The sequence below is a fragment of the Salvelinus namaycush genome, chromosome 3, assembly GCF_016432855.1.
Source record: "Salvelinus namaycush isolate Seneca chromosome 3, SaNama_1.0, whole genome shotgun sequence".
NCBI lineage: Eukaryota > Metazoa > Chordata > Actinopteri > Salmoniformes > Salmonidae > Salvelinus > Salvelinus namaycush.
The window spans coordinates 7,689,166-7,833,344 of record NC_052309.1 but is presented as its reverse complement, the minus strand read 5'-3'; the positions used below and the strand labels follow the sequence as shown (position 1 = coordinate 7,833,344).

The following is a 144,179-nucleotide window of genomic DNA, read 5'->3' as shown; positions in this document are numbered from 1 at the left end:
ACAAAAGAGGAGGGGAGAGAAGAATGAACGAGTGAATGGGGCGGCTTGTCACTTTTCAATGGAAAAGCACAGAATGGAGTGAAAGAATGAAAGAAAAAGTTGAAAAATGAGCGGAGGGCAAGGAAAGAAGCGGCCTGGCCACCTGTCTCTGTCTCTCAGTCTTTCTGTTTCTCTCTCTCCTAGAAAGAGAGCAGAGATGATTATTTAGCAACAGACATGTTTTTATTTTCTTCTGGGAGAAAAAAGGCCAGTGCATACAAGCTGATAATAACAAGCTGATAATAACAAGCTGATAATAACAAGCTGATAATAACATGATAATAACAAGCTGATAATAACAAGCTGATAATAACAAGCTGATAATAACAAGCTGATAATAACATGATAATAACAAGCTGATAATAACATGATAATAACAAGCTGATAATAACAAGCTGATAATAACAAGCTGATAATAACATGATAATAACAAGCTGATAATAACAAACTGATAATAACATGATAATAACAAGCTGATAATAACAAGCTGATAATAACATGCTAATAACATGATAATAACAAGCTGATAATAACAAGCTGATAAAAAACAAAGTGATAATAACAAGCTGATAATAACATGATAATAACAAGCTGATAATAACAAACTGATAATAACAAGCTGATAATAACATGATAATAACAAGCTGATAATAACAAACTGATAATAACATGATAATAACAAGCTGATAATAACAAGCTGATAATAACAAACTGATAATAACAAGCTGATAATAACAAGCTGATAATAACAAGCTGATAATAACAAGCTGATAATAACATGATAATAACAAGCTGATAATAACAAACTGATAATAACAAGCTGATAATAACAAGCTGATAATAACAAGCTGATAATAACAAGCTGATAATAACATGATAATAACAAGCTGATAATAACAAGCTGATAATAACAAACTGATAATAACAAGCTGATAATAACAAGCTGATAATAACAAGCTGATAATAACAAGCTGATAATAACAAACTGATAATAACATGATAATAACAAGCTGATAATAACAAACTGATAATAACAAGCTGATAATAACAAACTGATAATAACAAGCTGATAATAACATGATAATAACAAGCTGATAATAACAAGCTGATAATAACAAACTGATAATAACAAGCTGATAATAACAAGCTGATAATAACAAGCTGATAATAACAAGCTGATAATAACATGATAATAACAAGCTGATAATAACAAGCTGATAATAACAAGCTGATAATAACAAGCTGATAATAACAAGAAGATAATAACAAACTGATAATAACAAGCTGATAATAACAAGCTGATAATAACAAACTGATAATAACAAGCTGATAATAACAAGCTGATAATAACAAGCTGATAATAACAAGCTGATAATAACAAGCTGATAATAATAAACTGATAATAACATGATAATAACAAGCTGATAATAACAAGCTGATAATAACAAACTGATAATAACAAGCTGATAATAACAAGCTGATAATAACAAGCTGATAATAACAAGCTGATAACAAGCTGATAATAACAAGCTGATAACAAGCTGATAATAACAAGCTGATAATAACAAACTGATAACAAGCTGATAACAAACTGATAATAACAAGCTGATAATAACAAGCTGATAATAACAAACTGATAACAAGCTGATAATAACAAGCTGATAATAACAAGCTGATAACAAACTGATAACAAGCTGATAACAAGCTGATAATAACAAACTGATAACAAGCTGATAACAAACTGATAATAACAAGCTGATAATAACAAGCTGATAACAAGCTGATAACAAACTGATAATAACAAGCTGATAATAACAAACTGATAACAAGCTGATAGCAAACTGATAATAACAAGCTGATAATAACAAGCTGATAATAACAAGCTGATAATAACAAGCTGATAACAAACTGATAACAAGCTGATAACAAGCTGATAATAACAAGTTGATAATAACAAACTGATAACAAACTGATAATAACAAGCTGATAACAAGCTGATAATAACATGATAATAACAAGCTGATAATAACAAGCTGATAATAACTAGCTGATAATAACAAATTGATAACAAGCTGATAACAAGCTGATGATAACAAGCTGATAATAACATGATGATAACAAGCTGATGATAACAAGCTGATAATAACATGATGATAATAACAAACTGATAATAACAAGCTGATAATAACAAACTGATAATAACAAACTGATAATAACAAATTGATAACAAGCTGATAACAAGCTGCTGATAACAAGCTGATAATAACAAGCTGATAATAACATGATGATAATAACAAACCGATAACAAGCTGATAATAACAAACTGATAATAACAAATTGATAACAAGCTGATGATAACAAGCTGATAATAACAAGCTGATAATAACAAGCTGATAATAACAAGCTGATAATAACATGATAATAACAAGCTGATAATAACAAGCTGATAATAACATGATAATAACAAGCTGATAATAACAAGCTGATAATAACAAGCTGATAATAACATGATAATAACAAGCTGATAATAACAAGCTGATAATAACATGATAATAACAAGCTGATAATAACATGATAATAACATGATAATAACAAGCTGATAATAACAAGCTGATAAAAAACAAAGTGATAATAACAAGCTGATAATAACATGATAATAACAAGCTGATAATAACAAACTGATAATAACAAGCTGATAATAACATGATAATAACAAGCTGATAATAACAAACTGATAATAACATGATAATAACAAGCTGATAATAACAAGCTGATAATAACAAACTGATAATAACAAGCTGATAATAACAAGCTGATAATAACAAGCTGATAATAACAAACTGATAATAACAAGCTGATAATAACAAGCTGATAATAACAAGCTGATAATAACAAACTGATAATAACATGATAATAACAAGCTGATAATAACAAGCTGATAATAACAAGCTGATAATAACAAGCTGATAATAACAAGCTGATAATAACAAACTGATAATAACATGATAATAACAAGCTGATAATAACAAGCTGATAATAACAAGCTGATAATAACAAACTGATAATAACAAGCTGATAACAAACTGATAACAAGCTGATAATAACAAGCTGACAACAAACTGATAACAAGCTGATAACAAGCTGATAATAACAAGCTGATAATAACAAACTGATAACAAACTGATAATAACAAGCTGATAACAAGCTGATAATAACAAGCTGATAATAACTAGCTGATAATAACCAATTGATAACAAGCTGATAACAAGCTGATGATAACAAGCTGATAATAACATGATGATAATAACAAACTGATAATAACAAGCTGATAATAACAAACTGATAATAACAAACTGATAATAACAAATTGATAACAAGCTGATAACAAGCTGATGATAACAAGCTGATAATAACAAGCTGATAATAACATGATGATAATAACAAACTGATAATAACAAACCGATAACAAGCTGATAATAACAAACTGATAATAACAAATTGATAACAAGCTGATGATAACAAGCTGATAATAACAAGCTGATAATAACATGATGATAACAAGCTGATGATAACAAGCTGATGATAACAAGCTGATAATAACATGATAATAACATGATAATAACAAGATAATAACAAGATAATAACAAACCGATAACAAGCTGATAATAACAAACTGATAATAACAAATTGATAACAAGCTGATAACAAGCTGATGATAACAAGCTGATAATAACATGATAATAACAAGCTGATAATAACATGATGATAACAAGCTGATAATAACATGATGATAACAAGCTGATAATAACATGATAATAACATGATAATAACAAGATAATAACAAACCGATAACAAGCTGATAATAACAAACTGATAATAACAAATTGATAACAAGCTGATAACAAGCTGATGATAACAAGCTGATAACAAGCTGATGATAACAAGCTGATAATAACATGATGATAACAAGCTGATGATAACAAGCTGATAATAACAAGCTGATAATAACATGATGATAACAAGCTGATGATAACAAGCTGATAATAACAAGCTGATAATAACATGATGATAACAAGCTGATGATATAAAGCTGATAATAACAAGCTGATAATAACATGATGATAACAAGCTGATGATAACAAGCTGATAATAACAAGCTGATAATAACATGATAATAACAAGCTGATAATAACATGATAATAACAAGCTGATAATAACATGATAAAAACAAGCTGATAATAACATGATAATAACAAACTGATAATAACATGATGATAACAAGCTGATGATAACAAGCTGATAATAACATGATAATAACAAGCTGATAATAACATGATGATAACAAGCTGATGATAACAAGCTGATAATAACATGATAATAACAAGCTGATAATAACATGATAATAACAAGCTGATAATAACATGATGATAACAAGCTGATAATAACAAGCTGATAATAACATGATGATAACAAGCTGATAATAACAAGCTGATAATAACAAACTGATAATAACAAGCTGATAATAACAAGCTGATAATAACATGATAATAACAAGCTGATAATAACATGATGATAACAAGCTGATAATAACATGATAATAACAAGCTGATAATAACATGATAATAACAAGCTGATAATAACATGATGATAACAAGCTGATAATAACAAGCTGATAATAACATGATGATAACAAGCTGATAATAACAAGCTGATAATAACAAACTGATAATAACAAGCTGATAATAACAAGCTGATAATAACAAGCTGATAATAACAAGATAATAACATGATAATAACAAACCGATAATAACATGATGATAATAACAAGCTGATAATAACAAGCTGATAATAACATGATAATAACAAGCTGATAATAACAAGCTGATAATAACATGATGATAATAACATGATGATAACAAGCTGATAATAACATGATGATAACACGTTGATAACAAGCTGATAATAACAAGATAATAACAAGCTGATAATAACATGATAATAACATGATGATAACAAGTTGATAACAAGCTGATAATAACAAGATAATAACAAGCTGATAATAACATGATAATAACATGATGATAACAAGCTAATAACATGATGATAACAAGCTAATAACATGATGATAACAAGCTAATAACATGATGATAACAACATGATGATAACAAGCTGATAACAAACTGATAACAACATGATGAAAACAACATGATAATAACAAACTGATAACAAGCTGATAATAACAAGCTGATAATAACATGATAATAACATGATAATAACATGATGATAACAAGCTGATAACAAGCTGATAACAACAAGTTGATCAACACAACCCTCCTGTCAATCCTTGTGCAGAAATGGTGAACAAAACCATTTACAATGTTTTACGCAAAGATAACTTTATAGCAGGGATTCAATAACATAGTATCCCTTTGCAACTTGTGAACAAAAGTAGCTTAACTCACAATCCACAGGTTTGTATTCTGATTGCTCTTTCGTCGTTTCTGCACAATCCTCAAAACAATGGTGGAATCTGCCAGCTAAACTGGAGATTATTATATTGCCATGTAAACACAAACCCCACAAATGATTGTCAACAGTTGGTGGTTTGTTTAACATAATCATGTGTGTCTTGTATGGCTAAGTAATTTAATCATGTTTGTCTTGTATGGTATTTTGCTAAATAAGTTGTAGATGCATCATTTAATATTGTTTCTCTCTCTAGGTCTCAGAGCCCCCATCAGCCTCTGAACACCACACACCCAGTGTGTCCCAGTGTATTTTATGTTGTCTACTGTATGTCCAGCCTGCCTTCTTAAACTAACTTAAAATCCACTCAAAAAACTATCTTTTAGTATTTTATTGTTCATTAGTCCACTGTTGATATAGTCCCAAAATGTTTTGCATGTCAGTTGTCAAGTTTTCAAGATATAGGATTTTCAAGAAGCAAAGTGTCACTTGCCACATCAGCATTTGATGCATTTTGCAGAATTTGATGCGTTTTGCACCATATGATGCGTTTTGCAGCATATGATGCATTTTGCAGCATTTAATGCGTTTTGCAGCATTTGATGCGTTTTGCAGAATTTTATGCGTTTTGCAGAATTTTATGCGTTTTGCATTAAATTAATTTAATGCGTTTTGCAGCATATGATGCATTTTGCAGCATTTAGCATTAAATTCATTTAATGCGTTTTGCATTAAATTCATTTTGCAGCATTTTTTTTATTTTTTTATTTTTTTAAATTAATTTTATCCCATTTTCTCCCCAATTTTCGTGGTATCCAATCGCTAGTAATTACTATCTTGTCTCATCGCTACAACTCCCGTACGGGCTCGGGAGAGACGAAGGTCGAAAGCCATGCGTCCTCCGAAGCACAACCCAACCAAGCCGCACTGCTTCTTAACACAGCGCGCCTCCAACCCGGAAGCCAGCCGCACCAATGTGTCGGAGGAAACACCGTGTACCTGGCCCCCTTGGTTAGCGCGCACTGCGCCCGGCCCGCCACAGGAGTCGCTGGAGCGCGATGAGACAAGGATATCCCTACCGGCCAAACCCTCCCTAACCCGGACGACGCTATGCCAATTGTGCGTCGCCCCACGGACCTCCCGGTCGCGGCCGGCTGCGACAGAGCCTGGGCGCGAACCCAGAGACTCTGGTGGCCCAGTTAGCACTGCGATGCAGTGCCCTAGACCACTGCGCCAGCGTTTTGCAGCATTTAATGCGTTTTGCATTAAATTCATTTAATGCGTTTTGCAGCATATGATGCATTTTGCAGCATCATCATAATGTTGTAGGCAAGTGACATTTTGCTTCTTGAAAACCCAATATCTGGAAAACTTGACTGCTGACATGCAAAACACTTTGGGACTATATTAACAGTGGACTAATCACAAAAAATCCCAAATCTAGTTTTTGAGTGGATTTTTTCTTTAATACCTCTGCATGCTCACTTACATTTACATGTTAGTCATTTAGCAGACACTCTTATCAAGAGCGACTTAAAGTAGTGAGTTCATACATTTTCATATGGTCCTCTGTGGGAATTGAACCCACAACCCTGGCGTTGCAAGTGCCATGCTCTACCAAGTGAGACACAAGGGACTGTGTCATAAAACCAGTAGGCCTATTTGGTGTGTGTTGGGAAGTAGACAACTGAGGAACAGTTCTTAGAGCACAAGATCACATCAAAAGTGGACACTAGGCACATGCATGTTACAGACGTCATGTTGCCTGCTTAGCGAGTACCACCCCCCCCCTGATTGGGCTAAATACCTGGCTGGAACTCGAGACCTCTGCTTTGCTAACACAAGCGACCACCCTCCTTGACAATGTTCCAACGGTTTGAGACACCCAAAAGGTCTTAATTGGATGGCTCCATTTCAAGCTAGCTGTGGAGTGACCTTACAGTACGTTCTTGGCTCCATCGGCTCCATTTCAAGCTAGCTGTGGAGTGACCTTACAGTACGTTCTTGGCTCCATCGGCTCCATTTCAAGCTAGCTGTGGAGTGACCTTACAGTACGTTCTTGGCTCCATCGGCTACATTTCAAGCTAGCTGTGGAGTGACCTTACAGTACGTTCTTGGCTCCATTAGCTACATTTCAAGCTAGCTGTGGAGTGACCTTACAGTACGTTCTTGGCTCCATCGGCTCCATTTCAAGCTAGCTGTGGAGTGACCTTACAGTACGTTCTTGGCTCCATCGGCTCCATTTCAAGCTAGCTGTGGAGTGACCTTACAGTACGTTCTTGGCTCCATCGGCTACATTTCAAGCTAGCTGTGGAGTGACCTTACAGTACGTTCTTGGCTCCATCGGCTCCATTTCAAGCTAGCTGTGGAGTGACCTTACAGTACGTTCTTGGCTCCATCGGCTACATTTCAAGCTAGCTGTGGAGTGACCTTACGGTACGTTCTTGGCTCCATCGGCTACATTTCAAGCTAGCTGTGGAGTGACCTTACGGTACGTTCTTGGCTCCATCGGCTACATTTCAAGCTAGCTGTGGAGTGACCGTACGGTACGTTCTTGGCTCCATCGGCTCCATTTCAAGCTAGCTGTGGAGTGACCTTACGGTACGTTCTTGGCTCCATCGGCTCCATTTCAAGCTAGCTGTGGAGTGACCTTACAGTACGTTCTTGGCTCCATCGGCTACATTTCAAGCTAGCTGTGGAGTGACCTTACGGTACGTTCTTGGCTCCATCGGCTACATTTCAAGCTAGCTGTGGAGTGACCTTACGGTACGTTCTTGGCTCCATCGGCTACATTTCAAGCTAGCTGTGGAGTGACCGTACGGTACGTTCTTGGCTCCATCGGCTCCATTTCAAGCTAGCTGTGGAGTGACCTTACAGTACGTTCTTGGCTCCATCGGCTCCATTTCAAGCTAGCTGTGGAGTGACCTTACAGTACGTTCTTGGCTCCATCGGCTACATTTCAAGCTAGCTGTGGAGTGACCTTACGGTACGTTCTTGGCTCCATCGGCTACATTTCAAGCTAGCTGTGGAGTGACCGTACGGTACGTTCTTGGCTCCATCGGCTACATTTCAAGCTAGCTGTGGAGTGACCGTACGGTACGTTCTTGGCTCCATCGGCTCCATTTCAAGCTAGCTGTGGAGTGACCGTGCGGTACGTTCTTGGCTCCATTTCAAGCTAGCTGTGGAGTGACCGTACGGTACGTTCTTGGCTCCATCGGCTACATTTCAAGCTAGCTGTGGAGTGACCGTACGGTACGTTCTTGAAGGAAAGATTCACCCATGTTGTGCATGTCTGAGCGAGGTTCTATCGATTAGCGGGGTCATTTCATGTTTATCTGAGCTATTGCCGTTCAAGCAAGCAGAAATACAGCCGGTATGACGAGTTTTACATCATGTGATGACTCTTTGGGGCAGCAGGTAGCCTAGTGTTTAGAACGTTGGGCCAGTAACTGCTGGATCAAATCCCCGAGCTGACAAGGTAAAAATCTGTCGTTCTGCCCCTGAACAAGGCAGTTAACCCACTGTTCCTAGGCCGTCATTGTAAATAAGAATTTGTTCTTAACTGACTTGCCTAGTTAAATAAATAAAATAATCCTTTAACTTTGTAGATAATGCATTGATCCGGTGGAGCTGTATGAGCAATGTTCAGTTCACCTTCTTCATTCACCTCTGCTGAAGTATGAGAGAACACTACAACAGTGCTAACACATTCACCACCCACCAAAAGCATACACAAAACATACTTTGAGCAAATAAAACCCCTGCATGAGATCGTTGGCAGATAGGGGGTATGCACTATCACACCCAGCTTCTTTCAGGCAAGATGAACACACACACCGACACACTCCCCACTGAAACACAAACACAGTCCTCTTCTCTGTCTCTCTTTTCGTTGGGGGGACTCTGTTAAAATAATTTCCAAATTCCTGCTCGGATGTGTGGCAGGCACATGAAGAATCTATTAGCGGACCTCTCTGCTCTGCTGTACAGCAGCTCTGCTTTGGGACGGCAGCCAACTCAGCCGCTGGACAATGAAAATCCAACTCAACAAAAACATCCTGCAGAAGTGAGAGCGCGAGGGAGACGGAGAGAGGTGTGCAGAGAGAGCGCGAGGGAGACAGAGAGGGGTGGAGAGAGAGAGCGTGAGGGAGACGGAGAGAGGCGTGGAGAGAGAGCGAGGGAGACGGAGAGAGGGGTGGAGAGAGAGAGCGTGAGGGAGACGGAGAGAGGGGTGGAGAGAGAGAGCGAGCGAGATGGAGAGAGGGGTGGAGAGAGAGAGCGAGCAAGGGAGACGGAGAGGGGTGGAGAGAGAGAGCGAGCAAGGGAGACGGAGAGAGCAAAGGAGAGAGAGCGAGGGAGGGAGACGGAGAGAGGGGTGGAGAGAGAGCGAGGGAGACGGAGAGAGGGGTGGAGAGAGAGCGAGGGAGACGGAGAGAGGGGTGGAGAGAGAGAGCGAGCAAGGGAGACGGAGAGAGCAAAGGAGAGAGAGAGAGAGATGGAGACGGAGAGAGGGGTGGAGAGAGAGCGAGGGAGACGGAGAGAGCGAGGGAGCGAGGGAGACGGAGAGAGGGCGAGGGAGGGAGACGGAGAGAGGGGTGGAGAGAGAGCACGAGGGAGACGGAGAGAGGGGTGGAGAGAGAGCACGAGGGAGACGGAGAGAAGGAGATGGAGAGAGGGAGACGGAGAGAGAGACAGAGAGAGAGCGAGGGAGACGGAGAGGTGGCAAGAGCGAGGGAGGGAGACGGAGAGAGGGATGGAGAGAGAGCGCGAGGGAGACGGAGAGAGAGAGCGCCAGGGAGACGGAGAGAGAGCGCCAGGGAGACGGAGAGAGGGGTGGAGAGAGCGACAGGAGAGCAAGGGAGAAAGAGAATGGGGGAGAGAGAGAGGGAAAGGAGGTAGAATAGAAGGGCAAGCAGCAACTATGTGGTCTCAAGCCAACAGCAGGGGTGACTTTAGTCTTTCAACACAAAGCTTTAGTAGTCTTGGTTTATTTACCACTACAATACATCTAAAGATATGTACTGCATGGAATTAGGCTGCAGACAGTTCTACATCGAAATAGATTTAGTGCAGATAAGGAGGCTGCAGAGACAGAGACAGCACACTGTAAACAGCACACATTTCACATTGTATAGCACACTTCCTTAGACAGAGTCACATTTACCTCCAAAGCAGGAAATGTCAAACTTGTAGTGTGTTTGAGGATTAAAAAGGCTGCTTAAGTTTGTAATTTCCACTTTGAAATGTCAGACTTGATTTACCCTTACGAAAAATGTATCAACCCCTACAAAACAGTCCATTAATTATAAAACACGTGTGTGATAGAGTGAGAGACAGAGAGAGAGACAGAGACAGAGAGAGACAGGGAGAGAGAGAGACAGAGAGAGACAGGGAGAGAGGAGAGAGAGAGAGAGAGAGAGACAGAGAGAGAGACAGAGAGACAGAGACAGAGAGAGACAGAGAGAGACAGAGAGAGACAGAGACAGAGAGAGACAGAGAGAGACAGAGAGAGACAGAGAGAGACAGAGAGAGACAGAGAGAGACAGAGAGAGAGACAGAGAGAGACAGAGACAGAGACAGAGAGAGACAGAGAGAGACAGAGAGAGACAGAGAGAGACAGAGAGACAGAGAGAGACAGAGAGAGACAGAGAGCGACTGACAGAGATACTTATGTTTATTTTCCCTTTTGTACATCACTACAACACTGTAACATTAAATTTGATATGTCTTTATTCTTTTGGAACTTGTGATGTTTACTGTTATTGATCTATTTCACTTGCTTCGGCAATGTAAACATGTTTCCCATGCCAATAAAGCCTTTGAATTGGAGCGAGAGAGAGGGAGACCGCCAGAGCAGAGGGAGAGAGAGAGCGAGACCGACAGAGGGAGAGAGAGAGCGAGACCGACAGAGGGAGAGAGAGAGCGAGACCGACAGAGGGAGAGAGAGAGCGAGACCGACAGAGGGAGAGAGAGAGCGAGAGCGACAGAGGGAGAGAGAGAGCGAGAGCGACAGAGGGAGAGAGAGAGCGACACCGCCAGAGGGAGAGAGACCGCCAGAGGGAGAGAGACCGCCAGAGGGAGAGAGAGAGCGAGACCGACAGAGGGAGAGAGAGAGCGAGACCGACAGAGGGAGAGAGAGGGAGACCGACAGGGAGAAAAAGAGAGAAACAGACAAGAGTGCCCAGGGGGTTAATAGAGAGAAGAGGAATAGTGTTGCAGAGCCAGAGAGTTGAGCTAGGGACCTTCCTCAGACTACACACACAGAGAGAGAGAGGGTAACATAAAACCTGCACACACTGGGGAGGGGACCCTGCCTTCTATAAACCAGAACTACCCACAATCATGTGCGTGGCTCTTTTATCCAGCATGTGAAAAGATGAGGCTGACTGAATAACAAAGGGAGAGAATGGGAATCCGGATGGCCTGGGAGAGGGGGAAGAGGGGATCTGGGCTAGCCTGGGAGAACGGGAGAGAGGGGGAAGAGGGGATCTGGGCTAGCCTGGGAGAACGGGAGAGAGGAGGGGAGAGGGGGGGTCTGTGCCCGTCACTATTCTTCTCTATGGGTAACGGGGGCTGGGACTGCCTGGGGGTAGGGAAAATGAAACATGCATAGACACACAGAGTTTAAAGATTTTTTTACTGGCTTGTACACAAACGTACAAAAATATTACAGCACTCATTTCCTCAACACACATCATGATCACAGTGTTACAAACGTTCAAAAACAAAAAATACAGAACAAAAACAAGAAAACCCAAAATCAAAACACGATGGAACTTCAGCATCTCTCATTAAACTCAGACATTTGTTTTTGTTTCGCTCGAAAAAAAGCAAAACGAAAACAGAACATGTGTCCCCCCCCCAAAAAAATGTTTTTTTAAACGTCAGCACTTTCTCTCATTCATTGACACCTATCCAGTCGTCCTCTCTCGGGCCATAAATGTTATGACACTTAAGTAGAACAACCATACGCTGTGCAATTTGTTTTGTAACAATGATCTTACCATCAAATGTATTTTTCCCCTTTCATAACAACAGGAGGGAGGCAGCACTTCAGAAAAGAAAGTGCTCCAAGATATTTCAGCATATTATATATATATATATACACAGTACCAGTCAAACGTTTAACACCTACTCATTCCAGGGGTTTTCTTTCGTTTTTTACACCTACCCTTGAATGAGTAGGTGTTAAACGTTTGACTGGTACTGTATATAAACACATACCCAATCACAAAGATTCAAACAATCTTTGCCTTAACACAATGTTTCACAAAGTTAACACACAAAACATTACAACCTGGAGATGTTTTGTACAATAGTATTTTGTTGTGTTCCTTTTTTTCTATTTGGAAAAACAATACATTTGACTTGATAAAAAGTCCACTTAATCAACAACAGTCAGTGCAATATTTAAAATATATATATATATATATAAAAAATATCAAGTTTAAGACAAGCGATGCATATTTTTTTGTTCCACTAAAACCAATCTATTCCTTGATGTTTCTTTCTAATCGCTTTAGTTTGCTTTTCCAGGTACATGGAAGGACAGTCCTTAATCCCTGGTGTCTCTCCTTACTGTAGCGAGGGAAGACCCCCAGGTAGCAACATAAAGCCACACACTCGAGGAGAGGAGCAGGCCACACACAGGCCAGGGAAGGGGAACACAGCTCAACTCACTCAGGACACAACAGTCAGATGAATGCAGCACACACAGACATATATACACATTCATTCATGCACGCATGTGCACTCTCTCTCACACACAGACAGATGCACACACACACACACACACGGATTTCCATTGAATGACTGTGATGCTATCAGATATTTGTCTTTCACTTACTGTTGGCCATTGAGTAAAATCAAATATAAAACATACAAGCAGCATTGAAACAAACATTATGGTGCCATGACTTTCAAAATGCAGCAGGCAGTTTAAACCATTTGTTATATATATCCTGCAAGTCATGTAGATGTTAGTCATCATAACATGACAGTAATAAAATGTTTTACTCCTGCTCAGTAGTAACTATTTCTAAGCCTCAACTCCTGCAGTTACCCGGACAGGCCCCAGGGGGAGTAAAAGGCTCTGCATTTTGTGCAATAAAACTCCCTGCATTTATAAGTCAGGCAATAAAATGCAATTTTTGTGACTAAATAGAAACTTCAAACAGAACGACTATATAATGTATTTTTTTTTTTTTTTTTTAAATCGGCAATGTGTGTTTGCAACCATACCTTTACAGAAAGGCAAAAAAAAAAAAAAACGCTTTGCTTGTCAGATTAAAGTTTGGTTGTAGTGTGGGAAATAAATTCATCCCAGATGAAGATAAGAAACGGGCTTGATTAATATGAAATAGACATTATTGCTTTGCAGAAGAAACACCATAGTTGTCTCCTAGCCTATATCACTGGGTTAAATAACATTGGCTTGGGGCCTACTGCTAAAATAGCTATTATTTAAAATGTTTGTGTGGGTATGAGCATTATTTTGGCCTACAGACAGGCTTGGGGATAGACTAGATCAGCGGTTTCCAACTAGGGGGTACTAGGACCCCTGGGGGTTCTTGGCCTATCCACAGGTGGTACTTGAGAAGACTCAGACCCTAGGCCTACTGGTAAAATGCACATGAGGGGGTACTTCAGGTACAGTAACCAAAAATGGTTGCGAACCACTGTGCTAAAGGATGTGTGACTCCCCATATTGGAGTGTTGTGAGTGAGCAAGAGTCCAATGGTTTTGAATACTTTACAGTCGAGGTAGTTGGCAAAGAAAACCAAACAAGAAGTTAATGAGGGACAAAGAAGAGTCTCTCTTTAGCAAGGTCAAATTTAGGCTTATTGTGACATGGGGTCTCCACACAGGATAGTTTATACTATGATAAGCATAGAGTCTGAAGCAGCTTTATAAGTCACCCTAAATATTCTTAAACGTAACAGATTTGATTTGAAAAGAATAACCACAGAATTTTCAAAATGCATCTTGTCAATGTACCTTCATAAATAGAACCCAGCCTGTATTCACAGTGATGACCAGGGTGTTGTTCGTTAAAATACTGAAAGGAGATTAAAGTGAATTCCAAATGCCACTTTCCTGACGTTTTGATACAAAGCGAAAGCAGCGGTTTATATCACATTAACCATTGACACTGCGGTCGCACTGGCCTGAAAAGACATTGATACATGCCAGCAGCCTGCTTGAAGAAGGCAGGGCGCATTCAGCTACTTTTTTTAATTATAAAGAAACAAAGTAAAGCTATTGTGTAAAGTACTTAACAACATTAAGTCAATAGTCGTTACAATGATTACACATCTGGAAATGCCAGTTGGGTATATATATATATATAGGCCTAATAATGCTGCTCTTTGAAACAGATCAAATTCTATAATTTAAAAAAGAAATAATCGCCAAATACAGGATGGCCTTCATTTCCCGTGTTCACCTTTTGTTCCCTTTCATATATTCCAGCATGCAGCCACAGCAACAAGTGCCATCTTTCAGTATATAAAATCATTTAAAAGGGTCTTACAAAGTGACCACCGCAGCTACAGGGCGACACCTCAATACGAAGCCCAATAAAGAAGTGTTTCAATGTAACCGCGGCAAAAAAAATATAGAAAGTCTATCGCTGCGTAAAACTAGGCTGCTATCAGGTCTCGGGACCCAAACACTGGCTTAGTTATTTTATACGTCCCAATCTATTATACACGTTCAAGGAAAAAGCTTTAGTACCAACCCACCAAAATGGCGTTTTTTTATGCTGAAGCGGATACAAGAACCATGTGGTGTTTGACTCACGAGTGAGAGAGACCCCCGTTTGGTTTTGATGAAAGGGAAGTTACTGTGTTTTGTAGGCTATAATTTGGCACAACTATAGATCGAAACGCTAATTTATAAGGGCTTTCCGTGTGTTTACCTGACAGCAGTGTAGCAGATCACCGTGCGCCAGAAGAGTATTTTGCCTTAGTGATGAGGTATAGGACTATGTCTTGATGTCCTCCAAAAGCGGCAATGTGTAAGGCACTCCACCCTTCCCTGTTCGCCAATCGAATATCGGCTCCGAATTTCACCAGCAGTTTTACAAGTTCGAGATTCCCGTCGATGACTGACTGATGCAACGCCGTCTGTCCTTCGGGCCCGAAGGAGTTGACATTGAATTCGCAGTTTGTCATGTTCTGGAGCAACGAGTGGAGTTCCTTTGTGTTACCTTGCTTCACCGCCTCTTGGAATACGATCTGAGGCGCAGAGCAAGTTGATACATCCCCTTGACTCATGGTGAAACTGGGATATAGAGATAGATCCTGTGCCTTTCTATGTGATAGTCACTGGTTGAGTCTCTGGCGTTGGAATACTGGATTAATACCAGTTGTAAGGCACTTTAGAAACGTGTATACTATATATATGATAAAACCACTAATATCCCAAAATGGACACAGACAAAATAACACACTTGGTGTGCAAAAGATTAAAGGTTGCGAAATCCAACTCCCTACAAAGTGTGTTTATAAGAGATCCAAGTGTCGCAAGGTGTAGTCTCCCCCTCTTCTCCTCCGTTGTTACTAGCAGCAACAGGTAGTATATGCTATATTGCAGAGATGGAGCAGAGCGACAGGTATTCTGTAAGAACGGCCACGGTATCGTTATCTCCAAACAAGGTGAATAAAATGCAGTTGAATCTGGGCAGGTTGGTTCTTCTTGTGATTTTACCCTCTTGCCTGCAGGATCCTGGAGCCGCCGCAGTTCGTCTGGCAAGGAGGGCTGTGTGAGACAGGTAGGGTCCACGTCAGTGCACTGAACAATACTCCCCAACGGTTACATTCCAACGTCTACATCAAAAACACTTTTATGCACACTTTAAAGAATACGGTTGAGATACAATTCCCGATAACTATTATGTTATGATTAAAATAGAAAACATGTGGGTACTACTTGCCTGTGACAATTGGACGGGTCCTGGCGACGACGTAGTATGAAATTCCCCCGCGTGCCCCGTGCTTCGCGTCCTTCGTGCGATCCCAGTGAGTCTCTGCTCTGCAGTGCGCGCGAGGGGGATATTTTACGCGTCCTTTATTTGCATGACAATGGTATTCCATAGAATCAACTCTTGTGAAATGGGCGGAAACGGAGCGAGGTAATTGGCTACTGGGTCCGTTTGGGCAGGGTCCACAAGTGTGAAACCTTAGAGTAAGGCGTGGTTTCGTGGAAACAAATGGCATCTATAAAATAAAACAACTATAAAATTGACAATTTTACTCCCTCGCGTGAGAGACGTGACTCAAGGGAGGATGGTGTTGAAGGAGTCATAAACGACAAAGTGAAAAAATACAGAGAAAAGCAATATAATGTTGTTTAGGAGAGCAGCGAATCCAAGGGATTAGTATTGCGCATGGAGCCATAACGCATGTTGCAAAAACTATTCAGATCTGAAGTTGTATTTCGACGGACGAATAGTGCAACCACACAAGCATATATATATTTATATATATTTTTTTAAATGTAAAAAGCAAAGGAGTAATACTGTACTGTAAAGGGCCTGTTATGCGTCGTATTTCGTGCCATGGTGTTAATTCGGGCTCAGACGGCGTTAAAAGCTACAAAGTAGCAAAGCCGAGTTGTGGTTTGCTACTTACTGTATGTCAAAAACGATGTCCAACTTCTTCTGAAACAATGAAATTGCATAAAAAGCAGTAAGGGATTGTCACCATTGGTGTAGAATAAAATACTGTGTGTGCTATTGCCGATCGCTAGAGATCTGATACTGTACACATAACATGTGGCCAAATATAGGTAACATACGCTTCTTCCATAGACTAACGACTCTAAAATACTCAAAACTAAAACTTTGTTAGGTTTATACATTTCACACAAACAGATAATGTATATCCTAATCGTATATAAAAGAGGGTGACAAAATACGCATGAGCCTACTTTAGGAAATAAACATATTTGGCTTATTTACTTGTCTGCAATCTAGCTCTTTTGGCAATAACCATGTATACATTGGACAGAGAAAAACAAATGGCCCCTTAAACTTCTATAAAACAACTCGAGCCCAAGTCTAGTGGTATAGCCTCCCGCCATATAACAACGCCAAGAGAAGAGACACCTCTCTGGCGGTTACAATCCATCTACATGTCATCTGCGGACATTCCAGTTGTTTTAAAGTGACAAGAAGCAATAGAACTTCAAATAACAAAAGCATGTGCGACTTCCTTATGCAAGTGAAAAGAGGTGACGTTGCGCATAGAATGGCACGCATCAGCCTAGTTCAGCCGCAGCATAGCTACCGTGGGAACCGGACGGCTGCGATTGTAAGTTGTTGCTTGCCTGGAAACCACACAAGGTAAATTGAACCTTTTGCTCCGTTTGGTATAGGCTTCACTAGCCTGGGAGTCCTATCTATAGACCGATGTATGATACTTTAACCACCTCGTCTTTTCATAGTTAAGCAGTTTCCGTTTGTCCTCAGGTTCCCACACACTCCACTATACACTCCAATGTACATTTGGTGCACGTATGCGATGACTCAGTCTGTTGATTAATAACATAGGCCTATACATCCGATACGCAGGACTACTTTAGCTCACCACAAAGGTAAATGCACATAGTAGCCTACAAATAATAACAAAACAAACTCATAACTTTGCAGGCTATGTTAGTAAATCTATGATGTATGTAATAGGAAAACAATTCCGCTGACAACTTCACATAACGGAAAAGCCACAGTTGAATGGTTTCATCATACACCTACGTGGTATTTACTGGTGTGTGTGTGTGTGTTAATCAGTCTGCACACGTTTCCGTTTATTTGTACCATAGCTGAGAGAAACCAAGTGCATTTTGAAATCACATATCAATAAGTGCAGACCTTTGGTTCTTGTTGAGACAGGAATATCAAAATGCAGGCAAAAATAGTAACCTTGACATACTCCTTATAATAGTAACCTTGACATACTCCGTATAATAGTAACCTTGACATACTCCTTATAATAGTAACCTTGACATACTCCTTATAATAGTAACCTTGACATACTCCTTATAATAGTAACCTTGACATACTCCTTATAATAGTAACCTTGACATACTCCTTATAATAGTAACCTTGACATACTCCTTATAATACTAACCTTTTCATACTCCTTTTGGAAAATGTATCATACTTTGCAGTGTCTGTGATGTGTAGGACTATTTTATTATTATTTAATGTCATATATAGGCATCTTTAGACAATACTAAACCATAGCCCACAGTCATAGAGCTCCCCAAACTAGCCAGCAGAGATCCTAAACATCTCAGGAACATCTGTCCACTTATCAAAAAGCTGTGTCAGGCCAGTTGGAAAACATTTGCACAGAACCCTGCAGGAGCCTTTGGCCAAAGGAAGGTGTCTGGACAGAGTTCCTGACGTAACGTACTGGTCTTATTCTGATTTTTTTTTCCCACGCTCGTTTCTGTGGCTTTATCCAAATGGTATTCTTATTCAGACTCTTGAAACATTTGCTCTATACAACCAAAATGTACCTTTAATAACATGTGGATGTAATTACGCCCCTTTGTGAAGACAGCAAAGATATGTTGTGTATGTCATTTAAAAAAACTGGATTTTCTGTATATGGAGCAAACGAAAGCACTCAAACAATAATTAATCTTTGGATTAAATAAGCAAATTAATGTTTTCATCGTGATGCCAAAAAACGAGTACTCTAACATTGTCTCTAAAATGCTTTGACAGGTATATAACTATTCGTTCTATTAGTAGTCTACATGATATCTACTGGAGTGGAATCTTTGTCATTTTAACTCACACCATCATTCCAAATTTAGCATTTTACCCTACCCAAATCCATGCGCAATCCGTACGCAAAGTAGAATCAGTGGTCTCCATAGGATGACCAATAAACAAAAATGTGAGAGGAATGTGACAAATGTGTTGGTGCTTGTAGCGCAACGGTAATCTCCCATATTTGGAGGCCCTCCATAATTTCAAGAGGGTATCGATTCGTAGCAGTCAAAACAACATTAGCTTAGTAGCGTATCCTACTTTTCAAACTTCTAAATGGACAGTTACTGAATGGTATATAATAAGCTATGTGAAATAAATACCAGATCTATCCTATTTCTATTTCTGATAAACAATACCATTTATTTTTTTTATAATCGACGGAAGAGAAAACACAAGCGTGACTTGATATTATGTGTACAAACTGAAGAGAGTCAGGCCGTCATGTAAGGTTTGGCGCCGGGTCGACAGAACAGACAGGACGGGAGGAGCCCCTAACCGCCACTGACTCAGAGCACAGGGATTCTGTGGAGCGGGCTGTGACGTTTCAATGGAGGGAGGGGCTTCAGAATCCAATTCATTACAGCACCACGTGTTTAAGGAGCGTGGGAAAGAGGCGAGTTTTTCTTCCCAGCAAAGAAAGAGCGAGGATCAAATAACAGTGCAGCAAAAAACTGCGAGCAGGCAGCTTCTATACGCAGCGCGGCCAGGGATAGATAGACCCTGCAACCGGACAGGGACTGCCAGGCGGGGCAGTTTATTTCAGGAGGGCTGGAGAAAAAAATAGTGGTGCTAAATACTTAAAATACTAACCTACTATTCAGGGTTCATTGAAACATGTTTAAACAAAATTATACCTTCAAAGTTAGACGTAGACTAAATGGAGCACAGAACACTTCGGGGAAACCATGAGAACGCACCATGCACTTCCGTTTTAGATGATAGATTATCCAGTCTTCTTTCCCTTGCAACAAAACGCGAATTGACCTAAATATTTTTTCTCTCTCTCTACAGACGGAGGATCCCCCAGCAATAGAGAGATCACATTTTTCTGGCAAATTGCCAAGCAAATAGTTTCAAGTTTTAATGTCACATGCACAAGTACAGTGAAATGCCTTTCTTGCAATCTCAAAACCCAACAATGCAATAATCAATAATAATGTATTACTAGAAAAAATAAATTCAAATAAATATTAAATACACAATAAAGTAAGTAAGCATACTATATACAGGCAATATATTTTTAAAGTCAGTTCCAATACCATATTTACAATGTGCAGGGATACTGAAGTGATGGAGGTAAGGGGACTAGGCAACAGGATATAAGCAGCTTGTATGTGAGTGTGTAGAGTCAGTATAAATGTATGTTCATATTATGTGTGTGTAAGCAAATTATGGAGTGAGTGTTTGTGTGTTGGAGTGTCAGTGTGTGCAGGGCCCTGTGAGTGTGCAGAGACAGTGTGTGTGATTGTGTGTAGGACCCTGTGAGTGTGCAGAGACAGTGCAACAATTGAAATCAAGATCAATAAAGATACAAGGTAAACTCAGTCTTTGTAGCTATTTTGTTAGCTATTTATCAGTCGTATTGCTTGGCGGTAGAAGCTGTACAAGAGCCTGTTGGTGTCAGACTTGATTCACCGGTACCTCTTGCCGTGCGGCAGTAGAGAAAATAGTCTATGACTTGGGTGGTTGGGGTCTCTAACGATTTTCCGGGCCTTCTTTTCCCACCGCCTGGTATGGAGGTCCTAGATGGCAGGGAGCTCGGTCCCAGTGATGTACTGGGTTGTCCACACAACCCTCTTTAGCACCAAGTGATCAAGGGCGGTGCTGGTGTCATACCAAGCAGTGATGCAGCCAGTCAACATGGTCTCAATGGTACAGCTGTAGAACCTTTTCATGATTTTAGGTCCCATGCCAAACTTTTTCAACCTCCTGAAGGGGAAGAGCCATTGTGAAGCCTTCTTCACGACTGTTCGTGTGTATTTGGACCATGTTAAGTCTTTAGTCATTTGGACGCAGAGGAACTTGAAGCTGTCTACCTGCTCCGCTGCCGTCCCATCGATGTGGATAGGGGTGTGTTCACCCCCCCCCCCCCCCTGTTTCCTGTAGTCCACAATCAGCTACTTGGTCTTGCTGACATTGAGGGAGAGGTTGTTGCTCCAGCACCACACTGCCAGGTCACTGACCTCCTCCCTGTTGGATGACTCATCGTCGCCGGTGATCAGGCCTCCCACCGTTGTTGTCAGAGAACTTGATAATGGTGTTGGAGTCGTATGTGGCCACGCAGTCGTGGGTAAACAGGGAGTACAGGAGGGGAATAAGCACACACCCCTGTGGGGCCCCTGTGTTAAGGGTCAGCGTGGCAGATGTGATGTTGCCCACCCTCACCACCTGGGGTTGGCCCATCTGATAGTCCAGGATCCAGTTGCAGAGGGAGGTGTTCAGACCCCTTGACTTTTTCCACATTTTGTTATGTTACAGCCTTATTCTAAAATGTATTAAATAATTGTTTTTCCTCATCAATCTACACACAATTCCCCATAATGACAAAGCGAAAAGAAAAAAATTGTGTGCGCAAATTTTGAAGAAATAAAAAAAACAGAAATACCTTATTTACATAAGTATTCAGACCCTTTGCTATGAGACTCAACATTGAGCTCAGGTGCATCCTGTTTTCATTGATCATCCTTGAGATGTTTCTACAGCTTGATTGGAGTCCACCTGTAGTAAATTCAATTGATTAGACATGATTTGGAAAGGCACACACCTGTCTATATAAGGTCCCACAGTTGACAGTGCATGTCAGAGCAAAAACCAAGCCATGAGGTCCTTCCAGAAGGACAACCATCTCAGCAGCACTCCACCAATCAGGCCTCTATGGTAGAGTGGAAGCCACTCCTCAGTAAAAAGCACATTACAGCCACTTGGGGTTTGCCAAAAGGCATCTAAAGACTTTCAGACCATGAGAAACAAGATTCTCTGGTCTGATGAAACCAAGATTGAACTCTTTGGCGTGAATGCCAAGCGTCACGTCTGGAGGAAACCTGGCACCATCCCTACAATGAAGCATGGTGGTGGGAGCATCATGCTGTGGTGATGTTTTTCAGCTGCAGGGACTGTGAGACGGTTCGGTATTCGGCCATGATTTCTAAAAGTTTAGATAGCTGGCTAGACTAACTACCAATTTACAAATGCTTAGCTGACATGGCTAATTGAGTGACTGTCAGTGACTGACAAGAGAAAAACTGCTGATGCATAACCACATTGCACCTGGTGTATTCTACTATTCTTCCTTATGTTGCTTTAACCTTTAACCTGCTCTGACTGACAGTTGATGAACTACTGTCACAGAAGAACAGTTGATGTACAGAGAAGCACTTTTACTTTACAAAACAAGACCAAGTACCGTAACCGTCAACTGAAGCAACAAAAGCCATTATTATCTTGATGTTTGGTCCTTTGTGTTCATTTGTTTAGCATGGACGGTGTTACGTTCCCCAGTTTCTGTGTTCTGTTTTGTATTTGAGTGTGTGTTTCAGGAGATGGCTTCCTGAAGTACTCCCCAACCAGCTGATTGGTCAACCCCAGGCTAATTGGTGATTGGAGCTGACCCCGCCCCCTCGTCAAGAAGCAGCTGACTCTAATCACCATTGCCACCTGAAGATAAAAGCCAGTGTTCTGCCCAAGAGAGAGAGAAGATTATGAGAGTAGAGATTTGGAGATAAAAGATAGAATTGAATATTTTGGAGAGATCAAGAGAAATTAGAGATTGGAGAGAGAGGAGAGAGATGAGATAAGGAGTAGAGATTTGGAGATTGAGAGAGAGAAAAATTAGATTGTGATATAGTGTTGGTTGTGTATCAGAAAGTGTGGTATGTACTGTTGTTGTTGGTAGCAGTTTTGCTATGTCCTGTGTTTGTGAGTGTTTGTGAAATCGTTAATAATTACTCTGTTTCATTTGTTCCCAGGGGGGAAGGAGAAGGCACTTTGGGAGTGCTTAGGCAAGAGGCCCGCGGGCATACATATACCCGTAGTATATTTACTGTCTAGGCACACTAGGTAAGACCTGGGCGGACCACCCCCTGTATTTTGGTTAGGGCACCAGACGGTGCTAAGTTAGGTAAGTTAAGTGGGTAGGCAGGTTAGATAGGAGAGGGGGAACTTTGATATTTACTTTCTTTGCTTTGGTTCCGTCCAGCCCCTTTTCCCCATATTACCGTGTAAGAAAATAAATCCAAGTAAACGGTAAAATCTGCTTTTGTGTCATCCTTGCTCGCACCTACAGTCCATACCTCTTGCACTTCAGAGAGTTGAGTTATAGCAGGGAGTTGCGTTCCCTCTTCGCAGAGGCGTGCGTAACATAATGGGGGCTCATCCGGGATTCCATTAAACCCACCGGACCTTGCTGCACTGAGGTCTCTGTGGTTAGTGATTGAGGTGTGATGGTAGGTTGTGAGTTTGGATGACTTGTTTAGTTAGTGTGTTCAGTAAATTGCTGTGTACAAGATGGCTGCCTCAGCCATCTCCAAGTTCATTGATGCGCCCTCTATTGATTGTTTGGTGAGGTTTCGAAAAGTAGACCTTATAGCTATAGCTGACCATTATGGATTTGTTATCCCTGAGAAAGCCCTAAAGGCTGAGCTTTTGGTGCTAGTCAGGGAGGGTTTAGTGAGAGAAAGAATTCTCTCATTGCAAGGAGAGGAGACGGGTAGACCTTCCGATGTCAAGTCGGAGGACAGGGCGAAGGAAGGGGTTGCTCGTACCCCCTTTACATTGCCTCGATTCGATCCTTTATCTTCTGCTTCAGGTCGTTCAGAAGGGACCGCTAGGCTGAAGGTGAGGCTGGCCCGGTTAGAAATGGAGCAAAAAGATAAAGAGAGACAAATGCATTTTGATCTTGAAATTAGGAAAATAGAAGCCGACAAGGAGGTGAGGATCCGACAACTGGAGATAGAAGCTGGCTCCAGTACGACTCCAAAAGCTGCTCATCATCAAGCCCACTTTGATGTAAGTAAAAATATCGCTTTAGTCCCACCATTCCGAGAGTCGGAAGTTGATTCCTATTTCTCTGCGTTTGAGCGTGTGGCCGCTGCGCTACATTGGCCGCTCGAGGTTTGGCCGCTCCTGTTACAATGTAAATTGTCTGGGAAAGCCCAGGAAGTAGTAGCTGCTCTCTCCCTGGAAGACAGTTTACACTATGATACAGTTAAAACTACTGTGTTGCGGGCTTATGAGTTGGTGCCTGAAGCTTATAGACAGCGCTTCAGGAACCACAAGAAACCCTCTCAGCGTACTTTTGTTGAGTTTGCTAGGGACAAAGAGTCTCTGTTTCATCGATGGTGTTCAGCCAGCAAAGCTAACACCTTTGCTGATATTCGGGAGTTGATGCTGTTGGAGGATTTTAAAAGCAACCTCCCTGATAGAATTGTAGTTCATTTAAATGAACAGAAAGTGGTGACATTGGCCCAGGCAGCAGTGTTGGCAGATGAGTATGCTTTGACACACAAGACTGTCTTTGGTGAGCCTCGTTTTGAAGGTAGACTGATTACGTCATCAGTGCCTCATTCAGGTCGCTTTTCCTCTGACAAGCCTTTTCATGAAATTCGTGAATGTTTTTACTGTCACCAAAAGGGTCACGTGATTGCGGATTGCCCAGTTTTGAAAAATAAACCGAAACAGTCCCAGTCACCATCCCCAAAAAGGAAAAGTTTGGGTTTAGTCAAGTCTTTGGCTCGTCCGTTGGTCCGAGGTATTGATTCAGCATTTGAGAAACCGGATCCTGTTTATGCTCCGTTTATCTCTACCGGTTGTGTTTCCTTAACTGGAGAACAAGCTGATCAAAAGCCAATTAAAATCTTACGAGACACCGGGGCGGCGCAGTCAGTAATCATTACTGATGCTTTACCCTGGTCTCCTGAAACGTATTGTGGCTCACATGTTATATTACAGGGGATAGAGACAAAAACAGTACCTGTACCATTACACTGGGTCCACTTAGTGTCAGACTTGGTATCAGGACGTTTCCGTGTTGGTGTAGTGTCTACACTGCCAGTAAAAGGAGTCACATTGCTATTAGGGAATGATATTGCTGGTGGTAACGTTACTCCTGTGTTAGAGGTAGTAGACAACCCAGAAATCAAAATTGCAGATGAGAAATTGGTTCAAGCATTTCCACATGTTTTTCCTGCTTGTGTCTTAACGAGGGCACAATCTCGCAAGCTTGGAGATGTGGTGGATTTGGCTAGTTCCATTTTTGAGAATGTTGAAGTAGAAGACAATGCACCGAGTATTCCTTCTGCAAGTCCGACAGTTTTTACTCCTGTGAAAACTAAGGAAGGGGACTGCGAAATCGCGCCCCAATTACATGACATTCTTTTGTCTGTCACCCCTGAGAAGGTGATTGAATGTCAAAAAAGGAGACACCAGTCTTCGCAAGTGTTTTGCTTCGGTAATTTCCATTGAGGAAGCTAAAACTAAAGAGACTGCCTACTTTATGGAAGCAGGAGTTTTGATGCGTAAATGGGCAGCTCATGACACCGTTAATGAATGGAGTGAAGTGTGTCAAGTGGTTGTTCCTACACCGTTCCGACAGCAGGTGCTGTCACTCGCCCATGACCAGGCGTGGTCTGGACATTTGGGGATCACAAAGACTTATAACAGGGTCCTTCGTCATTTTTTTTGGCCAGGTTTGAAGTCTGACGTGGTCCAATTTTGTAAAACATGTCACGTATGTCAACTCACTGGGAAAGCGAATCAAACAGTTCCTAGAGCACCGCTCTGCCCGATTCCTGTGGTGGGGGAACCGTTTGAAAGAGTGATAGTTGATTGTGTAGGTCCGTTGCCGAAAACCAGGTCAGGTAACCAGTTCTTACTAACAATAATGTGCAGTGCTACTCGATACCCAGAGGCTATTCCTCTCCGTACTATAACGGCTAAGACTGTGGTGAAGGCACTGGTGAAGTTCTTCTCTACGTTTGGACTCCCTAAAGTAATCCAAACTGATCAGGGATCCAACTTCATGTCAAAGCTGTTTTCAAATGTGTTAAAGACATTGTGTATTTCCCATCAGGTCTCAAGTCCGTATCATCCAGAGAGTCAAGGGGCTCTCGAACGTTGGCATCAGACGCTGAAGGCAATGCTACGCAAGTATTGTATGGATACCAGTACCGATTGGGATGAGGGGGTGCCCTTTGTCCTATTTGCTATTAGGGAAACGATACAAGAGTCCTTAGGGTTCAGCCCTGCTGACCTTGTGTTTGGACACACCCCACGGGGTCCGCTGAAAGTTTTGAAGGAGCATATCTTATCTCCTACACCCAGCAGCGCCCCTAAAAATGTTTTGGATTATGTCAGTAAGATGCGGGAGAGACTGCACGCCGCATGTGCGTTGGCCCAAAAGTCTCTTTCCTCTTCGCAAAAACGCATGAAGGTGCATTATGACAAGAAGGCTGTTGGCCGTTCTTTTGCACCAGGGGATCAAGTTTTAGTTTTGTTGCCAATTCCTGGCTCATCTCTGTCAGCACGTTTTTCTGGACCATATCTGGTGGAAAAGAAACTCAGTGACACCAATTACGTGATAAAGACTCCAGATCGAAGGCGTTCTTCCCGTGTGTGTCATGTTAACATGCTAAAAGCATATTATGTACGTGACACTCCAGACAGCTCCTCAAGTAAGCCGGTCCAGCCCGCCGTCTCCAGTGTGGCTGCGGTGGTGCTGAAGCCTGGCTGGGACCTAGAGGATGATGAGGAGGATGGGTTGGAGTTACGCCATACGTTACAGCAGTGTGAACGCCTATGTAATTCAGAGATGCTGAAGAAGTTACCCTCTCAAATGGAACATTTGGATAATGATCAAACTAAGGACCTTATCCTATTGATAAACAGTTTTCTCAGTGTGTTTCAGGACGTTCCAAGTCGCACGTCCATCTTGGAACATGACGTGGATGTGGGCAATGCTGCTCCTATACGTCAGCATCCGTACCGGGTTAATGCAAAGAAAAGGGAGGTAATGAAAAGTGAGGTAGCTTATTTATTACAGAATGACATGGCAAAACCCAGTAACAGCTCCTGGAGTTCCCCATGTATTCTTGTTCCTAAGCCTGACGGTACGTCCCGCTTATGCACGGACTATCGTCGTGTAAATGCAGTTACAAAGTCTGATTCTTTTCCTCTACCTCGATTAGATGACTGCATTGATAGAATTGGCTCTGCTGCTTACGTTAGTAAGTTAGATTTGTTAAAAGGTTATTGGCAGGTGCCTCTGACCTCTAGAGCTTCTGACATATCGGCTTTTGTTACGCCTGATAACTTTGTACAATACACTGTGATGCCCTTTGGCATGTGTAATGCACCTGCTACTTTTCAGCGTCTAGTTAACATTGTGTTTGCAGATGTGCCAAATTGTACTGCATACCTTGATGATGTGGTGATCCATTCGTCTACTTGGTCTGATCATCTCTCCACTTTGAAAAGTGTGTTTCAGCGGTTGGAGAATGCTTCTTTAACCCTCAATTTGGCCAAGTGTGAGTTTGGGAAGGCTACGGTGACTTACTTAGGGAAACAAGTGGGACAAGGTCAAGTGCGCCCAGTATCTGGCAAGGTGGAGGCAATTGTTGCTTTTCCTGCTCCCACGACTCGACGCCAGTTGCGCAGATTCCTAGGGATGGTAGGGTACTATCGTACATTCTGTAAGAATTTCTCGACGGTAGTAGCTCCCCTTTCATCTCTGCTTAGTCCCAAGGTACCATTTAGGTGGTCCAAGGACTGTAACCATGCTTTTGAGTCCGCTAAAGCGCTACTTTGTAGTGCCCCAGTGCTTGCCGCCCCCAACTTTGACAAACCTTTTAAGCTGGAGGTTGACGCTAGTATAGTGGGGGTGGGTGCGGTTCTCTTACAGGAAGATGAAGACGGAGTGGATCGGCCCGTCAGTTTCTTCTCCCGTAAGTTCAACTCGTGTCAGTCAAGGTACTCCACAATTGAACAAGAGACGCTAGCTTTATTGCTAGCCTTACAGTTCTTTGAGGTATATGTGGGATCCAGTGCCTTGCCTGTAATGGTCTTCACGGACCATAATCCTTTAGTGTTCTTAAAGCAAATGTACAATCAGAACCGCCGCCTTATGCGGTGGGCTCTGATTGTACAAGGATATAATGTACAGATAGCCTATATGAAGGGCTCAGCGAATGTGGTTGCTGACGCTCTATCACGGGTTTACTAACTGGGGAAGCGTTGGTTTTTGTTATTACAAACTGTATGTTTGCAATTTTTGTGGTGGGCGTGTTACGTTCCCCAGTTTCTGTGTTCTGTTTTGTATTTGAGTGTGTGTTTCAGGAGATGGCTTCCTGAAGTACTCCCCAACCAGCTGATTGGTCAACCCCAGGCTAATTGGTGATTGGAGCTGACCCCGCCCCCTCGTCAAGAAGCAGCTGACTCTAATCACCATTGCCACCTGAAGATAAAAGCCAGTGTTCTGCCCAAGAGAGAGAGAAGATTATGAGAGTAGAGATTTGGAGATAAAAGATAGAATTGAATATTTTGGAGAGATCAAGAGAAATTAGAGATTGGAGAGAGAGGAGAGAGATGAGATAAGGAGTAGAGATTTGGAGATTGAGAGAGAGAAAAATTAGATTGTGATATAGTGTTGGTTGTGTATCAGAAAGTGTGGTATGTACTGTTGTTGTTGGTAGCAGTTTTGCTATGTCCTGTGTTTGTGAGTGTTTGTGAAATCGTTAATAATTACTCTGTTTCATTTGTTCCCAGGGGGGAAGGAGAAGGCACTTTGGGAGTGCTTAGGCAAGAGGCCCGCGGGCATACATATACCCGTAGTATATTTACTGTCTAGGCACACTAGGTAAGACCTGGGCGGACCACCCCCTGTATTTTGGTTAGGGCACCAGACGGTGCTAAGTTAGGTAAGTTAAGTGGGTAGGCAGGTTAGATAGGAGAGGGGGAACTTTGATATTTACTTTCTTTGCTTTGGTTCCGTCCAGCCCCTTTTCCCCATATTACCGTGTAAGAAAATAAATCCAAGTAAACGGTAAAATCTGCTTTTGTGTCATCCTTGCTCGCACCTACAGTCCATACCTCTTGCACTTCAGAGAGTTGAGTTATAGCAGGGAGTTGCGTTCCCTCTTCGCAGAGGCGTGCGTAACAGACGGATAGAGGATAAAGCAGCTCACACCTCTGTTGACCAGGGACTGAAACAGAAAGGGGGCCAGGGGAGGGTTTGAGTTGCCGGGTGACCTTGAGCGGTGGGTCACGTTACACCACCAGTCCCAGAGGTGAGCGGTGGGTTACGTTACACCACCAGTCCCAGAGGTGAGCGGTCGGTCACGATACACCACCAGTCCCAGAGGTGAGCGGTCGGTCACGTTACACCACCAGTCCCAGAGGTGAGCGGTCGGTCACGATACACCACCAGTCCCAGAGGTGAGCGGTCGGTCACGTTACACCATCAGTCCCAGAGGTGAGCGGTGGGTCACGTTACACCATCAGTCCCAGAGGTGAGCGGTCGGTCACGTTACACCATCAGTCCCAGAGGTGAGCGGTCGGTCACGTTACACCACCAGTCCCAGAGGTGAGCGGTCGGTCACGTTACACCATCAGTCCCAGAGGTGAGCGGTCGGTCACGTTACACCATCAGTCCCAGAGGTGAGCGGTGGGTCACGTTACACCATCAGTCCCAGAGGTGAGCGGTGGGTCACGTTACACCACCAGTCCCAGAGGTGAGCGGTGGGTCACGTTACACCACCAGTCCCAGAGGTGAGCGGTGGGTCACGTTACACCACCAGTCCCAGAGGTGAGCGGTCGGTCACGTTACACCACCAGTCCCAGAGGTGAGCGGTCGGTCACGTTACACCACCAGTCCCAGAGGTGAGCGGTGGGTCACGTTACACCACCAGTCCCAGAGGTGAGCGGTCGGTCACGTTACACCACCAGTCCCAGAGGTGAGCGGTCGGTCACGTTACACCATCAGTCCCAGAGGTGAGCGGTGGGTCACGTTACACCATCAGTCCCAGAGGTGAGCGGTGGGTCACGTTACACCACCAGTCCCAGAGGTGAGCGGTGGGTCACGTTACACCACCAGTCCCAGAGGTGAGCGGTCAGTCACGATACACCACCAGTCCCAGAGGTGAGCGGTCGGTCACGTTACACCACCAGTCCCAGAGGTGAGCGGTCGGTCACGATACACCACCAGTCCCAGAGGTGAGAGGTGGGTCACGTTACACCACCAGTCCCAGAGGTGAGCGGTCGGTCACGTTACACCACCAGTCCCAGAGGTGAGCGGTGGATCACGTTACACCACCAGTCCCAGAGGTGAGCGGTGGGTCACGTTACACCACCAGTCCCAGAGGTGAGCGGTGGGTCACGTTACACCACCAGTCCAGAGGTGAGCGGTCGGTCACGCTACACCACCAGTCTCACAGGTGAAGTCAAGTAAACCACTATCACCATCCAATATGAGGAGTGCCTCCAGACATCTTAGGTGAGTGATTTTGTAATAGTCTTTATATTGCCTAAAAGTCAATGCAGCCCTCCTGTTGAAATAGAGCAATAAGATCAGCACATAATAGACAGACATCCAAAACTTTATGCTAATAATTCAAGAAAAGTAAGAAAACTAACTAAGATGTTGGCTACACCTCATCTCAGGCTGGTTGAAGCCTGTCTACCACCATCCTAAGATAAGAATGAAATAAATAATTGACAGAAATACGGAACGCCATCAGTGATAACAAGAGTTACCTTTTTATAAAACAACTTGTTTCATAATCAACAATAAAATACAGCATTCACAGAATATAGAATAGTATGAAGTCCCTTGTCACTTATGGAAAAGTAGTTAAAATCAAACCGAGTTTAAGATGAAGAACATATACCGTACCAGTAAAGTTTTAGAACACCTACTCATTCCAGGGTTTTTCTGATTTTTTTTACTCTTTTCTACAATGTAGAATAATAGAAGACATCAAAACTATTAAATAACACATATGGAATCATGTAGTAACCAAGGAGAGTGATGGAGTGCTGCATCAGATGACCTGGCCTCCACAACCACCCGACCTCAACCTAATTGAGATGGTTTGGGATGAGTTGGACCGCAGAGTGAAGGAAAAGCAGCCAACAAGTGCTCAGCATATGTGGGAACTCCTTCAAGACTGTTGGAAAAGTATTCCTCATGAAGCTGGTTGAGAGAATGCCAAAATTGTGCAAAGCTGTTATCAAGACAAAGGATGGCTACTTTGAAGAATCTTAAATCTAAAATATATTTTGATTTGTTTAACACTTTTATGGTTACTACATGATTCCATATGTGTTATATCATAGTTTTGATGTCTTCACTATTATTCTACAAAGTATAAAATAGTTAAAAAAAAAAAAAAAAACTGGAGTAGATGCATCCAAACTTTTGACTGGTACTGTGTCTTCATAAAACATATACTCGTAAAAAAGCTTCCCAGACAGTAGACCGCAGTCATAACCTGATCCATTCCCACATAAAAAGACAAACCAGTCTTTCAACTCATAATAACATATGGCTTCAAAACTTGTGTTAATTCCATTGTAATAACATAACAGTCTGTAGAACGGGACGTAGTAAACTAGGAAGATAAAGTTAGACGAAATGGAAAAGCACCAAAATAGGTGTGTGAAGACAGTAATCAGTACAGTAGGCCTAGTTCAGTCAGCGGCCATTTTGATCCCTGCAAGATGGACAGAGATTAGCGGTCAGAGGTTAGGGGTTGGGCCTGTTGGGTTGAAAAACTCGGAGTATCCTCAGTGATACACAACACTTCCTGAAACTGTGACAGGACCCTGCTGAAGTGGGAGCCCTCCCAGAAGATCTTGCCACAGCCGGTGCAGATAAAGAAGAAGGGTATCCTGTGTAGCAGGCCGGGGGGCACGGTGTGCAGCTGTAACACTGCTCCCCTAGGGAAGGTGAGGGTGGAGGAGTCCAGGTCTGACAGAGGGGCCCAGCGACAGTGAGGGGAGTACCTGGGGGCCCCTGGGGCCAGGAATGGGGCCGGGGAAGGGGGGTCGTCCCAGGTTTCACCCTCCGGTGGAACAGGAGCCTGCTGCTGTTGTTGTAAGAACCCTGCAGAGAGGAATAGAAAACTCACTGAATAGAAAATATTTGTCCCGCAGGAATTCCATTCATTTACTTTTCTAAATGAAATGTCTCACCTTTGAAACCAAAAGGTGTCTGAGGAAGGGACAGGGAACGTACCTCTCTCCTTCAGCAGGCGTGTCATGTTTTCTCTAGGCATCTTCAGGTACTGGTCACTGTTACACACCTTGAAATACATAAAGATACTGGTCACTGTTAAGGCTTCCGCTTGCTTCGGTTCGGCTGACGCCTAGCTGAGAACCCAATGAGTGTTCTAGCGAACCAAACGAGTGTTTCGATCATACTCCCTTAAAAGACCTTAGCTTCAATAGTTTGTCCATTTTGAGACTCCGTAGCCAATATACACTTCGTCAAAAGTCAGAATGAATCTAAGATAGCTCAAGAAATCTGTCATTCATTTTGACGTTTTTGCAGAGATCTTAGTCGGCAGGTAGCCTAGTGGTTAGAGCGTTGGACTAGTAACCGAAAGGTTGCTAGATCGAATCCCCAAGCTGACAAGGTAAAAATGTGTAATTCTGCCCCTGAACAAGGCAGTTAACCCACTGTTCCTAGGCCGTCATTGTAAATAAGAATTTGTTCTTAACTAACTTGCCTAGGTAAATAAAAAATAAAAATAGGTTGCGCAATTTGACATCTAACTAAGCTGTTTGGTACAGCACAAACCCTTAACGAACACCAAAACTAAATAAAACGTCATACAATTTAGTCATAATATAATGCAAGAACTGTTCCAAACTGTTTCGGATCGGAAGCATGCGGAAGACTTTACACGCCCAGCCCTCCAACACACCTTGAAATACAGAAAGAAAAGTTCATATTTATCTACTGTATTACATCGGCATGGTATTCACAAGAGACACGAATGAAGCATGGAGCTGGCAACACCACATGTACTGAATAAATGTAGCTGTGTCAACTGTAAGTCACTTTGAATAAAAACATCTGCTAGCCAAAAAGAGAGCCTGTCTAAACCTTCCTCTCCAAGGTAAGGCATTTCATGTGATGTTGTGAAGACAAATCAGGCATTTCCGCAGCACCCACACACCAGACACCAGACGAGAGTCAACCAGTGTCTACCCCACAGCCCATAACACACACCTCACCCCCCACCCCACCCAGGGGATGGAGAGGAACTGTGGAGACAGCGTTGACGCCTGGGTAGAATTCACACTTCCTTGGTGCTTTTGTGTTCTCTAGTTCTCCCGTCTCTAGCCCCCCTGGCAGCACACTGGTGCTAAACGCCCTGTAAATACACCTGAACTCCACCCCTGTACAACAACACCACTTAAAGAAGGGGGCTGTAAATCAACAGACGGTCAGTAGAGCGAAAACAGGGTTGTATTCATCAGGGGAAAGTGTAGCAACGAAAATGAGCGTTTCTCATTGCAAAAGTTCAGGTATTCCCTCCCCGTTCCAGTCTTTTGAACTCCGCTTGGTGCCTAATGAATACCAGCCAGCTCAGTTCCTGTCCTCTGTGGACTGATCCAACTATAAGGTGGCGCACAACACCTTAATATTAGAACATTAATAGTCTACGTTAATAACATGTATAATAATGTGTATAAATGATATGATGGGCTCCCAGGTGACGCAGCGGTCTATTTATTTAGCCTTTATTTAACTAGGCAAGTCAGTTGAGAACAAATTCTTATTTACAATGACGGCCTAGGAACAGTGGGGTAACTGCCTTGTTCTGGGGCAGAACGACAGATTTTTACCTTGTCAGCTCGGGGATTCTATCTAGCAACCTTTTGGTTACTGGCCCAATGCTCTAACCACTAGGCTACCTGCCGCTCCGGTATAAGGCACTTCATCTCAGTGCTAGAGGCGTCACTACAGGCCCTTGTTCGAACCCAGGCTGTATCACAACCGGCCGTGATTGGGAGTCCCATAGGGCAGTGCACAATTGGCCCAGCATCGTCCGAGTTAGGGTTTGGCTGGGGTAGGCAGTCATTGTAAATACTAATTATTTCTTAACTGACTTGCCTAGTTAAATAAAGGTAAAATTAAAATGATATGAGTTTGATCATTTTTTGGACTAATCGTGATCCTATTCCTGTCTATTGCTAATACTCCTTTCTAATAGGACTTTGGGCTCCCGAGTGGCGCAGCGGTCTAAGGCACTGCATCTCAGTGCTAGAGGTGTCACTACAGACTCTGGTTCGATCCCAGACTGTATCACAACCGGCCGTGATTGGGAGTCCCATAGGGCAGTGCACAATTGGCCCAGCATCGTCCGGGTTTGGCCGGGGTAGACCATCATTGTAAAATAAGAATTTGTTTTTAACTGACTTGCCTAGTTATATAAATGTTAAATAAAATGTAAAACATCTCTGGGACGAGTGGTAGTAGTGGTGGGCGTCTATTTTAATAAACATACACCATCAACAATAAATCCATTATTAATACATTTTAGGCAGGTCCTAAGAAACATTGAGACTAATACAAATGTATTTTCAAAAGAATAGAATAGCATATTTTGCGTTTAATTAGGCCAATGTTACGGGTCTGTGTAGCCGTGGCTGCACCATCCAAATTAAATCAATAGTTGGTTATTTTGTTCATAAACAGACTAGACACACCTACCCGATCACAGTCAACACACATATACAGTCGTGGCCAAAAGTTTTGAGAATGACACAAATATTAATTTTCACAAAGTTTGCTGCTTCAATGTCTTTAGATATTTTTGTCAGATGTTAATATGGAATACTGAAGTATAATTACAAGCATTTCATGAGTGTCAAAGGCTTTTATTGACAATTACATGAAGTTGATGCAAAGAGTCAATATTTGCAGTGTTGACCCATCTTTTTCAAGATCTCTGCAATCCGCCCTGGCATACTGTCAATTAACTTCTGGGCCACATCCTGACTGATGGCAGCCCGTTCTTGCATAATCAATGCTTGGAGTTTGTCAGAATTTGTGGGTTTTTGTTTGTCCACCCGCCTCTTGAGGATTGACCACAAGTTCTCAATGGGATTAAGGTCTGGGGAGTTTCCTGGCCATGGACCCAAAATATCGATGTTTTGTTCCCCGAGCCACTTAGTTATCACTTTTGCCTTATGGCAAGGTGCTCCATCATGCTGGAAAAGGCATTGTTCATCACCAAACTGTCCCTGGATGATTGGGAGAAGTTGCTCTCTGAGGATTTGTTGGTACCATTCTTTATTCATGGCTGTGTTCTTAGGCAAAATTGTGAGTGAGCCCACTCCCTTGGCTGAGAAGCAACCCAACACATGAATGGTCTCAGGATGCTTTGCTGTTGGCATGACACAGGACTGATGCTAGCGCTCACCTTGTCTTCTCCGGACAAGCTTTTTTCCAGATGCCCCAAACAATCGGAAAGGGGATTCATCAGAGAAAATGACTTTACCCCAGTCCTCAGCAGTCCAATCCCTGTACCTTTAGCAGAATATCAGTCTGTCCCTGATGTTTTTCCTGGAGAGAAGTGGCTTCTTTGCTGTCCTTCTTGACACCAGGCCATCCTCAAAGTCTTCGCCTCACTGTGCGTGCAGATGCACTCACACCTGCCTGCTGCTATTCCTGAGCAAGCTCTGTACTGGTGGTGCCCCGATCCCGCAGCTGAATCAACTTTAGGAGACGTTCCTGGCGCTTGCTGGACTTTCTTGGGCGCCCTGAAGCCTTCTTCACAACAATTGAACCGCTCTCCTTGAAGTTCTTGATGATCCGATAAATGGTTGATTTAGGTGCAATCTTACTGGCAGCAATATCCTTGCCTGTGAAGCCCTTTTTGTGCAAAGCAATGATGACGGCACGTGTTTCCTTGCAGATAACCATGGTTGACAGAGGAAGAACAATGATTCCAAGCAACCTTTTGAAGCTTCCAGTCTGTTATTCGAGCTCAATCAGCATGACAGAGTGATCTCCAGCCTTGTCCTCGTCAACACTCACACCTGTGTTAACGAGAGAATCACTGACATGATGTCAGCTGGTCCTTTTGTGGCAGGGCTGAAATGCAGTGGAAATGTTTTTGGGGATTCAGTTCATTTGCATGGCAAAGAGGGACTTTGCAATTCATCTGATCACTCTTCATAACATTCTGGAGTATATGCAAACTGCCATCATACAAACTGAGGCAGCAGACTTTGTGAAAATTAATATGTGTCATTCTCAAAACTTTTGGCCATGACTGTACACTGATTGGACAAAACATGAAGAACACCTGCTCTTTTCATGACAGACTGACCAGGCGAATCCAGGTGAAAGCCATGATCCCTTATTGAGGTTACTTGTTAAATCCACTTCAATTCAGTGTAGATGAAGGGGAGGCACCAGGTTAAAGAAGGATTTTAAAGCCTGGAGACAATTGAGACATGGATTGTGTATGTGTGCCATTCAGAGGGTCAATGGCAAGACAAAAGATTGAAGTGCCTTTGAACGGGGTATGGTAGTAGGTGCCAGTCGCACCGGTTTGATTGTGTCAAGAACTGCAACACCGCTTGGTTTTTCACGCTCAACAGTTTCCTGTGTGTATCAAGAATGGTCCACCACCCAAAGGACATCCAGACAACTTGACAACTGTTTGAAACATTGGAGTCAACATGGTCCAGCATTCCTGTGGAATGCTTTTGACAACTTGTAGAGTCCATGCCCTGACGAATTGAGGCTGTTCTGAGGGCAAAAAGGGGGGGGGGGGTGCGCAACTCAATATTAGTATTCCTAATGTTTTGTATACTCAGTGTACATTATAGTAAAACTATAGTGGAATATACCAGAATAAAATACAATAAATTCTTCCTATACAACTTGTGTTACAGGAACGTGTGGAAACTCAAAAAAGTGATATTTTGAAATCGAGCCCAAGCTCATGTTTTTTTTACCCACGTTTAATCTCTTTCCTCCCCTATATTAGGGAGCAGGGTTAGGGTTAGGGATACCCTCACTCCCCTATATTAGGGAGCAGGCATAGGGTCTGATCTTCATCATGACACTGATAGAAAAGAATAGCAATCTATATTTTCAAAATCATGTCTCGTGCTCATATTTCACAACCTCCTCTGGCTTTTGGAGTTGCCTATATGAGATCGATCAAAATGAAAGTCCTACTCTTGATTTAGGCTACATTGTTGCATGCTAAATGTTTCTGATCAGTGATAGATGAGCAAATTAATAGTTTTGCCATACCGACTCCACATATTTGCCATACCGGCTCCACTTATTTGCCATACCGGCTCCACTTATTTGCCATACCGGCTCCACTTATTTGCCATACCGGCTCCACTTATTTGCCATACCGGCTCCACTTATTTGCCATACCGGCTCCACTTATTTGCCCAGCCAGAAACAGATTAACCAAATAGCCTATACAGACAGATTCAGTGAAACAAAATCACATTGATTGATTATCAGACAAGTCAGTGAAGTCACAGGATTTTGATCGGGAGTACGCCTTGGCTACAAAGTGACTGAAGAGCCAAATAATCCCCTTGTTAAACTACATAACATCCTGGCAAAATGTTCTGATCACTACTAATAAATTAGTCAACCAGACAAGATGATCATGAGCAGCATTCAGCTCAACTTAGCTAACATTTCCACAGCCTAATTGTAGTCTAACCAATATCCAAATGGAGATTCAGTGAAAATAAAAATCTGACATTGATTTATCAAGATGAGTCCCAACGCTTGTCTCAAAGCAGCGCGATGGCGCTGACCCAATCAAAACGGTGCTGAAATGATCGTCTAGTTGACCACACGCGGATAGGCTATTGCTTAAAATGTATTACAAGGATTGGATGACTTTGGGAGTTTCAGTAAGCAACAATTTGATACATGCATTCAATTGCATTAAATCAAATAAAAAATGTATTTGTCACATGCGCCGAATACAACCTTAGTGAAGTGCTTACTTACAAGTCCTAAACCAACAATGCAGAGTAAGAAAATATCTGCTAAATAAAAACTAAAGTTAAAAAAAAAGTTACAATAAGATAACTATAACGGGGCTATATACAGGGGGTACCGGTATCGAGTCAATGTGAAGGGGACAGGTTAATTGAGGTAATTGAGGTCATATGTACATGTAGGTTGAGTTATTAGTGACTATGCATAGAGTAGCAGCAGTGTAAAAAAGGGGTCAATGTAAATAGTCTGGGTGGCCATCTGATTAACTGTTTAGCAGTCTTGGGGGTAGAAGCTGTTAAGAAGCCTTTTGGACAGAGACTTGGCGTTCCGGTACTGCTTGCTGTGCGGTAGAAGAGAGAACAGTCTGTGACTTTAGGGCCTTCCTCTGACACCGCCTGGTATAGAGGTCCCGGATGGCAGGAAGCTCTGCCCCAGTGATGTACTGGGCCGTACGCACTACCCTCTGTAGCGCCTTGCGGTCTGATGCCGAGCAGTTGCCATACCAGGCGGTGATGCAACCAGTCAGGATGCTCTCGATGGTGCAGCTGTAGAACTTTTTGAGGATCTGAGGACCCATGACAAATCTTTTCAGTCTTCTGAGGGGGAATAGGCGTTGTCGTGCCATCTTCACGACCATGATAGTTTGTTGGTGATGTGGACACATTAGCCTACTTTGTTCCAATATTTTCATCATTCAGTGCTATTCATTCCCACAGTAATTCTTCATGGATCCATCTAGTTGTGGTTGAGAAAACCATGCCTTGCAATGTTTAGAACTGCCAGGAGGATAGTAGTAACGGGCGCTGCCTAGCAACAATCAAGAGATTAAGAGTGTAGTCCGTGTCAATGCAACCTCAGCATTACGGCTACTTTTCATACTAAGCCATAGTCCGAACTTTACTGAAATTACTAGTCATTTGGCGTAAATAAAAGTTTCTGCTTTGATACTGACAATACCTTTCAGATAACAATACCTTTCAGATATAAAGAAAAGTAAGAAAACAGTTGGTGGGAAAAAAATCGTCTTAGTATGAAAGGGATATAAGCGATGTGAGTGTAGAGACTGCAGTGTAGTCCATTGAGGTGTGGGAGTGACACAGGTGTTAACCTCTGAATGGAGACATCGCTCTCACGCCCTCAGTATTCTACCTTGGCTGATCTCTCACTCACTCACACACACACACCAGCATTTCAGCCAGGAAAACAGTCACTATTTACTCAGCTCAAAGTTTCCCATGGTTGAGCAAGTCAAAACCTGCTCCCGTAATTCTCCCAGCTTATCCATGTGCTGTTTTCATTCCTTCCATCCACGTTTGTTACACAGACACAACACACCGTCCTCACACACACACACACACCGTCCTCACACAAACACACACCGTCCTCCCATACACACACACACCGTCCTCACACACACCGTCCTCACACAAATACACCGTCCTCCCATACACACACACCGTCCTCACACAAACACACCGTCCTCCCATACACACACACCGTCCTCACACACACACACACCGTCCTCACACAAACACACCGTCCTCCCATACACACACACCGTCCTCACACACACTGTCCACACAGTCCACACACACAAACACACCGTCCTCCCATACACACACACCGTCCTCACACACACAGTCCACACACACACCGTTCTGACACAAATAGACACCATCCTCATCACACACACCATTCCCTCGCTACACACACACTACCATAAAATGCCACCTTGGTGTTAAAATGTGATTTTTAATTTTGTTATAATGCAATCACTGCATCCTCTTTCTCAAAGTATATGCATAGCATATGAATGACTGTTTAAAACAGTAGAGGCATTGTTGTCTACAGAGAACAAATTAACTAGCCTATGTAATACTAACTACTTAAAAAATAAATACATGTTGTCCACACATAAACACAACATGTAAAAATGTGTCAAATGTTTCATGAGTGTTGCTAAGATACACTTGTAACCCAGCTCTCTATACTCTTCTTACAAGTCTGGGTATCTCACACTTTTTGGGGACAAAGCCAAAGAGAATGTTCATTGTTGTGACAATAAGGGTATTAAGAATGTGATACTGTGTTTGAAAGGAGAGGTGGTGGAGATAAGGCTAGAGAGGAGAAAGGCAGAGGGCTAGCGAGTGAAGAGGGAGAGGAAAGGTGGGAGGTGGTGGGAGAGAGACTTTTCTTCGACCGACACACGTACGCTCTCCTCAGGCCGCTCCCATGGGAAAATCCTGGACTGCACACAGGAGGCAGGACTGGCCGACTGCTGGGTCACACAACCCAGTGCCGATAGCCATTGGAGAGCTAGTGAGCCAGCCGCTAGCCAATGGAGTGTTAGTGACCCGGGCCGCTAGCCAATGGCAATGGCGAGCTAGTGAGCCGGCCGCTAGCCAATGGAGCGCTAGTGATCCGGGCCGCTAGCCAATGGAGCGCTAGTGACCCGGGCCGCTAGCCAATGGAGCGCTAGTGACCCGGGCCGCTAGCCAATGGAGCGCTAGTGACCCGGACCGCTAGCCAATGGAGCGCTAGTGACCCGGAGCGCTAGTGACCCGGGCCTCTAGCCAATGGAGCGCTAGTGATTTGATTCAAACTGCAGTGAGCGGGAGAGTGGAGTGAGTCAGGTAAAGATCTGCTAGGGAGGGAGGATTAACAGCGTGGAACTGGGGGGAGGGGTGTTGGAGACAGAGAACGAGAGCAGGCGAGAGATTCTCCAGGACCAGCCTCTCTCTCCACTAGTAGTTACCTGACCTCTCTGCTATGTGGTAGTTGGTATGCTAGGAACGATGGCCAACACATGGATACAGTTGCAAAATAAAAAGCACATTATCTGTTTGTTTCATTGAAAACAAAATAAATACAAGTGGGTACAAACCAAACCATATCGTCGTGCTTAAAATGATTAAATTAACCAAAATAAATACGGTACAGTCAGTGCTCACACGTTGATTGTTGAGTACATGACATACAAATAAACTGGGCACACCTTCTCATTCCAGGGTTTTTCTTTATTTCTTTACTATTCTCTACATTGTAGAATAACTCAAAATATATTTTATATCTGAGATTCTTCAAAGTAGCCACCCTTTGCCTTGATGACAGCTTTGCACACCCCTACCTTGTCACAGCATAAATGATTGGCTCAAACGCATGAAAAAGGAAAGAAATTCCACAAATTTACTTTTAACAAGGCACACCTGTTAATCGAAATGTATTCCAGGTGACTACCTCATGACTCGTGACTACCCAGTTACAACTATGGAAATTACTTGTTTAAGGGGGTAATGTGTGCATTTAGCTGCTCTGTAGTAGAAAACTCATTGAGTTTGAACTCCCCACTTTCACATCACAGAGACCCTGCAGCTCTTTGATTAGTGCATCTGGGTTAATGAGTAGGTCTGACCTGTGATGAACCCTGAATGTGGAACAGCTAGGGGCCTGTCCTGACTGAATATCTATTATCTACAGTCTAACTCTGGCTAATGTCACAGACAGGTCAGCAGCCAGGCATGTTTTTCCATTTGTGTTTCCACCAACATACCGCTTTGTGAAGTCAGATAATGTTGGGTTATGTTGATGATGTTGGGTTATGTTGATGATGTTGGGTTATGTTGATGATGTTGGGTTATGTTGATGATGTTGGGTTATATTGATGATGTTGGGTTATATTGGGATATGCAGTCTAGACAATGTTGGGTCATGTTGATAATGTTGGGTTATGCAGTCTAGACAATGTTGGGTCATGTTGATAATGTTGGGTTATTCCGAATCATGGCGATTTAGGTTGCTAATGTTGTGTTATGTAGCCTAAATAATGTTGGGCCATGTTGATAATGTTGTGTTATTTATCCCAGATAATGCAAGGCTATGCCGATAATGTTGCTCCATGTTGATAATGTTGGGTCATGCAGCCTGGATAATGGTGGGTTATGTAGCCTAGATAATGTTGGGTTATGTACGCGGCAGGTAGCCTGGTGGTTAGAGCATCGGACTAGTAACCGAAAGGTTGCAAGATCGAATCCCCGAGCTGACAAGGTACAAAAACTGTCGTTCTGCCCCTGAACAAGGCAGTTAACCCACTGTTCCTAGGCCGACATTGAAAATAAGAATTTGTTCTTAAATGACTTGCCTAGTTAAATAAAGGTATATTTTTTAAATATTTTTTTTTACAGTACCTTCGGAATGTTCAGACCCCTTCACTTTTTCCACATTTTGTTACGTTACAGCCTTATTCTAAAATGCATTAAAATATTTTTCTCTCCTCAATCTACACACAATACCCCATAATAATAATTAAAAAAGGTTTATAGAAACTGTTGCAAATTTATTACAAATAAAAAACAGAAATATCATATTTACATAAGTATTCAGACCCTTTACTCAGTACTTTGTTGAAGCACCTTTGGCAGTGATTACAGCATCAAGTCGTCTTGGGTATGACGCTACAAGCTTGGCACACTTGAATTTGGGGAGTTTCTCCCATTCTTCTCTGCAGATACTCTCAAGCTCTGACAGGTTGGACAGGGAGCATTGCTGCACAGCTATTTTCAGGTCTCTCCAGAGATGTTCGATCGGGTTCAAGTCCGGGCTCTGGCTGGGCCACTGAAGGACATTCAGAGACTTGTCCCGAAGCCACTCATGCATTGTCCTGGCTGTGTGCTTGGGGTCATTGTCCTGTTGGAAGGTGAAACTTCGCCCCAGTCTGAGGTACTGAGCACTCTGGAGCAGTTTTTCATCAAGGATCTCTCTGTGCTTTGCGCAGTTCATCTTTCCCTCGATCCTAACTAGTCTCCCAGTCCTTGCCGCTGAAAAACATCCCCACAGCATGATGCTGCCACCACCATACTTCACCATAGGGATGGTGCCAGGTTTCCTCCAGACGTGACGCTTGACATTCAGGCCAAAGAGTTCAATCTTGGTTTCATCAGACCAGAGAATCTTGTTTCTCATGGTCTGAGAGTCTTTAGGTGCCTTTTGGCAAACTCCAAGCGGACTGTCATGTCTGGCCATAAAGGCCTGATTGGTGGAGTGCTGCAGAGATGATTGTCCTTCTGGAAGTTTCTCCCATCTCCACAGAAGAACTCTGGAGCTCTATCAGAGTGACCATCGGGTTCTTGGTCACCTCCCTGACCAAGGCCCTTCTCCTCCGATTGCTCAGTTTGGCCGGGCGGCCAGCTCTAGGAATAGTCTTGGTGGTTCCAAACTTCTTCCATTTAAGAATGGAGGCCACTGTGTTCTTGGGGACCTTCAATGCTGCAGACATTTTTTGGTACCCCAGATCTGTGCCTCGACACAATCCTGCCTCGGAGCTCTACGGACAATTCCTTCGACGTCATGGCTTGGTTTTTGCTCTGACATGCACTGTCAACTGTGGGACCTTATATAGACAGTTGTGTGCCTTTCCGAATCATGTCCAATCAATTGAATTTACCACAGGAGGACTCCAATCAAGTTGTAGAAACATCTCAAGGATGATCAATGAAAACAGGATGCACCTGAGCTCAATTTCAAGTCTCATAGGAAAGGGTCTGAATACTTATGTAAATAAGGTATTTCTGTTTGCTAAAATTTCTAAAAAAAACTTTTCGGCTGTGTCATTATGGGGTATTATGTGTAGATTGCTAAGATTTATTTATTTATTTAGTCCATTTTAGAATAAAGCTGTCACGCAACAAAATGTGGGAAAAGTCAAGGGGTCTGAATACTTTCCGAATGCACAGTAGCCTAGATAATGTTGGGTTCCGCTGACTTTTGGTGCAAGTTTCTGGGGGTTTTCAACCATGCTTTTTCCTTTCTGTTTTCCTCCAACTTTGTGAATTGCGATATTGTTGTGTTATGTTAAGTGTTGGGTTATGTAGTCTAGATAATGTTGTGTTATGTTAAGTGTTGGGTTATGTTAATAGTGTTGGGTTATGGAGTCTAGATAATGTTGTGTTATGTTAAGTGTTGGGTTATGTAGTCTAGATAATGTTGTGTTATGTTAAGTGTTGGGTTATGTAGTCTAGATAATGTTGTGTTATGTTAATAGTGTTGGGTTATGTTAATAGTGTTGGGTTATGTAGTCTAGATAATGTTGTGTTATGTTAATAGTGTTAGGTTATGTAGTCTAGATAATGTTGTGTTATGTTAATAGTGTTGGGTTATGTTAGTGTTGGGTTATGTAGTCTAGATAATGTTGTGTTATGTTAAGTGTTGGGTTATGTAGTCTAGATAATGTTGGGTTATGTTAATAGTGTTGGGTTATGTAGTCTAGATAATGTTGTGTTATGTTAAGTGTTGTGTTATGTTAATAGTGTTGGGTTATGTAGCCTAGATAATGTTGGGTTATGCTCACTGTTGGTTTCGGCCATTTTTTTCTTGGCAGGAATGTAATCAGGACAACAGGAGTTTGTCTAGGGATGGGTCAGCTCCAATTTTATATCAATGGAGGTTAATGTCAGAAAAACAGAAATTCATGATTCATCAGGAAGAATCCCATTCTTTCTCTTGCCTAGCATATGTTATGTTGGAGCTCAAAAGGGTACTTTAGGTTAGAGTGCAAAAAGAGGGCCAGGCAACAGAGCAGTTGATTAAGAGGAGTCTTTATGTCCTTGGCTTAGCCCCTGGATCACGGCCGGTAGTGGCTTTGTTTGGTAGTGGCTTGGGAACAGCCAGGGGCTCCACACACGCACAGAAACCCCCATTGATTGTTGCCCTCCTAGCCCTCAGTGTAGTCTCAGCATTAGATAGTCACAAATACTGTTCCCTGGCCCTATGAGTTCATTCTATTTTCCCTTTCACCTCTCTCTCTCTCTTTCTTTACCAGGCCAGATAGGTGAGGCTTACTATCTCAAAACAGCTCAGGCAACCAACATGTTGAAAAGGTCCTTGGACAATGCGATTGGGGTAATGAGTTTTGAAGGAGGTTAAAAACAGCTAACCCTCCCAAAAAATGTATTCAACAGCTAGTCTGTGAGTGTTGCTGACCGGAATAAACTGTTTTTGGAATATAGATTAAGGGACAAGTAGTAGCTATAGATTGAAACATGCTGTAACTGGAGCCTAGAATACTACATTCCATTTAATGGAATTTTGGATGACGGTAATTGGCCAACCAAATGACCGCAGTCTCCGTAATAACCGTTGGAATAGCAATCCACTCTCCTCCGCTCCTGACCGCATGAGCTGCCATAGAAATTGAATGAATAGAATGGGTATCCCCATTCAAGTCAATGATGGCATAATGGGGGGGACCAGCAGCCATTGGGAGTGTACCAATAGGAGTAAAGCAGGAAGTAAAAGTAGGAAGTGTACCCATCAATATGTTCTGTAATTTGTTGATTCAACACAACTGGCATTACAAAATAAATACATTTCATTGCATGAGCCACATCAGTTAACATCATTTGAATGAACATTCTACAATACCCAGGAGTTTACCAAGCTAATTGTTAGGGTTAGAGGTTCCAAGACCCTTCTATTCATTATATTTCTATGTGTGCTGCTGCTGCATTGTGGTGGGCGTTGCCAAGGGAACCAAAATACTTGTTTACAACAACACCTTGCTTGTGTGCCAGCCCTAACAACAACACCTTGCTTGTGTGCCAGCCCTAACTGTGTTATGGTAGTGTTGTTACTGTGCTAACATTGTGTTATTATTAGCAACAATAGAACCACTAGTCATATCTCAGAAAATATACTGAGAATTCAGAGACCAGGGCCCGTATTTATAAAGCATCTCAGAGGAGAAGTGCTGATCTAGGATCACCCCCCCCCCCCCCCCATACATGTCATCTTATTCAATATGAACTAAGACATGAAACTGATTCTAAATCGGCACTCCCACGGGTTTATTGAGAGATAACAACAATGTTGACAATGTTGCAGATAGAAATGGAATGAACGGCGGACAGGATTCCCTACGACAGACAATCAGATCATAACTGTTCCAAAACAACGGTTAGTGAGTGCACCCACCCACTCACTCAAAGTCAACATTCTGTCTTATCTCTTCCCAAGCTTCTGTCTGACGGCTCCGTCATGGGAGCGCCACCAGATTCCGTTGCGCAACCCCGCTACCGCGGCCGCATATTTCACACCTTTGTTCTGATACAAGCACACACAAGCATGCACGGGATGACATTGTAATGTTACATGATTCATAATCAACTGTAAATATTGACAGTGGCTGCTGCTCTGCCCTGCAGGAGCCTCTCCCTGAGAAAGCTGTGGGATGGGACTGGGAAGGGTGTGTGGGGTGGTGGGACAAGGACGTTGCCAGGGTAGGAAGACTAGGGTGAGGTGCACAGGAGAAAGATGAGGAAGCTGTGGGACGGGGAAGGAGAAGTGAATTTCTACACTTTTAGGTATTTCTTTTTTTACTGTTTCACACAATTATGGCTGAAACTAGGGGTTTACTGTGCATTAAACTACCTAGATAGAAGTAGGATTGAGTTGATGGATAAAATGCATAAATAGGGTTTTAATACCCTAGAAAAAACATGCAATGAAAAAGTTCTTGAAGCGTACAGGCAGAGATAAAAAGCATTCTTCCATCAGCATGTGAAATCAATGGACGACACACAGCAATATGGAATGACCACCATGATCACTGACAGCGGTAATCATTTGGTCCAGTCAGACCAGTCTATAGACGGGACATCTAGCTAGGTAAATAATGTGTGGTTAATCTAATAACGCACGCACGCGATGGTAGGATTAAGTGGCAAAGATGCAGGATAAGGCATTGGTGTGTGTGTGTGTGTGTGTGTGTGTGTGTGTGTGTGTGTGAGAGAGAGAGCGCAGAGGGACATCAAAGCTCTCCCTCAGAGCGTCAGTGTCAACAAGAGATGCAGTGGCCTGAGGAGGTAGAACGCAGCGGAGGAAGAGAGGGGGAGAGAGAAAGATACGGGTTTCAAAAAGGAAGCAGGACAAGACAGTGAACAAAAGCACAAGTATAAGAGGAGAATGGGGGCGGAGGTGGAGATTAAGAAGGAGGAGAAAGGGGGGGTTACGGAGAAGAGAGGGAGGTTAAGGAGAAGAGAGGGAGGTTAAGAAGAAGAAAGGGAGGTTAAGGAGAAGAGAGGGGGAGGTTAAGAAGGAGAAGAGAGGGGGCGGTTAAGGAGAAGAAGAGAGGGGGCGGTTAAGGAGAAGAAGAGAGGGGGCGGTTAAGGAGAAGAAGAGAGGGGCGGTTAAGGAGAAGAGAGTTGGAGGTTAAGGACAAGAGGGTGGGGGTTAAGGAGAAGAGAGGGGGGGAGGTTAAGGAGAAGAGAGGGAGGTTAAGGAGAAGAGAGGGGGAAGTTAAGAAGGAGGAGAGAGGGGAGGTTAAGGAGAAGAGAGGGGGAGGTTAAGGAGAAGAGGGGGGGGTTAAGGAGAAGAGGGTGGGGGTTAAGGAGAAGAGAGGGAGGTTAAGGAGAAGAGAGGGGGAAGTTAAGAAGGAGGAGAGAGGGGAGGTTAAGGAGAAGAGAGGGGGAGGTTAAGGAGAAGAGAGGAGGGGGGGGGTTAAGGAGACGAGGGGGAGGTTAAGGAGAAGAGGGGGAGGTTAAGGAGAAGAGAGGGAGGTTAAGGACAAGAGAGGGAGGTTAAGAAGGAGGAGAGAGGGGAGGTTAAGGAGAAGAGAGGGGGGTTAAGGAGAATAGAGGGGGGTTAAGGAGAAGAGAGGGGGAGGTTAAGGAGAAGAGAGGGGAGGTTAAGGAGAAGAGAGGGGAGGTTAAGGAGAAGAGAGGGGAGGTTAAGAAGGAGGAGAGGTTAAGAAGGAGGAGAGAGGAGGAAGAGGAGGTTAAGAAGGAGAAGAGAGGGAGGTTAAGGAGAAGAGAGGATGGGGAGGTTAAGGAGAAGAGAGGGAGGTTAAGGAGAAGAGAGGGAGGTTAAGGACAAGAGAGGGAGGTTAAGAAGGAGGAGAGAGGGGAGGTTAAGGAGAAGAGAGGGGGGTTAAGGAGAATAGAGGGGGGTTAAGGAGAAGAGAGGGGAGGTTAAGGAGAAGAGAGGGAGGTTAAGGAGAAGAGAGGGAGGTTAAGAAGGAGGAGAGGTTAAGAAGGAGGAGAGAAGGTTAAGAAGGAGAAGAGAGGGAGGTTAAGGAGAAGAGAGGATGGGGAGGTTAAGGAGAAGAGAGGATGGGGAGGTTAAGGAGAAGAGAGGATGGGGAGGTTAAGGAGAAGAGAGGGGGGTTAAGGAGAAGAGAGGGGGGTTAAGGAGAAGAGAGGGGGAGATAAGGAGAAGAGAGGGGAGGTTAAGGAGAAGAGAGGGGGGTTAAGGAGAAGAGAGGGGGAGGTTAAGGAGGAGAGAGGAGGAAGAGGAGGTTAAGAAGGAGAAGAGAGGGAGGTTAAGGAGAAGAGAGGATGGGGAGGTTAAGGAGAAGAGAGGATGGGGAGGTTAAGGAGAAGAGAGGATGGGGAGGTTAAGGAGAAGAGAGGGGGGTTAAGGAGAAGAGAGGGGGGTTAAGGAGAAGAGAGGGGGAGATAAGGAGAAGAGAGGGGAGGTTAAGGAGAAGAGAGGGGGAGGTTAAGAAGGAGGAGAGAGGTGAGGTTAAGAAGGAGAAGAGAGGAGGGTTAAGTAGAAGAGAGGGGGGTTAAGGAGAAGAGAAGGTTAAGGAGAAGAGAGGGGGTTAAGGAGAAGAGAGGGGGTTAAGGAGAAGAGAGGGGGTTAAGGAGAAGAGATGGGGAGGTTAAGAAGGAGAAGAGAGGGGGAGGTTAAGAAGGAGAAGAGAGGGGGAGGTTAAGGAGAAGAGAGGGTGAGGTTAAGGAGAAGAGAGGGAGGTTAAGGAGAAGAGAGGGAGGTTAAGGAGAAGAGAGGGAGGTTAAGGAGAAGAGAGGGGGAAGTTAAGAAGGAGGAGAGAGGGGAGGTTAAGGAGAAGAGAGGGGGAGGTTAAGGAGAAGAGGGGGAGATTAAGGAGAAGAGAGGTAGGTTAAGAAGGAGGAGAGAGGGGAGGTTAAGAAGGAGGAGAGAGGGGGGTTAAGGAGAAGAGAGGGGGTTAAGGAGAAGAGAGGGGGAGGTTAAGGAGAAGAGAGGGGGAGGTTAAGGAGAAGAGAGGGGGAGGTTAAGGAGAAGAGAGGGGCGGTTAAGAAGGAGGAGAGGTTAAGAAGGAGGAGAGAGGAGGAAGAGGAGGTTAAGAAAGAGAAGAGAGGAGGGGGAGGTTAAGGAGAAGAGAAGAGAGGAGGGGGAGGTTAAGGAGAAGAGAGGGGGAGGTTAAGGAGAAGAGGGGGAGGTTAAGGAGAAGAGAGGGAGGTTAAGAAGGATGAGAGAGGGGAGGTTAAGAAGGAGGAGAGAGGGGGGGTTAAGGAGAAGAGAGGGGAGGTTAAGGAGAAGAGAGGGGAGGTTAAGAAGGAGGAGAGGTTAAGAAGGAGGAGAGAGGAGGAAGAGGAGGTTAAGAAGGAGAAGAGAGGGAGGTTAAGGAGAAGAGAGGAGGGGGAGGTTAAGGAGAAGAGGGGGAGGTTAAGGAGAAGAGAGGCGGAGGTTAAGAAGAAGAGAGGCGGAGGTTAAGAAGAAGGGGAGAGGGGAGGTTAAGGAGAAGAGAGGGGGGTTAAGGAGAAGAGGGGGAGGTTAAGGAGAAGAGAGGGAGGTTAAGAAGGATGAGAGAGGGGAGGTTAAGAAGGAGGAGAGAGGGGAGGTTAAGAAGGAGGAGAGAGGGGAGGTTAAGGAGAAGAGAGGGGGAGATAAGGAGAAGAGAGGGGAGGTTAAGAAGGAGGAGAGGTGAGGTTAAGAAGGAGAAGAGAGGAGGGTTAAGTAGAAGAGAGGGGGGTTAAGGAGAAGAGAAGGTTAAGGAGAAGAGAGGGGGTTAAGGAGAAGAGAGGGGGTTAAGGAGAAGAGAGGGCGTTAAGGAGAAGAGATGGGGAGGTTAAGAAGGAGAAGAGATGGGGAGGTTAAGAAGGAGAAGAGAGGGGGAGGTTAAGGAGAAGAGAGGGTGAGGTTAAGGAGAAGAGAGGGGGAGGTTAAGGAGAAGAGAGGGTGAGGTTAAGAAGGAGGAGAGAGGGGAGGTTAAGGAGAAGAGAGGGGGAGGTTAAGGAGAAGAGGGGGAGGTTAAGGAGAAGAGAGGGAGGTTAAGAAGGATGAGAGAGGGGAGGTTAAGAAGGAAGAGAGAGGGGAGGTTAAGGAGAAGAGAGGGGGAGATTAAGGAGAAGAGAGGGAGATTAAGGAGAAGAGAGGGAGGTTAAGAAGGAGGAGAGAGGGGAGGTTAAGGAGAAGAGAGAGGGGAGGTTAAGGAGAAGAGAGGGGGTTAAGGAGAAGAGAGGGGGAGGTTAAGGAGAAGAGAGGAGAGGTTAAGAAGGAGGAGAGAGGAGGAAGAGGAGGTTAAGAAAGAGAAGAGAGGAGGGGGAGGTTAAGGAGAAGAGAGGAGAGGAGGGGGAGGTTAAGGAGAAGAGGGGGAGGTTAAGGAGAAGAGGGGGAGGTTAAGGAGAAGAGAGGGAGGTTAAGAAGGATGAGAGAGGGGAGGTTAAGAAGGAGGAGAGAGGGGGGTTAAGGAGAAGAGAGGGGGGTTAAGGAGAAGAGAGGGAGGTTAAGAAGGAGGAGAGGGGGGAGGTTAAGGAGAAGAGAGGGGGGTTAAGGAGAAGAGAGGGGGGTAAGGAGAAGAGAGGGGGAGGTTAAGGAGAAGAGATGGGGAGGTTAAGGAGAAGAGAGGGGAGGTTAAGAAGGAGGAGAGGTTAAGAAGGAGGAGAGAGGAGGAAGAGGAGGTTAAGAAAGAGAAGAGAGGAGGGGGAGGTTAAGGAGAAGAGAAGAGAGGAGGGGGAGGTTAAGGAGAAGAGAGGGGGAGGTTAAGGAGGAGAGAGGGGGAGGTTAAGGAGGAGAGAGGGGAGGTTAAGGAGAAGAGAGGGGGATGTTAAGGAGAAGAGAGGGGAGGTTAAGGAGAAGCGAGGGGGAGATAAGGAGAAGAGAGGGGAGGTTAAGGAGAAGAGAGGGAGGTTAAGAAGGAGGAGAGAGGGGAGGTTAAGGAGAAGAGAGGGGGGTTAAGGAGAAGAGAGGGGGTTAAGGAGAAGAGAGGGGGTTAAGGAGAAGAGAGGGGGAGGTTAAGGAGAAGAGAGGGGGAGGTTAAGGAGAAGAGAGGGGAGGTTAAGAAGGAGGAGAGGTTAAGAAGGAGGAGAGAGGAGGAGGTTAAGAAGGAGAAGAGAGGGGGAGGTTAAGGAGAAGAGAGGGTGAGGTTAAGGAGAAGAGAGGGGGAGGTTAAGGAGAAGAGAGGGGGAGGTTAAGAAGGAGGAGAGGGGGGAGGGTAAGGAGAAGAGAGGGGGAGGTTAAGGAGAAGAGGGGGAGGTTAAGGAGAAGAGAGGGAGGTTAAGAAGGATGAGAGAGGGGAGGTTAAGAAGGAAGAGAGAGGGGAGGTTAAGGAGAAGAGAGGGGGAGGTTAAGGAGAAGAGAGGGAGATTAAGGAGAAGAGAGGGAGATTAAGGAGAAGAGAGGGAGGTTAAGAAGGAGGAGAGAGGGGAGGTTAAGGAGAAGAGAGGGGGTTAAGGAGAAGAGAGGGGGAGGTTAAGGAGAAGAGAGGAGAGGTTAAGAAGGAGGAGAGGTTAAGAAGGAGGAGAGAGGAGGAAGAGGAGGTTAAGAAAGAGAAGAGAGGAGGGGGAGGTTAAGGAGAAGAGAGGAGAGGAGGGGGAGGTTAAGGAGAAGAGGGGGAGGTTAAGGAGAAGAGGGGGAGGTTAAGGAGAAGAGAGGGAGGTTAAGAAGGATGAGAGAGGGGAGGTTAAGAAGGAGGAGAGAGGGGGGTTAAGGAGAAGAGAGGGGGGTTAAGGAGAAGAGAGGGGGAGGTAAAGGAGAAGAGAGGGAGATTAAGGAGAAGAGAGGGAGGTTAAGAAGGAGGAGAGGGGGGAGGTTAAGGAGAAGAGAGGGGGGTTAAGGAGAAGAGAGGGGGTTAAGGAGAAGAGAGGGGGAGGTTAAGGAGAAGAGAGGGGGAGGTTAAGGAGAAGAGAGGGGAGGTTAAGAAGGAGGAGAGGTTAAGAAGGAGGAGAGAGGAGGAAGAGGAGGTTAAGAAAGAGAAGAGAGGAGGGGGAGGTTAAGGAGAAGAGAAGAGAGGAGGGGGAGGTTAAGGAGAAGAGAGGGGGAGGTTAAGGAGGAGAGAGGGGGAGGTTAAGGAGGAGAGAGGGGAGGTTAAGGAGAAGAGAGGGGGATGTTAAGGAGAAGAGAGGGGAGGTTAAGGAGAAGCGAGGGGGAGATAAGGAGAAGAGAGGGGAGGTTAAGGAGAAGAGAGGGAGGTTAAGGAGAAGAGAGGGAGGTTAAGAAGGAGGAGAGAGGGGAGGTTAAGGAGAAGAGAGGGGGGTTAAGGAGAAGAGAGGGGGGTTAAGGAGAAGAGAGGGGGAGGTTAAGGAGAAGAGAGGGGGAGGTTAAGGAGAAGAGAGGGGAGGTTAAGAAGGAGGAGAGGTTAAGAAGGAGGAGAGAGGAGGAAGAGGAGGTTAAGAAAGAGAAGAGGAGGGGAGGTTAAGGAGAAGAGAAGAGAGGAGGGGGAGGTTAAGGAGAAGAGAGGGGGAGGTTAAGGAGGAGAGAGGGGGAGGTTAAGGAGGAGAGAGGGGAGGTTAAGGAGAAGAGAGGGGGATGTTAAGGAGAAGAGAGGGGGAGATAAGGAGAAGAGAGGGGAGGTTAAGGAGAAGAGAGGGGAGGTTAAGGAGAAGAGAGGGGGGTTAAGGAGAAGAGAGGGAGAGATAAGGAGAAGAGAGGGGAGGTTAAGGAGAAGAGAGAGGGGTTAAGGAGAAGAGAGGGGGAGGTTAAGAAGGAGAAGAGAGGAGGGTTAAGGAGAAGAGAGGGGGGTTAAGGAGAAGAGAAGGGGAGGTTAAGGAGAAGAGAGGGGAGGTTAAGGAGAAGAGAGGGGAGGTTAAGGAGAAGAGAGGGGGGTTAAGGAGAAGAGAGGGGGAGGTTAAGAAGGAGAAGAGAGAAGGGTTGAGGAGAAGAGAGGGGGAGGTTAAGGAGAAGAGAGGGGGGTTAAGGAGAAGACAGGGGGGTTAAGGAGAAGACAGGGGGGTTAAGGAGAAGACAGGGGGGTTAAGGAGAAGACAGGGGAGGTTAAGGAGGAGGATAGAGGGGAGGTTAAGAAGGAGGAGAGGAGGGGGGTTAAGGAGAAGAGAGGGGGGTTAAAAGGAGAAGAGAGGGGAGGTTAAGGAGAAGAGAGGGGAGGTTAAGGAGAAGAGAGGGGAGGTTAAGGAGAAGAGAGGGGAGGTTAAAAGGAGGAGAGGGGGGAGGTTAAGAAGCAGCGAGGAGGACGTGGTTAAGGAGTTGGGGTGGTATGGAAAGGAGGGGGGGGGTCACCTCTACTGGTGTGAAAGCAATGAGGTAAAGTCAATAGAAAGAGCAGAGAGTTTCTGTGTCACTCTCCTCCCTCCCCCCGGCTAAATTCCCCAGGGCCAGCGGCAGTCCCTTTCAGTCTCCTGTGACACAGTAATTATAAGTGTGGGAACTGAATCTGTCCCTTTTTCAGTGCCCCTTCGCCCCCTAAACAACTCTCCCTCCCCCTTCTATTCCCCCTCGCTCCATCCTACCCCACCTCAGCCCTCTATCTCAGAGGCAGAGCACCCCTCCCAGCAGCCTGCACTACACTGATATTCATGAACTGCACACCAGCTTGCCCCCCCCCCCCCCCCCCACCAGTGACAGAGCTGAGCCCGCTATGCTCGCTCTCAAAGCAGTCAGTGCAACACTGCTGTCTCCCGCTCTCTGTCAACCCCCCCCCCCCCCCCCCCCCCCACTCCACTCCCTTCGCTCGCTATCTCCATGCTGATAACCATGGGAACCACACTGTGGGAACCGGCCACAAGTTCACAAAAATAGACAGAGGCTGACGGAGGAAAAGGACGGGAAGAGAACAGAAAGAAAGGAATCCATCTGGGGGAGGGGGGGGGGAGGGCTTATCTAGATGGACAGGTACACGGGTGTCCAATCACCTGGAACCCTCATCTTGGCCCCAACAGACAGCGTGTAATCTCTCACATCAATGGAGCTGCTGCTTTGATTGGAATCAGTTGAATCTGTGTCACTGTGGTGATCACACAGACACACTGGCTCTGGGAAGCGGTGGACGGCCGAGAGACCTGGCCTGGCACTGTCCTACCTCATTAGAAATGAGGGCACCCGAGTGGCGAGGCGGTCTAAGGCACTGCATCTCAGTGCAAGAGGCGTCACTAGTTCGATTCCAGGCTGTATGACATCCGGCCGTGATTGGGAGTCCCAAAAGGCGGTGCACAATAGGCCCAGCATCGTTCGGGTTTGGTCGGTGTAGGCCGTCAACTGACTTGCTGAGTTAATTGAAAAAACTAATGGAAATGAGAATCATGGGGTCCCACACCACAGTAGCGGCGCTATATGGAGTAACTAGCTTGGGAATCAGTGGATGACCAAGAGGCCCGGTCTCATCACAGTAGCTAGATATAAACTCAGCAAAAAAAGAAAGGTCCTCTCACTGTCAACTGCGTTTATTTTCAGTAAACTTAACATGTGTAAATATTTGTATGAACATAAGATTCAACAACTGACACATAAACTGAACAAGTTCCACAGACATGTGACTAACATAAATTGAATAATGTGTCCCTGAACAAAGGGGGGGTCAAAATTAAAAGTAACAGTCAGTATCTGGTGTGGCCACCAGCTGCATTAACTTCTTTGGGCTGCAAGCCCGAAGCCGGGCACAATATGACAACAGCCACTTCAAGTGCAGGGCGCGAAATTCGAAATATTTAACTTTCACACATTAACAAGTCCAATACAGCAAATGAAAGATAAACATCTTGTGAATCCAGCCAACATGTCCGATTTTTAAAATGTTTTACAGCGAAAACAGCACGTATATTTATGTTAGCTCACCACCAAATACAAAAAAAGGACAGACATTTTTCACAGCACAGGTAGCATGCACAAAACCAACCTAACTAACCAAGAACCAACCAAACTAACCAAGAAACAACTTCATCAGATGACAGTCTTATAACATGTTATTCAATAAATCTATGTTTTGTTCGAAAAATTTGCATATTTGAGCTATAAATCAGTTTTACATTGCAGCTACCATCACAGCTACCGTCAGAAATAGCACCGAAGCAGCCAGAGTAATTACAGACACCAACGTCAAATACCTAAATACTCATCATAAAACATTTCTGAAAAATACATGGTGTACAGCAAATGAAAGACAGGCATCTTGTGATTCCAGCCAATATTTCCGATTTCTTAAGTGTTTTACAGCGAAAACACAATATAGCATTATATTAGCTTACCACAATAGCCAGAAACACAAGCCATTTACCAGCAGCAAAAGTTAGCGATCGTAACAAACCAGCAAAATATATATAATTTTTGACTAACCTTGATAAGCTTCATCAGATGACAGTCCTATAACATCAGGTTATACATACACTTATGTTTTGTTCGAAAATGTGCATATTTAGAGCTGAAATCAGTGGTTATACATTGTGCTAAAGTAGCATCTTTTTCCCACAACGTCCGGATATTTTTCTGACACTCACATATTCTGACCAAATAACTATTCATAAACATTACTAAAAAATACATGTTGTATAGGAAATGATAGATACACTAGTTCTTAATGCAATCGCCGTGTTAGAATTCTAAAAATAACTTCATTACGACATGCAGTTTACGTTATGGCGAGAGCGTGCCCAAAATCTGGGCGCAAACTACTAGTTCACATGTTCGACAGATATATGAAATAGCATCATAAAATGGGTCCTACTTTTGATGATCTTCCATCAGAATGTTGTACAAGGGGTCCTTTGTCCAGAACAATCGTTGTTTGGATTTAGAATGTCCTCTTCTCCAGTCAATTAGCACGGAAAGCTAGCAAAGTGGCGCGAAGCTCTCCTTCCTGAACATACGCAGACAAAGCAACACGCCTAACGTCCCGAAAAAATTTCAATAATCTAATAAAACTATATTGAAAAAACATACTTTACGATGATATTGTCACATGTATCAAATAAAATCAAAGCCGGAGATATTAGTCGTCTATAACGACAGCTTTACAGAAGGCAATACCAGGTCACTTCTCGCGCGTTCCAGAAAACAGGAAATTGGGGTCACGTCATGCCAAGAGCTTTTATTCGACCTCAGATCATGTTATACACTCCATTTCTTCTCTCACTGCCTGTTGACATCTAGTGGAAGGCGTATGAAGTGCATGTATACTAATAAATATCAAGCACATTTATAGGCAGGCCCTAGAACAGAGCATCGATTTCAGATTTTCCACTTCCTGTCAGGAAGTTTGCTGCAAAATGAGTTCTGTTTTACTCACAGATATAATTCAAACGGTTTTAGAAACTAGAGTGTTTTCTATCCAACAGTAATAATAATATGCATATTGTACGAGCAAGAATTGAGTACGAGGACGTTTGAAATGGGCACCTTTTATCCAGGCTACTCAATACTGCCCCTGCAGCCCAAAGAGGTTAAGTACTGCAGTGCATCTCCTCCTCATGGACTGCACCAGATTTGCCAGTTCTTGCTGTGAGATGTTACCCCACCCTTCCACCAAGGCACCTGCAAGTTCCCGGACATTTCTGGGGGGAATGGCCCTAGCCCTCACCCTCCGATCCAACAGGTCCCAGACGTGCTCAATGGGAATGAGATCCGGGCTCTTCGCTGGCCATGGCAGAACACTGACATTCCTGTCTTGCAGGAAATCCCACACAGAACGAGCAGTATGGCTGGTGGCATTGTCATGCTGGAGGGTCATGTCAGGATGAGCCTGCAGGAAGGGTACCACATGAGGGAGGAGGATGTCTTCCCTGTAACGCACAGCGTTGAAATTGCCTGCAATGACAACAAGCTCAGTCCGATGATGCTGTGACACACCGTCCCAGACCATGACGGACCCTCCACCTCGATCCTGCTCCAGAGTACAGGCCTCGGTGTAACGCTCATTCCTTCGACGATAAACGCAAATCTGACTATCACCCCTGCTGAGACAAAGCCACGACTCATCAGAGAAGAGCACTTTTTGCCAGTCCGGTCTTGTCCAGCGACGGTGGGTTTGTGCCCATAGGCGACGTTGTTGCCGGTGATGTCTGGTGAGGACCTGCCTTACAACAGGCCTACAAGCCCTCAGTCCAGCCTCTCTCAGCCTACTGCAGACAGTCTGAGCACTGATGGAGGGATTGTGCGTTCCTGGTTTAACTTGGGCAGTTGTTGTTGCCATCCTGTACCTGTCCCGCAGGTGTGATGTTCGGATGTACTGATCCTGTGCAGGTGTTGTTACACGTGGTCTGCCACTGCGAGGACGATCAGCTGTCCGTCCTGTCTCCCTGTAGCGCTGTCTTAGGCGTCTCACAGTACGGACATTGCGATTTATTGCCCTGGCCACATCTGCAGTCCTCATGCCTCCTTGCAGCATGCCTAAGGCACGTGCAGGGACCCTGGGCATCTTTCTTTTGGTGTTTTCCAGAGTCAGTAGAAATGCCTCCTTAGTGTCCTAAGTTTTCATAACTGTGACCTTAATTGCCTACCGTCTGTAAGCTATTAGTGTCTTAACGACCGTTCCACAGGTGCATGTTCATGGGAAACAGTGTTTAAACCCTTTACAATAAAGATCTGTGGATTTATTTGATCTATTTGGTCTATTTGGATTTTAAACGAATTATCTTTGAAAGACAGGGTCCTGAAAAAGGGATGTTTCTTTTTTTGCTGAGTTTATTTGTATTTATTATGTGGTCCAGCAAAATTAAGGCAGTTAAACATTTAAAAACATCACAATACATTCATAACAGATTTCACAACATATTAAGTGTGTGCCCTCAGGTCTCTACTCTATTACCACATATCTATAACACAAAATACATGTGTATAACGTGTAAGTCATCGTGTGTGTGCATGTGTCTGTGTCTATGTTTGTGTTGCTTCACAGTCCCCGATGTTCCATAAGGTGTATTTTTATGTTTTTTAATCTAATTTTACTGCTGGCATGAGTTACTTGATGTGGAATAGAGTTTCATGTAGTTATGGCTCTATGTAGTACTGTGTGCCTCCCATAGTCTGTTCCGGACTTGGGGACTGTGAAGAGACCTCTGGTGGCATGTCTTGTGGGGTATGCATGGGTGTCTGAGTAATGCCTGTAATTTAAACAGACAGCTCGGTGAGTTCAACATATCAATACCTCTCACAAATACAAGTAGTGATGAAGTCAATCTCTCCTCCACTTTGAGCCAGGAAAGACTGACATGCATATTATTAATATTAACTCTGTGTACATCCAAGGGTCAGCCGTGTTGGCCTGTTCTCAACCAATTGCAATTTTCCTAAGTGTGGCACCAAGTGCCTCTTTGTGGCACCAGACCACATGACTGAACAGTAGTCCTGGTGCGACAAAACTAGGGCCTGTAGGACCTGCCTTGTTGATAGTGATGTTAAGAATGCAGAGCAGCAATTTATTATAGACAGACTTATCACCATCCTAGCTACTGTTTTATCAATATGCTTTGACCATGACAGTTTACAATCCAGGGTTACTCCAATAGGTTTAGGTTTTAGTGAATGATTTGTTCCAACTACAATGATTTTAGTTTTTGAAATATTTATGACTAACTTATTCCTTGCCACCTCTTCTGAAACTAACTGCAGCTCTTTGTTAAGTGTTGCTGTCATTTCAGTCGGTGTGGTAGCTGACGTGTATAGTGTTGAGTCATCCGCATACATAGACACACTGGCTTTACTCAAAGACAGTGGCATGTCACTACTAAAGATTGAAAAAAGTAAGGGGCCTAGACAGCTGCCCTGGGGAATTCCTGATTCTACCTGGATTTTGTTTGAGAGGCTTCCATTAAAGAACAGCCTCTGTGTTCTGTTAGACAGGTAACTCTTTATCCACAATATAGCAGGGGTGTGAAGCCATAACGCAAGTTTTTCCAGCAATAGACTAGGATCGATAATGTCAAAAGCCGCACTGAAGTCTAACACAAGAGCCCCCACAATCTTTTTATCATCAATTTCTCTCAGCCAGTCAGTTATTTGTGTAAGTGCTGTGCTTGTTGAATGTCCTTCCCTATAAGCATGCTGAAAATCTGTTGTCAATTTGTTTACTGTAAAACAGCATTGTATCAAACATCATTTTTTCAAAAAGTTCACTAGGGGTTGGTAACAGGCTGATTGGTCGGCTATTTGAGCCAGTTAAGGGGGATTTACTATTCTTAAGTAGGGGAATAACTTTTGGTTCACTCCAGGCCTGAGAGCACACACTTTCTAGTAGGCTTAAATTTAGGAGTGGAGTGGCAATATCGTCTGTTATTATCCTCAGTAATTTTCCATCCAAGTTGTCAGACCCCAGTGGCTTGTCATTGTTGATAGCAACAATAATTTTTTCACCTCTTCCATACTTCCTTTACGGAATTCAAACTTATACTTGGATGTGTAGTGTCAGCATTTGTTGCTGGCATGTCATGCCTAAGTTTGATCATCTTGGCAACGAAAAAAATCATTAAAGTAGTTGACAATATCAGTGGGTTTTGTGATGAATGAGCCATCTGATTGAATAAATGGAGTAGAGTTTGCCTTTTTTGCCAAAACAAGATTTAATTCCTGTACTGTTTGTAAATACCCTGGTAGGTTGACTGATAACCTGAACCAGGTTGCAGGCACTAGTTAGAGTTTGAAGCTTTCTTGAGTGAGCATCCTGATGAAAGCCAGTCAATATTTAAAATCACCCAGAAAGTATACCTCTCCATTGATATCACATACATTATCAAGCATTTCACACACATTATCCAGATACTGACTGTTAGCACTTAGTGTTCTATTGCAGTTTCCCACCAGAATGGGCTTTAGGTGAGGCAGATGAACATGTAGACATATTACTTCAACAGTATTTAACATGAGATCCTCTAATCTTTACAGGAATGTGGTTCTGAATATAAACAGCAACACCTCCACCTTTGGCATTTCTGTATATCTTAAACCATTTATTGCTACCACTGTACCATCAAAGGTACTGTCTAAGTGATTTTCAGAACATGAATGTAATCTGTTACGAGCAAATTATTGATTTTATGAACCTTGTTTAAGCTACATATGTTAACATGGGCTTTTTTAAAACACTTTTCTGGGATGCTTGATTATTTTTCGTGCTTTACTGGGAAGCTTAGCAGAGGAAGACATGCTCAGGTTATTTTTATTAGTGCAGGGTGAGCTGCACACAGTGGACTTCCTACAAGGGCCCACCCCCTCAGTCTAAACAGTATTACTCTGGTTCAAAGGCATATGATATAGGCATATGATTACAGCATACAACAGCTGTAGGATCAGCAGAGGCATTCAGGGCAGTTAGAGGTACATAAATTAGGTTACTTACATTGTGTCTACCAACGCCCCAAGGATAATGTACATTTGCTAAAGCATTATGACAACTCAGCGACACAATGGTAGGGATTAACTGAGCTGGGCTTGGGTCATTGATAAGTCATTGTCTCAACGCAGCCTGTGGTCTATGCATAAGCTTCTGATAAAGTTATAATAACATCACATTTTGTGGGTTAGAGAGCATGGTGTCAGCATGGTCTACAGTCTGTGGGTTAGAGAGCATGGTGTCAGCATGGTCTACAGTCTGTGGGTTAGAGAGCATGGTGTCACAGCATGGTCTACAGTCTGTGGGTTAGAGAGCATGGTGTCACAGCATGGTCTACAGTCTGTGGGTTAGAGAGCATGGTGTCACAGCATGGTCTACAGTCTGTGGGTTAGAGAGCATGGTGTCACAGCATCAGATTGTGGGTTGGATTCATGTATGGGCCATACTGAACAAGACAGTTCTGTAAGTCACTTTGGATAAAACCGTCTTTCAAATTACCATATTTATACTTCCTGTACCGGCACTGCCACGCCCCTCACCCACCCCTCTATACACCCTCACCCACCCCTCAATCTACCTGGCGGCAGGTAGCCTAGCAGTTAAGAGAGTTGGGCCAGTAACCGAAAGGTATCTGGTTCGAATCCCTGAGCCTGACTAGGTGAAAAATCTCTGTGCCCTTGAACAAGGCACTTAAGTCAACCCTAATTAGACTAACCTGGTTAAATAAAGGTTACATAAAAATGTGAATCCTCTTTCTGTTCTTCCTACACCACAAGAGTTAAACTGCTGGCGCAGCCTACATTTCCTGTTCCTATGAGAAAACTGCTTTTGTCTTGAGGAAAGGAGGGGAGGGAAGGTAGACGCAAGTAGCGCATCATCATCTCAACCCAACCGGGGCTAGCTAGCTATTTTTCCATTCCATTTTTATCTACTCGGTCTTTCAGTACTGGTCCGGGTCTCTCCCTCTCCCAGCCCCAGCAGCCCTTTCCCAGGCCAAAGTCTTTAACTTCCTGGGTCCTCTACCTCGGCTGTCCCCTGGGGGTGTCTCGTTTCCACCCCGGACTGCCCAGCACTCCCAAAGCAAACAGACTTCCAACCCTGATAACATCACGCAGGCAGCATAGCAGGCTGGATAGAGGAGATGGGAAACGCTGGACACACACACGCACATGAGCATGCCCACACGTAAAACACACACACACACACACACACACACACACACACACACACACACACACACACACACACACACACACACACACACACACACACACACACACACACACACACACACACACACACACACCCCAACAATACATCACAGTGATGGATCATACAAGACAGCACATAGACAAACGTCAAACAGCAATACGTCAAAAACACACATCATTCTGGTCATTCTGACACACACTCACACACTGGGTTTGTGCTGGGTAATGCTGAGTGATTAGTGCTTTTTGAGGCCGGTTAGGTTCCGGTTCAATTATCACAAAATAAATCAAGATTTTCGATTTCAGCATCCCGAGTGGCGCAGCGGTCGAAGGCGTCACAACAGCCCGAAGTTCGATCCCAGGCTGTGTTACAGCCGGCCGTGACCGAGAGACCCATGAGGCGGCGCACAATTGGCCAAGTGCTGTCCGGGTCAGGGGAGGGTTTGGCCGGCTGGGATTTCCTTGTCCCATCACACTCTAGCGACTCCCTGTGGCGGGCCGGGCGCCTGCAAACTGACTGCAGTTGCCAGCTGTACGGTGTTTCCTCCAACACATTGGTGTGGCTGGCTTCCTTGTTAAGCGAGCAGTGTGTCAAGAAGCAGTGCGGCTTGGCAGGGTCGTTTTTCGGAGGACGCATGGCTCTCGACCTCTCCCGAGTCCGTAGGGGAGTTGCAGCGATGGGACAAGACTGTAACTACCAAATGGATATCACGAAATTGGGGAGAAAAAGGGGTAAAAAGTACAACAAAAATATGAATCAAATAAATAAAAATATATGATTTTCGATTTCGGTTTCCGTATTTAAAAAACCCCCATTAAATGCACTCTGCATTATGTGGTTTGAACACTGTAACAACACAATAAAACAGTTAATACAAGTCCCATGGTGGTAGTGACTGACCATTACTGCTTAGCAACCATCAGTTATTCACATTACTCATATTTCAGTTGTGTATATTACATTTGTTTTATTTGATGAATGTATTATTTCATTCCAAGTCATCATCTCATCTCTATAGAGCTGCTGTCTGACAAAATCACTATTTAGTAGTTAATCAAAGTAAATAAGGCTGAACACCAACTATCAATCACTTAGACCATGTATCTTCAGGTAGCGATACCTCACGAAGCAACTGCTCTCTACGTATCCCCTCACATAGCAGGCAAAACAGTAACACAGACCGGACAAGTAGCCACTCAACGGATTATGGTCATTGTACTTAATTATCACGTTTTCTGCGCTAAACTACGTAGAATATTGGCCAGTTGGAAACTACAACTCCCTACGACATTGCACAGTTTGGTCGTGATCTGATTTATCTCTAAGGGATCAGCGTGGACTCTCGGTTAATCACTCAATACTAGTGCTGGGCTCAGGAATCAGCGTGGACTCTCGGTTAATCACTCAGCACTAGTGCTGGGCTCAGGGATCAGCGTGGACTCTCGGTTAATCACTCAATACTAGTGCTGGGCTCAGGAATCAGCGTGGACTCTCGGTTAATCACTCAATACTAGTGCTGGGCTCAGGGATCAGCGTGGAGTCTCGGTTAATCACTCAGCACTAGTGCTGGGCTCAGGGATCAGCGTGGACTCTCGGTTAATCACTCAGCACTAGTGCTGGGCTCAGGGATCAGCGTGGACTCTCGGTTAATCACTCAGCACTAGTGCTGGGCTCAGGGATCAGCGTGGACTCTCGGTTAATCACTCAGCACTAGTGCTGGGCTCAGGGATCAGCGTGGAGTCTCGGTTAATCACTCAGCACTAGTGCTGGGCTCAGGGATCAGCGTGGACTCTCGGTTAATCACTCAGCACTAGTGCTGGGCTCAGGGATCAGCGTGGAGTCTCGGTTAATCACTCAGCACTAGTGCTGGGCTCAGGGATCAGCGTGGACTCTCGGTTAATCACTCAGCACTAGTGCTGGGCTCAGGGATCAGCGTGGAGTCTCGGTTAATCACTCAGCACTAGTGCTGGGGGTCTCCTCAGGGATCAGCGTGGACTCTCGGTTAATCACTCAGCACTAGTGCTGGGCTCAGGGATCAGCGTGGACTCTCGGTTAATCACTCAGCACTAGTGCTGGGCTCAGGGATCAGCGTGGACTCTCGGTTAATCACTCAGCACTAGTGCTGGGCTCAGGGATCAGCGTGGAGTCTCGGTTAATCACTCAGCACTAGTGCTGGGCTCAGGGATCAGCGTGGACTCTCGGTTAATCACTCAGCACTAGTGCTGGGCTCAGGGATCAGCGTGGAGTCTCGGTTAATCACTCAGCACTAGTGCTGGGCTCAGGGATCAGCGTGGACTCTCGGTTAATCACTCAGCACTAGTGCTGGGCTCAGGGATCAGCGTGGAGTCTCGGTTAATCACTCAGCACTAGTGCTGGGGGTCTCCTCAGGAATCAGCGTGGACTCTCGGTTAATCACTCAGCACTAGTGCTGGGCTCAGGGATCAGCGTGGAGTCTCGGTTAATCACTCAGCACTAGTGCTGGGCTCAGGAATCAGCGTGGAGTCTCGGTTAATCACTCAGCACTAGTGCTGGGCTCAGGGATCAGCGTGGACTCTCGGTTAATCACTCAGCACTAGTGCTGGGCTCAGGGATCAGCGTGGACTCTCGGTTAATCACTCAGCACTAGTGCTGGGCTCAGGGATCAGCGTGGACTCTCGGTTAATCACTCAGCACTAGTGCTGGGGGTCTCCTCAGGGATCAGCGTGAGTCTAAACCCTGGTGCTGCTTACACAGTTAACATTCCCCTGCACAGTGTGTGTGTGTGGGTGTCTCTGTGTGACAGTGTCTCTGTGTGTGTGTGTGTGTCGGTGTCTCTGTGTGAGAGTGTGTGCGTGTGTGTATGAGGAATCCACATCTCTTCTTAATGTCCCTCTTACACTATGACCTGAGAGCAATTTCTTTAAATGCCTGTCATGTTATGTTTACACAAGCTATATTACCAGACACCAAGCAGCGAGAGACTAGAACACCGGGGACAAGAGCAGGAGACCCAACACAGACCACGAGACCCAACTCAGACCACGAGACCCAACTCAACTCAGACCAGGAGACCCAACTCAACTCAGACCAGGAGACCCAACTCAACTCAGACCAGGAGACCCAACTCAACTCAGACCAGGAGACCCAACTCAACTCAGACCAGGAGACCCAACTCAACTCAGACCAGGAGACCCAACTCAACTCAGACCAGGAGACCCAACTCAACTCAGACCAGGAGACCCAACTCAACTCAGACCAGGAGACCCAACTCAACTCAGACCAGGAGACCCAACTCAACTCAGACCAGGAGACCCAACTCAACTCAGACCAGGAGACCCAACTCAACTCAGACCAGGAGACCCAACTCAGACAAATCAAATCAAAGTTTATTGGCCGTAACTAGTGTAAAAGTACTAGACACAACCAGTTGAGATGCATCAATAACATTGAGTTAAGGAGACTAAACACGTCTACAGAAGCACACAGACACACACCTCTACACCTGCACAAAAAAACTCCACCACTTCTGCAATTCAGGAATGGAAATGTGTCTTTCTCTGCACAATGTACACTTCCCTACATATGTATTTGGACAGTGATGCTCAAAATTTGACTCTATACTACATTTTGGATTTGAGAGCAAAAGTACAGAATGTAAACTTATATTTGAGGGTATTTTCATACACATCTGATTAACCATTTACTAATGAAAGCACTGTATAGATCTAGTACCCCACTTAGAAGATGTCATAAGTATTTGGAAAAATTTCACTTACCAAACATTTATTCTTTGGCCCATATTCCTAGCATGCAATAACTACATCATTGTGACTCTACAAACGCATTGGATGCATCTGCAGTTTGTTTTGATTGTGTTTTGGCTTTTAGGGTCTTTAAACTGAATTAGGAACTGTATTTTTATTCCAACAATGAATGAAAAAAGCAGGTTTTTAAAATGAAGACTGTATATGTAGATAGACTTACCTGTCCCCGTGTGAGTCAAACGCTAGCAACGCCACGGTTGTGGGTTCAACTCCTGCAGGGATCATTTACACATACCTAAACATGTGTTGTATTCACTGTACTAGGGCAGACCCAAAATAGTCAATTGGTCAATTGTTTGTTCGTTAGGCTGTTGGTCGACCGAGAATGTTGTAGTCGAGCAGTAACAAATATATATACAGTGCAGTCGGGAAGTATTCAGATCCCTGGACTTTTCACACATTTTGTTAAGTTACAGCCGTATTCTAAAATTGATTACATTGTTTTTTTCCCCCTCAATCTACACACAATACCCCATAATGACAAAGCAAAACTGTTTATTAGAACAATTAAAAAAGTATTCAGACCCTTTACTCAGAACTTTGTTGAAGCACCTTTGGTAGCGATTACAGCCTCGATTCTTCTTATGTAAATATGATATCCGTTTTTTTTATTTAATACATTTGCAAACAGTTTTTGCTTTGTCATTATAGGGTATTGTGTGTAGATTGATGAGGAAAAATACTATTTAATACATTTTAGAATACGGCTGTAACGTAACAAAATGTGGAAAAAGTAAAGGGGTCTGAATACTTTCCGAATGCCCTGTAAATGCGCCCATTTGGGGATCTGATAGTATTTCTGATTGGCTTAACGCACCACCACCACTAATGACCTGTGTTGCTTCCTAAAGTAATGTTTTCTTCACCTCAAACAGCAAACAAAGTCTGTTTTTACATCCATTGAGAATGACAATAGTCCCTCAATGTACTTGAAAAATCTTTCCAGCCCTCTCCCTTTCGATAACCACTGGGTTCTGGTACTGTTTATATTTAGGTGCAGGAGCTCCTCAACACTTCTGAGCTACTATTCTATAAGAGGAACAGGAGCTCAAGCAGTAGAACATGTGAGGTGTCGGTACTCCGCTTCGGTGAGCTCCTGCCCAAGTCAAACACTGCTTCTTATCCCTTGCGTAAATACCCTACAGCTGTGTACGTCTGGAGCTCACTGGGCAGGAAACTGAGGGCCCAAAGTATTTTATACAATGTTGCAAGTTAGCTAGCTCAAGCTTCAGGCCAGACCCATATAGTTAATAGTTGATACAATGTTTCAAGTTGGTTGCAGACAGGACATGTGTTGCCAATGTGATTTATAGGATATTTATTTTTATCAGGATGTTTTCTACCTGCAGGCTGCAATGCTTTTATTTGTTGGCTTTATGTAGGCTATTTGTACATTGTTGGCAATGGCAATAGAAGTAACTTTTTAGGTTTGTATCATTTTCATTTAGAGTTGGATATAATTTTGATTAACCACATGGTTTTGAAATAGGAAGATGTTATTATAAATTAAATATAACTGTTCCATGAAAATGTGTATATGAAAACCATAACTGGCAGATCAGTAGAAATGGTAAGATAAATTGGCATTCCACATGAGAAGGGTTGCTGACTCCTCGTGTAGCCTTTTACCGGCTACTTCAGGAGAGTAATGGCAGAATCTGTGAAAGCCAGGAGGAGAATAGTTGAGTCAGGTTAAGGTGTTTTTCTTCTGGTTATCTAGATCTCTGGTGCCATCGGAGGCATTTGTCTTATTTCATCAAGACCGTAAGCGTTAAGCATCAGACAAGCTCAATGCCACCTGGGGCAGTCCCATAGGGCGGCACACAATTGGCCCAGCGTCGTCCGGGTTTGGCCATCATTGTAAATAAGAATTTGTTCTTAACTGACTTGCCTAGTTAAATAAAACAATTAAATAAAAAAAATAGGTGATTTTATTAAAACACATAGGATGTGTCTATATATGGAAAAATACTTTAACATTTTCAACCAATTTATTGATCTTAAGAACAGACGACTTTCGGTCGACCAATATATATTTTTTTTAGTCAGGGACAGCCCTAAACTACTAGTGTGAGTCTCTGGATAAAACGAGTGGCATATTATTACTATAACTGGAAAGACTGCCAGGCAGCTCTAGAAGCTTGGTTAGTTGATTTTGCAGGATGTATAACTGGGGTCGTTGCGTGTCACAGACACACACCAGCTAGCTAGCTACCGTAGGCTATGACTAAGTTCCTCGCTGGTGTTCCCTCCACTCCGTTCTGAGAATGCACACTGCTCGGCTCTCTCCCTGTGCTGCGGGCGCAAAAAAGTGACCCCCCCCCCAGAGCGGTTTCTACTCTGGAGAACATAAACAGCTCTGTCTGCCCTGGGCCAGTTCTCATGACATCACCACACAGCAGGAATTCATATTTCCTCTGTCTCTTGCTCGCTCTCCATATTTTATCTCTCTCTCCAACTGCTCCCCCCTCTCTCTCTCCAACTGCTCCCCCTCTCTCTCTCCAACTGCTCCCCCCCTCTCTCTCCAACTGCTCCCCCCCCCTCTCTCCAACTGCTCCCCCCCTCTCTCTCCAACTGCTCCCCAACTGCTCCCCCCCTCTCTCTCCAACTGCTCCCCCCCTCTCTCTCCAACTGCTCCCCCCCTCTCTCTCCAACTGCTCCCCCCCCTCTCTCCAACTGCTCCCCCCCTCTCTCTCCAATTGCTCCCCCCCTCTCTCTCCACCTGCTCCCCCTCTCTCTCTCCAACTGCTCCCCCTCTCTCTCTCCAACTGCTCCCCCTCTCTCTCTCCAACTGCTCCCCCTCTCTCTCTCCAACTGCTCCCCCTCTCTCTCTCCAACTGCTCCCCCTCTCTCTCTCCAACTGCTCCCCCTCTCTCTCTCCAACTGCTCCCCCTCTCTCTCTCCAACTGCTCCCCCTCTCTCTCTCCAACTGCTCCCCCTCTCTCTCTCCAACTGCTCCCCCTCTCTCTCTCCAACTGCTCCCCTCTCTCTCCCTCCCTCCTCATCCAATTGCTCTCTCTCTCTCTCCCCCTCCCTCCCTCTCCATGCCCCCCCTCCATCTCGATCTGTCATTATTTTGCTGAAGGCCTCACATTGGCCCCTTAGTCAGACCTTTTCCATTTAGACTGTCAGACCACAACACTCACTGTAGTTTAATACATTACAACATGACTACAACTCAGAACACACACGCACACACAGAACAGTAATTCAGAACACACACCGCACACACACACACACACACACGCGCACGTAACTGACAACTACACAGAACACTAGGAACACTAAGTCAGAACAGTGTAGGCTAGAGAGGAGAGACCATTCTAGAAATGGAGAAAGAGCTCAGAGCAACTGGTGGAACACTGAAAAAAATATAGGTTCATTATTGAGTGCATGAGAAGCAGTGTGTGTGTGTGTGTGTTATAAAGATGTTGGGGGGGGGGGGGGGTACAGTGGAAATTACGCACTACTTCATTGTATTGGTGTTTGGAGGAAAAGCCCCATCGAGGGTCCCCTCTCTCTCCCTCTCTCTCTCTCTCTCTCACACACACCTCTCTGGTCTGGCTACAGGAGAAAGCAGGGGCAGGAAGCAGCTTGGCTCCCAGACAATGGGACACATCAGGCCAGCCCAGGACCTTTCGCAGGCAGTCTCTCACAAACACACACACGCACACACAAATGCCAGCCAGCCAATCAAAACACAGCGTACAAAAGCACAAACAGAGCAAAGACAAACAGGACATTCCAGCAGCCAGGTGCTCCGGATTCCTCGCCACGGCTAATCTGAATCAGAGAGAGAGGGAGAGCTGGAGGGCCCGGTGTGGGGGTGACGGGGGAGGGAGGGGTGTGAACAGGAAGCGGTGGCCAGATTATTAACTCTAAAACGATCCCCAGGATCTTTAATGAAGTGTCCTTGAGCACGCCAACCCCGGGGTCCGTCCTCACACACAGTCACAGTCTCTCACACCAAGACACACAGGGTCCGTCATTCTGGCTAACCGTGTAAAGTGACATGCATGTTCCATGCTTCTCTCACACACACAGTCACACACACAGACAGGCGGTTCTCACACACACCTAGAGGTGTCATCCTTGTACTATGTGATCCCCAGGCCAAAACGACTGAGAAAACAGACTAGACGTGGTTCCTTTCAGACCAGATGCTGCTGACAGACAGCTCATCTTATGGCTCATCCAGGGATGTCAACATCAGCCTGCTTCTCTTCCTGAGACTCTACTTCACCCTCTCTCGACCTTCACACGCTCTCTCTCTCTCGACCTTCACCTGCTCTTTCTCTCTCAACCTTCACCTGCTCTCTCTCTCGAACTTCACACGCCCTCTCTCTCTCAACTTTCACGCCCTCTTGACTTTCATGCGCGCTCTCTCTCTCTCTCTTGCTCTGGACTTTCACACTCTCTCTCGACTTTCACTCGCTCTCTCGACTTTCACGCGCTCTCTCTCGCCCTCTCTCCTTTCACAAGCTCTCTCTCTCTCCTTTCACGCTCTCTCTTTCCTTTCACTCGCACTCTCTCTCGCTCTCGACTTTCACGTGCTCTCTCTCTCGACTTTCACACTCTCTCGCGCTCTCTCTCTCGCGCTCTCTCTCTCACGCTCTCTCTCTCACGCTCTCTCTCTCACGCTCTCTCTCTCGACTTCCACGTGCGCTCTCACGACTTCCACGCGCTCTCTCTCTCCTTTCACGGGTTCTCTCTCCCTCTCGACTTTCACGCACTCTCTCTCGACACGCGCTCTCTCTCGACACGCGCTCTCTCTCCACTTTCGCGCGCTCTCTCTCCACTTTCACGCGCTCTCTCTCCACTTTCACGCGCTCTCTCTCCACTTTCACGCGCTCTCTCTCCACTTTCACGCACTCTCTCTCCACTTTCACGCACTCTCTCTCCACTTTCACGCACTCTCTCTCCACTTTCACACACACACACACACACACACACACACACACTCACTCTCTCGACTTTCACACACCAGGCAGAGATACAATCATCTACAGGGCCTCAGGCTTTCCTCAGTCTGCAGACCGCCTGTCAGTCAGTGTTTGTGAAAGGTGTGTGTGTGACTTTGCTCCGAGCCCAGTCAGTAACAGGAGACACCAACCCTTCGCCACACAGTGGGAAATATTTGGGATGGTTTCTCCTAGGAATGTCTTGGCATGTCTGAGGAACGTCTCTCCCCCTCTTACCCTCCTTCACCCCTCCTCATTTTACATTTAAGTCATTTAGCAGACACACTTATCAAGCGCCTTGCTCAAGGGCATAGACTTTTCACCACGCAGCTCAGGAATTCATACTTTGAGAATGTTGTCTTGGCTATGTGCTTAGGGTCGTTGTCCTGTTGGAAGGTGAACCTTCAACCTGAGCACTCTGGAGCAGGTTTTCATCAAGGATCTCTCTGTACTTTGCCCCGTTCATCTTTCCCTCGATCCTGACTAGTCCCCCAGTCCCTGCTGCTGAAAAACATCCCCAAAGCATGATGCTCCCACCACCATGCTTCACCGTAGGGGTGGTGCCAGGTTTCCTCCAGACGTGACGCTTCAGGCCAAAGAGTTCAATCTTGGTATCATCAGACCAGAGAATTTTGTTTCTCATGGTCTGAGAGTCTTTAGGTGCCAAACTCCATGCTGGCTGTCATGTGCCTTTTACTGAGGAGTGGCTTCCGTCTTGCCACTCTACCATAGAGGCCTGATTGGTGGAGTGCTGCAGAGATGGTTGTCCTTCTGGAAGGTTCTCCCATCTCCACAGAGGAACTATGGAGCTCTGTCAGAGTGACCATCAGGTTCTTGGTTACCTCCCTGACCAAGGCCCATCTCCCCTGAATGCTCAGTTTGGCCGGGCGGCCAGCTCTAGGAAGAGTCTTCGTGGTTCCAAACTTCTTCCATTTAAGAATGATGGAGGCCACTGTTCTTGGGGACCTTCAATGCTGCATAAATGTTTTGGTACCCTTTCCCAGATCTGTGCCTCGACAAAATCCCGTCTTGTTTTTTGCTTTGACATGCACTGTCAACTGTGAGACCTTATATAGACAGGTGTGTGTCTTGCCAAATCATGTCCAATCAATTGAATTTATCACAGGTGAACTCCAATCAAGTCGTAGAAACATCTCAAGGATGATCAATGGAAACAGGATGCATTTTATTTTTACTATTTCAAGTCTCATAGCAAAGGGTCTGAAAACTTCTGTAAATAAGGCGTTGTCATTATGGGGTATTGTGTGTAGATTGATGAGGAATTTTTATTTATTTAATCCATTTTAGAATAAGGCTGTAACGTAACAAAATGTGGAAAAAGAGAAGTGGTCTGAATACTTTCCGTATGCACTGTAATCAATCAAGTTTATTTTATATAGCCCTTCGTACATCAGCTAATATCTCGAAGTGCTGTACAGAAACCCAGCCTAAAACCCCAAACAGCTAGCAATGCAGGTGTAGAAGCACGGTGGCTAGGAAAAACTCCCTAGAAAGGCCAAAACCTAGGAAGAAACCTAGAGAGGAACCAGGCTATGAGGGGTGGCCAGTCCTCTTCTGGCTGTGCCGGGTGGAGATTTTAACAGAACTATGCCAAGATGTTCAAAAATGTTCATAAGTGACAAGCATGGTCAAATAATAATCATGAATAATTTTCAGTTGGCTTTTCATAGCCGATCATTAAGAGTTGAAAAACAACAGGTCTGGGACAGGTGGCGGTTCCATAACCGCAGGCAGAACAGTTGAAACTGGAATAGCAGCAAGGCCAGGCGGACTGGGGACAGCAAGGAGTCACCACGCCCGGTAGTCCCGACGTATGGTCCTAGGGCTCAGGTCCTCCAGGTCTGGGACAGGTAAGTGTGTGAAACATGTATGTATGTATGTATGTGAGAGAGAGAGCAAAAGTGTTAATTGTGTTGCAAGGCCAAACCCAGATTCTGACACACAGATACCCTTTACTGGGAGTGTCAGAGTGTAACACACTTCACACCCCCACCCAGTGAAGGGAAACTTAAAACTTGTCTCATCCTCTCACATTCTTCCTTTTTTCTCTCAGCCCATTGCCCTCTTTGTAGATCAAATTTCAAAGCACAGAGTCCTCCAATCGCCTCTCCCTCCCTCTCTCGTCCTTCTCCCCTCCCTCTTCTCCCCCGCACTAGAAATCTCTCTTTGCTCTCTATCATCCTCCTCTCTCTCCCTTTCTCTCTCACTAGCAATCTCTCCCTTTCTCTCTCACTATCAATCTCTCCCTTTCTCAATCCCTCACTCGTTTGTTACTCTCACCCTCTCTCACGCTGTTGCAGTTCCTGTTGCTGTTTTCACTTCTCTCACTGTGGCTCATGGGAACCTGAGTTCTGCACTGCTGCGTCTGTCTAGGGCTGGGGCTAGACAGGCAGCTAGGCAGGGCAAGCAGATGTCTGTCTAGGGCTGGGGCTAGACAGGCAGCTAGGCAGGGCAAGCAGATGTCTGTCTAGGGCTGGGGCTAGACAGGCAGCTAGGCAGGGCAAGCAGATGTCTGTCTAGGGCTGGGGCTAGACAGGCAGCTAGGCAGGGCAAGCAGATGTCTGTCTAGGGCTGGGGCTAGACAGGCAGCTAGGCAGGGCAAGCAGATGTCTGTCTAGGGCTGGGGCTAGACAGGCAGCTAGGCAGGGCAAGCAGATGTCTGTCTAGGGCTGGGGCTAGACAGGCAGCTAGGCAGGGCAAGCAGATGTCTGTCTAGGGCTGGGGCTAGACAGGCAGCTAGGCAGGGCAAGCAGATGTCTGTCTAGGGCTGGGGCTAGACAGGCAGCTAGGCAGGGCAAGCAGATGTCTGTCTAGGGCTGGGGCTAGACAGGCAGCTAGGCAGGGCAAGCAGATGTCTGTCTAGGGCTGGGGCTAGACAGGCAGCTAGGCAGGGCAAGCAGATGTCTGTCTAGGGCTGGGGCTAGACAGGCAGCTAGGCAGGGCAAGCAGATGTCTGTCTAGGGCTGGGGCTAGACAGGCAGCTAGGCAGGGCAAGCAGATGTCTGTCTAGGGCTGGGGCTAGACAGGCAGCTAGGCAGGGCAAGCAGATGTCTGTCTAGGGCTGGGGCTAGACAGGCAGCTAGGCAGGGCAAGCAGATGTCTGTCTAGGGCTGGGGCTAGACAGGCAGCTAGGCAGGGCAAGCAGATGTCTGTCTAGGGCTGGGGCTAGACAGGCAGCTAGGCAGGGCAAGCAGATGTCTGTCTAGGGCTGGGGCTAGACAGGCAGCTAGGCAGGGCAAGCAGATGTCTGTCTAGGGCTGGGGCTAGACAGGCAGCTAGGCAGGGCAAGCAGATGTCTGTCTAGGGCTGGGGCTAGACAGGCAGCTAGGCAGGGCAAGCAGATGTCTATCTCATTTATTATTATCTCAAGTCCGGGGCAAACATCTGATGCATTTGACGGAAAATATAGATTGGGAAGGGTACAGCAGGGTCAGAGTTCTGCGTCCCAAAAGGCACCTTATTCCCTAGATCAGGGGTAGGCAACTCTGGTCCTCGAGGGCCTGATTGGTGTCACACTTCTTCTCCATCCCTAGCAAACACAGCTGATTAATCAAATTGTATTCTAAACTGAAGATCATGATTATGTGATGGAGTCGGGTGTGTTAGCTGGGGCCAAACTGTGACACCAATCAGGCCCTGGAGGACTGGAGTTGCCCACCCCCGTCCTAGATATAGATTAGGATGGGTACGGTCAGAGTTCTGCGTCCCAAAACGCACCTTATTCCCTACATAGTGCACTACGGCTCTGGTCAAAAGTAGCTCTGGTCAAAAGTAGTCCACTATAAAGCTAGAGTCCACCACTCCCTCACCACCACTACCACCAGTGGAGGCTGCTGAGGGGAGGACAGCTTATAATAATGTCTGGAGTGGAATGGTATCAAACACATGGTTTGATTCCATTCCATTTACTATGTTCCAGACATTATTATAAGCTGTCCTCCCCTCAGCAGCCTCCACTGGTGGTAGTGGTGGTGAGGGAGTGGTAGACTGTGAACCTAACTCTATCCACCTATCCCCTTCATGGAATTCGGGGAGCGGAAGGATTTCAGAGATTAAAATGATATGGGCACGTCAAGGGTAAATTCTACAGATATCTAAAAGGATAAATAGGTCAGCAGAGAAGAAGTGAAACCTCCTTGGTATTTAAGTAGAATCACACACAGAGTTGAATCTCTCATGCGTCCACAATAACATGAATAAATTTATGATTCACTACTTAGTTATCAGTAAAGTTAATGGTAAACCAACTGTAGTAATATGATGCGAGGCGTTTACATGAACAACTTTGGAGTAGAACGTTGGGCACTAATGGACTGTTCGTCTCAGGCGATAACATATAAAACACATTTTGATATTTGATAGCTAGCGTGATGGTAGTGCAGTGCTCCGTGACTTATTTGCTCAACCTTCATCTGGAATGGACTCCGCCGTTCTGTTACTGTAGGAATCCCAGATGATTTCTATGAGTAACCCACGAGCCCCTCCTGAGAGCCTTGGTTATATTGTTGAGGTCTGGCCAGGTGTAGCTCAGTAGGTAGAGCGTGGCGTTTGTCATGCCAGGGTTGTGGGTTTGATACCCACGGGGGACCAGTATGAAATTGTATGAACTCACTACTGTTAGTCATCTCTGGATAAGAGCGTCTGCTAAAAAATAAATGTCTGGCTATACAGAGACCAAAGGCTGGCAGACTGAAACAATTATCTGATCTAAGCACATGCTGAGTTCATCTCAGAAACTACTGTTACAGAGAGCTAGTCTACCCCTTTCTCCCAGTTGTTAGAGTGGTCGTTTCACTCAATACTGTTGTGTCATTTGGATGAAAGTCCTGCTGAAGAGAGTCAGAGTTGGGAATTATCGCTGGGTTTGTAAAGACTGTGGTAGAAAGGTCAGCTTTTAGAGAAGCAAAATGGAATCCAATCTCACATTCATAACTTCAAAACAGTCAAAGACAAGTGAGTGGAGAGGAGAGATAGACAGAAAAAGAGCAAGAGAGAAACGAGAGAGAAAGAGAGAGACAGAAAGAGAGAGAGACAGAAAGAGAAAGAGACAGAAAGAGAGAGAGAAAAAGGGGATTATAAATGACATGGTCTTTTCTCAGGCTGTGGTCAGGCTGTGTATCAATGGGCCACACAGGGGGTATAGAGGAGGTCCACGACCAGGAATGACCTCTAGTGCCTCCCAGAGAGAGAGGCTTTCAGGGGAGCAGAAGGGGGGGGGGGGGGGGGGGGGTGGGGGGGGGGGGGTGGGGGGGGGGGGGGGGGGGTCTGAGTTGAGGCTGGTCAAGAAAGACACCCATCCACTGTGTGTGTGTACGTGCGTGCTCATGTGTGTGTGTGCGTGCTCGTGTGTGTGTACGCGCGCGGAAGAGGGGGCTAAGTAGGGTTTTGGTGGGAGTTGAGACTGGGCCTGGTCAAGAGAAAGACACCCACCACACAGCTAATCAAAGGACTTTACAATCAGGTAACAAAGGGGTTAACGTCCCCTGGGAGGGCTTTCAACACACCCCCAGCCCCAGGGGTGCCTACGAGAGCTCAGACACGCACCCTTCCTTCCCAATATCAGCCCTTCTGCCCCGTCGTATCACGCATGCCTTCACATGACTTAACCTCCCCTTTCCCTTCACTGTTTCACCAATGACTTTATAGAAGTGGTTTGTCAATGGCCTACGTTACACAAGAAACTGGAGTTTCAGTGTCTATTTATTTCAGTCTATTGTATCTTTTAATCAGAACAAGAAAGCTGCTCACTTGGCTTAGTTAAAGACAGTGGTTTTGCGTAGCAGCTTTTCATGAGTCTTCAGTAGCAATCTAACATATTTCAGACCACAAACCAACTCTTAAACTAAACTAAGGTCCTCTCGCTTCCACAGATACTGTATGGGTTAGAAAAAGCAGTGTGGTCAGAGACAGAACCATTTGAGGTAAACTGCCTTGGACAAACGGTGGCTGGGGGCATTGAGGAGGGAGATACTTGTCCAGTAGTCAGTCAGTCACGAGCTAAGACGTTACAGGAGGTTAAAGACAATGACACATTTGGGAAGGAGGGAACACCCAGGTCTTGTCTAAAATATGTCCTGTAGTCTGACTGGCTGTTTTTTTGTTGTTGTGTTTTTTTTTTTTACACATTTGCAAACATTTCTAAAAACCTGTTTTTGCTTTGCCATTATGGGGTATTGTGAGTAGATTGAGGGAGAAAAAAAACAATTTAATCCATTTTAGAATAAGGCTGTAACAGAACAAAATGTGGAAAAAGTCCAGGGGTCTGAATACTTTCTGAACTCACTGTATCTTCAAACATCTGTAATAAGAAGCATATCTTATTTCCCCACACTTAAAAGTAGAAGACAACAATACATCAAAACATTACCCCAGTAATGGTTGTTGGTAAACATTATAGGTCTGGCCCAATAGAACACGGAGAGATTGACTTCTGTAGTTATGAGTACAAATAAACAAATGAACAGACGACTTGACGGGATATGGTATTAATGAATCATGTCTGAACATTATCCCTCTTATTTTCTGGTATTTTCTACCCCCTCTACCTTTTCCATTTCATCCTCTCTCCAGGTCTCTCTTTCAAATCTCTTTTATCCTCTCTGTCTGCATATTTCACTTTCTCCCTATCAATCTCTTTTATCCTCTGTCTGCATATTTCACTTTCTCTCTATCAATCTCTTTTATCCTCTTTCTGCATATTTTCACCTTCCTCTGCTTTACATCAATCTACTCAGTTTCTCCCATCCTCCTCAGTCTCCCTACGCCTCCTCTCTGCCCTCCTCCTTCTCCTCTCTGTGGCTGACCCCTCTCTCTGCTCAGTCCGTCCGTCCGTCTGTCTGTCTGTCTGTCTGTCTGTCTTGTCGGTTCCCAGCAGTCACCTCCTGTTTACAGCACACAGTAAAGATCCCATTGTTCCAGTGATATTACCACAGTAGGCACTTCAAACATTATGATTTACAGGAAACTGGTCTCCAGCGCCGCTCTATCCCTCTGTTACTTCCTGACACACTCAATTCCTTCCCACCATTCCAGGACATGACATGTCTTAGAGATACTGTACAGTGCTGGACATCCTCTTGGACAAATGACTGACAAATAACTCTGTTAACACGTCATAACTATATTTCTTTTTATCATTCATGGCGAATACATTAAACAAAACTACCATGGGCTGGCTTATTCTGTACACATCACCCTAGCAACCAATATGTTTCTGTTGTTTATGTTCATAAGAGTTCCACACCCTTGTTCAACAGTTGCTGTGATAGTATTATACCTAAAGAATAATGTATTATACCTAAAGAACAATGTAAACAAGTCTATGATGACATAATGCACAACCACAGTCACATGATGTTATGAACAGGAAGTGACCTGGAAATAAGATGTGTGTTCTATCTAATTATTTCATTATGTAGATTATCATCTTCAGAGTGAGACAGAAATTATGAAACTGTCCATGTGAAAATGAATGTAAGTGAATACACACATATATGCACGTAGCAGGGTTTCCGCAGCTGGTTATTGCCAGCTTTTAGCCCCCCCCCCCCCAAAATGAAAAGCTAATAAATAAAATTGTTGGCGGGTCAAACTGTCCAGGAGAAGAAGAAATAGTAAAATAATGCTTTTTATTCATTGATTGAAATACCAGTCAATGTGCTCCAACTTCAAAGTCAAATATATGATTATCATTTAGCCAAAATCCAGTAACTTCGCACAGCCATTGAAGGGTAGTGGGACAACATTCCACAATCAGCAGCCTGATCAACTCCATGCGAAGGAGATTTGTCGCACTGCATGAGGCAAATGGATATCAGACCAGATACGGACTAGTTTTCTGATCCACGCCCCTACCTTGTGACCAACAGATGCATCTCTGTATTCACAGTCTTGTGAAAACCATAGATTAGGGGCGGCAGGTAGCCTAGTGGTTAGCACGTCGGACCAGTAACCAAAAGGTTGCTAGATCGAATCCCCGAGCTGACATGGTAAAGATCTGTCGTTCTGCCTCACGAACAAGCCAGTTATTGTAAAGGCCGTCATTGTAAATAAGAATTTGTTCTTAACTGACTTGCCTAGTTAAAATAAATAATACATTCAAAAAATTAAGGCCTAATGATTTTATTTCAATTGACTGATTTCTCCTATGAACTGTAACTCAGTAAAATGTTAGAAATTGTTGCATGTTGTGTTTCTCTTTTGTTCAGTGTAGTTTAGGTGTAGATTCGATGGGCCATCAGCTGCGTAGGCTGACTGGCAGAGAATAAGGGGCAAATTCTTACAAACTGCTTATAAACACAAATTCTGTTAGGGATGTTAAGATTCTAACAACGACAGTGTTTGATATAGACTTATTTGGGTAAAGTCCAGGACAGGATGGACATTACTTTCAAAATGGCAGAGTAACTTAAAAAGTAAATATCTGGTCAATTTCTCAAATATCCGTTAAATTAAAATCTTGCCGGACACGTTGTCCAGTGCCAAACTTTCCTAACAGAAACCATGGCACACACACACGTACAAACGATTACACCCACACACACTGTTGACTGACCTGACAGCGGCTGAATATATCTGACTGGGTTGGCTGGACGTTGAAGTGTTTCAGGACTCGTACTGCCTGGTCCCGGGCTTTCTCTGAGCAGTCCAGCGCAATGCAGCGGCCCTCTCCCACCTGCGACTTCAGCTAGACACACAAAAACACACTGAACATCCCCTGACTCCGTATATACAAACTGTACAGCCAGAACCCTGCTCAAAAACAGACGTGAGACATACACTCTAACACGCAGTTCATATTTACCGTCTGGTACGGCTGACCACAGGTGAGTATGACTCGTCCATCTTCTTGGGCTAACTGAGGAACAGAAGAAAATATAGAGAGAGCGTCATTATCCAAGCCGGTTTCTGCCTCAGTGTGTCTGTCCTACTGTCTATCCTACCTGTGCAGCCACCCTGTGGTCGTCAGTATTCTCCAGCAGTACCACGTCGACCCCCAGACAGCGCAGGTAGCGCCCCAGACCCTGTAGCATGTTGTCACACACCACACGCAGCTGCTGAGGAGCCATGCGTGGGGGCAGTGGACTCTGACTCTCCTCCCCAGGCTGGGGACTTTTCTCTGGGCCTAGGGTCTGGGTTGGGGCTGGGTCTGACTCCTGGCGTGCCTGATATTACAAAGAGAGAAAGCTATAAACATGGGTTGTGTTCAGTAGAGAGAAACGTTTTGAAATGGGGAGATACTTCCTGACCTTTTATAGGGAGTAACACACTTGGAATTCAAGTTTCATGATGTTTTAAAAAATGTAGCCATGACAACCCTGGCTAACCCTTAACCAAACAACAGTGGTGTCAATGTGAAGAAGTTGTAGTTAGCCTCTGACCCCTCGGCGCCGGGCCTGCTTCTTCTTCTCCTCTTTCCGCTTCTTCTCCTCTTTACTCTTCTCCGTCTGAAGTGAGGAGATGGAGCACAAGTCCTGTGGCAGCCCAAAGCATGCTGGATCACGAGAGAGGACTGAGTAGACATCCAGTAAGCAGTACGCATCGACAGCTAGAGAGAGGTGATGGAGAGAGGAGGGTGAGAGAGACAGAGAGAGAGGAGTGTGTGTGAGAGAGAGAGACAGACGAGAGAGAGGAAGGTGAGAGAGCGAGAGGAGGGTGAGAGAGCGAGAGAGAGAGATAGGGAGAGAGAGAGAGAGAGGAGGTAGACGTGAGAAGGCGTGAGAGAAAAACACTGGAAAAAATAAGAGATGAAGAGATGAGAGCCATAAAGATAAGACCGAAGATCAAAAGAGAGAGATAGTATCGTCTGTCCCTTTATCTCTTATCTCTCAGACAGCGTTTAAAATGTCCACACTAGGATACTACTGAAGTATGAGGACATATATTTGGCATGCATTCTAAGAAGTAGCTACGAAATGAAGTATGGACATTGGAACGAGGCTCCAGTTCAGTTCCCTAAATTGGCCTTTGCTGGAATGAGAGAGAGCGGAGAGAGCGGAGAGAGAGAAAGGAGAACAAGTTGAGAGGAAGAGCGTGAGAGATGTGTCTGGCATTCTGGAGCACAGTGAGAATGGTAAAGAAGATGACAACAGGCTGATCCCAGTTGGTATGTGTGTGTGATCACCTCCGTAGCGGAGCTGGCTGGTCCGGAGCGGTCGTATCTCACAGTTGGTATGTGTGTGTGCCTGCATAGCAGTACTAGAATGTGTGTGTGGGTTTACCTGCGTAGCGTAGCTGACTCGTCCTCAGTGGTCGTCTCTCCCAGTTAGACAGCTGTTCCATCTTATCTAGGGGTTTCCCCAGGACCTGCTGGACCATGAGACTGAGACCCTTCTCTGCTGGGCCCTCCCCAACCAGCACACCGCGGGGTCCCCCGCTACCACGACTGCTGGTGCTACGCTGCATCTAGGGATCATACAGCATACTGGTCACATTTAGAACAGGGGAGGTCTATTTTCAATACCGTAGTAACACAGCCTGTTTTTATATAATCTTATATTATAAACTGGGTGGTTCGAGCGCTGAATGCTGATTAGCTGACAGCCGTGTATATCAGACCGTATATATCACGGGCATGACAAAAAAAATATTTTTACTGCTCTAATTAAGTTAGTAACCAGTTTATAATAGCAATAAGGCATTTTGGGAGTTTGTGAGATATGGCCAATATACCACAGCTAAGGGCTGTGTCCAGGCACTCTGCGTTGCGTCGTGCTTAAGAACAGCCCTTAGCCGTGGTATATTGGCTATATATCACGCCCCCTCGGGCATTATTGCTTAAATGTAGTTTTGTTGCTTTTTAACCTATATAGCCTACCATCTAAAAATACTAATCTATACCCCCAGAAGAACTTGATTGTAGTCTTGACCGTGCCTCAAACTTGCAGCTAGATATTGAAAATACTCAGATGCTCTTGGTCATGTATAGTCAGATATACCGTATGTACATAACACTCTCCAGGGCCAACACGCTACATGAGACCAGATGGGTCTGAGGTGAAGTGTACCTGTTGGTGCACGTTGAGTAGATCTAACACTCCTTCCATCTTCAGAGGTTCCTCAGAGAACTGGGCCCATGTGGCCAGAAGACACTTCAGGTCTCCTGCCATCCCATAACCTGGACACAGACAGAGGAATATCACACCATGGTTCAAATAGTATATCCTTGAGTCTGCCTGGATTATTCCATTGGTTCATTACATCGTGTCAGACGAGCTCAATAAAGCGCATCTAAAGTATTAGGACAACTACTTGAACATACAGTACCAGTCAAAAGATTGGACACACCTACACATTCCAGGGTTTCTCTTTATTTGTACTATTTTCTACATGGTAGAATAATAGTGAAGAAATCAAAACTATGAAATAACACAAATGGAACCATGTCATAACCAAAACTAAAAAGTGTTAAACTAATCAAAATATATTTTAGATTCTTCAAAGTAGCCACCCTTTGCCTTGACAGCTTTGCACACTCTCGGCATTCTCTCAAACAGCTTCATGAGGTAGTCACCTGGAATGCAATTCAATTAACAGGTGTGCCTTGTTAAAAGTTAATTTGTGGAATTTCTTTCCTTTTTAATGCATTTGATCCAATCAGTTGTGTTGTGACAAGGTAGGGGTGGGTATACAGAGGATAGCCCTATTTGGTAAAAGACCAAGTCCATATTGTGGCAAGAACAGCTCAAATAAGCAAAGAGAAATGACAGTCCATCATTACATTAAGACATGAAGGTCAGTCAATCCGGAACATTTCAAGAACTTTGAAAGTTTCTACAAGTGCAGTCGCAAAAACCATCAAGCACTATGATTAAACTGGCTCTCATGAGGACCGCCACTAGAAAGGAAGACCCAGAGTTACCTCTGCTGCAGAGGATACGTTCATTAGAGTTACCAGCCTCAGAAATTGCAGCCCAAATAAATGCTTCAGAGTTCAAGTAACAGACACATCTCAACATCAACTGTTCAGAGGAGACTGCGTAAATCAGGCCTTCAAGGTCAAATTGCTGCCAAGAAACCACTACTAAAGGACACCAATAAGAAGAAGAGACTTGCTTGGGCCAAGAAACACGAGCAATGGACGTTAGACCGGTGGAAATCTGTCTTTTGGTCTGGAGTCCAAATGTTAGATTTTTGGTTCCAACCGCTGTGTCTTTGTGAGATGCAGAGTAGGTGAACAGATGATCTCTGCATGTGTGGTTCCCACTGTGAAGCATGGAGGAGGTGGTGTGATGGTGCTTTGCTGGTGACACTGTCTGTGAATTATTTAGAATTCAAAGCACACTTAACCAGCATGGCTACCACAGCATCCTGCAGCGATACGCCATCCCATCTGGTTTGCGCTTAGTGGGACTATCATTTGTTTTTCCAACAGAACAATGACCCAAAACACACCTCCAGGCTGTGAAAGGGCTATTTGACCAAGAAGGAGAGTGATGAGTGCTGCATCAGATGACCTGGCATCCACAATCACCCATCCTCAACCCAATTGAGATGGTTTGTGATGAGTTGGACCGCAGATTGAAAGAAAAGCAGCCAACAAGTGCCCAGCATATGTGGGAACTCCTTCAAAGACTGTTGGAAAAGCATTCCAGGTGAATTTTGTATTTATTTTATTTATTGAAGCTGTGTGAGAGAATGCCAAGAGTGTGCAAAGCTGTCATCAAGGCAAAGGGTGGCTACTTGAAGAATCTCAAATATAAACTCAGCATTAAAAGAAAAGTTTAAACACTGTTTCCCATGCTTGTTCAATGAACCATAAACAATTAATGAACATGCACCTGTGGAACGATCGTTAAGACACTAACAGCTTACAGACGGTAGGCAATTAAGGTCACAGTTATGAAAACTTAGGACACTAAAGAGTCCTTTTTACTGACTCTGAAAAACACCAAAAGAAAGATGCCCAGGGTCCCTGCTCATCTGTGTGAACGTGCCTTAGGCATGCTGCAAGGAGGCATGAGGACTGCTGATGTGGCCAGGGCAATAAATTGCAATGTCCGTACTGTGAGACGCCTAAGAAAGCACTACAGGGAGACAGGACGGACAGCTGATCATCCTCATAGTGGCAGACCACATGTAACAACACCTGCACAAGATTGGTACATCTGAACATCACACCTGCGGGACAGGTACAGGATGGCAACAACAACTGCCCGAGTTACACCAGGAACGCACAATCCCTCTATCAGTGCTAAGACTGTCCGCAATAGGCTGGACTGAGGGCTCGTAGGCATGTTGTAAGGCAGGTCCTCATCAGACATCACCGGCAACAACGTTGCCTATGGGCACAAACCCACCGTCGCTGGACCAGACAGGACTGGCAAAAAGTGCTCTTCACTGACGAGTCGCGGTTTTGTCTCACCAGGGGCGATGGTCGGATTCGTGTTTATCGTCAAAGGAATGAGCGTTACACCGAGGCCTGTACTCTGGAGCGGGATCGATTTGGAGGTAGAGGGTCTAGGGCAGTGTGTCACAGCATCATCGGATTGAGTTTGTTGTCATTGCAGACAATCTCAACTCTGTGCGTTACTGGGAAGACATCCTCCTCCCTCATGTGGTACCCTTCCTGCAGGCTCATCCTGACATGACCCTCCAGCATGACAATGCCACCAGCCATACTGCTCATTCTGTGTGTGATTTCAAGCAAGACAGGAACGTCAGTGTTCTGCCATGGCCAGCGAAGAGTCCCGGATCTAAATCCCATTGAGCACATATGGGACCTGTTGGATCGGAGGGTGAAGGCTAGGGCCATTCCCCCCAGAAATGTCTGGGAACTTGCAGGTGCCTTGGTGGAAGAGTGGGGTAACATCTCATAGCAAGAACTGGCAAATCTGGTGCAGTCCATGAGGAGGAGGATGCACTGCAGTACTTAATGCAGCTGGTGGCCACACCAGATACTGACTGTTACTTTGATTTTGACCCCCCCTTTGTTCAGGGACACATTATTCCATTTATGTTGGTCACATGTCTGTGGAACTTGTTCAGTTTATGTCTCAGTTGTTGAATCTTGTTATGTTCATACAAATATTTACACATGTTAAGTTTGCTGAAAATAAACACAGTTGACAGTTCTTTGCTGAGTTTATTTTGATTTGTCTAACACTTTTTTGGTTACTACATGATTCCATATGTTATTTCATAGATCTGATGTCTTTACTATTATTCTACAATGTAGAAAATAGTAAAAATAAAGAAAACCCTTGACTGAGTAGGTGTGTCCAAAACTTTTGACTGGTACTGTAGGTCTGGCCGACACGTGGACAGACAACAGAAGGCATATCAAGACCCATTCCACAAATGTTTTGAAGACAAAAATAAATCCAATATAGACCAATCTCTTCACTCACCCAGCTTGAGGACCGTGGTAGCAGAGAAGAGGCTCCTGATGAAGGTGACAGTAATGTTGTGTTGAGAGAATCCATGGGCACACAGGTCCAACAGGAACACCTGGCCTGGCACTGCCAGCTGGATCAAAGCTACCCTCTGCTGGGGAGACACTGCACCGAACCCTGCTCTCCACTCCATATCCACCCCTACTATACAACCAGGCTGGAGAACAGGGGAGAGGAGGGAAGATATTTTGGGGTTGTGAATAAGGTCTACACCTGTTGTATTCCACGCATGTGACAAATAAAATTTGATAAATGCTATTATTTTACTACTGTTTACATTTTTCCATAGGTGTTTGGTGCTTACATGGGATTTAGTCTGCAAGTTTTCTACAAGAGATCCTTTATAAACTAAAATGACATGCTGTCGTGTACACACACACACACAAGCCAGTGAGGAGTGGAACCACCTCTCTGATTGACTGATACCTGTAGCACTGTGTCTCTGCAGCGCTGTAGCCCCTCCAGGGTCTCCAGGAAGTGGACATGGTCCCTGGTGATTGGCAGCTGGTAGAACCTATCACGGTGTGCCTGGGACGGGTCCCACGACTCAGCATTGCAGCCTTTAGATACCTTCCTGAAGAAGAGGCAGAGGATTGAATGAATGAATATATGAGAAAGAGAGTGTGTGTATGTGGACAGCGGACAACACAGAGATGTAGATTGACTGATAGATTACATTTATTTTCCTTCATTCCTACATTCTCTCCACAGCTCTGTACCTCAGCGAGGGTGGTAGGCTCTCCTGTGTGTCCCACACCCCAAACGGCAGACGATCTTTGGGGAGACCGTAGTGTAGTGACCACTGGGCAGCGTTGACCATCCCACCATACTTAACCATCAACTCAACCAACTGGATTTGCAGCTCTGGGTCATCTGCCACTGTGGACTGACCATACTCGTCAATATAGTGAACACTGAACACACACACCATCAATCAACCAACCAATAACCAAGACACTGAGATTATATCATGCATGGGCCCTGTTGTGTGTGTTTGTTTTTTTTAAAGACTAAACTAAGCAAAAAGAGAAGCTGATTTCACATGGTATACCTGTACATGGTCACACCAGTTCTCCTCTGACATGCCTTTCTGAAAGTCAGAGACGGTGAGAAGTGAGGACATGTGAATGGGGCAGAAAGCAGAGGCCTCACAGAACATAAGGAAACATACTTTAATTGAATGACCTGATTGCAAGTAACTCCGCATAAGAACGCCCGCTAAAGGACTGAAATGTATCATGTTAAAAGGACCCAGGTTTGCTGCTTACCTCCACAAACCTTTTATACATGAGGAAACGCATGGAGTCTGATTTACGCTTGTAGACAGAGTTGGGACACAGGCCTGCAAAGTGAAACCATTGAAACCAATGAAAATGTAGAGCAGGCACACTCATGATCAGTGATACACATGGGCACTATCAGAACACACACACACACACACCTGGGTCGATGTTGAATTTCTCCATCAGTCGAAACACTTGTTTGCTGAGCATCTTGGGCTGGATTTGATCAGTTTGATGTTTGGAGAGGGACAAGCGGGGAAACTGCCTGCAGTGAAGCACAAGGAAACATAAACCACCCACTAACGCCACACATACACACACAGAAAGAGTTGCACACACACACACTATACCTGCGTAGTTGTGCTATGCTGAAGACAGGATGGCACCAGGAGTCCAGCAGTGTGACCATACGTTCCTCCAGTCTAGGATGGCCCCTTACAAACGACTCGGCCATAGGAAGCTTGTCCTGTAGAATCAGGGGGACACACATCTGCAACACACACGGGGGGGGGGGGTCATGGTTTAGTACCAACACACACCTTTGCTTTTAATAACAAGTTCTGATCTCTCACCTCCTCCATATCCATTTCATTCTGAAGCTCCAGTTTCATGCTTAACAACGCAGCCTGAAAAACAATGTAAACATTTATTTAAATTGTGAAAATCCCCAAACATTCATTTTGATTCCCCCCCCAAAAAGATGTATAGTTTTTATTAATTCACCTAATATAGGGCACTGACTCCATCATGATTAAGCCATTTGATTCCCATCCACCCCGTCCCACCACAACAACCAGATGAAGAAGAATCGCACAACACCAACCCACCTCCCTGTAGCAGTTGACAGCCTGCAGTTTGATGATATGCAGCCTCAGGATGCTCCGGTCCAGATTCCCCAGCTGGTAGATGTCTATGAGAGGATCCATGAAGCTGGGCTGGGCGTCCGTGAGGAGGCTGAGAGCACGACGCTGCAGCCCCAATTTAGAGACCTCTGGGACGGCCTGGAGGGTCACCTGGAGGTAGGTGAGATTTATAAATGACGATTCGTGATTATTTTCTTAAGCTCAAAGTAGAGACATGTCTTAATTCATAAACCACAAGCATACAGTGCCTTTGGAAAGTATTCAGACCCCTACCCCCTTTTTTCCACATTTTGTTACGTTACAGCCTTATTCTAAAATTGATTAAATTCTTTGTTGTTTTCATCAATCAACACACAATACTCCATAATGACAAAACAAGTTTTTAAAAATCATATTCAAGTGAAATAAAGTGCTGACCATTTTATGTGAACTATTTTTGGTTCCTGGCACCCTTTCTACTTGTTTACAATAGAGGATCTTCAGTGGAACTGAGCATGTTGTTTTCCTTTACTGAGACTGACCTTGGGATGTGTGCGTCTCCAGCGCTCAAACTCCATGAGGATGCTGTGGCCCATGGTGGTGGCCTTCCCCTTCTGCCTGCCTGGACAGCCCTCCAGGACACACAGCAGGTCCTCTAGGGGTGTCTGGAAGTCTGAAAAGCCCTTGAAGGCTACAGCTCGCAGCTGAGAGGACAGGGGAGGAGATGGATGGATGTGAGGTGGGGGGGGGGGGGGGGGGGGGGGTTAGATACACACTCTCCATCTGTGCCAAATCAATCTCTGCATATTAACTTTTATGCTAAAATCTCACATTTCAAAGTTACACATAAAGCTATCAATTGCATAACACTTTGTTTGGTATGGCATTAAAGTATTGAATCTTGTTTTAGATAGATTTTGGTACTCACAGTACTTTGTACTCTGTCACACACTTTCCCTTTCTCATTCAACATCTCTCACAATTTGCACAGTTAGTCAATATCTACAAACAAGGCAAGTCTGTTTGAGAGATTGTAATCTTGAGGCTTGATCTTTTACACAATTTTTCAGGCGCACAGTCATTCACTCAACATTCTCATAGATATATCCAGTTTAGACCTGGCATGCAACATGATAATGCACTGCTCGCTCATTCCTTCCCTCAAGCTTTTTTCTCACACACACAGACTGTGAAGTTGACGACATACACACTGTAAATGCAGCTTTCTGTCTCACCGTCTCTAGCTCTTTCCTGGTCCAGAAGTCAAAGAGTTGTTCTCTCAGTGCCGTGGGGTCAGCACCTGGAGGTCACACAGTTGATATGGGGTTACACACTGACCCCTACTGACCTCTCACCCCAACCTGTCATTGGCATAGGGGTTACCAGCCTAGTGTGTTTCTCACTCCCTTTCCCCTCACACTAGATATGCCTAACCTCCCGAATCCTGAAGCATGGCAAACTGAACAAAATCACACACACTAGCACTTGTCCTTTCTGAAGTTAGCCTATTGCTACACTAACCACTCCAATGTTTATATCACTACTACTTGAAGTGGAACTGACAGAATTTTAGCAACATGACATCTTATTAAAATCGGTTCATATACACCCCCCAGGAAGAATATTATACTTTTTAAAAACATTTTCTGACAAGCCAGCACTTAGATATGGTCATTTTCACAAATTCTTAGAATGTTTGGGAATTACGTATAGTAAGGCATGTGAAAATGATATAACAATATAGAGTAGGAAAAGCGGACGTACATTCGGACAATTAATAGACACTGCAGTAAATAAAACATCCGTCTCGTCCAGGACCGGAGTCGACGCAAACTGGTGCGCCATAGACCAATCAGAGCTACAGTAGGCCTTTATACAAACAAGCCTGCCATCATTTACTTTGAACTGGACTGTGTGTTTACAGGCAATAGCAACAGCGAGACTTTAAAATCATTAAAACGTATTTGCCAAAAGCCACAAAATACACCTGAATGAAATTGCACTGAAACGATGTAGAATTGTAGCCTATTCATCCTTCTGCAGCTTGCCTGCCAATGCATGCTTGTCCCAACCAAGCACCTAAGCTAACTGGCTAAAGTTAGCTAGCTTGCTCCTTTCAGACACAAATGAGAGAGAACACCTCACTTTGACCAGTTTACTCGCCCTAGCAGAGCTGGTTAGCTAGGCTGTTTACATGTTATCTAGAGTGTTCGTGACTAACTATGACTTATTATTTTTTGCCTACGTTTCCCGACACCGGTCATATTCAGTGGGTGTTGTGCGATCGTAAATTCATCAGCTATTCTGCGCTCTGGCACACAGACGAGAGTGCTCTGAAATTGGAGTAGATCGTCAGAGTGAATTTGCGAATATAGGAGACATGTTGTTCCAGTTCTTGCTAGCTAACCAAATGACACCTGCATCTCTAGTTGCGTGTAGCCACCAAAAACAATGATGAGGGGAGAAAGTCAGTCACTCACCCACTCCTCCAATGACATGACATCCTCCTAGCAGCTAGCTGGCTAACGTTAGGCTCCGTGGTTTTAGCTTGCTACATAAATAGATACACTAGCCTATTAGCTAGTTTGACCGTATTGACATTCCCAGCCTTAGTTGCAACCTGTATGCTCTCATTGGCCGCCTTCCCTTCCAGTTCTTTGATGCCAATGACTGGAACTAATTGCAAAAATCACTGAAGCTGGAGACATATCTCCCTCACTAACTTTAAGCATCAGCTGTCAGAGCAGCTCACAGATCACTGCACCTGTACATAGCCCATCGGTAAATAGCCCATCCAACTACCTCATCCCCATATTGTTATTTATGCTCCTTTGCACCCCAGTATCACTACTTGCACATTAATCTTCTGCACATCTATCACTCCAGTGTTAAATTGCTAAATTGTAATTACTTCGCCACTACGGCCTATTTATTGCCTTACCTCCCTAATCTTACCTCATTTACACACACTGTATATATACACTTTTCTATTGTGTTATTGACTGTACATTTGTTTATTCCATGTGTAACTCCGTGTTGTTGTTTGTGTCGCACTGCTTTGCTTGATCTTGGCCAGGTCGTAGTTGTAAATGATTACTTGTTCTCAACTGGCCTACCTGGTTAAAGGTGAAATAAAATTAAAAAGTTACATTCAATAGTTTGGAGAAAAACAGATGTCAATAAAACAAACAGTGCACCCCGAATGGAGGCAGCAAACAATGTACCACACCAGCTGTGATTTACAACTTGATAGCAATATTTTTTGGACTACCAAGAAATGTATTGGTGAATTATATGAATATTCTGACAACAACGCGTTATTGTACGTCATGGAATGTTTATTCAAATAGAACCTATTTAAAGAAACATTTTATTTTTTATTTAACTAGGCAAGTCAGTTAGGATCCAACCCTATTTTTTCAATTTTCACCTAAAATTACAAACCCAAATCTAACTGCCTGTAGCTCAGGACTTGAACCAAGGATATGCATTTTCTTAATACCATTTGAAAGGAAACGCTTTGAAGTTCATGGAAATGTGAAATTAATGTAGGAGAATATAACACATTAGATCTGGTAAAAGATAATACAAAGGAAAAAACATGCATGTTTTTTATTTTTGTACCATCATCTTTGAAATGCAAGAGAAAGGATGTAATGTATTATACCAGCCAAGGCGCAATTTAGATTTTGGCCACTTGATGACAGCAGTGTATGTGCAACGTTTTAGACTGATCCAATGAACCATCGCATATCTGTTCAAAATGTTGTATCAAGAATGCCCAAATGTGCCTAATTGGTTTATTAATACATTTTCAAGTTCATAATTGTGCACTCTCCTCAAACAATAGCATGGTATTATTTCACTGTAATAGCTACTGTAACTTGGACAATGCAGTTAGATTAACAAGAATTTAAGCTTTCTGCCCATATCAGATATGTCTATGTCCTGGGAAATGTTACAACCTCATGCTAATCACATTAGCCTACATTAGCTTAACCGTCCCATGGGGAAGGACACCGATCCTGTAGAGGTTAAGGGGAGGCAGGTAGCCTAGTGGTTAGAGTGTTGGGCCAGTAACCAAAAGGTTGCTGGATCGAATCCCTGAGCTGATAAGGTAAAAAATTGTCATTCTGCCACTGAAGAAGGCAGTGTTCCCCAGTAGGCTGTCATTGTAAATAAGAATTTGTTCTTAACTGACTTACCCAGTTAAATAAAGTAAAAAAAATAAGAACAAATTATTATTTACAATAACGGCCTGCTGTGGGGACAACACACACATCACGACAAGAGAAACACCACATAAAAAAAGACCAAAGACAACAACAGCATGGTAACATCACAACATGGCAGCAGCACAAAACATGGTATAAACATTATTGGGCACAGACAACAGCACAAAGGGCAAGAAGGTAGAGACAACAATACATCACGCAAATAATACATAATAAAGTATAATAATAATAAATAAAGTTGGTTTTGTAGAATAAAATGGGAATTTTATGTTTTTGACTCTGTTTCAAATCAATTAAATCAAATCAATTAAATCGCATGTGCCGAATAAATGCTTCCTTAACCAAAAATGCAGTTAAAAAAATATTTACTAAATAAACTGAAGTAAAAAATAATAAAAAGTTACACAATAAAATAACAATAATGAGGCTATATGCATGAGGTACCGGTACCGAGTCAATGTGCGGGGGTACAGCTTAGTCAAGGTAATTTGTAGGTAGGGGTAAAGTGACTACGCATAGATAACAAACAGTGAATAGCAGCAGTGTAAAAACAGTGTCAATGCAAATACTCCGGGGTTTCTAAATTGTTCAGCAGTCTTATGGCTTGGGGGTAGAAGCTGTTACGGAGCCTTTTGGACCCAGACATGGCGCTCCGGTACCGCTTGCCGGGTCTTGGATGATTGGAGTCTTTGACAATTTTTTGGGCCTTCCCGTGACACCGCCTAGTATATATGTCCTGGATGGCAGGAAGCTTGGCCCCAGTCACGTACTGGGCCCTACGCACTACCCTCTGTAGCGCTTTAAGGTCGGATGCCGAGCAGTTGCCATACCAGGTGGTGAGGCAACCGGTCAGGATGCTCGCGACGGTGCAGCTACAGAACTTTTTGAGGATCTGGGGACCCATGCCAAATATTTTCAGTCTCCTGAGAGGGAAAAGGCGTTGTCGTGCCCTCTTCACAACTGTCTTGGTGTGTTTGGACCAAGACAGTTTGTTGATGATGTGGACACCAAGGAACTTGAAACTCTCAACCTGCTCCACAACAGCCCGTCGATGTGAATGCGGTGATCAGGCCTACCACCGTTGTGTCATCAGCAAACTGATGTATGTACGGTCACTGTGGGGATGACTGCAAACGAGTTAAAACGTTGTCAGTTCCCCTTTAAGAATAACTGGATTATCATTAACTCAAAAGGAGTGGGATAGTATAGTATTAACAGCAGTTGTTTAGGGTTAATGACCGAGTTTTGGAGCAGTTCTGCTTTGGGTTTGATTTAAAGCCATAACACCCACTGAGAACTGAGAGGACAGGGCACATTTTTGGAAGGCTAGGGTTTAAAAAGGTCTGGTAACAAAAGGGGAGGTGTAGACTGGGTATGTTCCTAAGCATTCCCAAAAGCTCCTGCCTCGCTCTCCCCCCTCCTCTCCTTCCCAGGCCCAGTGTTCCTGTTCCCCTCCCCCCACTGCTTTCTGTTTGTCTCGGATTTCCCCAGGAAAGGGCAACGCGGTGGTCACGGTGTAAAAAATCCAGCCTTCCTGACGGACAGCCTGGGAAAGCAGACCAAAGGGCTTCTCTCTCTCTTTGTTTCTCTCCCTACCCACACTTTAACTCTCAGGTCTTCATGGATCAGAGCTGGTTCATGCCTACACAGCAGAGACACTTTTCAGACACCCCAAAGCACAACACAATGCATGGCGGAAGAACACAGCACACTTCATAGAAATCGTATACATCTTTCTCCCTCTCCGTTGCTATTCTCTCTACTTTAGCAGTTATCCCCCAACCTAGTTTCACAGAGAAAAAAAGAGGGGGGGCTCAGGAATGTGGAACATGTCGCTTCTCAATTGTATGGGTGAGCTGCTGAGTGACAGGTAAGCAGGGACTCAGAGCTGTATATGGAGGAGCACTCCACCTGGGAGAGAGTTTGTTGTGTGTGTGTGTGTGTCGTTCAACTTGTATACCTTTACACCTCTCGGGACTATCCTTCCTGTCATTCCGACAGAGGCAAAACCATACCAGAACATGTGTGTTTGTGTATTTAAGCTTGATGTCTGGACTGATGCGTGTGTGTAGGTCCCAGACAAGGGTTTGTTTGGCTTAACTACTGACCCAATTGTTGCGTAGCCTGGCTCATTCCTCTCCAGTGGGTTGCGCTGAGTCGTAAGTCTGAGGGGTCTCGCGTTCCTAGGGGGGAGGAGGGGAGACAAAGTGAGGGAGGGTGAGACAGTATTGGGGGGAGACACGTACTGGTAGTTGAGTTCAGCAACAGACCGGAATGCCTGTTCTGGTATACAAACAAACATCAGGGTGAATGGGGACACACCCTGACTGGCATTGCAGGGCTGATTAACAGCACCTGATTGGTGGGAATTCACAATATAATGCATAGACACTTCCTGACTGGGGACATTTAATTAGTTATTGACTAAAGTTCAGTTATGCATCCCAAACTCAAACCATAATTTCATCCACATTAGAAATTCAGCGTGCTTTTCTTTCAGTGTCTGATTAAATAATTTTCACATTTCTTTTTGTTATATTCATTTAAATGACATAGTTGCTACCCTATTTCCAGAACCTCTCACAAGCTGTATTCATATTAGTGATTGGGGGAAAAAATAGTTACATATCGCAAAATAAGTTGGCTGTAGCTGCACCAAAACTCCAGTATTTTTCGTTCATAGCTTGTTCTCCATCTTCTTTTTAAATAGGGAGACAATCTGTTTTCAGCACTTATTTCCATGACTGATCAAAACTTATGGTGAGCAATATGTTTGGAGCATCAAGCCGCAATAAAATCACAGTATCGAATTGCAATACCTATAGAATCGTGAGAATCGCAAAACATACCGTACTGGCAACCAAAGTATCGTGATAATATCGTATCGTGATTACCTGGCAATTCCCAGCCTTAATTCAAATGGCGCTATATAAAAAAAGGGTCTATAAAATACTGACAGGCTCTTAAAAACTAGGGCTGGGAATTAACAGGGACCTCACGATACAATATTACACAATACTTAGGTTACCGATATGATATGTATTGCGATTCTCTATGTATTGCGATTCCATGTTCAAACATATTGCTCACCATATGTCTGCTGCAGAGGGGCAAGAGAGAGCCATGACAAAATGAGTTTTGGAAAATGTGCTGAAAACAAATTGGCTCCCTATTTAAAAAGAAGATGGAGGACAAGCTATGAAGAAAAAAATACTGAGTTTTGGTGCAGGCACAGCTGACTAACGCAAAAATAATATTGTGATTTTGTTTCAAATAATATCCCGGTGTGAGACTATCGATTTCTTCCTCCATCACTATAAAAAAAAAAAAACATTTATTAACTTGAAAACCCTTATCTTACATCAGGGGTATTCAATCTGGGGTCCAAGATACTACAAGGGGTCCATACATTTTTTTTCTCTCTCAATGTTGTCATGAATATCTCTAGCAACAACAGAATAAACTAACTTTATTTCAACTGCTAATGTTGAGCAAATTACACCCACTGGAGTCAAATTACACTCACTGGAGTCAAATTACACTTACTGGAGTCAAATTACACTTACTGGAGTCAATTACACCCACTGGAGTCAAATTACACCCACTGGAGTCAAATTACACCCACTGGAGTCAAATTACACCCACTGGAGTCAAATTACACCCACTGGAGTATCTGACTCAGGCTTTGAAAAAGCACCCACGAATAGGCTACCAGTCAATAGGCTACAAGTGGTGCTGGCTGCTGGTAAGCTTTCTTGACTTAATACATTTTTGCCAACACATGGCTAACCTTTGTTTACCAGCTAAACAGTTACTATTAGCAAAAATGTGTTAGCCTATTAGTTAGAAAGGTAACTCCTATGTTAGAGTTTTACATTTCCTTTTCCAATTATAATGTGGGAGGTCAATTTTAGAAAAACTATATACCAAATCTATTCATTTTCAAATGTTGATTACTTCTCCTTGCTATTATCATTCACCTGATGATAAGACAAGACATTTGGAGAAACATTTTTTTTGCTAACTGTGATGAGGGTCCCTGGGACGCCATTTTGCCTGAGATGGGCAGCAAAAGGTTGAAGACCCATGTCCTACATATTTCAGAATTTCAGTTGAACAAGTTATGAACCAGAGCTGAAGAGTCCCTGCGCACACACCCTGTGGGAACAGCAGACCACGAAAGGGCATGCTGCCAGCTGGCTGTGAGACATGCTTTTGAGGCTGAGGATGTTTTTTTTAGGTCTGACGTCTGGACTGTTTCTCTCCTCGTGGTATGTTATTGGCTCTCACAATTGACTCGTACAGCAGTAGCGGACTCTGATGCAGGGCGCTCTACTGTACTCTGCTGCCACCTATTGGCGACTATGGAACAGTACAGTATGATGGGAAGCCCTCTGTTAGGCCGCTCCTACTAGATGAAGAGATATACACAACATGTACCCAAAGAGAATCCTCTCTGCTGTAACATCCTGTTATGTTCACTAATTTGACAACTAGCCCAGAGTAGTGCGAGATGTGACAAATGATGCATGGTGGGTTGTTACTAGTAGCTAGCTAACCCATGTCCAGCTAGCTAGCTGGCCCACCCAGCTGGCCACAAATTAGCAAGGTAGCTTGCTAGCATTTTAAAGCATTTATCTCACGTGTGAACGTTACCTAGCTAAAAAGCTATCAACTCTGTCAATGTGATGTTGAATGTTAACCGAATTAACCACAATACATGCTATCTTACAATGTTTTGAAGGTGAAAAATAGACTTACGTTACAACTTGCCTCTAGCTAGCACTAGCAAGGAAATGAAATTGAAATGATAGAGGTTTTGCCCGGAAGGCTTCAGAACGGACACCACCCAGTTATCGTTCTCGTCTATGGCTCGCGAGTTTTAGAAAATAACTGAACAGAATATAATGTAATAGTATAGTGATGGAAATGGCTACCTGGTAGTTTTTATCATTATATAATTTTATACTTACACAGATATTTGAAAACAGGTAAACGTTTCCTCCACTTAATAAAATAATTTCACGGCGATTTCATTTATTTTTAAGTACAGTAATGATCGGCTATTTCTGTCCTGAAACGTGCTCTATATTAAAACACGTATAGTAATATTGGTCATCAATATAAATAATAAATAAAATGCCAAAACATATTTACCACGTGATCAAAGTTCCACACCACGTGGTACTTGAATAAAAGCATGGAGGCTGCTGTATTTTTGTGCTTTGATCCAAATATCACTTTTGCTAGCGAATTGCCTTTCTTAGGGAGAACTTAGGCGATATCGCTATTTTCCCATTGATAGATTCGGCCTCGGTGTTTTGGGCGGCTCGAGACGGAGCAGCAGCGATGGAGTGGTTCGGGACTGGAAACTCCCCTATGTTTCCCGAAGAAGAAGAAGAGGGTTACAGTGCCTCTGCCTCTTCTGTGCCAAGTACCTTTCACAACTCCTCACTGCAGGTATTGTGAGGCTAAATGCCAATGCACATTTACCACTTAATTCTTTACTTGATTGTTAGCTAGCTTGGTAGCTACGTCAGTCATCGAGGAAATAAAGGCAAGCCAACCCACCACCTCCCCTGTTATTAGCTAGTTATTTAGCCTGCCGCTAGCTATTCGATAAATCCTTACGTGACGTTAAATCAGTGATAATAATAGTTACAGTCAGTATGTAATTAGTTGGCTAGCTAACAAGTCAAGTACATTACATAATGTCAACAATGGAAACGAGTCTGAGCAATTGAGTCCGACTCCTTCATTTGTAACTTTTTACTTAACGAACGACGTTTAATGACTGAAAATGCACTAACGTTACAGTAGCTAGTTATTTAGCTAGTAGCAAGCCGATTAAACTCAATACGATTTAGCTAGCTTGTCAGGTTATTTTCATTGTCATCAGCCGAACGACCGGCTGTAGACATTGTCTCATTGCCAGGTTTGACATCAGCGAGTCTAAGCCAGTCGTCCTTAACCCAGCCAAGTGAGTGTCACTGACTAATTTACAGTGGTCTACAGGTATTACACAGCAAATTGGTGAAAATGGCACTAGCTAGCTACACCAAATTTGTTTTTCAGTAATACTTGCTGTAATTCTGCTTTAGCCAGTCAAGCAGTAACAGCTAGCTACTTACATAGCTTTCCCAGCTACTGTGGATACGATAAGCATCCATAACTAGTGTGTGCTGTCATCTCTATTCCCTGATAGTTATATCCATTAATGCGGTATTGAGTTGACAGCTGAAGCTTGTGGGTGGTGTTCATGTTATTATTAGCTCGCAACCTGTGTTTTTACATGTCCAAATATAACTATTGCACACAGTTCGCCATAACAGAGTTACAGCAATGCATCGTCATCAGGAGGAGGAGAATAAGAATACTGGCGATGATTAATGTAGATGTAATATTCTGCTGCAGAATGTAATGTCAAAAATATTTTCAGATATCAATCATAAGTTACTGTCTTCTCTGTGACCATGGTGGTGTAGAGAACATGGTCTCTGTGCCAGAGATGGCAGCAGAATACAATGTAAAGATACTTGGATATAAGTTGTTTATAACCTCTTCTCCCCTCTGCTCTATGACCCCTTGGTGCTGCTGCAGTGTCCCTGTGCCAATACTAGCTACAGTGTGTGAGGGTCTCCTTACAAAGATATTAGGTTATCAGTTCTTAATAAGCTAATTTTCTTCTTCTTCCAGGAGGTTGCCAGTGCAGAGTCCATGGTATCCCTGTGCCAGAGCCAGCAGAAGTGTGTGAAGGCCTCCGTTTCCAGCTGGCAGTTAGTGGAGGCTCAGGACCAGCTGTGTGGGATGGAGCTGCACGGCTCCGAGAGCGTCGAGCAGGAGCGCGCCCGCGCTGTCGCCGGCCAATCAGAGCTCTCGCAGACTGAACATGAGTGGCGCCGGAAGGAGAGCATGCTGGGAGGCAGCAGGAGCCCCGTGCTGAGCGCTGACAGCAGCCGGGACATGTTCGACAAGGTAACTAAGGTTGTGTCTACACTTGACACTTACATTTGACTTCTGCTATCAGAATATGAAGATCGCATTGAAAGACAGCTCTAGACACCCAAGTCGCTTTGTGGTCTGATTGTGTTAGATCTGTCTGACCACTTCAAGTGGTGGTTAGGAATGCATTGTGTGGGGGGTTTCTCCTCAGTCTGGACACAATCAGGCTACCAAAAGCACATACAGTGGGTGACGTCGTCCGCACTCCTCCCACCAGCGTTTGTAGAATGCATACTAACATTTGAATATAGCCAGGGAAAAAGGAATCCGGACACGGGAGACAAATTTTAAATGTAGGTGTTGATGCAGGAGGGGTTTGGAATTCATGATCAGAATACTAATGCTGCATGAACTGTCAAGTCTAGACACAGCCTTAGAAAATGTAACGTTATGACTATAACTACTGTTCCCCGAAGGAGGAAAACAAGGTACAGCATACTATGGGAAGTTGCACACTTGCGAGTTCTTTTGAAGGATCTACAATTCACGCCTGACAAGGCAAATGAAATCCACGCCTCGGTGGAAGCCCCGCCTACCACGGGTGATAAGTGTGTGGCTTGGTTTCATTCTTTCAATTTAAAACCTCTCTTCAGAGCCCAGGAAGGGGTGGCACAGGGCCATATAGGTGTTGTGCCTCATTTCCCTCCTTCAGGGAACAGTAGTTATAGTCAAAACGTTACGCTCCTTTTGTCAGTCAACTTCGGTACAACATACTATGGGGAAATATACAGTGAGCTCCAAAAGTATTGGGACAGTGACAATTTGGCTGTTTGGGCTCTGTACTACAGCGCTTTGGATGTTAAATGATACAATGACTATGAGGTTCAAGTGCAGACTGTCAGATTTAATTTAAGGGTATTTTCATCCATATCGGGTGAACCGTTTAGAAATTACAGTACTTTTTGTACATAGTCCCCCCATTTTAGGGGACCAAAAGTATTGGGGCAAATTCACTTCTGTATTAAACAAGGCTGTGTGATATGGACAAAATATATCACTATTTTTAAGTATTTTATGTTTTTGAATAATACAGGTAAAATCATTTGCTTTATGAGTAGTGTGTGACCCTAGGATGTCAACACATACAGTGGCTTGCCAAAGTATTCACCCCCCCTTGGCATTTTTCTATTTTGTTGCCTTACAACCTGGAATTAAAATACATTTTGGGGGGGGTCGTATCATTTGATTTCCACAACATGCCTACCGCTTTGAAGATCCAAAATATTTTTTCTTGTGAAACAAACAAGAAATAAGACAAACAGAACTTGAGCGTGCATAACTATTCACCCCCCCAAAGTCAATACTTTGTAGAGCCACCTTTTGCAGCAACTACAGCTGCAAGTCTCTTGGGGTATGTCTCTATAAGCTTGGCACATCTAGCCACTGGGATTTTTGCCCATTCTTCAAGGCAAAACTGCTGCAGCTCCTTCAAGTTGGATGGGTTCCGCTGGTGTACAGCAGTCTTTAAATCATACCGCAGATTATCAATTGGATTGAGGTCTGGGCTTTGAGTAGGCCATTCCAAGACATTTACATGTTTCCCCTTAAACCAGTCGAGTGTTGCTTTAGCAGTATGCTTAGGGTCATTGTTGGTTAAATAAAGGTTAAATAAATGGAAATAAAAATTGTCCTGCTGGAAGGTGTCTGTGAGTTTGGTGGGCGGCCCTCTCTTGGCAGGTTTGTTGTTGGTGCCATATTCTTTCCATTTTTTTAAATAATGGATTTAATGGAATGTTCAAAGTTTTAGATTTAAATAAATAAAAAAATTATCCAACCCTGATCTGTACTTCTCCCCACCTTTGTCCCTGACCAGTTTGTAGAGCTCCTTGGTCTTCATTGTGCCACTTGCTTAGTGGTGTTGCAGACTCTGGGGCCTTTCAGAACGTATATACTGAGATCATGTGACACTTAGATTGCACACAGGTGGACTTTATTTAACTAATTATGTGACTTCTGAAGGTAATTTGTTGCACCAGATCTTATTTAGGGGCTTCATAGCAAAGGGGGTGAATACATATGCATGCACCACTTTTTCGTTGTTAATTTTTTATTTTTTATATTTTTTTTTAAACAAGTTCTTTTTTTCACTTCACCAATTTAGACTCTTTTCTGTTTGTCCATTACATGAAATCCAAATAAAAATCAATTTAAATTACAGGTTGTAATGCAACAAAATAGGAAAAATGCCAAGGGGGTGAATACTTTAGGAAGGCACTGTACATTTTAAGCTATTTCAGTGGGTCTTTCTCCATTCTGATTGTTTTATACTGTTCAATTCAACTTCAACAAAATAATTACTTTACATATATTTCTGCATTTCCTAGACTGATTTGAGATTATTTCCACACTTTCCACGTAGGGCTGCAAGATATAGGCAAACAAACTAGGCCTTATTTTTTTTACCAAATGTGGCAAATACAATTTGACTTGCGATTTAGATCAAAACACTTTGGGGAACTGTTGGAATCATGGAAATATAAATAATAGTGGTCACTTTGAATACAGTGTTTGACCTGACAACGAACCAAAATGCCAGGGAGGAGTTGTTGTGACAGGGTAGGGACCAAAGTTTTAGTCAGTGTTTCATAGGGAACCCTATAATCTTTGGCAACCTTAAATGTTTCTTCATATAGCCAACATATTCATGCTTTGCCTATTTCTCTTTTGATTTTGAAGATACTGTAATACAAATAACATGCTGATTTTAGGCCTACACCAGCACTGGTATCAGGCTGTATTAGCTAGCTACGTTTGCTCTGACTAGTGATTAGCATTAGCTGCTAACATGATTTAGCTTAAACTTGCAAATCAAATAAAAACTAGCTATTTGCAGATGTAGAAACAAACTAATAGTGTAATTATAGAACGCTTGTGGATTTATATTAAGAAGCAAAGTGGAAACAACATCGTTGTCATTAATATCCGAATTCTGCTAGTGATTCTGATTCAACTCACATTGGAGGGAGCGTCCGGAGGGCTTATCATTGATTATTGTGGCTCCCAAGTGAACCAGGAAGCCTTCGTTCACCAAGATCATTCGCCTTTTAGGTATGTACCCGTGGCAACTACCATTGCACAGGGTCCTGTTATCCCAGGCGCACGGACAGGTTTGGCAAGTGAGGCCAGAGATTTGGTTCCTATGGGCCTGGCCACTGAGAGGGCCTCTGATTGCTAGAGCCTTAGCTCAATGTTATTGCTACCATTCAGTCTGCAAGGGCACCCTCCATGAGGGGGCTGTATACATATACGTGTCAAGCGTTTGAGCTCTGGCGCCAAGTTAAACGACTTGTACATCCTTATGTTCATACAGGAGCTTTTCGAGCAGGGGCGGGCATTCTCCATGTGAAAAGTGTACATGGCCCCATCTCAGAGTGTCGTGTGGAGGTTTTGCGGTTCCTGAAAGGTGTACATCGTCTCAGACGGTTCTCTAAAACTTACTGTGCTCACATGGGACTTGGTGCTGGTTTTGGAGGCACTGTGTGCACCCCCTTTGAGCCTCTGGACTAAAAACAAACATCCCTGCTCATGGCTTTGGCCTCAGCTAAACATGTTGGGGACGTTTAGCCGATGTCCCATACCTGGTAGACCACCCAGCGGTGTAGCCTCCACTCCTGAGAGTGTCCCACCTGCATAAAAGATCTGCACCCAAGTTGAAGCAACCGGGATAGAGACACACTCCCCATCCGTTGACGCACGCCACCACTGACATATTGTTGGTTCTGACCAGCACAAGCCGACCTAACAAAAGCAGGGGCAAGTGCCAGATACCCGTGTCAATGGCAGAGGGTCCTACCACTGGGCCATGGACCGCAAGCCTGACGGGGACACCCAACACGACCGGCTTTTGCTGCGAGATGCTTCCAGGTCAATTTCTAGCACTTAGTGCAGGAAGGGCCGCATCAACAATAGCCCCAGGGGAATGACTTTCATCACAGAAGCCATCATCCCTAGTAGGCGTAGGCACCGACGAAAACACACTGTGCCTCAGGCGAAATTTGGTTGAGCAGAGCCGTAAACCCAGACACATCCGTGGGGATAGAAAAGTGCGATACGCTATTGAGTCTAGGCTCGAGACCCAGAAACAGAATGTGCTGAGATGGAGTCCGACAGCTCTTTTTCTGGTTTCTTATGAAGCCTAGTGACTGAATACGGGACAGCAGCATGGATGTGTGTACTGCTTGCCCCCTTAACTCCGCTGTCACCAGCCAATTGGCTGTAACAGCCAGTGGTTCCTGAGCATTCTTAGTTTGTAGACAGAGGTGCTTGTTCAGGGCACATAGGTCTAGAATGAGATGCAAAGTTCCGTCCCTTTTAGTAACCAAGAAATGCCGGCTATACCAGCCATCCTGGGTATTTGAACATAGGAATTGCTTGGATTGCCTACTTCTCGAGACGGGAGGATATTTCCTCCTTCAAAATGGGCGCTGAGGCCTTGGAAACAACCAAAGTGATGACCCTGCAGAAGCGTGGGCTGACGCACAACAAATTGTAGCCTGTGCACTAACGTCACGGTTCGCATGATCCAGGGCGACACTGCGCATGCATGCCATTGGTCGGCGTAGACATAGAGCCTCCTGTGAAGGACGCCACCTTGTGGACTGGGAAATATTTGGTTTATTTTTCTATTTCCACCACTCTTGACAACCGTGTGTCTGAACGTGGAGAAGGGACACTTCATCAAACTCTCATACGGGAGACAACACTTAACAACTCTGTGGAACTCTGTTGAAAAAAACATTATCTGTCAAGGTTTTCCTGAAGCCTGGCCAACTCTGGCTACACTAGTTCTGGCGATCAGTGACGTACCCTGATTTGCTGTGCCACCTGGGGGTTCGGTTGTTACAACGAGCCTCATTTGGTTTAGGCAGTAAGATGCATTCCGGTGACCAGCTAGCACCTAGCTCTGGATCGCACACATTAAAAATAGACCCAGGGGGAAAAACGTTATCATGGTTGCCCTACATGCCAGTCATAGGTACTGGTGACAAAGCGCCTTGTAACCTAGATGGGAATGGGACAGACTGCTCTGGAAAAACTGACCCCTTCTGTGGTAACAGACAAGGGTGATTTGTGGAGTGGTGTACTGTTCGCTCAGACCCGTGCTAAGGCCCCTCGCTCTGGGGTTATCCGAGCCAGCTGCTCTGGGGCTACTTCCTCCTCTACTCCCTCCAACTACATGAATTGCCGGGGGAACGCTAATAAGCTTCCTTCACCGGAAGTTAGGCATACTAACCGAATTTAGCCAAGAGGCTATTTAGGCTAGGCTAGCTATCCTCTGACCGCAGCACGGTCTATTTAGAATAAACAAGCAACTTAACGCTACATATACTAAACAAGAGAGCTATGCAGGTAACTCCACCGTGGGGGGGGGGGGGGGGGGGCAGGAATAGCTAGTAATAGTAGCTAGCTCGCCTTGGTGAGTTAGCTAAGCTGGCTAGCACGTTATGCAGCGCTTATTAGCTAGCATGGTCTTAAGTCTACGTCGGACCTGATCACAGAGTCAGCACGAGGAGTCGATAAGCTGGCGACCAGTGCTGTATCGATGTACATGCCAACTCATGCCAACTTGAAGTGCTTCCTGCTGGGTATCACGGTCGTGTCGCCGGCTATAGCTAACGTGGCCAAAAAATGTTTCCCGGAAAATGATTTGATTTCGGACTATTCTGTGAAGAGAGGCAATTGGTGCTTAACTAAGGCAGACACAGGCGGTGGGGGCATAACCACAGAACCTGGTTACCCTCTTTTCGAATAGCCTCACGTAACCAGCGACAGAGCGCACAGGAGCCCGGAGGCTTTCGACCCGACGAACAACCCAATCCATCTCTGCACCTCGACTCAGCGGCGGTACGGGCATCCAGGAGAAGTCGTCGCTATCGGAAACACCAAGCCCTAAAGAATGCTACGCAATTGTCAAGAGAACCTGCACCGTGGACTAGTATAGGATCACCTGTCCTTTAATCTCACACACAAACTGATTGGAGCGTGGGCAGCCTGAACATGTTTCTGAGACATGCAAGACAACAAGCGTGAATATCTTTCCATTCATTGGGGAATGAACGCGAACCCGGCTTGTTAGCGTTTGTTGTTTCGGTTGCGTTAGCCATCTTACTTATTGCTTTAGCCAGGCCAAGCTATTCTAAGAATAACTAACTAATTGTTTGTGATTTGGAAACTTATGAGAACCATACAAACTTCAGCACCCAGGGGGGTGAGCACGCTCTACCACAAAGGGACAGTTTAGTTGGTGCAATGTAACATGCTGAGCAGACCGGACACGTCGCATGCGCGAGCGTCGCTAAATAAATTTAGAAATCCATATTATTCAATTATTGCACCCACACTGCTCACGCGCCCAACGAGCGTCTGCGATGCCAAGGGCTAAAATAGAAATCAGTTCTATTTCTGACGCAGATCGTGCTGCAAGTCCTGCCTCTCCCATCTCCTCATTGGTTTATAGAAGCCGGTACCCACGTGCCATCTCCTCATTGGTTATACCCACGTGGGTGATTGAAAGACTAAATGTTTTGCTGGTTGTCGTGGTAATACTATGAAAGTGTAGATGCCAATCACCATATACGTTCAAAGATGAAAAAGCCTGGAAGGAGGAGAAATTACTAGAAACGATTTGGTTGGCCGTTTTATGTGTGGATCAATTGTCGGAGTAGAGGACCTTGTGCAGTTCAGGTAAAATAACAATTCAATGTTTATATCCCAGGACAAATTAGCTAGCAACAGCAAGCTAGCTAAATAGGACAAATTATCTAGCAAGTGCAAGCTAACTAGCTAAATTGCCATACATGTTTAATGCTTTTCGACCTGTCCCCAAATTAATGTCATTGGTTCAGAGTTTGTTTTGATATTTTAACCTGCGTGTCGTGATCGTGTTTGGTCAGTGGCGTGCCGTGGGCCTGGGGCCTGGGCCTTCTGTGAGGTATTACACAGTCCCACCCGAATGAATCCACCTCATTATGATGCCATGGCTCTAGACACTATACATTTAGACAGAAACGCAGTATAACCAGGCGTTGCGTCACCTTGAAATTGACAAATTGACATTTTTGGGTAAACAGTGTTTACCCAAAAACATGACACAATCAATGAGTCTTTTCAATATTTCCCTTCACCTTTTCATTGTGCAGCTCCGTTGCCCTGCACGCGTGTTCTTTGAGCTGTAGATCCACTCCGGTGTCCCCAAAAGTTTTCAAAAGCACCATTGCTTGTTAGTGCCCAGCCGCACTTTGGTGTCTCGTTGCTGCCTTGGTTAGACAACTCAAGTTTGCAAAGCCAGTGTGGCTCCAAACACCAAATCGATCACTTGCAAATAATAGGCATTCCCAGCAGTACAGTTTGCAGTGCTTCTCGGAGCCAAGGAGCCATTGACAGCGCTCGTAGTTGAAACTTTGAAAGTGGCGAGCGAACAAAGCCCTTTCCCGCCTGTGACAGGCTTTGTGGCGTCGGGCGACCTCTCCTTACAATGTCTAACTTTTCTTGAAAAGTTCGTCTTGAGAATGGCGTTATAATTATATCCTCGACCAAATCGATATCTTCTCCTCCTTCCGCCATTGTGGGTTGAAAAAACAGCTTAGTAGTACGCGAATTAATTAGTTTATCAAATTCAGTTTCCTAGATCTCCATAGGACCTGCCTCTCAATATTGGTAATCCAATCAAAAGACGTGCACGCACTACGCCTGCTAGCTGGCTCCTGTGTAACACTGGAGCCAGCCAGCAGGCGTACAATAGCCAACTCTAAAGCTGATTGGTTGACACTAAATTTTCATTTCCATTCACTATAAGCGACAAGCGCCCGCACTGTTGATTCTGAAGGCCTGAGGGCAGATTTTAGACCCCTGGCAACACATGATGGCTGAATATGATTGGATAAAAGATCTAACATAAAGACAAGCCCTCCAAATCTCAACCTGGGGCTGGAAGCAGTGCAACCAAGAGGAAAGCTATGAAATGAAGAGTATAACTCTTACTCTGGGGAATAATTTAATACATATTTGTGGGAAAATATATTTAAAAAATATATATATTCTGATGATGTTTAGGCCAGCAGAGAAGGCCTTGCAGGCCCTGACGGCCCACCACTGTGTTTGGTATAGGGGGACAAAATACATTTATGCACGATGGCGCCGGTTTGGGTTCCGTGTAAGACTTTTGTTTTGTTTTAGTAGCTTGAATCATTCCTGTTCACACCAAGGTGAAGCATGGCATAAGTGAAGGAATAAATACGATTCTCGTGCTTATCAACTGTGGAAGGCGGAGCTTCCAGCGAGGCATGGATTTCATTGTCAGGTGTGATTTGTAGATCCTTCAACCGAAGTTGAAAGAGTGCAACTCCCCATAGTATGTTTTACCGACGTTGACTGACTGAAAGGGAACCTACAGACACACGTTGCGGGAATCTCAGTTGCATTTCCTTTATTCCTTGCGTTATTCGCCGCCTCCTCAAACTCCATTGGATGAGAAAGTACATGAATCCTCCCCTCAGAACTTCTGATCAAATGTGTTTTAAGAAGGTGAAGAGAGAGGATGTGAGGAATCATGGACATGCAATTATTTTCCTGTTGAAAAAAGGTAAACCAAGTTAGATTTCTCTAAGCTACCTACCTGATCAGTACACTTCTGATATTTCTCCAGACAGTAAGGGGGCCAATCTTTATTGTATCTCCTTGATGCCTTGTGTGCGCCCTTCTCACCTCATCAAAACACATTGAATGAGAAGGTCAGAGGAGGAAGCGAGGAATGAATCAAGTATGGGTAGCTGCAGCCCAATATGCCAACCGGAGTGTGGGTGTGTCGAAAGGAGTGGGTGTGTGGATAGCGACTCGGCTAATTGGGCAGATTTGTTGCCACTCAAGACGGTTTTGCGTGGCTGATTGTGCTGCACTATGAGTCGATAAGACAGCGACCTGTGCACCGGTGTTGTATCGACGTGCCTGCCGACTTGAAATGCTTCCTACTTGGTATCACTGTAGTGTCACCGGCGGTAGCTAACGTGGCCGTTCATTTTCTCACACTATTTTATTTCAAGTACAAAAGTAGCCTACACAAGAAATAACTAATATTGATAGCCATCTAGATGTCACCTTGATACGTAGACTACCGACAGCCTACTACTCAATGGGGAGGGCATGAATGGCGACACAGTGCCCTTCACTCCCGCTTGACAAGCACTATTGTCTGGCAACTGCGTGCGAAGTAACTACGTAGTAGCCAATATTAGGGTGACCGTCACAGTAAGCACACGCATACAACTCATGAAGAAACAGTACACCATCATCAATACTTTTAGTCAGTTTTACACATTCAGTTATTAAACTAACAGTGAAATACAACTGACTTGTTCTTAAAAAGTCCAAACTATCGCAGAGTGCTTTTGACCCACTCCTTTCGACACACCCGTTCGCCCATACTCCGATCGCCATATTGGGATGCTGCTACCCTCTTCTCAGTGGACTGTGCTTCTCTTTCCTTCTATAGAGTATTATTAATAGTAAAAACGTTGAATTGGAGGTTCACGACAAGAGCAAAACCTTTGTTCAGAAGTATGAAAAAGAATTGAGACATTTTGGTGAGTGAAATGTTTAATCTACTGCTTATCATGGTTTAATATTGAGTGATGCAGCAGGTGTGGAATGGTATTGGTCCGTTGTCTCTATTGTGATGGGTCCGATGTGTCTCCATTGTGATTGGTCAGGCATGTTGCGGAGGTGGGATGACAGCCAGCGCTTCCTGTCTGACCTGCATCACCTCATCTGTGAGGAGACGGCCAACTACCTGATCCTCTGGTGCTTCAGACTTCAGGCCGAAGAGGTCAGAAAAACATCACACTGTCCTGTGAATTTATTTGCCGCTAGTATTTGAAACAATAGATTTTTATCTAAACGCCAATATCAGCCGGCCGTATGTTTCCTGTTCAGGGTTGATGTGTAAACTATTGTTTACTGACCGACAGATCTAACTATTGTTAAAAGGCCAGACTGATCCTACCCCTTCATATTTTCTAACAAATTACATTTTTGAATTAGTTAATTTTATACTTATGACTATGGGTCACTTATGTTAGAGGTTCTATCCTGTTCCCTTTCTCCTGACAGATATTTGTTCAGGTTTACAAACATTGACTTTATAGTATAGCCTACAGACTTGATTTGTGTTATACGGATGAATTCACATCTTTCCCACTTTGATATATTCCACCACAGAAAGAGGCGTTAATGGAGCAGGTAGCTCACCAGGCTGTTGCTATGCAGTTTATCCTGGAGATGGCCAGCACCTCCCAGCAGGATCCCAGAGGCTGCTTCCGTCAGTTCTTCCACAAAGCCAAAGTAAGCATCTAGCTATCCTGGTCTGTCTGCTGATGAGTCACGGTTAAGTCATTATACCACATCAGGCACCCTAAGAATGGGGTGAAATGGCTCCCTATTCCCTATATAATAGTGCACTACTTTTGACAAGGGGTCACGTAGGGCTTTGGTCAAACGTAATGCACTATAAAGTGGATAGGGTGCTATTTGAGGCATCCTAAGACTAGCGAAGGCTCTATCTAACCATCCCCGTCTGTCTGCTGAGTCACTGTCAAGTCATTATACTGCAAAGTAATATAAAGCAAATTGTTTACCCACCATATAACCAGTGCTTATTGATAAGCTAGGTTGAGGATTGATCAAATGTTTTAATGTGTGATTTAATGATCAAACTTGTCAATGTTTTGACTGATTTTATGTTATTTAATGTTATGTAACTAACTGTCATTCACTAAAAATAGTTTGCTGGAGGAAGATGTACTGTACAGTGATGTAATGTGGTCAAATGACCACTAGAGAGAGACAGGAGTCACGACAGATTCCTACAACACCGCAATGATATACAGCTACATGCTTTCATGCCAAAACATTGTAAGAATTTCTGTATGATTACCAGTGTTTTACATATTGATATGATTTTAAGAGGCTGCATGGTTTAATTCCAAAATTTGTTGCTTTTCTCAGCTGTAATCATGTATCTATAACTGCGTAACACACTCTTAATGTTTAGAGAATTTTTTTTTTATAAGAGGCCTCCCGAGTGGTGCAAGGCTCTGCATCGCAGTGCTTGGGGTGTCACTACAGACCCGGGTTCGAGCCCAGACTGTGTCACAACAGGCAGTGACTGGGAGTCCCATAGGGCGGTGCACAATTGGCCCGGGTTATGAGAGGGGTTGGCTGGGTGTGGCTTTACTTGGCTCATCGCGCTCTAGCGACGTCTTGTGGCGGGCCGGGCGCCTGCAGGCTGACTTCGGTCGTCAGTTGAACGGTGTTTCCTCCGACACATTGGTGCGGCTGGCTTCCGGTTTAAACGGGCGGGTGTTAAGCGCAGTTTGGCGGGTCATGTTTCGGAAGACGCATGACTCGACATTCGCCTCTCCTGAGCCCGTTGGGGAGTTGCAGTGATGAGACAAGATCGCAATTGAATATCACCAAATTGGGGAGAAAAAGGGGGTCAAATACATTTATTTATTTATTATGATTCCAAGTTCCTCTTGTCAACCGAGGATGATCAAGTAAGTCTCTAATTCCATTGTCATATTTTCCCCTGTGTAAGGCAGGACAAGAGGGGTACTTAAACATCTTCCATGCTGAGCTAGAGGCCTTTAAGCAGAGAGTAAAAGAGTACACCATCAAGTTCAAAGGAGAGACCCCCTCCAACGACACACCGCTCCAGAGCAGTACAGCACGCTGTCATCTGGATCCCAAAGAGGTTCTAGAATCTTTACCCCCAGTGAGTATTCTAAATGACCTATTTACATTTTTGACATGCACCTGTATGGTAACAATTTAATATAGTAATTTCAATGTTTTGTTCTGATATATTTCTTCCGTTCTGAAACAGGAACTGAAGGCAGGGTTCCAGCTGCAAGACATGCAGATTCTCCAGAATGTTCTCAGCACCATGAATCCACAGGTAGTGGTTACAGTTCTGTTTTCTTGGTAGACTGACTACAGTCAGACACGTACTGTACATGAGAATTAGATCTGTTTATTCAGCCACACTTATTTGTTGATGACTATTAATTACTCCTATGCCAATTGATACCACATGTACAAGGTATAACCTCGGGAAGCTAAAAAAATGTCAGCTATACTGTGAGACGAGGGGCCTTATTTCTTATATAAACATTGAGATATCCAAAGAGCCTAAGTTAATGTTCACGTTTCAAGCCGTTCTCTCTATTTTTTTTTTAAACTGAAGTAAATTAACAGTCAGTGTGTTTCTCTAGAACTGAATTCCTTCCTCGAGCGAGAGGAGAGAAATAAACAAACAAACAGGAAGAGGGTGAAAGAATATCACCCCCAACTGGCCCCTGAAACCTGACTCTATGTCGAATCCTAAAAGAGAGTGAAACAAGGAAATGAAACATGTCCTCCTCCACAAATAACACTTAGTTAGCAGTTGGGGCCTGGTTGGAACTCTAGATGTGGGCCAATGAACGCAGAAAAGAAACTCCTGTTACATAAGCAGTATAATCAGCTTGAGCAGTACACTGGGTTAATCCCAGTGTGTCCCAAAATGGCACCCTATTCCCTAGATATTGTACTACTCTTGCCCAGGACTCATTCAAAAGTAGTGCTTTATAAAGGGAATAGAGTGCCGTTTGGTACACATCCCATGTACATCCATTCAGAGCAGCTCAGACAGGTCTACTTTCCAAACCTCTTCCCCACCGTCTCAATTCAGCCTCTTGGATCATAATAAATACGACTATATGGACAGGGAGTGGGGAGCTGATCCTAGATGAAAAGGTCTTAGGAATCCTGTTACCTTTTTTTAGTCTTAACGTCATCCTAAAACTGAACCTGTTTTAAGACACTGCCCAGACAAACTCTGAGCCACGAGTAAAATCAAGTCATAAAAGTTTATCTCAGCTGGTAATCACGACAGTTTACGGTTCCGCAAAGGAAAGATAGTGATTTGCTGTACGTTCACAGTGCGCATCTGAATAGTTCACAGCTGGCGATGGCTCATCGCAATTGGTTATTCTCCATCATTTGCAACAATGTCAATGAGGGTCATTGACATTGTTGCAAATGATGGAGAATAACCAATTGCGATGAGCCATCGCCAGCTGTGAACTATTCAGATGCGCACTGTGAACGTACAGCAAATGTTGCAATGTTAAAACGTTTGATATAACTTTCGCCTGACAAGATCACTTCGCCTACTGTTAATTATTGCCTAATGTTGGCATGCATAACCTTGTTTTAACCAATTCTGATGGTTGTTAAAAGTAGAAGTGACAATATTACTGTTATATCAACACACTCGTCACTCTCGTTTTACAACTCTGAATCGCTTTGGCACAGTAGGCCTCAAGTCCATTGCGTACAACGTTTTGAAAGATCTATGATTTTCATCGAACACAATCAAAATAAACATAAGCCCTAGATGCCGTCAATTGCCCAAATTATAGGCGTGCCCAATGTAGGCTTTTTCATTTAATTGCAATGTGATGTTGCACTCCAAAGGGATAACTTGAACTAACATGTAGGTAATTAAATCAAACATTTTTTCTTAGATTATTTATTACCCTAGTGGTTATAAGTATTTATGCATGTCATGTGAAATCATTGTCAAAAGCACAAGAGATTATTAATGGATTGATCCTATAAAAATGTTATCAACTCCAAAGCAGTTGCATGTGGCGCAGGAAACGCCGACTCGCTGCATTTTTCTATTATCAAGACACCTGCTGGCAACTCTTACCCCTTTACACTCCAATGGTAGATTTGGTCACTCATAAATGCATAAATTGGAATGCAGTGACTGTACAGTAACATGCTATGCATGACGTTAGCGCTTTGGCTCTCTGCCTCACAGCACTAGGCTTTTGACTGACAGCCGTTCTGAACTTGAGCACCGCACGCTACATTAAGTTGCCCCCATCCCTCCCACTAATTGGGCAACTTTAGCAAATGTTTTTGTTGTCTTATTGAGGGAAATGCTGTAAATTAAGAGGACTATGTATTTTGAAATATGAGATGTTGAGGATGATGAATACTGCTTTAATGTCAATAGAAGCAAGCCAAATACCCATGAATCCTAATGTGCACTTCACATATCATAAAACTCCTGTCATATACAGTGTCAACATGTATAATCACCATTCTATGTACAGTTACCAGATGACATGGCGTCATACTCTGGGTTGTTCTGAACAGAATCAGCTTATGTTTCTTTATGTAAAGAGAATTTTCCGCGGTACACACACCTAAATGCACTTATGACTCCTTTTGTGTGCACGCCAAAAGGATATTTTTTCCCTGAATTGCATTGTGAAAGCCTAACACAAATGTCATATTTTATAACTAAGCTAGTCACGTTGGCAATAGAACAAGCTTTTAAATGATGCCCACCTGAGCCAGATTGCGATTTTATAATGGACCGTTTTTAGAGTGCTTAGAAATCAACAGTCATTCTGTGATTGCAGGGTTGCATTCCAAACACAACTACGACAAGTGTTCTTGCTGTAGTTCCTCAATGGTCCAGCAATGAGCTCAAAAAAGTATTTTATAATTGTAGACTCTCCTTTTGAGTCATAAAAGCTCATTGAAATGACTTATGTACTGTGCAGACTTGGGAGACCAGTTAGACCTCGCACTCAAACCCTTGTACTTTTTTTGTCTTATGTTGCGCCTACACCACATTTTCCAGGAATATTCATATATTACTGAATGTATTCAGATTACCTTCAGAATTTTTATTTTATTTTTACATTGTACCCCCTTTTCTCCCCAATTTTCGTGGTATCCAATTGCTAGTAATTACTATCTTGTCTCATCGCTACAACTCCTGTACGGGCTCGGGAGAGACGAAGGTCGAAAGCCATGCGTCCTCCGAAACACAACCCAACCAAGCCGCACTGCTTCTTAACACAGCGCGCCTCCAACCTGGAAGCCAGCCGCACCAATGTGTCGGAGGAAACACCGTGTACCTGGCGACCTTGGTTAGCGTGCACTGCGCCCGGCCCGCCACAGGAGTCGCTGGAGCGCGATGAGACAAGGATATCCCTACCGGCCAAACCCTCCCTAACCCGGACGACGCTAGGCCAATTGTGCGTCGCCCCACGGACCTCCCGGTCGCGGCCGGCTGCGATAGAGCCTGGGCGCGAACCCAGAGTCTCTGGTGGCGCAGCTAGCGCTGCGATGCAGTGCCCTAGACCACTGAGATTACCTTCAGATTTTGTTATCAAAAAATAAAAGTACAGTAAAAAAAAAAAGGGCCGTAAAATCAAGTGTAATGTTTTTGGATTCAATCTTGTCTGAACTGTTATCCTCAACTTTGGTCTAATCATTTCCCCATAATCTCCAAACTGTTCCCTTTTAATTGCTACCATGGTTATGCATAAGCTTTTCATATTTCTTCTATAAGAAACCTTTCAATTTAGCCCTATCCATATAGGCCAATTCCCACAAGCGTAAAGGGTTAACTGGTTAGGACAGCTCGTGAGGTCTCCTAAATATCTGTCGACAAGGTGAGACTCTTATGACTAAAAATGTTTCATGCATAGCTTTTATTTTTACCCTTAAGAGTAGGAGTAAAATGTCTCCTCAGAACTTACGACCAATTATCTACTCTGAGGCACTTTGTGCCCAGCACTCCTATTCTGAGATGGTTGTTGAATACTGGTCCTGATGAATGCTGATGAAAGGTGGAATTATCAGTGTTCGTGTCAAGATGCCCCACAGAGCAGGTGGATTATCGTCCCAAACTACACTTCCCAGGGGACATAGTGTTTGGAACAGGCAACCTTAGAACTAACTCATACAGATTCATTAATCATATCGTATAAGGGTGTCTGTTTCTTCTTTAGATTACACAGTTATTGCTTTGTAAATTATTTTTGTTTTCTCTCGTGAGTTGAAGTTGCTGTTTTGGTTGTACCACCAGGTGGCAGAGTACCATGTGAAGCGTTGTCTGGAGTCTGGCTTGTGGACTAACAAAGAAGGGAGACGGTCCAAGGAGGAAGTTAATCCAGAAACAGATGACCTGCGCATGATGGAGACATAATGACTGTGGTGCAAGCGCCCTCCATCTCTCCCATCTCCCCTCTAGGAATTGACACTCTCAATAGGAAAAGGGCTGAGCTCCCCACAGAGACTTATTTTTGTATGCAGCAGAATCTGCACCTGAATGTGTCTTGCACTTTATATTTGTTTCAAAACAAACTATTTAAAGAAGGCGAGTGGTAGGTATTTTGAGGCACTTACTGTACCTTTTCTCATATAGCTAGAGTATCTCTTCTCATGTCATATCTTGTTTTAGCAGAGTGAACCTTGCTTTGTAAGGAAGTCATCTTTACACAGGAATTTACAAGAGCTACTTCAAACTTTTAAGAATTGTTTTTGTTTTTATATTTTGGGGTATTCCTGTGACTCTGTTTATCAACCTTATGGGTGTGAAGGGAGAGAAGTCATCTACAGTAGGCTTCACTGGACTCGCAGGTAGGAAGTCTAATGGGTAAGAGCGTTGGGCCAGTAACAGAGAAATTGGCCGTTCTGCCCTTGACCAAAGCAGTTAACCCCCAACAATAACTACTGCTCCCCGGGCGCCGACGACATGGACGTCGATTTAAGGCAGCCCCCCGCACCTCTCTGATACAGAGGGGTTGGGTTAAAAGCGGAAGACACATTTCGGTTGAATGAATTGTTGGGCAAATGACTAGGTATCCCCCTTCCTTTAGTAGGAGAGGAAAAACCTGAGCATTACAATCAAACCTGCTCTTGTCGTAAATAAAAGTGCACATTGTTTTGGTTGAAGAAACAAGAGGCCTAATCCTGGAGTCATATTTCTGCAGTCTCTAACGTTCTGTCCAACACCGCTGAGCCACTACTGCATGTGGTTAAAACTGTCATAGACGCGTGCAAACGCTCTGGGCCCATATTCACAAAGCGTGAGTAGGATCTGGTCCCACCTCTAATTCATAATGGTTTATAAGGTCTGGTCCCACCCCCCCTCCTAATTCAGAATGGTTTATAAGGTCTGGTCCCACCTCTAATTCATAATGGTTTAAAAAGCTAAACTGATCTCAGATCAGCACTCCTACTCTGACACTGTGGATGAGGGCCCTGTGCTCTTTCAGCTCGTGTGTGTCCAGTTTGTCATTAGGCCAATATTTAATGCCGATATACTACCATAGTGTAGCTATGACGACTTCACTATGCAAAGCAATGAGTTTGCTGTTATTTTGTTTTTGTTACTGCTGGTCACTCATCCTCAACCAACACTCCAAAAAATGTCTTGCTCTGTCCATCACAGAAGAATAAGCTTCTCAACATATCAATGTATGGCTGCTAAACTCAACTGCTCACATAATTGATTGTGAAACTGGAAACAACCTGTAGAACTTACTCTGGCTGCCATAAGGTGAAAACATCCTGTACTAGTCTGTGCTCTGTTTGAAATGGAACCGCTTTAAATCAACTGTGCAGGGTAAATGGCTATAATACATTAGGTCTACCTGAACACAGTTTAAACGTTCTGCAAAAGTCTAATAAAATAAATTAATGGAAATCTGTTTTGTTGCTTTTCACTAGGTTTTTTTTTCATAAGAATTTTTTATTAAAACTTTATCAGCCTGATAAGTCTCTTCCAGAAAGCGAGACTCGATAATAAATAATATACTTGTTTTGTAATAAGTTAAGGTACTGTATATTCATTCATATATGGATATTTTAACAAAGTCATTTATCTCTGATTATCAAAGAGCTAATCTCGGGGTAACCCAGAACTAAAGTCTGCTCGATTAAATTCTGGGTCCATGAGATGCTAGAACGAGGAGCTCCATCCTCTCTCTGCAAGTTATGGGCCGAATGACTGCCCTTCCTAAATTTGAAAAAAATGCTAACACCTCGGAAGTTGTGATTTGTCCAAATAACCAGTGATGGAAAAAAAACTAGGCACCAGAACTATAGCTGCTCGTTATCTATCAGTGCTCATAATAGAAAGATATATTGCATAATTTTATGTTTACATATTCTGCCTATGAGATTATCAAAGAAAAGGTCATAAAGTGCTACAAAAATACTGCATATAATAGCTTTTCAATATAGCTTTTTCAGTATAGAGACAGTCATTAGATGACAAATCTATACTCGCAAGGCCACAGTCAGACCAAATACACATAATATACAAAGTGTATTAAACATTAGGAATAGCTGCTCTTTCCATGACAGACTGACTAGGTGAATGCTGTGATCCCTTATTGATGTCACCTGTTAAATCCAAAACCCACTTCACATGGAGGAGACTGGTTAAAGAAGGATTTTTAAGCCTTGAAACAATTTGAGGGAAGATATTTACACCGGTGTGGCCATGAGGTGAGTGTGTAAGATGGTGGACGGGGGGGAAAAAAGTGGAACATGTTTTGAGTGAATATGGAGTGGTGGATCACAGAACTTTTGGAAGAGCTACAGAAGGAACTTGAACGTGACATGAGGATGAATTAACCGCAATGGCAGGTGCGGTGAAGACTGAGTTTGAGCCTTGTCCTGATGATTCTGACCCAGTAGGAGTGTGAATTTTGGAGAGACTGGATCCTTGCCTTCTGGCTGATCAATATGTGGTGTCAGGTTGGGTGGAGAAGAGGTTGGGGAATGTTGGGTTGGTGAAAGTGACTCTAATTGGCCCTCTTGCAGCGTGTGCTCCGCACCACACGAATGGGGACAAGAACACTGGCTTGGCCTTAAGTGTTGAAGAATCAACAGAAGTTGAAGATACCCGGTGTCTGTGACGCCTGAAATTTGGTGCGATGCAGACCCGGTGAAGAGTATGGTGAAACAGAGAAGACACTGTCTGTACTATTGAGTTTTGATGCAGAGTCTTTACCAGATAAAGTCAAGTTAGGATGTGTCAGTTATGCCGTGAGAGCTTGTCCCAAATCCATTACGGTGTTTTAGGTGTCGAGCTTATGATCATGTGGCAGCAGTGTGTAGGAGGGAGATTTCTAGATGTGAGAAGTGTGCAGGAGGACAAGAGACAAAATAATGTGTAGCATCGGTGTAAAGAGTTATAGGGGTACCCGTGGTGCTGAAGATCAGAGGGGTCGGGTGAGAGACAGGTTGAATGTTTTGTATGCTGAGGCAGTGAAGAGAGTAGTAGATGAAGATGGGTCCAGGGTGAGAGATCCTAAGAAGATTCCTGTGAGTAGGCCAACAGAATGATAGGAAAAACCTGCTTCAGTTAAAAATAAATGTTTATGGCCGTGGTGGTCAGTTGTACTGCAGGAATGGAATGTAAATCACAGAGGATAGATGTTGTGGTGCCAGCTGCAGAGAAGTACTGGGGTGTACGAGAGTTTACTGCAGAAGAGTTACAGGATGTTTTGAACGACAATGTCCCCGTCCTCCTAGGCTGCTGACCTGAAGTAGGATCAGATACGACCAGAGTAGTGGAATAGTGGGGAGGTTTTAATGGGTTCAGGATTAGTTGGTAGGTCAATTTTTCACACAGTAATGAATTCATCGAGACATATAGCCAACTTGATACAACTGTGGGATGCATTGGAGTCAACACGGGGCAGCATCCATGTGGAACGCTTTCAACACCGTGTAGAGTCCTGACGAATTGAGGCTGTTCTGAGGGCAAAAGGGGGGGGGGTGCAACTCAGTATTTGGAAGGTGTTCCTAATGTTTTGTACACTCGGTGTATATCATCAGTATTACAACCAGGCATCAGCTAATTACAGCTTTTCAAATAAAATCTCACTAGTTAGGTTTCTATCCAATTGGCGACAGATTTAGGTGAATATTTTAGAATGCGGATAAAAATCAGTGATCGATGACGTAGTGCACACAAAATGTACTGAATAAAAAAAAATCACAAACTATTGTGTTAAATAGGAAATGTGCCTACTCTGATCTTGGCACCTGTGACCTAGCCCACATCTCCTATATACGATGTGGGTAGGCTGTGTAGGTTGGCTATCTACATGAGATTATGATGGATAAGAGCCAGAGTATTTGTATTTGTCAAACGGCAGTCACGCATCGATCACCATGTCACCAGAATAAGACCCTCTATTTATTGGAAAGCAGCATCAAGCTTATCAGTTCCACCACCCTTCATAACTTATTTCATCTGTAGCCTAATAAACTGTGGTTTCTCGAGTCGTAGTGGGAGGACCATACACCATATCATCGCGTGACTCAAAATTTACTTTGATATGGTTATTTCAATATTTGCGCATAGACGTTTCCACCACTATTTACCGCATAATACATTTTACTGACACAAAAAGATCCCACCAAGTAGAACCAACAAATTATCTGTCAGCATTTACAAAATTACACCGAAACCTGTTTCCATCACAGCTGTCGTGATAATTGTATTTAATTTTATACGATATGACTTCACTCAAATAAAACTGGATGGAAACGTGGTTACTATGGTAATATTGCTATGTTTCACTTTAACCATGCTAACAAATAAAATGTCAGCTTAAAATGGTGACAAATGTTTCCCTACAATCAGTGTCGTCAGTCATAGGCATAAAATCAGTATTTTTTTTTAAATGTATTAATTGCATGGTGATTCACATTTTCGATCATTTAAAAACTACTACATGATAAAGTACAGTCAGCAACAGGCACTTGGCCCTACAAACATTGATTAATTCAAGACCACTTCACATAATGGCACTTTACCCTCAAGTCCTGTCTTGTCCACCCACCCACACCCACACGCACACGCACACACACAGACCAAGGACACAAAACCACATCACCTAGCAACAAGTTACATATGGAGTATCCTGTTCCCAGATCTGTTTGTGCTGTCTTGTCAACTCCTACGATCGATGTTTAGCTTGACAGTGACAATAGGAGTTGGCAAGACAGCATAAACAGATCTGGGATCAGGCTACATATGGAATGAACAGAGATAGAATGTGACATTGGTTGAACAAGTTGTCCTCATCCAACTACAATATGTTGTACTAAGTGGCATGGTCTTATATAGGCACAGAGATACTGCTATGGTTTGGACCAAAGAGTTGAGTTCCATTTAAGTTGTGGTAAACTAATCCATCCGTTCCCAGAGTGGATTCTAGGCTTTCCCAACAACCTTATCATTTTGGGGGAAGAGTTTTTTGGACAGAAATGCCTGAATGTGAGGCCAGATCTTGTTGGTTTCCGTTCCTGAGAATGTCTCCAACATCCCTTTGCTCCTGTTGGTAGAAACAGACATTAGTACCTCCTGACAGTCATCATAATAAACATAAGCACTAGTTTTGAAACAGGTAGGTACTCCCTGATTGTCTCCAATAAGAACACATATTTCCGCATTCCATTGCAAAATGTTTTGCTACAGTCTAGTCTACTGAATACAACCTAGTACTCAACTACATAATGCTTTCAAGGTTACCAACATAGATTCACTGTTTAACAAAGGGAAAGAAATCACTGGAATGAATTCACTGTCTGATCTCCTGTCTGAGCCTGAATCCTTTGTTACAGTCCCAAGCTATTTCAGTTCTCAGACCGGCCCCTGTAGTAGGGTTAATTCAGATTTCTCTTCCCGTTGTCCAGTTACCAGTGACAAAGAGCCCCAGAAGCCATCTTATAAATAACTTGGATGCTTTTAACATCCTATGTACACAGGAGCTCTTGACTAATGTTTTCCTTCCTTAATTGGCCACAGAAATGGATGTGATATGAATCAAAACTGACATTCAGTCATACACAATGATGTCTAATTGAGATTAATGTCCATTTGTTATGTCCCAACTTTGAAAGGGCAGATATAAGCCTTAAAGCCTATGATGTAAGAAGATAAACTACAACATTATTACACAGTTACAGCTTATATAATGTAATAATGAATATAAAAGCAAAAAATATATATATAGCTCAGGTTTGGGACATTACCTGTAGTACTCCAACACCGGTTGTGTCTGGTTTTCATAGGACTTCAGCCTCCTGGTGATGGTCTCTGGTGTGTCATCGTCTCTCTGAATCAGAGGCTCTCCAGTGACATCATCAAGGCCCTGTAGCCAGGAGGTCCAACCAAAACAGACCAAACAGTGAGCGTGTTAAGATATGCCATTTAACAGATACTTTTATCCAAAGCAATTTACAATGGTGCGTGCATACATTTTCGTATAGGTGGCCCAAGCAGGAATCAAACCCACGGTCCTGGCGTTGCTAGCATCTTACACAAATGAGCTACACTGAGGTATATAGCCTAGTGGTTAGAGCGTTGGGCCAGTAACCGAAAGGTTGCTAGATCAAATCCCAGAGCTGACAAAGTAAAAATATGTCGTTCTGCCCCTGAACAATGCAGTTAACCCACTGTTCCTAGACCGTCATTGTAAATAAGAATTTGTTCTTAACTGACTTGCCTAGTTAAACAAAGGTTAAATAAAAAATATATAAATATTGGACGATTTAGTAGTCCAACATACACTTTACATACCACTGTCAGTAAACACCACAGCCTAAGCCAGTACTGCCTGTTCTAAGAAATGCATGGAGGGGGAACTGAACATTCATGCAGAAACCTGTATGGTTAGTAGAAAGAAAAACAACCTATGATGACCTTGCCTTAGGTGACGTAGAAAGCAAACGTGAACAGACCCTTGAGAGAGTAAACCATATACACCTCTCTCCCAGATCAAGCAGCCTCTGAAGTGCAAAGATTAGTAAGAGGCTGTCATCTACTGAAGTGTCATCCTGTTTGCACAATTCACATGAAACGCTGCTTTTTGACTACATTTGCACCTCTATTGTATGAAGCATTAGACTCAACACGTTGGAATACAAACACTACTGTAGGTAAGTGTTTAACCTGAAAGTCTTACTATTCAAATTGCATTCAACCTCCTACCAGCATGTTTGTAATTGCAAAAAAACAACACTAGCACAGGTACAATGCACAGGCTCTAAAGAGCAGAATACAGAAAGCTGCTGGGAGAGGTGAAGGAGATTTCATTCCGTGTTCTTTTCATGGTTAAGAACAGTTGCTCTTGTCATTAGCTAGCTTTAGCTAAATATCAAGCTGCTCTTTTAAAAGCTCCTAATTCACCATGCAACCACCTATTTGAAATCGTAATGCTTTGAGCATATGCTTTAGCCTCTTTGGAGTGTCAGATGGGCAGGGTTTGCAATTGTAGGGCTTTTCTATTGGTTTCATTGCGCCAGGCAAGTTCAATCAAACACAGCTAAAGTACTTAAAATTACTCCAAATAGTATTTGAACCCAGGTGTGCTAACAATGTCTTGTTTGCTCCAGTTTAATTGTATGGACGAGAGCAAAGGTCCCCACTTGGATTGCCACAGCAAACGAATGCCACCCTGGATGCGTTTGGAAATGGCACCCTATTCCCTGTATAGGCCATAGGGCTCTGGTCAAAAGTAGTGCACTATATAGGGAATAGGGTGTCATTTGGGATGCCCAGTTTTATCTGTCTAATCCCTTCTTCTGCCATCTGTCTCTCTTTCTCCTCTAAATCTCTCCAGGCCGCAGGTACATGCAGTCTGTGCCCTACTTTAACGTTCCAGGATTGTTTTTTTTATTTTAATACCCATATTTTGATAGCATGACTTGTAAGGGAGCCAGGCGCTGTCAGGTGGTTGCATGGTGAAAGAGCAGCTTGATATTCAGCTAAAGCTAGCTAGCGACAAGAGCAACTGTGTGGTGGGAGAGATGGAACAAAGCAGTCTTATCAAATTGTTTTTAAAAATACACACAGTGTATAAGTGTGTTTTTACTATCCTGTTACATGGTTATTACATGTGTAATCATTTTAATTATGTTGTAATAAGGCCTGTGTGTTAAAACTTAGCCACATACATTTGGAGCAGAAGCTTCAATATAGCTCAGTAGTATCTAGCTGTCAAATACATCTGTGACTCAGACTATACTTACAGAGATCTTGGGCGGGTTGAAGTCAATGTTGTAGACGCGTCCGCTGGGCAGGTGGAGCCAGCGAGAGGTCAGTCTCTGTTTGATGGTCTGGAAAGGAACGTCCACGTTGATGACTGTGTCCACACTGCACACGCCGTCTAGAGTCTCCGCCTGAGTCACGGTGCGGGGGAACCCTTCCAGACAGGAGAGACCAGTGTAAGCATAGAGATATATAATACACTAGTGGTTGATGTTATAAACCTTCATAGCTTGACAATGTCCATTCTAGAGTTTTATGTTCACAATCTTCCCAAGTGGGAACCCTGACAGGAAAGTAGAGGCCCAGAGACATGGCTCTTTTCCAATTCATCTTTCTGCGATTCCTCTCATCTCTCCTCGCCTCCTTCTTAACCGTATAGGTGGAGAAGGTCCAAGGTCCCTTCCCTCGTACCTTCTTCTCCAATGTGTTTCAAGTTCTTTGGTGTCCACATCACCAACAAACTGTCACAAAACACACCAAGCCAGTCGTGAAAAGGGCACGACAACGCCTTTTCCCCCTCAGGAGACTGAAAAGATTTGGCATGGGTCCCCAGATCCTCAAAAAGTTCTACAGCTGCACCCTCTAGAGCATCCTGACCAGTTGCATCCCCGCCTGGTATGGCAACTGCTCGGCATCCGACCGTAAGGCGCTACAGAGGGTAGTGCGTACAGCCCAGAACGTGACTGGGGCCAAGCTTCCTGCTATCCAGGACCTATATACTAGGCGGTGTCAGAGGAAGGCCCGAAAATGGTCAAAGACTCCAGTCAACTTAGACTGTTCTCTCTGCTACCGCATGGCAAGCGGTACCGAAGGGCCAAGTCCAAAAGGCTCCTAAACAGCTTCTACCCCCAAGCCATGAGACTGCTGAACAATTATTAAAATGTTATTCGCTGTTTATTATCTATGCATAGTCACTTTACCCCTACTTGCAGTGCCTTCAGAAAGTATTCAGACCCCTTGTTACGTTACAGCCTTATTCTGAAATAGATTACTTTTTTTTTTTATCCTCAGCAATATACAGAGGGTACTGTCACATGTGCTCCTTCTTTGGCCTCTAGGTCACCAAGCTGCTCGTTATGGCACACACCTGTCACCAGCGTTACACGCATAATGACACTCACCTGGACTACATCACCTCCTTGATTACCTGCCCTTTATATGTCACTCCCTTTGGTTTCTTCCCCAGTCGTCATTGTTGCTGTTTCATGTCGGTGCGCTGTTCGTGTTTCTTGTTTTGTTCATATATTTATTAAATGTAGTCACTCTCTGAACTTGCTTCCCGACTCTCAGGGTACATTGCTACAATGTGTCTCTCTTCAACAGCACCCTGGAGAGGCGCGCTGGGAATGAACAAGAGCAATATTTTGCGGCCTTGCCTTTGTGGGCACTGCTTATCATAGGGCGGCATCAGCACTCACCTAAAAAGCCCATATGCCACTGGTTAAGAGAAAGGTGCGTCTTGGTCGGTTTAGCGACCACCTAATCCTGCTTAATGAGCAGGCCGTCCCTGGACACAGAGACATAAAAATGGTATCCAATAGTTCATCTGACTCTGGGGTACTAGATGAAGGGCCTCATTACCAAAATCCCAAAGTATCCCTTTAACATGACGCATGCATGACTGTACTATTTGCCATTATCTCCCACTTTGACAGCTATTTTGAAATGGAAAACCGCCTTGGGCCAGGCTGAACACAAATTGATCTGATAGTCCATCCGCCTAGCATCACATATCAGTTGTGATATTAGTGGCCGAAGGTTATTTAACCCTTTAAAAGCAATTTTCATAAATAGTAGATGTGAATAGTCCGGATGGCTATTTGATTAATTGTTCAGCATTCTTATAGCTTGGGGGTAGAAGCTGTTCGGGAGCCTTTTGGACCTAGACTTGGCGCTCCGGTACCTCTTGCCGTGCGTTAGCAGAGAGAACAGTCTATGACTTGAGTGACTAGAGTCTGACAATTTTTTCAGCCTTCCTCCTACCCCGGTCAACAGCCCTGCACCCCCCACAGCAACTTGCCCAAGCCTCCCTCATTTCTCCTTCACCCAAATCCAGATAGCCGATGTTCTGAAAGAGCTGCAAAATCTGGATCCCTACAAATCAGCCGGGCTAGACAATCTGGACCCTCTCTTTCTAAAATTATCCGCTGCAATTGTTGCAACCCCTATTACTAGCCTGTTCAACCTCTCTTTCGTATCGTCTGAGATCCCCAAAGATTGGAAAGCTGCCGCGGTCATCCCCCCCTTCAAAGGGGGAGACACTCTAGACCCAAACTGTTATAGACCTATATCTATCTTACCCTGCCTTTCTAAGGTCTTCGAAAGCCAAGTTAACAAACAGATCACCGACGATTTCGAATCCCACCGTACCTTCTCCGCTATGCAATCTGGTTTCCGAGCTGGTCATGGGTGCACCTCAGCCACGCTCAAGGTCCAAAACGATATCATAACCGCCATCGATAAGAGACAATACTGTGCAGCTGTATTCATCGACCTGGCCAAGGCTTTCGACTCTGTCAATCACCAAATTCTTATTGGCAGACTCAACAGCCTTGGTTCTCAAATGACTGCCTCGCCTGGTTCACCAACTACTCCTCAGACAGAGTTCAGTGTGTCAAATCAGAGGGCCGGTTGTCCGGACCTCTGGTAGTCTCTATGGGGGTGCCACAGGGTTCAAATCTCGGGCCGACTCTCTTCTCTGTATACATCAATGATGTCGCTCTTGCTGCTGATGATTCTCTGATCCACCTCTACGCAGACGACACCATTCTGTATACTTCTGGCCCTTCTTTGGACACTGTGTTAACTAACCTCCAGACGAGCCTCAATGCCATACAACTCCCCTTACGTGGCCTCCAACTGCTCTTAAATGCAAGTAAAACTAAATGCATGCTCTTCAACCGATCGCTGCCCGCACCTGCCCGCCCGTCCAGCATCACTACTCTGGACGGTTCTGACTTAGAATATGTGGACAACTACAAATACCTAGGTGTCTGGTTAGACTGTAAACTCTCCTTCCAGACTCACATTAAGCATCTCCAATCCAAAATTAAATCCAGAATCGGCTTCCTATTTCGCAAAACAAAGCATCCTTCACTCATGCTGCCAAACATACCCTCGTAAAACTGACTATCCTACCGATCCTTGACTTCAGCGACGTCATTTACAAAATAGCCTCCAACACTCTACTCAGCAAATTGGATGCAGTCTATCACAGTGCCATCAGTTTTGTCACCAAAGCCCCATATACTACCCACCACTGTGACCTGTATGCTCTCGTTGGCTGGCCCTCGCTTCATATTCATTGCCAAACACACTGGCTCCAGGTCATCTATAAGTCTTTGCTAGGTAAAGCCCCGCCTTATCTCAGCTCACTGGTCACCATAGCAGCACCCACCCGTAGCACGCGCTCCAGCAGGTATATTTCACTGGTCACCCCCAAAGCCAATTCCTAGTTTGGCCACCTTTCCTTACAATTCTCTGCTGCCAATGACTGGAATGAATTGCAAAAATCACTGAAGCTGGAGACTCATATCTCCCTCTCTAACTTTAAGCACCAGCTGTCAGAGCAGCTCACAGATCACTGCACCTGTACATAGCCCATCTGTAAATAGCCCATCCAACTACCTCATCCCCATATTTTTTTTTTTCTCCTTTGCACCCCACATTCATCTTCTGCACATCTATCACTCCAGTATTTAATTGCTAAATTGTAATTATTTCGCCACTATAGCCTATTTATTGCCTTACCTCCCTTACCTCATTTGCACACACTGTATATAGACTTTTCTATTGTGTTATTGACTGTATGTTTGTTTATTCCATGTGTAACTGTGTTGTTGTTTGTGTGGCACTGCTTTGCTTTATCTTGGTCAGGTCGCAGTTGTAAATGAGAACTTGTTCTCAACTGGCCTACCTGGTTAAATAATGGTGAAATAAAAAAATAAAAATATAGGTCCTGGTTGGCAGGAAGCTTGGCCCAATGATGTATTGGGCTGTACGCACTACCCTCTGTAGCACCTTACGGTCGGATGCCGAGCAGTTGCCATACCAGGCGGTGATGCAACTGATCAGGAAGCTCTCGATGGTGCAGCTGTAGAATGTTTTGAGGATCTGGGTACCCCTGGCAAATCTTTCAGTCTCCTTTTCAGTGCCCTCTTCACAACTGTCTTGGTGTGTTTGGACCATGATAGTTAGTTAGTGATATGGACACCAAGGAACTTGAAAATCTCGACCCGCTCCACTACAGTCCCGTCAATGGGGGCCTGGTCGGCCCTCCTTTTCCTGTAGTCCACGATCATCTCCTTTGTCTTGCTCACATTGAGGGAGAGGTTGTTGTCCTGGCACCACACTGCCAGGTCTCGGACCTCCTCCCTATAGGCTGTCTCATCGTTGTTAGTGATCAGGCCTACCACTGTTGTGTCATCAGCAAACTTAGCAAACTGGTGTTGGAGTCGTGCTTGTCCAAGCAGTCGTTGGTGAACAATGAGTACAGGAGGGGATAAGCACGCACCCTTGAGGGGCCCCGGTGTTGAGGATCAGTGTGGCAGATGTGTTGTTGCCTACCCTTACTACCTGGGGGTGGCCCGTTAGGAAGTCCAGGATCAAGTTGCAGAGGGAGGTGTTTAGTGATGAGCTTTGTGGGCACTATGGTGTTGAACGCTGAGCTGTAGTCAATGAACAACATTCTCACATAGGTGTTCCTTTTGTCCAGGTGGGAAAGGACAGTGTTGAGTGCGATTGAGATTGCATCATCTGTGGATCTGATGGGGCGGTATGCGAATTGGAGTGGGTCTATGGTTTCCGCGCATGATGGTGTTGATGTGAGCCTCCCTTTCAAAGCACTTCATGGCTACCAACGTGAGTGCTACTGGGCGGTAGTCATTTAGGCAGGTTACCTTCGCATTCTTGGGTACAGAGACTATGGTGGTCTGCTTGATACATGTGGGTATTAGACTCGGTCAGGGAGAGGTTGAAAATGTCAGTGAAGACACTTGCCAGTTGGTCTGCAAATGCTCTGAGTACACGCCCTGGTAATCCGTCTGGCTCCACGGCCTTGTGAATATTGACCTGTTTAAAAGGCCTTGCTCACATCAGCTATGGAGAGCATGATCACACAGTCATCCGGAACAGCTGGTGCTCTCATGCATGATTCAGTGTTGCTTGCCTCAAAGCGAGCATGGAAGGCATTTAGCTTGTCTGGTAGGCTTGCGTCACTGGGCAGCTCGGTTTCCCTTTGTAGTCTATAATAGTTTGCAAGCCATGCCACATCTGACAAGTGACAGAACCAGTGTAGTAGGATTAAATTTTAGTCCTGTATTGACGCTTTGCCTGTTTGATGGTTCGTCGGAGGGCATAGCGAGATTTCTTATACAGGTCCGGATTAGTGTCCCGCTCCTTAAAAGCGGCAGCTCTAGCCTTTAGCTCGGTACAGATGTTGGCTGTAATCCATGGCTTCTGGTTGGGATTTGTACGTACAGTCACTGTGGGGACGACGTCGTCAATACACTTAATGATGAAGCTGGTGACTGAGGTGGTCTTAGTGCCAGCATCAGTTTGTGGTGGTAAATAGACGGCTATGAATGATATAGATGAGATCTCTCTTGGTAGAGCTTATCATGAGGTAATCTACCTCAGACGAGCAATACCTAGAAACTTCTTTAACATTAGACATCGCTCACCAGCAGTTATTGACAAATAGACACACACCCCCACACCTCTTCTTACCAGACGTAGCTGCTTTGTCCTACCAATGCACGGAAAACCCAGCCAGCTCTATATTATCTGTGTCGTTGTTCAGCCACAACTCAGTGAAACATAAGATATTACAGTTTTTTATGTCCCGTAGATAAGATAAGCTCGACCGTAGATCATCAAGTTTGTTTTCCAGTGATTTCACGTTGGCCAATAGAATCGTAATGGTAATGGCAATTTACTCACTCGCCTACAAATCTTAACCAGGCACCCCGACCTTCTCCCTCGGTATCTCCGCCCCTTTCTTCACGCTAATGACGGGGATTTGGGCCTGTTCTCCGGAAAGCAGTATATCCTTTGTGTCGGACTCATTAAAGAAAATATCTTTGTCCAGTTCGTGGTGAGTAATTGCTATTCTGATGTCCAGAAGCTCTTTTCGGTCATAAGAGACGGTAGCAGCAAATTTATGTACAAAATAAGTTGCAAACAATGCAAAAAATATATAAAAAAATAGCACAGTTGGTTAGGAGCCCGTAAAACAACAGCCATCCCCTCTGGCACCATTATCAAGAATAGCTTAATGAGTGCAGGTGCTGTTTACTGTTCAGCAGCAAGCTGTTCAAATAATGTAAATGTTTCTTAGAAACAAATCCAAAGCATATTCCTACTCACTTGAAGGTGTCTGGAGTGTACTGAATGCCTTTTTAAAACATATGCCTATTGCCTTGTCTATGTTGATGTGTCTAAATCTGAGTAATGGGTGGCCTGGCTGGTCTAGCGGTAATGCTGCAGCCTCCGACACACTTCATTGTTTAAGTCCGACCTATATTGCCCTTTGATACAACCTTTCTCTATCTTTCCCCATTGTCATCCTCCCTCTCGCTCTCTGTTGGCATAATGCGTATGGTGCAGGTGCTTACTGCTTACCGTCCAGCAGCCAGCTGCTCTGCTCTATGCTCCTCATCTCTGTCAGGATGAGACGGGAGATGACGTCATCAGGTACCAGCTGACCCTGGTCGATGCATGACTTCATCAGAAGACCCAGCTCTGCAAGAATTCACGGTGGAACAAAGATCAGAGCGGTCATCTTTAGTATTTAAACATGTACACATTATGCACTTCATCAGAAGACCCAGCTCTGCCAGGAGAGGAGATACACAGAGCAACATAAAGCTAAGACCCAGCTCTGCCAGGAGAGGAGATACACAGAGCAACATAAAGCTAAGACCCAGCTCTGCCAGGAGAGGAGATACACAGAGCAACATAAAGCTAAGACCCAGCTCTGCCAGGAGAGGAGATACACAGAGCAACATAAAGCTAAGACCCAGCTCTGCCAGGAGAGGAGATACACAGAGCAACATAAAGCTAAGACCCAGCTCTGCCAGGAGAGGAGATACACAGAGCAACATAAAGCGAAGACCCAGCTCTGCCAGGAGAGGATAAAGAATAACACAAGGATCAGAGCTGTGATCTTAGCTTTTTATTATCTCAGAAGACCCAGTTCTGAAAGGATAAGACACAAAGCTGTCATATACAGTGGGGCAAAAAAGTATTTAGTCAGCCACCAATTGTGCAAGTTCTCCCACTTAAAAAGATGAGAGGCCTGTAATTTTCATCATATGTACACTTCAACTATGACAGACAAAATGAGAAAAATAAATCCAGAAAATCACATTGTAGGATTTTTTATGAATTTATTTGCAAATTATGGTGGAAAATAAGTATTTGGTCACCTACAAACAAGCAAGATTTCTGGCTCTCACAGACCTGTAACTTCTTCTTTAAGAGGCTCCTCTGTCCTCCACTCGTTACCTGTATTAATGGCACCTGTTTGAACTTGTTATCAGTATAAAAGACACCTGTCCACAACCTCAAACAGTCACACTCCAAACTCCACTATGGCCAAGACCAAAGAGCTGTCAAAGGACACCAGAAACAAAATTGTAGACCTGCACCAGGCTGGGAAGACTGAATCTGCAATAGGTAAGCAGCTTGGTTTGAAGAAATCAACTGTGGGAGCAATTATTAGGAAATGGAAGACATACAAGACCACTGATAATCTCCCTCGATCTGGGGCTCCACGCAAGATCTCACCCCGTGGGGTCAAAATGATCACAAGAACGGTGAGCAAAAATCCCAGAACCACACGGGGGGACCTAGTGGATGACCTGCAGAGAGCTGGGACCAAAGTAACAAAGCCTACCATCAGTAACACACTACGCCGCCAGGGACTCAAATCCTGCAGTGCCAGACGTGTCCCCCTGCTTAAGCCAGTACATGTCCAGGCCCGTCTGAAGTTTGCTAGAGAGCATTTGGATGATCCAGAAGAAGATTGGGAGAATGTCATATGGTCAGATGAAACCAAAATAGAACTTTTTGGTAAAAACTCAACTCGTCGTGTTTGGAGGACAAAGAATGCTGAGTTGCATCCAAAGAACACCATACCTACTGTGAAGCATGGGGGTGGAAACATCATGCTTTGGGGCTGTTTTTCTGCAAAGGGACCAGGACGACTGATCCGTGTAAAGGAAAGAATGAATGGGGCCATGTATCGTGAGATTTTGAGTGAAAACCTCCTTCCATCAGCAAGGGCATTGAAGATGAAACGTGGTTGGGTCTTTCAGCATGACAATGATCCCAAACACACCGCCCGGGCAACGAAGGAGTGGCTTCGTAAGAAGCATTTCAAGGTCCTGGAGTGGCCTAGCCAGTCTCCAGATCTCAACCCCATAGAAAATCTTTGGAGGGAGTTGAAAGTCTGTGTTGCCCAGCAACAGCCCCAAAACATCACTACTCTAGAGGAGATCTGCATGGAGGAATGGGCCAAAATACCAGCAACAGTGTGTGAAAACCTTGTGAAGACTTACAGAAAACGTTTGACCTCTGTCATTGCCAACAAAGGGTATATAACAAAGTATTGAGATAAACTTTTGTTATTGACCAAATACTTATTTTCCACCATAATTTGCAAATACATTTATTAAAAATCCTACAATGTGATTTTCTGGATTTGTTTTTCTCATTTTGTCTGTCATAGTTGAAGTGTACCTATGATGAAAATTACAGGCCTCTCTCATCTTTTTAAGTTGGAGAACTTGCACAATTGGTGGCTGACTAAATACTTTTTTGCCCCACTGTATATTTTCCTGCTCTGCCAGAAGAAGAGATACAGGAACACAAAGAGCTCAGCTCTGTCATCTTTGTTATGCATTCTCTAGTGAGAACATATTCTACCAGATCTTATCCTGTCCAGAATATAGTTTATATCTTATATAACATGTATATTAAAGACAAAAAGATCCTGTATCTTTACCAAGTCAAGAAAAGACTGACAAAATCACCCCAATGGATTGCGATATGTACTCAAATAAACTATATTTCTGATAGGTTTATAAAAACTTTAGTAGATTATTTCCAGGCCAGAATTATTTTTCTCCTTGGCCTTTTTCCCCTTAATTCAGGGGTTCTCAAAGTGGGGTCTGATGTATTTATTGTTTTCCTCTTTAGTTAACTAGGCAAGTCAGTTAAGAACAAAGTGGGTTAACTGCCTTGTTCAGGGGCAGAACGACCGTTTTTTCCTTGGCAGCTTGGGGATTCGATCTAGCAACCTTCGGTTATTGGCCCAATGCTCTAACCACTGGGCTACCTGCCGCCCAAATTGCAGGAGGTCCCCGGCCAGGTCTCAAAATATATATATTTTTATAATACTTTTCCTTTTACATAATTATTTTAAATGAATATGACTAACAACAACTTAAAATGTTTTGGCCAAGCGATCTGTGGAATAAGTTTAGAGTGTAATAGAATACAATGTAATATTATGAATCCACAATTTATGGTCTGGGAGGCTCACATGAATATTGGTATCCACAGTACTCCACCAATTGTATCTTTTTAAACTGAATACTTCATGTATTCTCCAAAAAGTTTTTTTTTTTTTTTTACATAAATGCACTGTAATTTAAGCTTTAAATTAGCTTTGGGGGCTCCCGAGTGACGCAGCGGTCTAAGGCACAGCATCTCAGTGCTAGAGGCGTCCGTACAGACACCCTGGTTCGATTCCGGGTTAGGCCGTCATTGTAAATAAGAATTTGTTCTTTACTGACTTGCCTAGTTAAATAAAGGTTAAATAAAAAATACAATAAATGATTAAAACTGCAAAGTTCTCTGCCTCATGTAAAAATGTGTAGAACTGCAGGAAATTAGCTTGAAAAGTACAAAATGTTCTCTCCAATGCCAAGAGGCGGGCCTTTAAAATGTTAATTCCCTGGGCCCGAGGGCAATGCACTGCCGAAGTCATAACTCCTTGTATGCTATTTTTTTAAATCTCACGAGTTGTTCTGATTATGAGGGAGTCCTTGATTAATTTGCTATCATAAAAGCGGTCCCCGGCCCCAAAAAAGGTTTGAGTCTGTCTGACTCCAACAGCAGAAAATAATTTCTGTTACAGTCGAGGGAGGAGGTTTTGCAGGCCTGGGCCATATAAGGAGCAGCATAGAATGCTAGTCTACTGTGCACAGTGGAGCTCATCTCGGGCTACAACAAAGAAGCTACACACCACACTGACAAAAATACAGGCTTGCATTCTTTTAACTATTACATTCTTTGAGGACTTGGCACACAGCAAGCCATGTGCCAAGTGTGCACGTACTTTAAAAAAAAGTACTATTAAACTGATAACTAGATCACAGATTGTATGGGCAATAAAACTAAGTCTTTCGTCATGTTTTAAATGTGGGTGTTCTGAAAGAACTATGTAGTCCTTTATGTGTTTCATATCATTCCAGTGTGGTGGGAAAATGAGCAAGGGGATGTGGGAACAAAGTCCTTGAAAGTCAGTGGTCTGCTATAGGCTACTCCTCCGTTTATGATGGTCCTCACATCTGATGGGACTTCAGTCAAGATAAGAGCTAGAGCAGTGTGATAACAAGTTGCAGTTACATACCAGACCACATGACCTTCACTGTAAAAATCTCAGGTGGCAGGTAGTTCAGATATCAGGTTACCTGTGCACAGGTTTACTATAGCTGTAGATCTGCTGTATAAATTGTTTCAAAATAAAACTTTTTTTTTTGGAACAACTTCTTTCCACTCAATAATATGAGATCGGGGTCTTGTCAGCTCTCCAGTCAGGCTCGACCTTTTTGCAGCAAGATAAGAATATGATTGTGGAACTGGACTGAACTGTTTCTCTTATCATAGCCAGACCAGAAAAACACTTTTTTTGTTACTGCTGGGGAGAATTTTGTTTGCAAGGTATCGGTATATTACCATCTCTGTAATCTTTGAAGAAGAAAAAAATGATAATAATCTTGATCTTTCTCCCAAGGGGAGTCGGGTAATGGCCAACCACCATCGTCGTTTTCAAGACATCGCATGCTTCATTGCATCATCTTGTGGATAACAATTTGTTTATTCTCTGTTACATTTTGTGCATAACATCCAAAAGAATCTGATTGCATCCGATATTTTCATATTCATTTCAGTTTATGAATGATTCTTTTTACAAGTATTAATATCACACATCTACAATTTATCCACTGGTTGAATCAACGTTGTTTTCCACGTAATTTCATTGAAATGACGTTGAACCAACGTGGAATATACGTTGAATTGACGTCCGTGTCCAGTGGGTCTGAACATGGTAGCAACGTCTACGCTATCTAATGTGTCAACTGCTGCTGTTCATGCATGATAAAAATCTAACACAAGCAAGTGGGAACAATCTGACTACTTCGAGAAAACTGACTGGGCTATGCATTACTTCAAATTCTGCTTATTTTCATCATCAGCCATAGCAGCCATTTCCATTATCTGCTTTGTGTGGAGAGGTTAAGAACTGCACCATGGTCTAATCTTACCTGTTTGGGCTTTAATGTTGGCTCTCAAAAGGTCTCCACTTGAAAGATGCGTTAATCCGAAACGTTTTACTACGCGCCCCGACACTGTGCCCTTCCCTGAACCTGGAGGTCCCATGATAACCACCCGGAATATCCTTTGTAGAACCATTTTCCAATGTTATTGTTGTAATCAGTACGTCCTTCCCATGAAGCTGTAATTTGTGCGTTTAAACAAGAGAACTTCTGTTCGAGCGGAATTCTCCATGCACCCTTGGTGGCCAAGTCTATCCACTGTGTGCAAAAGTGCAATCGCCTACTGTGGACGACTCCTGTAGCAGTTCTAGTTTGGCTCTTGAAATCAGCTCTTTTTTCGAAGACCTTGAGGAGGAAGAAGTTCATAACGAGAAAACCGCTTCGTCTCGCTACTCGGTGAGGACGCTCGCATGCACACAGCCCCAATCTTAACGACGTCAGGAATAATAGCGCACTCTGGCGGATTTTGGGTCCGACATCCACCAAGACGTGCACTGTTTCGCCGGCTGCTTACCATCGCGCACAGTTTTATATCAGAATTAGACGTTAACCCATGTTTCTCAAAGGTCAAATTTCGAAGTTGTTCCATTGACTTGTATAACGGGTGACCTGGCTTGAATAGCCAGCCCACTATAGCCTATTTCCTGCCTTGTCCTTATTCCTTAATCAGTTCCAGTGATAATAAAACACATTACATGAAGAAGAAAAAAAATATCATAGTAGGAAATGTGTCCTGTGAATTGTATAGCACTCTTATGTAATTCGTATGGTGCCTGGGTTCCTGGGTTAAATAGAAAAGCGTGTTGGCAAGTGTTAATACTGCCTGGCTGGCTGCAATTTAATCCCTCATCAGATTTAAACTTCAAATACTGTACATTGGACCTGCTGAAACCAGGAAGGTGCGCAGTAGACGGACTGTTTTCCGTTACAGAGCTGGCTGTAGTAGCCTAATCCCCATCACAATTTCCCAGATATCTGTGCATGTGGTGAAATACGAGTTTTTATTGCCTACTCTGTAGGAATTAAATTAATATTACCCTTTGCCCTAGAAATGCACCACGTTGTTTTCTGTTGTTTGGTGCTTTCTAAATAAGGATATGCTATGTTTTTTTGTGTGGATTTATAGCCTTTTATTTAGACCAAAATAGTCGTAGGCCTATTGTTCTTTAGTCATAGTGTTCCTAGTTTAAATTTGTGTTGCTGTTCTGGTCCATTAGTGTTCTTTATTTTGTCATGTTTTGTGTGGACCCCAGGATGAATAGCTGCTGCTTCAGCTACTGAGGATCCGAATAAAAATCACAATAACATAAAATACCATTTGGAGAGATAATGGGTAGGTTCAAGCGATGACCATATGCTTCCCAGTAGAAACACTTCAGAAGAGTTCGTGCATAAATTATGACGACCTTTTTTGACGTTTTTGTTCGTTTTGGACTTCGGTAAGGGTTTTTTCGGCTGTTCTGTCACACAATATTTTTTCTCATGGCAAACAGAAGTTCCGGAGCCGAAGTGTACGCCCCTTCGTCAATGATTGGTCAACTGTAGGTATTCTTCAATAAAGTCTTTGTTGTCATTCAACAATAGACAACTTGTTTTCATGTATGTGGGTATGTTTAAATCAGCGAATGAAGTCGGGGGAGATGCATCTATGACAGCCGGAAGTCAGGCACTGTAGCTGTTCTCCAACAGCAAAGATCAGATCAACATGGCAGTGTCAACATAGATCAAATCAAATAACATTTTATTGTTCACATACACATGGTTAGCAGATGTTATTGCGAGTGTAGCGAAATGCTTGTGCTTCTAGTTCTGACCGTGCAGTAATATCTAACAAGTAATCTAACAATTTCGCAACAACTACCTTATACACACAAGTGTAAAGGAATGAATAAGAATATGTACATATAAATATATGGATGAGCGATGGCCGAACGGCATAGGCAAGATGCAGTAGATGGTATAGAGTACAGTATATATATATGAGATGAGTAATGTAGGGTATGTAAACATTATATTAAGTGGCATTGTTTAAAGTGGTTAGTGATACATTTATTACATCCAACTTTTAATTGTTGAAGTGGCTAGAGATTTGAGTCAGTATGTTGGCAGCAGCCACTCAATGTTAGTGATGGCTGTTTAACAGTCTGATGGCCTTGAGATAGAAGCTGTTTTTCAGTCTCTCAGTCCCAGCTTTGATGCACCTGTACTGACCTCACCTTCTGGATGATAGCGGAGTGAACAGGCAGTGGCTCGGGTGGTTGTTGTCCTTGATGATCTTTTTGGCCTTCCTGTGACATCGGGTGCTGTAGGTGTCCTGGAGGGCAGGTAGTTTGCCCCCGGTGATGCGCTGTGCAGACCTCACTACCCTCTGGAGAGCCTTACAGTTGTGGGCGGAGCAGTTGCCGTACCAGGCGGTGATACAGCCCGACAGGATGCTCTTGATTGTGCATCTGTAAAAGTTTGTGACTGTTTTTGGTGACAAGCCAAATTTCTTCAGCCTCCTGAGGTTGAGAGGCGCTGTTGCGCCTTCTTCACCACGCTGTCTGTGTGGGTGGACCATTTCAGTTTGTCCGTGATGTGTAAATACTAGGAATAGATTGTCCACCATCTATGCGTTATCCAGACAGAAAAGAGAAATAGGCAAAAGAACATTTCGATTTAGAGCAATAAAGAAATGGAATAAATTAACAGAGCAAACCAGAAACCTTTCAATATATACATTTAAATATTATTTTAAACGATTTAAATATAATACAATTCTCAAAAAAATAAAGGGAACACTTAAACAACACAATGTAACTCCAAGTCAATCACACTTCTGTGAAATCAAACTGTCCACTTAGGAAGCAACACTGATTGACAATAAATTTCACATGCTGTTGTGCAAATGGAATAGACAAAAGGTGGAAATTATAGGCAATTAGCAAGACACCCCCAATAAAGGAGTGGTTCTGCAGGTGGTGACCACAGACCACTTCTCAGTTCCTATGCTTCCTGGCTGATGTTTTGGTCACTTTTGAATGCTGGCGGTGCTTTCACTCTAGTGGTAGCATGAGACGGAGTCTACAACCCACACAAGTGGCTCAGGTAGTGCAGCTCATCCAGGATGGCACATCAATGCGAGCTGTGGCAAGAAGGTTTGCTGTGTCTGTCAGCGTAGTGTCCAGAGCATGGAGGCGCTACCAGGAGACAGGACAGTACATCAGGAGACGTGGAGGAGGCCGTAGGAGGGCAACAACCCAGCAGCAGGACCGCTACCTCCGCCTTTGTGCAAGGAGAAGCACTGCCAGAGCCCTGCAAAATGACCTCCAGCAGGCCACAAATGTGCATGTGTCTGCTCAAACGGTCAGAAACAGACTCCGTGAGGGTGGTATGAGGGCCCGACGTCCACAGGTGGGGGTTGTGCTTACAGCCCAACACCGTGCAGGACGTTTGGCATTTGCCAGAGAACACCAAGATTGGCAAATTCGCCACTGGCGCCCTGTGCTCTTCACAGATGAAAGCAGGTTCACACTGAGCACATGAGCACATGTGACAGACGTGACAGAGTCTGGAGACGCCGTGGAGAACGTTCTGCTGCCTGCAACATCCTCCAGCATGACCGGTTTGGCGGTGGGTCAGTCATGGTGTGGGGTGGCATTTCTTTGTGGGGCCGCACAGCCCTCCATGTGCTCGCCAGAGGTAGCCTGACTGCCATTATGTACCGAGATGAGATCCTCAGACCCCTTGTGAGACCATATGCTGACACATGCACATTTGTGGCCTGCTGGAGGTCATTTTGCAGGGCTCTGGCAGTGCTCCTCCTTGCACAAAGGCGGAGGTAGCGGTCCTGCTGCTGGATTGTTGCCCTCCTACGGCCTCCTCCACGTCTCCTGATGTACTGGCCTGTCTCCTGGTAGCGCCTCCATGCTCTGGACATTACGCTGACAGACACAGCAAACCTTCTTGCCACAGCTCGCATTGATGTGCCATCCTGGATGAGCTGCACTACCTGAGCCACTTGTGTGGGTTGTAGACTCCGTCTCATGCTACCACTAGAGTGAAAGCACCGCCAGCATTCAAAAGTGACCAAAACATCAGCCAGGAAGCATAGGAACTGAGAAGTGGTCTATGGTCACCACCTGCAGAACCACTCCTTTATTGGGGGTGTCTTGCTAATTGCCTATAATTTCCACCTTTTGTCTATTCCATTTGCACAACAGCATGTGAAATTTATTGTCAGTCAGTGTTGCTTCCTAAGTGGACAGTTTGATTTCACAGAAGTGTGATTGACTTGGAGTTACATTGTGTTGTTTAAGTGTTCCCTTTATTTTTTTGAGCAGTGTACATAGAAATGTTGTGGGACTATAGTAGATGAGTAATCAATATTTTTTAGATTGAGTATTTATTGGGTGATTATGTTAGTATATTATGTATGTTTGTAATAGTGTGTTATATGTGAAAATGTGTTTGTATTATAAATTGTATTTTAATGTTTAAGGACTCTTGGAAGATTAGTCCAAATGGGAACTAAAAGAGATCCAAATCAAATCAAATCCCCACTACTGTCCCGTCGATGTGGATAGGGGGGTGGTTCCCTCTGCTGTTTCCTGAAGTGCACGATCATCTCCTTTGTTTTGTTGACGTTGAGTGTAAGGTTATTTTCCTGACACCACACTCCGAGGGCCCTCACCTCCTCCCTGTAGGCCGTCTTGTCGTTGTTGGTAATCAAGCCTACCACTGTAGTGTCGTCTGAAAACTTGATGATTGAGTTGGAAGCGTGCATGGCCACGCAGTCATGGGTGAACAGGGATTACAGGAGAGGGCTGAGAACGCACCCTTGTGGGGCCCCAGTGTTGAGGATCAGCGGGGTGGAGATGTTGTTTCCTACCCTCACCACCTGGGGGGCGGCCCGTCAGAAAGTCCAGGACCCAGTTGCACAGGGCGGGGTCGAGACCCAGGGTCTCGAGCTTAATGAGGAGTTTGGAGGGTACTATGGCGTTAAATGCTGAGCTGTAATCGATGAACAGCATTCTCACATAGGTATTCCTCTTGTCCAGATGGGTTAGGGCAGTGTGCAGTGTGATTGCGATTGCGTCGTCTGTGGACCTATTGGGGCGGTAAGCAAATTGGAGTGGGTCTAGGGTGTCAGGTAGGGTGGAGGTGATATGGTCCTTGACTAGTCTCTCAAAGCACTTCATGATGACGGAAGTGAGTGCTACGGGGCGATAGTCGTTTAGCTCAGTTACCTTAGCTTTCTTGGGAACAGGAACAATGGTGGCCCTTTTGAAGCATGTGGGAACAGCAGACTGGGATAGGGATTGATTGAATATGTCCGTAAACACACCAGCCAGCTGGTCTGCGCATGCTCTGAGGACGCGGCTAGGGATGCCATTTGGGCCGGCAGCCTTGCGAGGGTTAACACGTTTAAATGTTTTACTCACGTTGGCTGCGGTGAAGGAGAGCCTGCAGGTTTTGGTAGCGGGCCGTGTCGGTGGCAATGTATTGTCCTCAAAGCGAGCAAAGAAGTTGTTTAGTTTGTCTGGGAGCTAGACATCGGGGTCCGCGACGGGGCTGGTTTTCTTTTGTAGTCCGTGATTGACTGTAGACCCTGCCACATACCTCTCGTGTCTGAGCCGTTGAATTGCGACTCTACTTTGTCTCTATACTGATACTTAGCTTGTTTGATTGCCTTGCGGAGGGAATAGCTACACTGTTTGTATTCGGTCATGTTTCAGGTCGCCTTGACCTGATTAAAAGCAGTGGTTAGCACTTTCAGTTTTGCGCGAATGCTGCCATCAATCCACGGTTTCTGGTTGGGGAAGGTTTTAATAGTCGCCGTGGGTACAACATCACCGATGCACTTGCTAATAAACTCGCTCAACGAATCAGCGTATACATCAATGTTGTTGTCCGACTCTATCCGGAACATATCCCAGTCCACGTGATCGAGGCAATCTTGAAGCGTGAAATCAGATTGGTCGGACCAGCGTTGAACAGACCTGAGCACGGGCGTTTCCTGTTTTAGTGTCTGTCTATAGGCTGGGAGCAGCAAAATGGAGTCGTGGTCAGATTTGCCGAAAGGAGGGCGAGGGAGGGCTTTGTATGCGTCGCAGAAGTTAGAGTAACAATGATCCAGAATTTTGCCAGCCAGGGTCGCGCATTCGATATGCTGATAAAATTTAGGGAGCCTCGTTTTCAGATTAGCCTTGTTAAAATCCCCAGCTACAATAAATGCAGCCTCAGGATATGTGGTTTCCAGTTTACATAGAGTCCAATGAAGTTCTTTCAGGGCCGTCGAGGTGTCTGCTTGGGGGGGATATACACGACTGTGATTATAATCGAAGAGAATTCTCTTGGTAGATAATGCGGTCGGCATTTGATTGTAAGGAATTCTAGGTCAGGTGAACAACAGGACTTGTTCCGGTATGTTGTTATGATCACACCACGACTCGTTAAACATAAGGCATACACCCCCGCCCTTCTTTTTACCAGAGAGATGTTTGTTTCTGTTGGCGCGATGCGGGAAGAAACCAGGTGCTATTGTTTATAAAACGTTTCTATAGGCTACCCCCATAACCCATACACACAAACTGAAAACATAACATGTGTCGGCTACAATTCATTGAGGTCTCAAATATCACTTTGATTTGTGTCCCCTGTAGCTAAAATGCAGCAAAGTTGGTTCCTGTTTCAGTCAAGTCTTTGGCCAGGTTCATGTGATTGGTAGACAAAAAAGTGCCTCATACAATAGTTCGCACAGTGGATGTGTCATAATAGCGGTAAAACCAGGTAATGGTTTCAATAGTTTTTTCACCATATATTTATATTTTAGAACTACTTCATATATGGTCTGTGATTCGTGTAGGCTTACCCTGGCGTGAGATTTTGATAACCGTGTAATTCTCTTTCGGACAAGGTGTCACGATCGTCATGGGAAGAAATGGACCAAAGCACAGGGTGGTACGTGTTCATTCTATTTATTTCTTTAATGAACACCAACAACAAAACAAATACGAACGTGACGTTCTGCAGGGCAAAATAACAACCAATGCAAAAATAAGAACCCACAAATGAAAGAGGGAAAAAGGACTGCCTAAGTATGATTCCCAATCAGAGACAACGATAGACAGCTGCCTCTGATTGGGAACCACACTCGGCCAAAAACAAAGAAATAGAAAACATAGAAATAAAGAAACTAGAATGCCCACCCTAGTCACACCCTGGCCTAACTAAACCTATCGATGTTACATTGAACTGGGTGAATGGAATATGAATGACAGTCATCCAATATGCTGTAATAGAAATAAGGACATGCTCATGAAACATTTTCGCGTCCTCCCTGATCTTTTATCGGCACCGACCGCCACTGGTGTAGCTATTAAGTTAAGTTTGAGCGTCTTAGCAGTACAATGTGTTCTATGCAGCTGTCAACATTCTACAAGGATAGAGCCACTTAATCCATTATATAATCATTAACCAGTTTATCCCAGATACCAGACTTCGATGAGTGATAACTCAGTTCTAGAATGTTGCCATTGATGAGAATGAATCTAAAATATTCTATTGACATTCAGAATTGCCTTTGTTTAGACATCCAGCCTGTTTTGTAGTTTCATGACCAGAGACAAATCTTCAGAGGCGGTACATGAATTCACACTGTCTTGATTTATAGGATCCTTCCCACTATATGATTGATATGTCAAGTGATAAAATCCCAAATTATCAATTAAAAGTTTATGAAAACACTGCACTTGTCCTCATGTGAAAATGACAGTTTATTCAATATTCTATAGCTCTAATGTCACCAATCAAATCAAACTTTATTTATATAGCTCATTTCTTACAACGCACGCATTTCAAGGTGTTCAAAGTCATGCATTGAAAGGCATGAGGCACTTAATATCCTTCCTCTTGGCAGGTCTTTATAGGTGACCAGGGGATTCTCTCTACCACATGAAAATGCCTCCTTGGAGCTCATAAGTGTAGCCATGCAGCCTATTTTGGCAGTTCACAATATCGGCCGTACGTATGTGGAATGCTAGTGGAGGAAGCCAGCCGTGCACAACCAGTTGCAGTGAGTGGAGGACCTGTACCCGGCCGAAGACTACAACCCTCTGACCCGAGAGTCCACAGAGGAAAATCTTCAGTGTCTAAGGAACAGTCTCTGAGGCAGGTTTAGTGGAATGGCATGTCTCCTTAACCTGAGGCAGAACAACTGCTAACCTCCCTGTCTGTACTGGACATTGTTAAAAAACAAGGGCACTTGTGCTACAACCGGCCGTGGCCTTGAGTCCCATAGGACGGCGCACAATTGGCCCAGCGCCGTCTGGGTTAGGGGAGGGTTTGACCGGCAGGGCTTTACTTGGCTCATTGCGCTCTAGTGACTCCTTGTGGCGGGCCCCCCAAAAAATGGGGAGAAAAAGGGGGTAAAATACAATTTTGGGGCATGCAGGCATCTTGGCTGGCATGGCATTGTCGTTGGAGCAGCAGGCGGCTATACGGCAGGCAACAGTTGGACAGCACACCAACCCCAACTGGCACACCATGAGGAGAGGGAAGTTGACGGCCAGTATTTACGGCACAGTGGATGGTGTAAAAACGATTGGAACCCTTTCTGGGTGGTTTTACTGCTAGTTTTTATGGTTATAAGGACTCACACTGGGGTACTTAATGCAGGTGATGGCTGCATGGTGCAGTTTATGAGAAGCAACGGGAGCGACTTCATCAAAAACTGCATGCAGTTAACATATTTTGTGCTTTCAAGAGAACTGGGAACTCTGAAAAATAACTTGGTCAAATCCTGACATCAGTGATCTTCAGGTCATAAAGTCGGAGGTTTAGAAATATGCCCGCGTTTCTGACTTGGAATTCCGAGTTGAATGACCATTCAAAACGATTTTCCCAGTCTGAGCTTATTTTTTTTCCAGAGTTGCCAGTTGTATTGAACGCAGTGAAGTCGGAAGTCAGAGATTTCCAAGTTCCCAGTTGTCTTGAACGCGGCAGTAGCCTAGTCGCAAGTGGGAAGATTTTAATAACCATAATGCAACACACTTTGAAGACTTGACAAAAGTGATCCGCTTGAACGCGCCCAATGATTTAGGCTACATAAATTAATGAACAATTGATGATATTTTCTTACCCCTTGCACGGTCAACAGGTTTGTTAATATTGTGAGAAAGCATTTCGGTCACCGTGTGAGCAGCGTCGACGCTCTCTTACTGAACCTTGTGCGCTATGCAGTTTGATAAAGCCTGCCTATGGTCGTATAAAATAATGATAATAAAGAAGTGTTGGAGCGCCACCTGGAGAAATACTGCTTCATCGTCTTGCTTTTTGGGTTGTCAGTAGTTACCACAGCCACGAAGTCAAAAGTGTATATCGTAAAAATGTATCAATACAAATTATAGTTTTCTGGTCTTAATTTAAGGTTAGGCATAAGGTTAGCAGTGTGGTTAGGGTTAAGGTCAGGGTTGGGTTTAAAGTCTTATTTTAAGAAAAATTGTAGAAGTTGGCGGGGGTTAGCCAATTATGTTTTTGTGGTTGTGGTAACTAGTGACGACCATCAACATGTGTGGAAATAACAACAACACGGCGAGCCGGGGGCTCACCTACGATGGTTGTAATCTTTTCAGACAAACACCACCAGTGTTATCAACGCTAACATGCAAAAGCAAAACATACGATCTAAAGAGGGTAACCCAGGACTCAGAGGTAAGTGGGCTACAAAACATCGTCGCAGTATTACACGCTAGCTAGCTGTTACTACGCAGTTACAAGTTCATCCATGCCAGCACGCCCAAGTAGACTAAATTGTTGCTTGTTGGCACAAAAAAACATAGAAATTAGTCAACCGGACAAGTTATTGAACAACATTTTATGCAGGATGAATAAAGAACATAATAATAAATATGTATGTGATCCTTTTTGATGACATGTCGTTTGTACTCTAGTTTATAATCTGTTTTGGTTGTGTCCAACCAAAGACTAACGATGTCAATGCTCTTTGGTAGAATATGCTTTTATCACCACATACACCTTTAATCCTGCAAATTAGCCCATAGTTATTTGTAGACGCACAGTCAATTTAATGCTGCATATGCCATAGACAGGATGTGGTTGTCTCTGGGGTGGAGCTAAACCTTTATTGACTGATTGTAATGACTCTTATCTTCTAGATTTTGTAGCCAGCTTCATCAGGACCAAAATTGAAATCAAGTCATGAGAGGATGAATACAGTGTTGCCAACTCCTCAGTAAGGGAAGTAGCTATTGGCTGTCCTAAAAGTCGCTAAATGACGCCATCGCCTAATTTGCATAATTGGCCATGTGCATGTAATTGTGATGGACGCTGTAGGAATAATGTCATGGGAGAGACAAAAAGTGAGTAAAAAACACCCTAAATATGTTTAGAACTGCAAATTAACT

General features: G+C 44.1%; 4 protein-coding genes and 1 pseudogene across 6 annotated transcripts; 2 read left to right on the top strand and 3 right to left on the bottom strand.

The window, feature by feature from the left end:
• Positions 1-12,125: 12,125 nt before the first annotated feature.
• On the bottom strand, positions 12,126-16,265 carry LOC120044895 (notch-regulated ankyrin repeat-containing protein A-like). Its single transcript, XM_038989620.1, has one exon. It carries the CDS (start codon positions 15,780-15,782, stop codon positions 15,444-15,446), a length of 339 nt encoding a protein of 112 aa, XP_038845548.1. The 5' UTR covers positions 15,783-16,265; the 3' UTR covers positions 12,126-15,443.
• Positions 16,266-31,654: 15,389 nt separating this feature from the next.
• On the bottom strand, positions 31,655-96,120 carry exd3 (exonuclease 3'-5' domain containing 3). Of its 3 annotated transcripts, none has more exons than XM_038989616.1 (21): positions 96,040-96,120; positions 93,387-93,461; positions 88,279-88,343; positions 87,586-87,747; positions 87,029-87,214; positions 86,774-86,827; positions 86,552-86,691; positions 86,360-86,466; positions 86,187-86,260; positions 85,970-86,008; positions 85,638-85,804; positions 85,345-85,492; positions 84,874-85,075; positions 81,532-81,641; positions 80,746-80,929; positions 79,906-80,072; positions 79,468-79,689; positions 79,329-79,382; positions 79,080-79,211; positions 32,517-32,583; positions 31,655-32,384 (listed from the first exon to the last, which is right to left on the bottom strand). In XM_038989616.1, the coding sequence occupies exons 2-21, from the start codon at positions 93,409-93,411 to the stop codon at positions 32,011-32,013; spliced, it is 2,679 nt and encodes an 892-aa protein (XP_038845544.1). In that variant the 5' UTR covers positions 93,412-93,461; positions 96,040-96,120; the 3' UTR covers positions 31,655-32,010. The 3 variants fall into 3 exon arrangements, with proteins under 3 accessions (XP_038845544.1, XP_038845545.1, XP_038845546.1); XM_038989617.1 differs by having other exon boundaries at positions 32,232-32,384; positions 32,474-32,583; XM_038989618.1 differs by lacking the exons at positions 31,655-32,384; positions 32,517-32,583 and adding an exon at positions 72,318-72,366.
• A 351-nt stretch (positions 96,121-96,471) lies between these two features.
• On the top strand, positions 96,472-115,835 carry LOC120044892 (hsp90 co-chaperone Cdc37-like 1). Its single transcript, XM_038989615.1, has 8 exons — positions 96,472-96,738; positions 97,975-98,253; positions 107,768-107,858; positions 107,985-108,100; positions 108,493-108,615; positions 109,871-110,047; positions 110,159-110,230; positions 114,215-115,835. The coding sequence occupies exons 1-8, from the start codon at positions 96,628-96,630 to the stop codon at positions 114,332-114,334; spliced, it is 1,089 nt and encodes a 362-aa protein (XP_038845543.1). The 5' UTR covers positions 96,472-96,627; the 3' UTR covers positions 114,335-115,835.
• Positions 115,836-117,958: 2,123 nt separating this feature from the next.
• Positions 117,959-134,139, bottom strand: LOC120044198 (GTP:AMP phosphotransferase AK3, mitochondrial-like). Its single transcript, XM_038988792.1, has 5 exons — positions 133,762-134,139; positions 128,828-128,947; positions 122,188-122,360; positions 120,190-120,308; positions 117,959-119,489 (listed from the first exon to the last, which is right to left on the bottom strand). The coding sequence occupies exons 1-5, from the start codon at positions 133,907-133,909 to the stop codon at positions 119,369-119,371; spliced, it is 681 nt and encodes a 226-aa protein (XP_038844720.1). The 5' UTR covers positions 133,910-134,139; the 3' UTR covers positions 117,959-119,368.
• Positions 134,140-143,094: 8,955 nt separating this feature from the next.
• The window catches only part of LOC120044772, a 2,299-nt pseudogene continuing 1,214 nt past the window's right edge, over positions 143,095-144,179 (top strand).

Coding starts and splice junctions, on each gene's coding strand:
- LOC120044895 (XM_038989620.1), bottom strand. CDS start 15,782: ATGAGTCAAGGGGATGTATCAACTTGCTCTGCGCCTCAGATCGTATTC.
- exd3 (XM_038989616.1), bottom strand. CDS start 93,411: ATGAGCCAGGCTACGCAACAATTGG. Junction 80,930..81,531: donor TACTCAACGTGCACCAACAG/GTACACTTCACC, acceptor TATGATCCCTAG/ATGCAGCGTAGCACCAGCAG. Junction 79,212..79,328: donor GTGGTCAGCCGTACCAGACG/GTAAATATGAAC, acceptor TTGTGTGTCTAG/CTGAAGTCGCAGGTGGGAGA.
- LOC120044892 (XM_038989615.1), top strand. CDS start 96,628: ATGGAGTGGTTCGGGACTGGAAACTCCCCTATGTTTCCCGAAGAAGAA. Junction 108,101..108,492: donor TCAGACTTCAGGCCGAAGAG/GTCAGAAAAACA, acceptor ATTCCACCACAG/AAAGAGGCGTTAATGGAGCA. Junction 110,048..110,158: donor TTCTAGAATCTTTACCCCCA/GTGAGTATTCTA, acceptor GTTCTGAAACAG/GAACTGAAGGCAGGGTTCCA.
- LOC120044198 (XM_038988792.1), bottom strand. CDS start 133,909: ATGGTTCTACAAAGGATATTCCGGGTGGTTATCATGGGACCTCCAGGT. Junction 128,948..133,761: donor CAACATTAAAGCCCAAACAG/GTAAGATTAGAC, acceptor GAATTCTTGCAG/AGCTGGGTCTTCTGATGAAG. Junction 119,490..120,189: donor CCGGTGTTGGAGTACTACAG/GTAATGTCCCAA, acceptor TTCTACCAACAG/GAGCAAAGGGATGTTGGAGA.